The 135,803-nt window shown below is 40.1% G+C and overlaps 2 protein-coding genes across 3 annotated transcripts; both read right to left on the reverse strand.

Annotated features, from left to right (window-relative positions):
* Nucleotides 1-49,331: 49,331 nt before the first annotated feature.
* CEMIP2 (cell migration inducing hyaluronidase 2) lies at nucleotides 49,332-121,495 on the reverse strand. Of its 2 annotated transcripts, none has more exons than XM_054689798.1 (24): nucleotides 121,400-121,495; nucleotides 103,129-103,471; nucleotides 99,383-99,523; nucleotides 97,707-98,268; nucleotides 94,048-94,217; nucleotides 90,306-90,494; nucleotides 88,153-88,322; nucleotides 85,963-86,172; nucleotides 85,435-85,640; nucleotides 85,223-85,292; nucleotides 82,770-82,898; nucleotides 79,728-79,816; nucleotides 74,866-74,997; nucleotides 73,753-73,788; nucleotides 72,858-73,013; nucleotides 69,801-69,978; nucleotides 67,419-67,634; nucleotides 63,767-63,975; nucleotides 59,395-59,577; nucleotides 56,634-56,853; nucleotides 53,995-54,093; nucleotides 52,754-52,908; nucleotides 51,486-51,589; nucleotides 49,332-51,152 (listed from the first exon to the last, which is right to left on the reverse strand). In XM_054689798.1, exons 2-24 carry the CDS (start codon nucleotides 103,457-103,459, stop codon nucleotides 50,956-50,958), a joined length of 4,152 nt encoding a protein of 1,383 aa, XP_054545773.1. In that variant the 5' UTR covers nucleotides 103,460-103,471; nucleotides 121,400-121,495; the 3' UTR covers nucleotides 49,332-50,955. The 2 variants fall into 2 exon arrangements, with proteins under 2 accessions (XP_054545773.1, XP_037350873.1); XM_037494976.2 differs by lacking the exon at nucleotides 121,400-121,495 and adding an exon at nucleotides 120,234-120,415.
* On the reverse strand, nucleotides 78,161-78,620 carry LOC119232767 (60S ribosomal protein L34-like). The gene has a single exon (XM_037494975.2). The coding sequence runs from the start codon at nucleotides 78,568-78,570 to the stop codon at nucleotides 78,217-78,219; it is 354 nt and encodes a 117-aa protein (XP_037350872.1). The 5' UTR covers nucleotides 78,571-78,620; the 3' UTR covers nucleotides 78,161-78,216.
* Nucleotides 121,496-135,803: the final 14,308 nt, after the last annotated feature.

Here is a 135,803-nt window from a genome sequence, read left to right on the forward strand (position 1 = left end):
GGGCCTTCCTGGTGGTGCAAGGGGTTAAGTCTCGCCACTATCCAGCTATCTGCAGCCTCTGCAGCCACTGCAGCAGGAGTTTGATGCCAGCCAGGGAGATAACCCACAGGGCACAGAAGACCTCTCCTGTCAGACCCACTGCTCTCCTCAACAGTACACTTCAGTCAATCTGTTTGTTCTGCTCCCCACTCTGTCTATGGTGAATCTTCACACCACACCTCTGGCCTACATCCCAGCTGTTGTATATATAAATAAATAATGAAAAAGAAAAAAGAAAAAACAGCCCAGACTATATCTTACTGAGATTGCCCCTCTTCATTCTTAATTACAGATGTATTAATATTTGAGGCAGAAATTACAAGGCAAATTTAGAGAGCCACAGATATCTCTCTTGAGAATGTCAAAAGTCAACAGTTTTGCTCTTTTAATATTATATTGAATTATTCCTTTGCATGTTTGTCCCAGTTACAATGTCTCAATCCATCTCTCATTCATTTTTGAGTGAATGAGCACAAACCTTGACATAGGAGGGGCATTTAAGGTATTAACTGAAGCAATGAATGAATGAATATCTACAGAGTATTTCTTTCTGAAACCTTACTGCCTTTTTTAGACAATCTGGCCAACAAAACTCATCTTGGTTTGGCCTCCACGAATAACATTGGCTTGTATTGCTTTTCAGATGGAGGTCCCTGGACATACTAGCTCTATCAATAGCAAATGGGATGTGTACCCTGTGCAGATTCCTGGACCCACCTATAATATTGCCTCTGAATCTCCAGTTTGTGACTCTAAAAATCCCAGGTAAGTTTTATATACACAAAGTTAAAGAACCACTGATTAGGTGGTTGCCCCATTTACAGCATTCTAAAATTGTGACTAACCATAGAATAAGGGAAAAAATCCCTAGCCAGAAGGCTCATTATCTAAATTCAGTACAGGAAGAGTATTAATGAGATAGGGAAGAAAGCAAGGATCCCATGGAGAAATGTCATTACATACAGAATCCAAGCAGTCCCCTGAGCTCAACTTTATGTTTAGATTGAAATCTATACCTTTGTCAATAGTTGCTTTGGGAAGTGGGGGAAAAGTTGAGTAAGTTTCTTTTGTTAAGTCATCCTTACATAAGACACCAGTACAATATACTCCCAGGAATTCAAGCCAAGAAAGGAAAACAAGTGGAGGAAGTTGGGAAATTGGTTTTTAAAAAAGAAAAGAAAGCAAGTAAAACATAGAGTTATATATTCTTCCCAAGCCCTTCCCTCAAAAGAACCTGATTTAGTATGGTATGACATTAAGGTATAGAAAACTTGAAGTCTATCTCCTGAGAGTTGTTTAAATGAGCTGTGTTCTCTTGTTCCATGATTTTAGATGTCACCTAAATTATAAATACCCTGAGACAAAAAACACATCGGCTTAAATTCAAAATACAACATGAGAAGATGGTAGTAGAAGTGTAGTTTCCTAATCTTCCTAAATTACTCCATAAAACTTAAGAAAAAAGCCACAAGTCCTCCCTGGTGGCGCAAGGGGTTAAGACGCAGCCTATGAAGCTGTCCGCAGCCTCTGCACCATGAGTTCGATCCCCTGGCCAGCCAGGGAGCAACCCACATGGCACAGCAGACATCTCCTGACTCATCCACTGCTCCCCTCAGCAGTATGCTTCGGTCAATCTGCCTGTTCTGTCCCCCATTCTGTCTCTGGTGAATCCTTTCACACACACACACACACACACACACACACACACACCTCTGGCCTGTACCCCAGCTCTAATATGCATAAATTTTAAAAAGCCACAGGCAATATTTATTGCAAAATTAAGCAATAGGGCCTCCCTGGTGGTGTAAGGGGTCAAGTCTCAGCACTATGAAGCTATCTGCAGCCTCTGCATCAGGACTTCGATCCCAGGCCAGCGAGCTAGCCCATATGGCATAGCAGACCTCTCCTGCCTCGCCTGCTGCTCCCCTCAGCAGTATATTTCAGTAGATCCACATGTTCTGCTTCCCATTCTGTCTCTGGTGAATCCTCTTACCGCCATCCCCAACCTTTGGTCTACACCCCAGCCCTTGTATACATAAATAAATCTTTAAAAACCAAAATTAAGTAGTAATTTACCTCAAAAACCCAAAAATAGGAGTGAATGGGGACAAATCACCAAGAACGCATGTAGTATCAGCATTTATACAGGAAAAGTAAGGAAAGCAAGACACATGCAAATCTAAGAACAAAGTATCTCCACAAACTGCCAACATACTTTGACTAGAAATAATGGCAGCCATTTGGAGAACTACAGCTCAATTGGAAGGGTGTTTGCAGATGAGTGCAATGAGGTGAAAGTAAGATTTTAAGACTCTGCATCTATCTGGGACTTATGAACTATAGAAACAAATTTGCCAAAGTGTTTTTCCAAGACAATTCTCCATGCTGGAGAGAAATTGCTGGAAATAGAACCTAAATTGACCCAGGAAAGAGAAAAAAATATATGGTCTGGGCAAAGTAAAAAAAAAAAAAAGTTGGGGGGGATAATCCAGATAAAGGGGAAGAACAAGACCAGGAGCAAACCAAAACTACCAGGCCATACTTTTTTCAACAAATGAAATAACCTAAAGACAACTGTAGAGTAATGAACTAGAAAAGATAACCTGACTCATACCTTCCCCCTAAAAATTGAGAAAAACTACTCCCATGTAAAAATGAACACAGAAAGGGATAAGAGTTAAATTCTACAGAACATTTTTATATAAAAGCAAAAATAATGTACAGGAAAACAGTCCTATAGATAATGCAAGCACTCCAGAGACATGTCCACAGAACAAATAAAAACCATAACTTAATATTTTAAAAGAAATTAATAGAATTTTAATGATAAATTTACAAAAGAACACTATAAATCAGAATTAGAAAAACTCAGAAATGAGATGACAGAACTAAGAACTAGCAAATTTCTTTAAAACTCGCTTCAAAATATAACATAAATCATACCACAAAAGACATGCAAATGTCTGACAATAATGAGAAAACATGTTCAATCACTTGTCATCAAAAAGGCAACTTTAAACTACAATAAGATATCCCAAAACACCAATTAGAATCGCTAAATTTGAAAAGACTGATAATACCAAGCATTTACAAGGATGTGGGGCAACTGGAAAGCAAGTGTTCAGCATAAACACAGTGTGGACCATTTTATGTAGGGCTGGTAGGAACCGTCCTGAAATTCAAGTTCCTAGACATCATTCAAGGGTCAAACTTGCAGTAAGACCTTTTTTTTTTTTTTTTTAAAGATCTATTTATTTATTCATACAAGAACTCCTGGAGCACAGGCCTGAGGTGTGGGGGGTGAGAGGATTCACCAGAGATAGAGTAGGGAGCAAAACAGGCAGACCGAGTGAAATACACTGCTGAGGGGAACAGCAGGCGAGACAGGAGAGGTCTGATGCACCATGTTGGTTGCTCCCTGGCAGGGGATCGAAATGGTGCTGCAGAGGCTGCGGATAGCTTCATAGGTTGCATCTTAACCTTGCACCACCAGGGAGACCCTACAATAAGATCTTTCTAAGGATAGTAGTCATACCTACTATGTTAATTTCCTTCTATACAATATACAAATTGTACATTTAAGATTTAGGTATTTTATTGCATGTAGATTATATATCAATTATTAAAACTTAAATATACATATATTCTGAATGACAGGTAGATGGTTTTTCTTCTAAGAGCAGGCCTTCATGAGTAATTGAACAAAAAAAAAAACCCAGTAAACAGGACAAAGTAAAGGGACTCCTAATTTGCTAAGTGCTCTACCCTCTTGGCAGTATAAGGCTCTATTCTTAAGCTGTACAGACAATGTAATAGGAAAAAAATAATTCTGTAAGAGAGTGTACTTTGGCATCAGGCCAAACTGGTTTTAAAAGATGGTTTTATGATTTGCTATCTGAATGATAACAATCAAGATATTTCACTTATCTGAGTTCCAGTCACCTCATCAACAAGATGAAGCTAGTAATATCTACCACTGAACTGGTATAAGGATTAAAGTAAGAAACACATGCAGTAAGCATTCAAAATGTCAAGTTCCCTTGTAAAGGAGCTAAAACTCCAGAGGAAAAGATAATACACACATATGAAAAAAATAGGATAAGAGAAATCGCAAGTGTCATGACTGCTGTTCTAAGATTTGAGTCCTGGAGCCTCCCTGTTGGCCTACGGGTTAAGTCTCAGCACTACCAACATGAAGGCCCACCATGGTTGCCTGCATTCCATCCTGGAGCTAACACACATGGTGCAGCAGACTTCTCCTGTTTTGGCCTCTGCTCCCCTCAGCAATATATTTCAGTAGGTCTACCAGCAGAATGTTCTGCTCCTCACTGTGTCTCTTGTGAAATCCTCTCACTACCTCCCATCCCCCAACCTCCCAGCACCTCTGGCCTAGACCCCAGTTCTTCTGTGCAAAAATAAATAAAATCTTTCAGGGAAAAAAAAAAAAAAAATTGACTTCTACAGGAGGCCAGATGGAAAAGTTAGTGGTGCCAGAAGCAGAGTACTGTATGAAAGCGATGACATTTTGAGCAGATGATTGAATGTTTGGTAAGATTTTGAGATTTAGAGATGAAAAATACTTAGTAGGACTTTCAAATTCACTTTAGGATGAAGACACATGTAAATAAGCAAGCTGAATTTGTCTTGGGCTTTTACCAGTCCACATTTTGCTGAGGGAATTAGGATTTGTTTACCTGCATGACTTGCCATGAGCAGGCCATTATGAAACATAATCCATGCTGAAAAAAGTGACACAATAGGGTCTTCCAATCTGGGTCAAAGGCAGATCCATTATTATCTCTTCACATATACTAACACAGAGCCTAGGTCTGACTTCAACGTTATTAAATCCAGAAGGTTAAGATGTCCTCTGCCAAAGAAATATCAAATACTTGCATAATCTTCCCTTTCTTGCAATCTGTTCAGACTCTACTTTCTTCTTTTTCTTTTTTCATTTTAGGTTCCCCCTGCTCTCTGAAAGTGGCCTTTCAGAATATTCCTTCAAAACCATTCATAAGCAAATAGAAACTACCATCAAAGTATATGGAAAATTTTTCTTAGCATTCTCAAGCTCAAAAAATAATCTATCAAATCATACCAAATAACACATAAAACCTAAGATGTCACTAATATGTAGTAAATACAGGAATGTGATGATAAATATACCACCTGTATAAAGCTGTTGTGGGGAAGTAACTTGGTAGTGCCACTCTCTCTGCTCAGGGTGCACAACCTAGTTTTATTTTTGTCATAAAAACTAAATTCCTCTTTATTTTTCTTGCAGCCAGGAAAAAAAAAGTTTCTAATGTAGGTCTTTCTTAAAAGTGAAGTGGCATAATATAGCAGAGTAATATCCAAGTTATATAAACAATTTAAACAACACAACTCAACAACAACCAAAGCAAAACCCATTTAACCTGATTTTAAAAATGGACATGGGATCTAAACAGTATGTCACCAAAGAAGATATACAGATGGCCAACATACAGGTGAAAGACTGTTCTACATTGTTTATCATTAGGGAAATTCAAATGAAAACCACAATGAGGTTTTACTTCACACTGATTGGAATGGCTATTATCAAAAAGTCAAGAAATAATAGGTGTTTATGAGGATGTGGAGAAAAACAAGCCTTCATACACTGTTGATAGGAAAGCACTATGGAAAACAGTATGGATGTTCCTCAAAAAACTGAAACTAAATCTACACTATAATCCAGACATCCCACTTGGGTATTTTCCAAGATTATGAAAACACTATTTTGAAAAGATATATGTACTTTATATTATGTTCACTCCAGAATTCTTCACAATAGTCAAGATATGGGTGTGCCTGAGGACAAACAAATGGATTACGAAGATGCGGTGTACATACACAATGCTATACTACACAGTTACCAAAAAAAAAAGATATCTTGCCATTTGTGCTAACATGAATAGACATTGAAGGAATTATGCTAAGTGAAATGAGTCAGACGGAGAAAGACGAATATGTATGATTGTACTCATTTGTTGAATATTTTTTAAAAAAGCAAATGAATAAACAAAATGAAACCCTTAGACTTTGACAACAGGGATGCTGGTTACCAGAGGCAAGGGGGCATGGAGTGGGTGGATCAGATGGAGGGGTTCAACTGGTTGGTGGTAAATGGCGTCTTGACATTCGGTAATGGGTGTGGTGTGGCATATACAGATCCTGAGCTGAACAACTCAACACCTGAAACCTATAGTATTGTAAACTAATGCTGCCTCAATTAAAACACACACACACAAAAAGCAAAGTGGTACAAAATGAACTTTTGAAAAGTAGGGCATACATGTACCCTGTAGCTATTTACTGAGTGTGCAGTCTGTCACCCTCTACTGCTGAAATATGCAGGTCCCAGGCCTAAGGGGTACATAGACTGGTCAGGAAGGCTACATCTAAATACACAAAGTATCTGAGAGAACAGTGGGATTTTGGGGGGAGAAATGAGCAAAGGACTTTAGATTCAAGCAGGGTAGGAATGTGCCAGAGTTTGATTCACATGATTTCAACTTTAACAATACACTCACTGCTGTTAAACCGAAAGATAGATATGGTAAATTACTTTCCAAAAGTGGTCCAGTGAAAAAACAGTGGACTCTAGGTAAGGTCGGAGTGCCCTCTACTGAAACAGGAAGCTGGAAACAGAAGAAAAACTATCCTGAGTTTGTCTCTATACTAAAAAAAAAATAATAATAATAAAAAAATAACTTCTATACCCTCTTATTTGTAAAAAATGAATAAATCTCCTCTCCTAAAAATAGTTCATCTTGACGCTCACTGGATTCTTATGTCTGCTGGTTTGGAGGCAATAAAGGAAGACCAAGGAACATCAAAACAGATGTTAACATCACAATAGTAAAACAGACAGGTAACACAGAAGAACTTTCCAGATTGATTGATTGGTAGATTATCAGAACCTAAGGCTTGTGGCCTTTTCATAGAATGACCATTACAATGGAGCTCCAACTACTGGTAAATTAACATGTATTTTCATTCCCCTCATTCCAACATTTTATGTGGATAAAAAGTTCAATCATGAAAGACATGGAGGAAAATTAACTGCATATTATTAAGTGAAAGAAGTCAATCCAAAAGGCTACCCACTGCAGGATTTCAACTGTGTGTCATCCTGAAAAAGGTAAAAACCTGTAGCCAATAAAAAACTCAGTGGTTACCCAGTGTTAAAAAGGACCATGGGGGGCCAGGGGGTGCTCCCTGGTGACGCAAGGAGTTAAGACGCAGCCTATGAAGCTATCCACAGCTACTGCAGCACGAGTTCGATCCCTGGCTAGGGAGGAGACCCACATAGCACAGCAGACCTCTCCTGTCTCGCCCTCTGCTCCCCTCAGCAGTGTATTTCATCAGTCTGCCTGTTGTGTTTCCCACTCTGTCTCTGGTGAATCCTCTCACCTTCCCATGCATCTAGCCTGTACCCCAGTTCTTGTATAAATAAATAAAATCTTTTAAAAAATTAATACAAATTAAATTCTTCATAGGGCAGTTCTCAGAAGACAAAGATCACAAAAAGGCAATTTGTCTTTACATCTAGAGGAGCTGTAAAGGCAGAGAATATGTGTGCAGAGGGAGAAATGAGGCAGAAATTATGTGGACAATGACAGTGTGAACTTCCAAGAAAACAACCTCATTTCTTTCCTTTTGTTCAGCCACCCTAGCAAAGCAGTAAGCCCCAGAGACAATAACCATCATTCCATGTGGTTTTAAATTCCAACTAAGTTAGTAGAAATGGAAGCATTCACTGCAACGGGGCAACGATTATAATCTTAGCTTTGATTTTTAACATACATCCCAAACTGTAGATTTCAAGCTGACATTCAAACTAAGGGATAACACCAAAAGTAGGGAGTGACTTGCTGAAGGAGCCCCCAACCACAGCCTAGGGGTTGCCAGCCCCAGTGATTGCCAATGTGCTGAGGACACAATGTTTGTCCGCCTTGCCGGGCAAAGCTGTGACTTGTAAAAGTGCAGTTTCTACCATAAATGACTCTTCAGGAAATGAGTTACCTTACAGCAACAATCCAGGCTGCTAAGTATCAATATCTTTCCTTTGGGCTGCATTATTTGATCTGAAATTCTTCTTTCACTCAAAATTGACTTCCTAAAATACATCCTATATTTGAAACAGTGCATTAAAAAAATGTCCCACGAACTACACCAGAGTCATTTCATTTATGTAGCTGGCATTTAAAGTAATTAATAGTTTCAGAAATTTCCTTGGCCTCTTTAATTATGGAGTGAGGCCTAAATATTTTGTCACTCCTGTATGGTTAACATATTGGTATATGTGCAAAGGTAAGCAGAGATGTCTCTAGACAGGTGGTGAAGGCCTTGCTTACAATAAACATCCCTGTCACCACATGTTTGTTCATGTGGTAGAGATTTATTTTGTAGCAAAAAACATCTGGAATTTAATTTGCTACATGTAGTAGAAACTCCTTCTAAAAAAAAGTCTCTTCTTTATTCAAAGCAACTTTCAATCTCTTATAATCCACTCACACACACTCCACCTCACCCAGAGTCTTGGAAAAATTTCTCCACAATGCCTCTTGTGAAGATCTTTGGAATTTCTAGACTTTGCAAAATTGGTAACAGTATTATTCAAGGAAGTTTATTCCAGTTCCTTTTCCTCATTTCAATCCATTCATGACTCTGACATAAGATTAGGTCCTCCCCAGTGGCACAGGGGTTAAAAGTCTTAGCGCTATCAGGCTATCACCAGCCACTGCAGCATGAGTTCGATCCCCAATCAGGGAGTTAACCCACATGGTACAGCAAACTCTCCTGTCTGGCCACTGAGGTATACTGAAATACAACAGTGTATTTCAGTAGATCTGCCTGTTCTGCTCCCCTCTTTGCCTCTGGGGAAGCCTCTCACACCCCCACCCTGCACCTCTGGCCTCCACACCAGTTCTTGTGTGCATAAATAAATAAAAATAAAATCTTCCAAAAAAAAAAGAATTGAAGTGACCATTCACAAAACTTAAGTAGTCAATGTTGTCATATCTCCTATGGGTTGTAGATTTAGCACTATATATGACAGCATGGTAAGAGGTCAGGGGAGAAGCTCCGGGAGTTCATTTTGTTCATTGCATACAATGTCCTCTTCCGGTGGAAATGGGCTTTGGAAATTGCTCTTTTCATACTTGAGTAGATTGCTTGCTCCACTGCAATAGGCTGCTATAGATAAACTCCCTTACTTTCACTTGTGAGACCCAACCACCATTTCCTGGAGATAAAGATGGCTTAGGTTTCAGTACAATGGAAAACCTATTCCAAGAAATTTCTTGACTGGAGCCTGGATATTTAAAGAAAACTTAACAGACAGATTTTAGGTAAGATGGCTCTTGCTCTTTTATTTTTAATTTATTTATCTTTGCATATAAGAACTGGGGTACAGGCCAGAGGTGCAGGGGGTGAGAGAATTCACCAGAGACAGAGTAGGGAACAGAACAGGCAGATTGAGTGAAATATACTGCTGAGGGATACAGCAGGTGAGACAGGAGAGGTCTGCTGCACCATGTGGGTTAGCTCCCTGGCTGAGGATCGAACTCCTGCTGCAGTGGCTGCAGATAGCTGGATAGTGCTGATACTTAACCCCTTGCGCCACCAGGAAGGCCCCAGCTCTTTTATTTTTTAACCATCCTCAAGTATAAGATGGGGCCATCAGATAAACTCAGCCCCTCTGTCAGTCTTGGGTTGGTAGTCCCCTCAGGAAGCAGGTTGCCCCACAGGATGAAAGGCTAGAAGCTGACATTTAGATTCTGAGTGTGTCTTTCCCAATCCTTTCTAAACTTGGCCTGTGGGCAGTTTCACATGCGATATAAGCCAATAAGTACTTCTCGGAATAATTTCCTCCTCCATTGAAACAGATCCTGAAAGGAAATGTTGACTCTTTCTCTTCCCCCAATTACTCAGTCAGCATTTCCTACTGTTACACAGCAGCCCCGATATAAAACAGCTTTAGGACATCCTTTTACCCCTAACACTACCATCACTAACACCCACCTTATTAAATAAAAACTGTCCTCAGTTGTGGCTATTACAAAAATTTTATGTTTCTTTCTTTCAAATATTTCTCAATATAACAAAGCTTCCCTTTGGATCTAATATATCAAATTCAGTCTGCTAAAGCATCTGTTATTTTTCTAATAATTGAAATATGAATTGTCTATTAAAAAGCATGTTCAGGGCCTCCCTGGTGGCACAAGGGGTTAAGACGCAACCTATGAAGCTATCCACAGCCACTGCAGCACAAGTTTAATCCCTGGCCAGGGAGCAACCCACATGGCACAGCAGACCTCTCCTGACTTGCCAGCTGCTCCCCTCAGCAGTGTATTTCAGTCAGTTTGCCTATTCTGCTCCCCATTCTGTCTCTGGTGAGTCCTCTCACCCCCCATCCCACACCTCTGGCCTGTACCCCAGTTCCTATATGTATAAATCTTTTTTTAAAAAAAACATGTTTAATCCAGAACACATGCCTGTAGTTGAGACTTTTTGAACAGGGAGAGTCCCACATGCGAAATAGGCAATACAGGAAGAGTTCAAGTGGGTTTCTCTAAGATGATACTAAATGATCTTTGGCTCTAAAACAAAATGAAAACTAAGGTTGACAGAATAAAGGACTTGTGGTGGTTGGCTTTGTATCTACATTAGATTGGGAGCATGTTTTTTTCAAGAAAAGGAAGCTTGACTCAGTAAAACCTTCCCACAAGACAAAGGAAGGAAATTGATCTGGGTATCTGTCTGTAATATGACATTTGCTGTGATCAGTCTCTCAAACATCTCCAATGTCGGGTTTCCCTGTTTGTATTGGAGTCATTTCCTGCATGATAGTACATTCCTGTTTGACATGCCATGCCTGGGAAAAGGCTATATCACTTACCCCCAGCCAAGCAAGCACAAGCTTTAAGACGTCATCAGAACCCTCTCCATTTCCGTTGCTGGGCGTTGGTTATTATGCAGGATTTGCATCTTTCACTACTTACTTCCTGCTCAGTTAAGGGAAAACTATGAAAGTGTCCAAGAGTTGGTTTTAAGATGAACTGGCAAAGCTCAGAAAAGACAAGAAGGCTGAAGAATATATTTCAAGGTCCAGGTTTTTATAACCAAAATTTTGGAGCCTATAGAAATTTTCTTTCCCTTGCTACTCAACATGTGATCCATGGACCAGCAGCATCAGAATCACCTGGCTGCTTATTTCACTTTTTTAAAAGATTTATTTATTTATGCACACAAGAACTGGGGAACAAGGGTGAGAAGATTCACCAGAGGCAGAGTGGGGAACAGAACAGGCAGACTAACTGAAATAAACCCTGAGGGGAGTAGCAGCAAGACAGGAGAGGTCTGCTGCGCCATGTAGGTCACCTCCCTGGCTGCTGCAGTAGCTGCAGATAGCTTCATAGTGCTGAGTCTTAATCCCTTGCACACCACCTGGCTGCTTATTTCAAATGCAAAACCTCAGCCCCATCTGAGACCTACTCAATCAGAATCTGTATTTTGACAAGATACATAAGTAAATATTGTGCATGCTAATGTTTGAGATATGTTAATCTAATTCAATCCTTTTAGTTACAGATAAAGAAACTGCACCTGCACTGCAAGTAGCTTGTGCCAAACCACAAAGAGTTAGAGCTAGAAACTTACTACCCATGGTCTTATAGCCTAATTTCTCTATGTATGAAAGCAATTCAAATACTTCAGGACATTTCTTCAAACTTCTCTTTCAACCTACTGGCCGAACAATTTCCCCTTATCCATCAATCTCACGTCTCTCCTCATCCATCTTGGATTCCATTACAATCCTCCTATGAACTCCTGAACTCCCCTTGGACCTTTTTCTCAAAACACCTATACCTTGAGTGAAGTCAACCACCACTTTTTCAATACCAGCATCCAAACAGCCAGGCAAAGCTGGAAAAATAAAATCATTCAACTGAATAGATTGCTATTGATGGAGGGTAAGGATAGAAAAGTTGGAATGGAGTAGCTGCAAGACCAGAAACCTGGCCCACATAATGCTGGGAGCTGGAGGTGGGGGTATAAGTGAACCCTAGGGCAAGTTAGGGATAATTAGGCAGCCTCAAGGATAGTGCAGGGACTTCAGGAGAGTTAAGGAAGGTTCCAGAGAAAAGGGCAACAAATTCCAAAGGGGACTTGTCAAACACCCCAGGACTAAGATCCACAGGGCATTCCAAATTGAGGACAATAAAGAAAAAAGATAAGATCCAGGCACAGAGACTTAGTTCTGGGCACAGAGAATTTAGGCAGTGAGTGAGACCACCGAGAACTAACCACTCACAAGAGACTGGAGGAGATTTAGAATAATGAGGGAAAGAAATCTATATTCCCTGGGACACGACTCCACTTTGGCTTCCTTAGTCTGCCCTGGCCTGGATTCATGGCCTAGGAGTCCCACTTTATTTCTGTTCCTTTTCTCCTCAATAAACTTTCTCTTTCTCTAAACAAACCTGCCTCTTCTTGCTTGCTTGCCTGAGAGTCTGCGAAGTTCCTGCTGCGGCTTCGTGAGACACCAACCCGTGGGGGTCTAGTGCCTGGGCCTCAGCGCTGCTCCTGCAGCCTAGGGTCCATTCCTGGCTCGGAGACTAGGCCTGAAAACCTACAGTTCCAGTATCAGAAGGGGTTAACATAACCACTAACCCAACAATAGGAACTAAAAGTCCATAAGCGCCCCAGCACAGACCCAAACAAGGTGTGGGACTGCTGCTGGTTGGTGTCTTAGGGTGCAGACTGGAGGTAAAGATATGGAGATTGAGGGCCACTGTAGAACCTTGGTCCCTTTCAAATTCTACATAGTTATCCAAAATCAACTGCAAACAGACCACTCCGCAAAGGAATGAGCCCCTTCCAAAGAGAAAACTCTATCAATATCTGCACTGGCACAGGGCACCAATCCTCCTGCCCGCCTGTGACCTGTGAGCATGATGATGCTTCTCTGCACTGACCCCTCTCAGCAGAGGCAGCTCTCCTCCCAAGGCCGCCTACCTGAAACCATACAGGCCTCTCTTTTACCAAACCTGTCCCTTTCGGGGCAGCTCATTCTGCCCACTCTTGTCTATGCAAGTGTCATCGTGTAACAGGGTGGTCCCTAGGAAAGGGGGAGGTTCCATGCCCCACCCAAGGGAGGGTGGAGCTGAGCAGGGAGAGAAGCTGCAGAAGAGACTGAGGAAGGAAGCAGGATGGCCTGAAACCATCCTGCACATGGAGCCTAGAGAGGAGGAGGCACATGGAGGAGGCACATGGAGCCTAGAGACACGTGAAGAAATTGCGCTTGTCTTTTGGTCATGGACTGGGAGACACAGATGTGGGTGAGAGACCCATGGGGAGGTGACAATGGCAGCTTTTGTCTTGATTTTAATTTTGCTCTTTTCCTTCCGGGTTTGTCTGGTTGTTTCTGACCCTTTTCTGTGAGTCCCCACTGGAAGATGCTTTGGACTTGTGGCAGGCTTTGGGGCCTTGTTCTGGGCCGATCCCATATGGATGGACTTTTACCCACAAGGGGACGGGTAACTTTGGGTGCTTCACTTAGAAACTAGACTCTTTGCCTTTCCTGTATTGTTTCCTAGTTTTATTAAAGTTCCTTCCCATTAAAGTCTCTTATGTTTTGTGTTGATGCGGCGGATGGCAGAACCCATTTAGAATAGGCAGGTTTGCGGGGTTTGGGCTGCCCCTCTCCCTGCCCTGTAACAATTGGGGCTGTCCTATAACACTTTATTCTTCCCCCCCCCCCTTTCCTAATAAGCCTGCTCTTTTGGATAACTAACATTTCTGTCCCGTGGAGAAACTTACCATGGAAACTTACCACATGTCCCTCCCTGAAAGGAGAACTCTGGTGAAACTGATGGAGGATATGGATAGGAAAGCTGGAAAGGAGGGGCCACAAGACCAGAAACCTGGCTCACACAATGCCAAGAGCTGGAGGTGGGGGTAGCAGGGATTAGCATAGCCATTAACCCAGCTATAGGAACTAACATCCTTAGGCACCAATGCCTAGATCACAAAGCATGTATCGGACAGCTTTAGGGCGTATTGGGAGGGCAGACCAGAGGGTGAAGATATGGAGATTGAGGGCCATGTAGAATCTCAGGCCCTTTTCAAATTCTACATAGTTTATTCAAATTCAGCAACAAACAAACCACTCCTTGAAGGTGTAAGCCCTTCCCAAGGAAAAGAAAGCTGTATCAGTACAACCTCTACACTGGCAGGGGGCAGCAGTCCTTCTGCCCACCTGAGGCTATGCAAGTGCTCCTTTCCACCAACTCTCTGTCCCTCTGCAGGGCAGCAGCCCTCCTGCCTGCCCTGGATCTGTACCATGCCAGGGCTTCTCTTCCCTGGCCTCCCTCAGCAGAGGCAGCTCTCCTCAAGGCCGCCCTCCTGCAACCATGCAGGCCTCTCTCTTAGCAAAAGACAAACCTGTCCCTTTCAGACAGACCTTTCTGCCCATTTGTGTCTATGCAAGTGTCCTTTATTCTTCTGTACCTTTCCCTAATAAACCTCCTTTTTGAATATAACCTATGTCTCTGTCTCATGGAGAAACTCACCTGGGAAACTTGCCACTGAAAGGGTAGCTCTGCTGAAACCTTTCCCAGAGTGAACCCAAGGACCCCACTCTCAAAACCCCAACATCTCCTAAAACGACTTCACTATCACTTTAATCATTGACCATCTATCTTATTATTTTGTTCTAATTGTAATTTTTCCATTTTATACCTCTGATTTTTCTCAAACTTCCCACACCAATTCTCAAATAAAGATTTGTCTACAACTTCACTGAGATAGTAAAAGTAATTAAGAATCAAATCCCTCAACTTCCCACCCTTTTCTAAATTGACATACCTTCCTGCATCTGCCTACATGTCTTCTCCCTTTGCTCCTTTTCTCCTTTAACAATAGATGAAATGCCCATCTCCTAGCAAATGTTAGTTCAGAATGAGCCTGTGAAACGCATTCCCCTCTTCTCTGAAAGGGATGTTTCTCCATAGATCAACCCTCTTGCTAAATATGACAAATGCACACATTCTTGTTTCTGAATCCATTTTACTTGCATTCAGATATGTTCTAGCACCTCCTCTCTTGAACAAGAAGCAAACCAGCCAAGTTGTAAAGAAAACATTCTACAAGCCTATTTCAATTCTTTCCTTCAGTTACCTCTTGGAAAAGTGTCTCTTCTACACATGTAGTCTGTTGTCATTCATGTCCTATTCACTATTTTCAGAACAACTTCATCGATGCATGGTTTTGTTTTGTTTTTTTTTAATTAAGAGGTGGGGGTGAGGGGAAGAGAAAACAAACCCCCCCCCAAAAAAAACACTAGAACTCTTGCAACCCCAAAATAATCCTCTTATCTATTTATATTTCTTCATTAGTAATACATCAACCAGGGGATGGATAGGTGGGGGGAATGTGAGTTGTAAAGTATGTGTACTATTAAAGTAATTTCACTGTTCCTGAATTTAATAGAAGTACCTAGAAGATAAATAAAAAGACTGACTTCCCTCCCTCCCCCCCACCTCCTTACTTCCATGTGCTCAATCTCTCTAGCATCTAGGCTTTTTCCTTTCACACAAGCTTTAGGTACCAAGCAGTAACCAAACTTCTTTGCTCTGCTAGATGCAAGTCAGTCCTCACACTAGTTGCAGCTCCTCTGAGACCACATTGTTTTCTTCTCTGAGCTACAAACAATAAGAAACTTAGCCTTTTATAATTCACTCTCCATTCCTGGTTTTATGAGTCATATTATTAGTTTAACTTTGTCAAGACTTAAATCTGTTTTGTGTTTATAATCCTCCCAGTGTTCATCTCTAGTTATCTATTTAAATGTATCTAATCCTCAACATTTGTAATTGCCCCACAGGTTTTCCATTCCTGAGCATAGGCAACAAATATGTGTTATAGGGCAGGGAAAGGGGCATCCCAAACCCCGCAAACCTGCCTATTTTAAATGGGTTTTGCCATCCGCCGCATCAACACAAAACATAGGAGACTTTAATGGGAAGGAACTTTAATAAAACTAGGAAACAATACAGGAAAGGCAAAGAGTCTAGTTTCTAAATGAAGCACCCAAAGTTACCCGTCCCCTCGTGGGTAAAAGTCCATCCATATGGGATCGGCCCAGAACAAGGCCCCAAAGCCTGCCACAAGTCTAAAGCATCTTCCAGTGGGGACCCACAGAAAAGGGTCACAAACAACCGGACAAGCCCGGAAGGAAAAGAGCAAAATCAACATCAAGATAAAAGCTGCCATTGTCACCTCCCCACAGGTCTCACCCACATCTGTGTCACCCAGTCCATGACCAAAAGACAAGCACAGTTTCTTTACATATCTCTAGGTTCCATGCGCCTCCTCCAGGTCTCCTGGCTCCATCCTGCTTCCTTCCTCAGTCTTCTCCAGCTTCTCCTCTTCCTGCTCAGCTCCACCCTCCCTTGGGTGGGGCAGGGAACCTCCCCCTTTCCTGGGGACCACCCTGTTACAATCCCCCCTTTTAATTTTTATTCCACCATATCTATGGTCCTTCGTGGTTGCCAAATCTGTTATAGGACAGGGAGAGGGGCAGCCCAAACCCCGCAAACCTGCCTATTTTAAATGGGTTCTGCCATCCACCGCATCAACACAAAACATATGAGACTTTAATGGGAAGGAACTTTAATAAAACTAGGAAACAATACAGGTAAGGCAAAGAATCTAGTTTCTAAATCAAGCACCCAAAGTTACCCATCCCCTCGTGGGTAAAAGTCCATCCAAATGGGATCGGCCCAGAGCAAGGCCCCAAGGCCTGCCATAAGTCTAAAGCATCTTCCAGTGGGGACCCACAGAAAAGGGTCACAAACAACCGGACAAGCCCGGAAGGAAAAGAGCAAAATTAAAATCAAGATAAAAGCTGCCATTGTCACCTCCCCATGGGTCTCACCCACATCTGTGTCACCTAGTCTACAATCAAAAGACAAGCGCAGTTTCTTCACATGTCTCTAGGCTCCATGTGCCTCCTCCAGGTCTCCTGGCTCCATCCTGCTTCCTACCTCAGTCTCTTCTTCAGCTTCTCCTCTTCCTGCTCAGCTCCACCCTCCCTTGGGTGGGGCAGGGAACCTCCCCCTTTCCTGGGGACCACCCTGTTACATATGCATTGGGCATCTTGACACTGGAGAGAGGTAAGATTGGACCACACCCACCACACGTGTGACCCTCACACACTAAGGCACTTACATTCTAAAATAAGATGCTTACCAAAAAGACTAAGAGACTTTTCAGATTGTGTGCAATAAATACTATGCACATAAGGACACATGTGAATAAGTTGGGAAAAGGCTGTTTTGGCCAAGAAACACCTCTTTTTTTGTAGGACATATGAACTGAGTCCTTATTGATTTCAAACTCCCAAAGAGGGGGAAGTAGGATTCAATGAGGATGGAACAGAAAATGTCTGAGGCAAAAATAAGTGTGGGGCCTCCCTAGTGGCGCAAGGGGTTAAGACGCAGCACTATGAAGCTATCCGTAGCCACCATATTTCAGTGGATCTGTCTGTTCTGCTCCCAACTCTGTCTCTGGTGAATTCTCTCACCACCATCCCTCCACCCCACATCTCTGGCCTGCACCCCAGTTCTTGTATGCATAAATAAATAAATCTTTAAAAAAAATAAGTGTGTCATGTTTGAGTACCAGAAAGGAGGCCAATGTGACTATTATAGTGGGAAAGTAAGAGAGGAAGCTGTGCTAAGAGAGGTAGACCAGAATTATTTCACACAGGGAAGTCTGGGCCCACATATGAAGTTAGGACTTCATTCAAAATGCAACGTATGGTTTTTAGAAGGTCTTAGCAGAGGAGAAAGGGATAGGGACTGGTTCACATTTTTAGAAGACCAATTATTCTGATTTTCAAAGAATGTGTTTTTAAGCAAAGAATATAATAAGCTGGTTAAGAGGGAGTGAGGCTAGGTCGCCTGAGGAATAATGAAAAGTGGTTGGATTAATGGGATGGAGATGCCAATGAAGCAGAAAAATTGATAGGATGTGAACTCAAGCCTGAGGGCTAGGAATGGGGAGATGCTTTGCTCTTATTGCTGTCAGTTCTTGCAGTTTTCCTCTGTTGTTTGCTGTGATGATCTTCAGCTTTTCTCTATGTAAATAATTTGATTTTCAGCTGTGTGTACTCTGTTCTTTGTTGTTTCCAATTTACATATAAGTTTTGTAATGATGTTGTTTTGACTCTTAATATGTTCCCTTAGCTCTGAAAGCTGCTTTGGCATTTCATGCTGTTGTTTTTATTTTAACCATTCTAACCTTGAATTCTTATTTTTTTTAATATTTATGTTCTTAATAAGGAGATCTGTTTCTAATTCTTTTTTAAAAAGATTTATTTATTTATGCATATAAGAACTGGGATACAGACCAGAAATACGGGGGCGGTGGGGGGGGGAGGATTCACCAGAGACAGAGTGGGGAGCAAAACAGGAGGATCTACTGAAATACACTGCTGAGGGGAGCAGTGGGCGCGACAGGAGAGGTCTGCTGCATCATGTGGGTCACCTGCCTGGCTGGGAATCGAACTTGGGCTGCAGTGGCTGACGATAGATTGATAGTGCTGTCTTTAACCCCTGCACCACCAGGGAGGCCCCTGTTCCTAATTCTTTTATGACCCAAAGCATCCAAGGAAATATAAATTATTCATCTGTGTTTTGACCAGTATGTGCTCCCTCCTCCTCTCCTTTGCCCTCCCTTCCCTCCCTCGCTCCCTTCTTCCTTGTTTCCTCCCTTCCCTACCTGCCATCTAAAACAAAGTTAACTTAAACAGCCCCAGGGCTGGGGCACAGGTCACTGTGGGTTCTCTCACTCACACTCACAATTGCACTCAAGCTCAGGGTGGAACAACCATGGGGTTTATTCACAGACAGCAGATTGGGGGAAAGGAAAGCATTTCTAAGGCTCAAAATGGCCAGCTGTCTCACCCCAGATATTGTCCTCAGTGTCCATCAGTCCAAAACAAAGGCCACTCATGCAAGATGGCATTGTCCCTTCCTTGATTGCCTGGAACCAGTGTCTGCCAGCAAGTGGTGAGCCAAGATGCGACTCCTGACTACAGCCAGACAGGCTCCCAGGCAGCACTGCTGAGGGGACCCCACAGCAGCCAGCAACACCTATTTGAAGTACAGGCTGCTCAGTGCCAGACACTGGACCCGACATTAGGAGAGACCACAGGACCAGGAGGCTATGCTGAAGCATGGTGACCTGGGATAAGCAGCTTGGGGACCTCAGTAACAACTTTTTGCTCAGTTCCTGGTATGCAACTTAGTCCCTGATTCATGAATCTTAGACCATATGCCACCATGAGGCAGGATGGACCTGGTGGGGCATGACTACTGACCCTTTTCTCACACCTTGGTATGCACCTATACAACTCACCTCTTGGTATGTAGCCACGTCCTATCTGACCATGTATAGCTCCCAATGCAAACCCACCCAGAACCTTGTAGAAACTGAAGGTGTATATAAGTCCCTGCCTTCCTGCAGACAGGGCTCAGCCTTGCAATATGAATCCGCTAAGTCAGCACCGGTGCATTAAACCTGCCTCTTGTTAGCCTTGGTGTCCACGTTTCCTTCGTGCCATGTAACAGTGCAGAGGATCGGAAGTGGTAGCCAGCTCCCAGAGGCAGCAGGATCCAGGTCAGCAGTGCTCCAGTGCCAGACGCAGCCCTTTCAGAGACAACATAGCATGCAAAGGCCATGGGCACTGGCCATTGGTGCTCGTGAGCCGGCAATGCCAGGCAGGAGCAGGGTTAGGCTGCAGTTTGAAAGCAGACACGAAGTCTACACAATTCAAGTAGTTCTTTCCAGGAGGTCCAGAACGCATCTTCCCTAAGAGACTATCTGCAAAGTTCTTTCAGGAGAAGGTCACAATAGATCTGCATCTGAGAGCCTGACTCCTAGCCCTATAACCTTGGGTTACATCCCAGAATCTCAAGCCAGACTGGCCTGTTTTCAATTCCACCTCTCTGATTCATGCTGGTCACGTGCAATGGTAGCAGCAGCCCTGTGGCTCAAATTTTTCCACCACCATGGCCTTTTCTTTTACACAAACTTCAAGTACAGAGCTCTACCCAAACTTCTCTTTGCTTAGCTAGATGCAAGTGAGCGCTCATTGACACCACTTGCAGCTCCTCAGAGACCACATCTTTTCCTCCTCTGGTATACAAATCAAAGAGTAAATATTATATTGGACTCATTTTTCTAAAGCCTGTGGTGCAAGAGAGAGTGCTCTGCTGGAACTCTAGGCAGCCTTAATTTGAAGACATGAGCGCTTCTATTTCTTCAGAGACTTTCTTAATATCCTATAACTGAATTTCCATCACATAGTTGTAGATGTTAGTGTCCTAAAACTATTCCCATGGGGCAAGGGTGCCCAGCATCTTCAGAAAATTGCCCGACTTGTTGTGTAGCCCTGAAAAGTGTGAGGCTCGGCAAGCCCCTTTTCTCTAAGACCTTATGATGGTAATTGAGAGTTTCTTTGGACTTTTTCCCAAGCTGCCTACTCACATTCTCTGTCTGCTTCTCTACAAAGCTGGGAATCTTTGTAAGCATTTTCAGAATTTGGTAGACCTCCCATCTCTCCTTGAGCTGCTCCTAGAAGATGAGAAGGGGCCAGAAGCTTCCATGGCCCAGAGATGCATCATAAACTCTACCACAAGCATTTACATTTGGAACATTTTCACCCTCAACTAGATGTAAGGAATTTTGCCAGGGAGAGACATTTAAAAGGTAGGGTGAAGGTTAGGGTCAGCTTTCTTTACGAAAATATTGTCTATGGCTATTAGTTACCTGCCAAGTGTTTGTAGCAAAGACACGTGTGGTAAAACTACCTGTTAACTAGATTCAAAGCTATGCTAACCCCAATCATGGAGCCAAGTCTCTGGATACCAGGCTTTCACAAGCAGAGTGAGATTCTGACCATCTTCCTGCTTGACTGCTGCTGGTAAGCTTACTGCTGGTTTTCACTCTATTTGTTGTTGGAGGGACAGGGATATTTCTGTCGCTCTTGCCCACTCCTGTCTAACACGAGAGCATCAAAAGTGAAACCTCTGTCTCACAGAGCTTGTACTCTAGTGGAGAGAGTCAGTGTAGGGTAAGGTAAAAGCTATCAGGCTTTTAGGATTCCTGATGGGCCCCTGCAGTCCTGAATGCATGCCTGATGGCGGGGGCACCTGGAGTAGGGTGTGGGCATGCATACGTGGTACACCTGGGCTGAGAGACTGGGCTTATAAGGGCAGCATTACAGGGAATCCAGCAGAACAGCAGCGTGAAAGGAGCAGAGACGCAAAGGTCACGAGAGAACATCAGAGCTGAGAAAAAGTGAAGACTTGCTGGGGGCTGGGAGGCCTGCCAGCCTCCCAGCGTCCCCCTCAACCGCCGCCCCCCCCCACACCCCTGCCTCCTGTGTACCCGGTAAAATTCCAATGAAAGCCTGAAAAGCCACTGAGGATTCCAGGGCTCCTCCTTACCCCATCTGCTCAAATCATAGAAAACCTGCACTGTGCCCATACTGCCACTACAGTCCGACAAACCAACAATCAAGAAGGTTTCAAAGTATTTCAGCAAAAATAAAATGCAGTGAAAATAACATCACTTTAGGTTTGTCTTACTAGGAACTCAGGCCTTCAAAATAGCACACTGAAAGCAGTTCCTCTGGGTGGATGCAATGAACCTTTAAGTGAGGCTGCTTTTAATAGGCTGTGATGTAACATCTAACAAGGATGCGGGGAGCCATGTCGCAGTGACAGGTTAGACACACCAAACCAGTTTTATAAACTGGCTCCTGGCAGTGGGACAAAGGCAACTGCTGGTTTATGGTGTTTTCAAATTTCTGTGATAGTTCAAATTTCAGTTCTTGTATGCATGAATAATCTCTTTTTTTTAAGATTTATTTATACAAGAACAGGGGTACAGGCCAGAGGCGCGGGAAGGTGAGAAAATTCACCAGAGACAGAGCGGGGAACAGAACAGGCAGACTGAAGGAAAGCACTGCTGAGGGGAGCAGCGGGTGAGACAGGAGAGGTCTGCCACACCATGTGGGTTTCTCCCTGGTCAGAGGAGAACTGAACCCATGCTGCAGAGGCTGCGGACAGCTTTACAGTGCTGCGCTCAACCTGCTGCTGCACCACCGGGGAGGCCCGAATAAATAAATCTTTAAAAAAAAAAAGTCACAGAGTAAAAAAAAAAAAGAAAGAAAGAAATATTGTAAGCAGGTGGCATAAACCATGTTGATTTCAAGCATGGTTGAATTTTACTAATAATAACCAGCTTGAAAAATCCTCAATATTTAAGAATAGGCTCTTGTGAACAATCACAAGACAGCAGAAGCCACATTTTTCAGACGACAGGGCTGTTTTGCTGGAGTTCAAGCTCCATTCATTTTCAGGGTGGCCTTGAACAAGCTATTTAACCTCTCAGTCTCCACATTTTCATCTTCATAAAAGGATTAATGTGATCTAACTGATAGACATTTGGGAAGATTCATGGTAGTCCACAAAATCTTCCTAATTCATCCAGAACATACATGGGGGCCTCTGGTGAGTTAAACTCTGAATTTGGGGGGATTCAAAACAAAGAAGACAGTTTTCCTGCATGCAGTCTCTCTACAGCTCAGTGGTGAAGCTGCATTCCCTTCCCCACCTCACAGACACATTCAGTTCTTGCCACCTAAACATCCAGCACTGAAAACCTCCACCTCCTGCTTGAGTCCCCACTTCCTTGGGGACTTCCGACCAGTTCTTCTGGTTCTTTGCCCTGCAGCTTCCTCCTTTGAAAGAGGAAGCTCATTCTCAGCATTAGCACTCACAGGAAAACTTTCCATGGTAGACAGGATTAAGTAAAAACTGCTTACCTTCCCCTACAGCTTCCTATCTATTCTTGGGAGTCTCCTTCCCCTCAGAGGCTCCCAAACAGGGAAATCCAAAATTCAAGCACAAAGACAAGATGGACATGCATCTTGGTTGGAGAGGTGCAGTAGAGGACAGAGCCCTGCCTGTGCTCACCTCGAGAGCTGAGCTCTGATGAGGAAAAACCTCCTTACTAGAAGCAGGAAGCAGTAGGTTTGGATCCAATTTGCCTGGCTTTTACAAAGGGCTCAGTTTTCCCATCAGTACTCTAGGTATAATAATAGCACGTGCTTCATAGTGTTATGTTAAACACTAATTGAGCTCATGTATATAAAATATTTACTATAGTGCCTGGTACACAGAATATGCTCATAAATGTCAAGTGTAAATTGTTATTAAATATATTTATTATATATTATTATTTTATGATAAATTATTATATATTATAAATAGAAATTATATTAACTATATTAAATATACAAATATATTTATGAAAAAGATTTAAGGCTATCTTTCCAGTCTTTCAGTAGTCTTACCTATGACTTTCTTAAAATGTGTGCCCTTAAGTAAATCTCAACCTCACTATTCAGAATATATTTCACTGTGTTGCTACTTTTTAATTTATCCAAAAGATCTCTGTGATCCTTGGTGACATCTGGCCCAAAAGTTATTTTTCTGTGTGGTGTTGCTTTATTCATTTACTAAAGACTTATTTTTATTCATTTATGCATACAAGAACTGGGGTCTAGGCCAGAAGTATGGGGAGGTGGGGTGAGAAGATTCACCAGAGACAGAGTGGGGAGCAGAACAGGTGGATCTACTGAAATACACTGCTGAGGGGAGCAGCAGTTGAGAGGGGAGAGGTCTGCTGCACCATGTGGGTTAGATCCCTGGCTGGGGATCGAACTTGAACTTATGTTGCTATGACTGCTGATAGTTTGACAGCGCTGTGTCTTAACCCCTGCATGCCCGTGAAGACCCTCAGTTTGTCTTAAACACCTCATTCGAGATTCATTTCTTCAACATTTATTTCTAGCTTTTTTTTGAGAATAGTTTTTCATTTTATTTTTATTACTTCCCTTTTTTCCCTTTTTTTATAATACAGACTAAAAAGCGCCAGCCTGATAGTCAGGGCGGGGTGTTCTTAGGGAAATACACACATCTATGAGGACACATTTTTTTGTCTAACAGGCCAGAAGTTGAGACCATGGTCCTTGGTCTCAAGGACTCCAGAGACTAAGCAGAAAATACAGACAGGTCAACTGGTAACAACCACACGGTGTGATCAATGCCAGACACAAAGTTCCCATCATGAAAAGGAACCCGTGGACTAGAATAAACTGGACTGGGAACGGAAACAGAAAAGAATTCCTGTAGTGTGGAAGTGGCAAGGCAGTGACAAGAAAGTCGTAGGTAGAGAGAACAGCATATGCACTGCAAAAACTTATGAGATAAACTGTTTCTCATAAGGGAACATACCTCGTTTATTTTGTTGGAAATTAGGAAGGAAAGGAAATTAGGAGGGAAGGTTCCAGAGACAAGACCTCACAAGCCAGGTCAACCAGCTTGTATCACATCCTGAAGTCAATGAAGAGGTTAAAAGGCCCTGACTGAGGAGAATGAAGAAACCAGATCTGTGTTTAGAGAGGGCACTGTGGTAGTGACATAGGAAAAAGCTTAAAGGAGAGAAAGTGTGAAGGTGGAAAGACCAGTTAGTACGTAACAGCAAACAGCTGCTACTATGAAAAACAGTTTGAAATTCCTCAAAAATTTAAAAAGAGAAATTTCATATGATCCAGTTATCCCTCCTCTATCTCCTGAAAAATATAACAACACTAATTCAAAGAAATATACCTACCCCCATGATTATTGAAGCATTATTTACAATAACCAAGAGATAAAAACAACCCTATGTGCCATGGATAAAGAAGATGTGGTATGGACAATGAAATACTATCCAGCTATTAAAAAAATGAAATTCTTCTATTTGTAACAACATGGATGGGCCAACAGGGTTTAATCAAATAAGTGATAGAAAGGAAAACAAAAACAAGCATTCTATAATTTCACTCATATATGGTATAGAAAAACAAAGGGATGAACTGAAAAAAAGAAAGTAAACTTTTAGGAGGCCTCCCAGGTGGCACATGAGGTTAAAGTCTCAGCGCTATCAAGCTATGACCAGCCACTGCAGCATAAGTTTGATCCCCGGCCAGCGACAAACCCACATAGCACAGCAGACCTCTCCTGACTCGCCTGCTGCGCCCCTCAGCAGTGTATTTCAGTAGATCCACCTGTTCTGCTCCACACTCTGGCTCTGGTGAATCCCCTCATCCCCAGCATCTCTGGCCTACACCCCAGTTCTTGTATGCATAAATAAATTAAAAGAAAAAGAAAGTGAACTTTGACCAGATGACCAAGAAGATAAGGGGGGAAGATTGATAAATTGTATAAAAAAACACAACTGTAGGGTGAAGGACAGAATTGGTCTCTTAGTGATGAAGTAATATAGTATATACATATATTGATTTTTAATAACATGCACCTGAAACTTATATAATGTTACCTCAATTAAAAAAGGTGGAGGGGTAAACATTTTACAATATGTACATGTATCAGATTCTCAGATTGTATACTTTAAGCTTATACAATGTTACATGCCAATAATGCTGGGGAGAAAAACAGTGGGCTATACATCCAGTTTGGAGTTTAAAAGACAGATCTAGCAGTATGCAGGTCAAGGCTACAGACATATGTAAAGAATGAACAGAAAGAGAAAAGAATAAACAATCAAGGAAAGAATACTGGGAAGTATAAAGTGATAAATAAAAAGGGAGATATAAAGAAAAAGTCAGAGTTGGAAAGGAAGAGTTGAAAGACACGTTAATACTCAGGGTTTAAGACTCAGTTCAAGAATCAACTCCTGGGCCTCCCCGATGGCGCAGCGGTTGAGCACTGGGTTGCAAAGCTGCCCACAGCCTCTGCAGCACTGGTTCGATCCCCAGCCACCGGGCGAGGGTCCCACATAGCGCACAGATCAGATCTCTCCTGGCGCCCGCTACTCGCCTCAGCAGTGTATTTCGTCAGTCTGCCTGTTCTATTTCCTGCTCTGGCTCTTGTGAATTCTCTCACCCACCTGCACTTCTGAGTGTACCCAGTGCTTGTATAAATAAATAAATCTTAAAAAAAAAAAATCAACTCCTCCAGAAAAGCTTCTCTAAGTTTCACCACCTTACCATCCTATTTGCTTTTACTGTTGACTTTTAAGCATAAGTACAGCCCAGCACCCATCCCATTCCATTGCAGCAACATTTACCTGTCTCCTCCTTACCCCCAATTTCCAGCCTATCTAGCACCTAAAGGCAGGATTCAGGTCTCACTCATCTCCACATTGCTGGCACCTAGGGTGTTTTCTGAAACCTCCTTTCTGGTCCATCAATAAGTATTTGTTCAACAAAATTGAAATCAGGGGAGGAAATACATTCAAATAAGAGGAAGTAATGAATTCTGAACTACTTTCAAGAAGCCAAGTCAAAACATAGTACTTAGAAACCAGACAGTGAACTGGCACAGTTCTTGGCAAAACCACTTAGTGGACTAAGAGAGGCAAAAACAACTGTGGAAGTGCGTTGAGACAGTGGAGAAAGTACAAGCAGATTTCTCTTTCAAGAAGTTCAACATGGAAGGATTATGTAACCTCCTGTAACAGCTGGTCAGGAAAGGATTTTCACCATAATGGCTCTTCATTTAGCAATACAGTTTTCAGAAATGAATTTAAGTTGTTAAGGGAAAAAGTGGTATAGTGGAAATGGGAGGGTGATAGAGTTTTGTTGTTTCTTTTGCTTTAAGTTGGTAGTTACATATCATTATACACCAAAGGGGGCCAGAAACCTAGAATGAAATTACACGCAGGAGTCAGAGGCATGGCTGAAAAGTGATAATTCTAAGAAAGGAGATCCAGAATACAGAGGGAAGAAATAATGCAAAATGAAGGCTACTGTTCTCACAGACACTGAGGGAAATGCAAAGATTAAAGGCCTTGCATTCAGATCCATCAGTCAAGAGGAAGGAGAGAAGTTCAGCGAGAAAGGCCTATTTTCCTCTCTATTTCCTGGACTCCATACTGGATGGTATCATATGCTGAGACTTTGGAGCTCTGCTGAGGGAGAATTAGGAGTCAGGCAAATGTATAGTTGTGGAGAAGCAAAGGTTGCTTACTAGAACTGTGCAGAAATGTTACTGGAGTAATGTTAAGGTAGTGTTGGTTTAATGCTACTAACAGCTGACTACAGTCTCCATGCGTGGTTGCACGGATCTATGTGAATACAATACTTGAATTTTGGTGAAAAATCTGCTATGGTTTATATAAGATGATATGTATGAGGGAAAATGTTTTCTCCATATTTTTTAGCCATGTTTTATAATCTAAATAAGAAGACATGATGGTTTATCCTTTTAAAATTCAAGTATTCAGGGCCTCCCCAGTGGCGCAGCGGTTGAGCGCTGGGTTGCAAAGCTGCCCACAGCCTCTGCAGCGCCGGTTCGATCCCCGGCTGCTCCCCGGCCACCGGAGGAGGGTCCCACATGGCGCGCAGACCTCTCCTGCCGCCCGCTGCTCCCCTCAGCAGTGTACTTTGGTCCTTCTGCCTGCTCTGCTCCCCGCTCTGGCTCTGGTGAATTCTCTCACCCTCCCGCGCTTCTGACTGTACCCAGTGCTTGTATAAATAAATAAAATAAATTAATCTTTAAAAAAAAATACAAGTATCCAAATATCCAAGTATAGTTAAGTCCTCACTTCACATCATCAGGGAGTTCTTGGAAACAGTGATTTTAAGTGAAATGACATATAACAAAAGCAGATCCTCGAAAAACACTGTTTTCCTCAAAGTAGACCAGGGCTGTTTTTTTCTCATCAGTATTATAACAAACATTAGGAACTTGCTGTACTCATTTCTTAACAAAAGGTGTTTTGCCATATTTTCATCTTTTGTTTTAAGAAATAAACATGACAGTGGCTGTTACCAGAGGCTGGAAAGTGGGGGCAGTGGAGAGATCATGGTCAAAAGGTAAAAACTTCTAGTTGTAAGATTAACAAGTTCCTGACATCTAAGGTTCAACATGATGATTACAGTTAATAATACTGTAATAAATACTTGAAAGTTGTTAAGAGGGTAGAGCTTAAATGTTCTCACCAGACACACACACAAAATTGGTAATTGTGTGAAAGGATGTAGGAGTTAGCTAATCCATGGTAGCAATCATTTTGTAATACATAAACACAGCAAGTAAACATGTACACCTTAAATGTATACAGTGCTATCTCTTAATAAGCTAGTGAAAAAGCTAAGCAAGACAAATATCATTGAAGCCTCTCCTTCCTCTCTCCCTAGAAATCACTAGACACTCATGTTTTCATAATTGATCACCAAGACTTTTTAATTTATAAGCAATGCCAATATTTACTTGATGCTACAGTTTCTGATAAAAGAATATTATAGAAATACATATAGTGTTGTTTTGAATATTTTAATTATTTAAACGTCATCTACTGTATGTATTGAACAGTTTGTTCTTTCAATCTTTTTTTTGAGACTGCCATAGCAATACATATAACGGAATTCGATATAGTATTATATATGTTATATATATAAGCGCTCATTTCTTTTACTTACAAAAATCTTTTTTCGCAGGGAGGAAGGTTTTAATTGTACTCTCCTCATTTAAATGAGCAGTTTTTATATATTGGTCATATTGCTAAAACAAGAACAGAATGACTAAAATAGGTTATTTCTTCAAGTAAACTAACAATTCTTTATTACAACTATTTTGACAATGCAGTTTTCTAAAACAGACATCTCCAACTTACAAGTCTACAATCTTTGAATAATAACTATTAAAGAAACTTGTGATAGTATAGGAAAGTTCTTTTCTCTTTTAAGGAAACAGACTGACATAGAGACAACTTTAGTATAATAAAATACAAAAGAAGCATAAATTAATTTTAAAATCATGGGTTATTGGAACATAAATATTTTCCAACCTTCTGTGTTATTGTCTCATCTATGTACTCTAAGGAGAGTATAATAGCCTTGGATTCTCAAAAGCACCTATGACAATAACTTCATTAAAATGTTTTATTCATTGAAACGTGATTTACAGTGTAGGGTAAGGTAAAAAGTATCAGGCTTTTCTGCCCTCCCGCCATTAGGATAGATAGATAACAGAACCCTGTGGTCCCGAATGCATGCCTGATGGCGGGCACCTGGAGTAGGGTGTGGGCATATGTAGATGGGATTCACCTGGGCTAAGACTGGGCTTTTAAGGGCGGCATCATGGGGGTGCCAGTAGAAGCAAAGAGCAGAGAAGCAGAGAGAACGCCAGAGAGCCCAGAAAGAGTGAAGACTTGCTGTGATGCCAGCACCCCTACTTGTCATGTACCCGGTAAATCCCAATAAAAGCCTGAAAAGCCACTGAGGGCTCCAGGACTCCTTTACCCGGTCTGCTGGATCAGAAAACCTGCACTTTGTCCTGTCCTGCCCCTTCAACAGCTTCAACTATAATTCTGACTGAGGTTGATTCAAAGTGTTTGGCATTAATATGTACAGAGAACATTAAAGTGTCTCTAATGGACTCTTTATCCACACATACTAATTCACTTTAATTCTTTGTAGTATTCTATTTTATGTAGATCCTACATTTTCATTCACTCTATAGTGAAAAAATTAGGTTACTTTCTGTATTTCATTACTACGAAAAATGCTGCAAATACATTCAAGCACATACACACACAAGAACTTCTCCAATTTCCCAAGAGGCAAAATTTCTGGGTCACAGGTAATTCATCCTCACTGGGATAAGATATAAGCATCACATCCTCACTAAATACAGCCAAATTATTCTTGAAGGAATTATATCAGTTCATTTTCTCACAACCTGTGTGTGAGTCTTATTAAAACAAGACATCAGGTCCAAAATGGAGTCACTTATGCTATCCTACATTCCCAAAACAAAATTTTACTTGACAGTTTTGGCTTTAGCAGAAGTGGGTCTTTCATGAGCCAATCAAAAATCACCTGGTCAGAAAGCTCCACAGAAAAGCTAAAAAAAAAAAGCTCCACAGAAAAACTACTCAAAATAATCAACCAGTTTAGTAAAGTAGCAGCATACAAAATCAACACACAAAAATCAGTATCCTTCCTATACACAAACAATCAATCTGAAGAAGAAATCAATAAAACCCTCCCTTTTATAATTGAAATGAAAAAATCAAATACTTAGGAATAAACCTAAAAAAACAGGTGAAGGACCTATACAAAGAAAATTATAAAACACTGTTAAAAGAAATAGAAGAAGGGCCTCCCCAGTGGTGCAGCGGTTGAGCACTGTATTGCGAAGCTGCCCGCTGCCTCTGCAGCGCCTGTTCGATCCCCGGCTGCTCCCTGGCCACCAGAGGAGGGTCCCACATGGCGCTCAGACCTCTTCTGCCGCCCGCTGCTCCCCTCAGCAGTGTACTTCGGTCCTTCTGCCTACTCTGCTCCCCGCTCTGGCTCTGGTGAATTCTCTCACCCTCCCACGCTTCTGACTGTACCCAGTGCTTGTATAAATAAATAAATAAATCTTTAAAAAAAAAAAAAAAGAAATAGAAGAAGACACAAGAAATGGAAAGACATCCCTTGCTCATGGAATGGAAGAATTAATATTATTAAAATGGCCATCCTCCCAAAAGCATTATACAGATTCAATGCTATTCCAATAAAAATATCAATGACATTCTTCAAAGAAATAGAACAAATACTGATGAAATTCATATGCAACCACACACAAAAAAACACGACTAGCCAAAGACCTACTGATGAAAACAAAGGAGAAAGGAGATATCAAATTTCCAAACTTCAAGCTATACTGTAAAGCCATAATAATTAAAAGTTTGATATTGGAACAAAAACAGACACACAGACCAACGGAACCAAATAGAGTCCAGAAATAAAGCCACACTTACATGAACAACTAATCTTTGACAAAGGAGCAAAGAATATGCAATGGAACACGGACAGTTTGTTTAATAAATGGTGCTGGGAAAACTGGACCTCCACAGGCAAAAAAATGAAACTATACCACTACCTCTCACCATGCACAAAAATCAAGTCAAAATGGATAAAAGACCTGGACATAAGACCTGAAACCATAAAATATATAGAAGAAAATATAGGTAAAACACTACAAAGCATACATCTCAGTAACATCTTTAAAGACTCATCACCCAAAGCAAAGAAAATCAAGGAAAAGATAAACACCTGGGATTACATCAAACTGAAAAGCTTCTATATAGCAAAAGAGACATTAACCAAAACAGAGAGATACCCCACTGATTGGGAAAAAAAATTTTGCACTCCAGTCAACTGATAAGGGACTGATCACAAAGATTTACAAAGAACTCACATGACTCAACAAAAACAAACAATCCATTCAAGAAATGGGCAGAAGAACTTAAAAGACATTTCTCCAAAGAGGAAATGCCAAAGGCCAACAGGCATATGAAAAAATGTTCAACATCCCTTATCATCAGAGTAACGCAAATCAAAACCATATTGAGAGATTACCTTACACCAGTAAGAATGGCATATATTAAAAAAAACTAGCAATAACAAATGTTGACGTGGATGTGGTGGAAAAGGAACTCTCCTACGTTGCTGGTGGGAGTGCAAACTGATCCAACCACTATGGAAAGCTGTCTGGAGGTTCCTCAGTCTACTAAAAATAGAGCTACCATATGACCCGGCAATTCCATTCCTAGGGATCTACCCAAAGGTCACAAAAACATTGATTCAAAAGATCACCTGTACCCCTATGTTTATTGCAGCACTATTTACAATAGGTAAAACCTGGAAACAACCCAAATGCCCCAAAATAGATGACTGGATCAAGAAGATGTGGTATATATACACAATGGAATATTATTCAGCAATCAAAAAAGACAAATTCATGCCATTTGCAGCAACATGGATGGAGCTAGAAGGAATTATGCTGAGTGAAATAAGCCAGAGGAAAAAGAAAAATATCAGATTGTTTCACTTACAGCAGGAATATAGGGGAACAAAATAAGACATCAGTGTAAAAAATAACAGTACAAAACACAACAAAGCAAAAACAGACAATTATAATCAGAGACATCCTGCAGGGGAGGAGGAAGGAGAGGGATCAGACGGAGGGAGGGAGGAGCACAGGGGACTGAGGTGATGGTGCACGGGTGCATTGGGGAAGGAAATTCCATGGGAACTACACCTGATAGGGTGGGGGAAAGCAAATATTGTTTAAAAATGAAGAGCAATGTAGGGTCTCCCCGGTGGTGCAGTGGTTGAGCACTGGGCCGCAAAGCTGCCCGCAGCCTCTGCAGCGCCAGTTCAATCCCCGGCCACTGGGGAGGGACCCACATGGCGCCACAGATCTTTCCTGCCGCGCGCGCTGCTCCCCTCAGCAGTGTATTTTGTCACTCTGTCTGCTCTGTTCCCCACTCTGGCTCTGGTGAATTCTCTCACCCTCCCGTGCTCCTGATTGTACCCAGTGCTTGTATAAATAAATAAATAAATAGACAAATAAATAAATAAATCTTTAAAAAAAAATTAAGAACAATGTAAAAAAATTTTTAAAATAAAAAAAAATTTTTAAATGAAAAAAATCACCTGGTCAGCACTAGTTAGATCATTTATCTGATAGGCCCCACCACCTCCTAGAGGAAAGTACTTTACAACAGACTGTTTTTTTGTCTAGTAAAACATTCTGTTCCTGCTCCCTTCTGGCTGTAAGTCTTTGATTTTGAACAGCTCCTCTTATCTCCTTTTTATTCTCTATATTGAGTGCTGCCTGATTTAAATTGACTTTTGTTCAAATAAACACTTAAAATTTCTAATATGCCTCAGTATATTTTTAGGTAACTGCAGGATATTCCCAACAGCCCCCAAGAGCAAACAATGACCCCCGCAAAAGTACCTGTGGAGCCATTGAGCTTGCTGCTTGCTCACTGCCCCTGGAGGTGTCAGGAAAGTTCCTCAGAGATCTTAGTTCCACACTGTTGTATTATGAGCTTTCAGACTTTGAGAATTTCTTTTTCCATGCTGGTTTTGCAAACTGGCAGGAGTCAGATGGGGTCTGACTTAAAAAACAGACTGGGTCCTGTTTCTGAACTGGGTCCCGGATGATGTGTCAGGTGAATACAATTTTGTCTGAAGTCTCAACAATCAGGTTGACCTTTCAAAGAAAAAAAAAAAAAAAAAAACCTACAATTACAGTGGCCACAATGGAGAACTTTTTTTTTTAAATACCGAGTTTATTTCATGGGTATATTTTTGTCTCCTCACCATTTCCACACAATGGAGAACTTCTAACCAATGTAAGCTCATCCATTTTTGAAGTGCACTGGAGAAAAGGGGGCATCAGAGAGGCTCTCACCATAAAGAGTAAGGGAAATATTTTTCCTCCTCTATAGTTTCTGGTGAACAGGAAGAGACACCCCCACCTTCACCCAGATCTGCTTCCACTCTCTTACTCAGTATTTTTACCTAGAATTTTGATTGTGTGTGTGTGTGTGCATTAAGTGTCAATTATTAATTAAGCACAGCAGCATTTTATTTTATTTTTTTTTTTTTTTTATTATTTATTTGTTTTATTTGTTTGTTTGTTTGTTTATACATGCACTGGGTACAGTCAGAAGCAGGGTGAGAGAGTCACCAGAGCCAGAGCGGGGAGCAGAGCAGGCAGAAGGACCGAAGTGCACTGCTGAGGGGAGCAGCGGGCGGCAGGAGAGGTTGTGGGACCCTTCCGGTTCGAACCGGCGCCGCAGAGGCCATGGGCAGCTTTAACCGCTGCGCCACCGGGGAGGCCCACAGCAGCATTTTAAAAACAATAGTTTCTCCTTTTTTTTCTGTATTCCAATACTTTTTTTTAAAGATTTATTTATTTACGCATATAAGAACTGGGATGTAGACCAGAACTGCTGGTGGGGTGAGAGGATTCACCAGAGATAGAGTGGGGAGCAGAACAGGCATTGACTGAAATAAAATTGCTGAGGGGAGCAGCCTGGGAGGCAGGAGGGGTCTGCTGCGCCATGTGGGTCAGCTCCCTGTCTGAACTCATGCTGCAGTGGCTGCAGATAGCTTCACAGTGCTGTGCTTAACTCCTTGCACCACCAGGGAGGCCCTGCATCCTAAACCTTAATATTTGTCAATGTGATGGTTCTTCATTGATGATCATAAATGGTAAATTTTCCTAATGCAAGTTTAAAACTGTCTTAATGGTCCTTATTTTTTAATCATAGCTTATTTGGACTTAGAATTTATTGTTTATAATTATTTCCTATCACCACCTTGAAAATATAACTCTGTTAATCTGGCAATTGTTGCAAATGAAACTCTGTTATTCATCTAGTGGGTGGTTAACGGGAATCTCTTCTGTGGTTTTAAGATTTTTTATGCTTAGAGGTCTGCAAAATCTTGTGTGGCTACATGTCTTTATTTCTATTTATCCTTTGCGTTATTCTTTGTGCTCTTTTAAATGTAAGGATTTGTGGACCTTCCTGGTGGCACAGGGGTTAAGACACGGCATTATGAAGATATCCACAGCCACTGCAGCATGAGTTCGATCCCTGGACAGGGAGGTGACACCCTTGGTGCAGCAGACCTCTCCTGACTCGCCCGCTGCTTCCCTCAGCAGTGTAGTTCAGTCAATCCACTACTCTGTTCCCCACTCTGTCTCTGGTGAATCCTCTCACCCCCACACCTCTGGTCTGTACCCTAGTTTTTGTATGCATAAATAAATCTTTTAAAGAATGTGGAAGTTAAAAGACAATTATACTCACTTTGTGATGTTTCTTTGTAACTAAGTTATAAGCCACACAAAAAACCATCTTCAAATTCACAGCTCATATGCAGCAAAAATCAAAGTAGAGACTAATAAACCATCACTTAAAGCAATTTGAGTATATTCAAATAGGTTTGGCACACATGCCATGGTTTATCTAAATAATCAATACTGTGTTCTTTCCCACTGAGCCTTGGCACTACCTCCTGATGCTTCTCAACATGAAGCACTGGGCAATCACTCCCTTCACTGAATTAGCAATGGAAATGAATTTTTTTTTAAAGATTTATTTATTCATTTATACAAGCACTGGGTATAGTCAGAAGCGCTGGAGGGTGAAAGAATTCACCAGAGCCAGAACAGGGAACAGAACAGGCAGACCGATGAAATACACTGCTGAGGGGAGTAGCGGGTGCTGCAGGAGAGGTCTATGTGCCATGTGGGACCCTAGCCAGGGGCCGGGGATCAAACCGGCGCTGCAGAGGCTGCGGGCAGCTTCGCAGCCCAGTGCTCAACCGCTGCGCCACCAGGGGAGGCCCATGAATTCTATTTTTTAAGATTTATTTATGCATACAAGAACAGGCCAGAAGTATGGGGGTGAGAGGATTCAACAGAGACAGAGTGGGGAACAGAACAGGTGGATTGACTGAAGTACACTGCTGAGGGAAGCAGTGGGTAAGTCAGGGGAGGTCTGCTGAGCCATGTGGGTAGCTCCCTGCCTGGCCAGGGATCAAAACGGATAGCTTTATAGGTTGCAATTTAACCCCTTGCACCACCAGGGAGACCTCACCCCCATAAAACTTTAGAGAAAAGAGACATACGGGCTATAATTGACCAGTCTCCGCTATTACGGATAATGATTTGCTTTGCCACAAAACATTTTGATTTAAAAAGTACGGAGTGCCTGCTATATGTAGTCTGGTTCCATAAATATTATCAGATGCATGAATAGATGTAAAAACATGTATAATAGAGAACATAATATTTACAGCACAGAGATTGAACAAAGTCCTAAAACCTTCACAGTTCAAACCTACATATGGTTTTTGACTTGACATCTTAAAAAAACTGGTATTTTCAGTGCCACCACTGCATACAGTCGGGCACAGAGATTTTTTGACATGATGGCAAGTGGAGGGGCAGGTGCATGGGCACAGCTTGGTGGGGCACTGACACTTTCTGTGTCACCTTGACATTGCCCCCATCTTAGAGTGAGTCCTACAAATAGTGAATCATATTAAAAAACATCAGGAAAAATTAATTTGTTTTTGCTTTAGGCAATGGAAATAAGTACCCACTTATTTGTGCAGTGTTACATGTTCCAGGATGAGATGATTCTTGAATTGTTCAAAGATACGATTCCATCTTTTTCCACATCCGATTCTCTAGTCCTCTCACTGAACTCAAAACTTGGCCAGTAGCGAAGAAAGAGGCACTGTTTTTGTCAGTGTTTTGTTTTGAAATCCTGACGGAAAAACTTCATTAAATCTGGCTAGCCTTTATCCTGAAAAAATTTTCAAACAAAGGCTTCACCACTTGATTCTTTTCCAGGTTCTGTGGATTCCTGTAAATCAAGTTAACCCCAAACATGTTTTTGCTTTGTTCAAATTGCAAGCAGCCTCCACTTCAAAGCCTGTTTCGCAGGCCAGTTGTTTAGCCTACAACATTTAGGTATCTGCTGCCCCTGGTTACACTATGTCCTTGCCTAGGAAAAGAGAAGAGGAAAAGCATTTAGCATCTGACCACTAGTGAAACAGGGAAGAGGAAGTGATTTATAATGAAAGGGGAGATAGGTGTCCATGATTACTTCCTCAAGTCTGTGCCACTATATGTCCCAAATGTAACCTTTTTGAATAAGCAGTAGGATTTGGCCTTTTCTGACAAGAGTAACCATTGAAGTCCCTGTAGCATAATATACCAAGTTGCTGATGTGAAACTATTAGCATTGTGGCCAGACATAGGGCTCCAATTTTAAAAAGTGCTGTGTTCCTTGAAATTCCTTAGACTTGGCTGCCCTTGCTGACCACAGAACCAGCCACTGGAATGTTTCATAGAGCAAATGTTGCTCTCTAAGCCATTTGTTTCTCTTCCTAGAATTTCTATGGAAATTTTCCTATGAAATGGATCCTAGTCAAGATGAACAAAGAGCTTCCTTTTGAACAATTGTCTTCCATTCCCCCACCCCCAGGCACACCAGATGAAAGCAAAAAATGTTCTCAAATTGCATAAGCAATTTTGGCCTCAGAGAGGCTCGTAAGAACTAGAAAAGTGGTGTCGTGGTTCAAATGTCTGATCTAAATGAAAGCAAATTCCTGGGATTCTCCTTCAGCTGGCATCATTCAGTCTCAACAAAAGTATTGCTACTATATCTGCCAACGGGGATTGTCAACACTCATAAACATCTGCAGATTGAATGCACCCGAGCTCTAAAGAGTAGGAAATCCAGGCATTTGTTATTTCCGCAGAACAATCCAACCTTGACCCAACAAGGGACCAAAACAAAGCAAAGCAAAATAAATGACAAGAGATAAGTGTGACTGATGGAAGACAGAATCTAGAGGTAGGGGAGAGGGCTCATTCTTGGGAATATGTAACATACAGTAAAACCTGACTAGCATTGAGAACCTTGTCCTCTGAGCATGACTTCTGACTTAACCTGGGTTTCTCGCCCCCACTGTACACCAAAGAATAACATACTCAATAGTAATTCATCTGTCTCAGGTGACTTGCATTAGCTAGCTGACTTTTTGATCTGTAAAACTGACATCCAGAAATATAAATTTTCTAAGCTCTTCCAGAACTACAATTCCATGAAGTTGACTTTTAGAATTTCAGAAAGCAGTATCTTTTCCTTTCTTAAAAGTTGAGGAAAGAACTACTATAAATTAAAGCAGACCCACTTACAAGAAAAATAATACATACCATTGAAAGATGAGAACAGATCATTTTGAATTATTAGGGGGCAAAATACACAAGACTTGATGTTTTCTCCCTTCCCAGACCACTGGCTTCTTGGGCGCTTCATACTTTCTTCAGGGTAAAAGAAAGAATGTGAGAAAAGTGAATACTCAATTGTAATTCAAAGTTAACAATTCTAATACAGTCTGTTATCGATACTAAATAGAATTTAGGAAGCAAAGAGTTTGGTTTTAATTAAGGTCGAGGCTTTTTTAGAAATTTCATTTACTATATTTCTGTAAAATTTAATTCATATATTTCAGGAATTCTAAGACATGGACATTTTTTTCACATTATGATATTCATGTTGCATTTGCAATCCCTGTAGCTGCTGGTATGGGCCACATTGGCTGAATGTCATCACCTTTGCTGAGTTATGCTCAATCTGCTACTATGATATTAGGTTTAACTACTGTTTAATGTTCTCAAAAATATTCCAGTATGGTTGTTATTTAAACAAAAGCTTTTGAGAACCCAGAAAGGCACAGAGACTCAGCAGAGGGAAATGAATTTGATATGAGTGAAATAAACAGCCTATTGTACAGGTAAAAAGACATGGAAAATGAGCAGAAAATATTGGCTGTAGGGAGAATGACTATGCTTTCATACTTTCTTGTAAAAAAAAATAGCCAAGTGCTTCATAGAAGCTAAGAAAGAAAGTATCTGCAAGTAGATAACATATTTTGTTACTGTGATGTGTGCAAGGATTTCCTATCATAACCCAGTGAATGTAAATGAAGGTAGGAAAATTGCCAAAACTTCAGAGAAGCTGAGGGACATTTTGAAGCAATAAGAGGTTCCTGATACAAATTCACATGGATTGCCTTGTTCCATTTCATTCTTAGTAGTACATAAGATAATGGTGAGTGTAGCAATGGATAGAATCTAGCAATGGATAGAGTTGATGAAATAGAGGACCTTCAAACAACACAGGTTTTGAAATGCTCGGGTCCACTTGTATGCAGATTTTTTTTTCTATCCACAGTTCCTCATTTAAGGATGTCTGCTAGTTGATATAGGATACAGGCCCCAAGTATAAGAAGGACCAATTAAAATATATGTGGATTTTTAATTGCTCAAGAATCAGTGGACCTCACCCCCATGCTGAACCAGAGTCAACTGTATATCTTCTTCATCATGCATCATGTATCCTACTTTGAAGTAAAATATGGTATAGTACTTAAAACTCACATGTGGAAACTCATCTCATGCTCTTCAGACCCTCCGAATCATCATACACACATGTGCACATGTGTCCAGCTTGTGATCCATCTAAAGGCAGAGTCTACAAAGCATGTATATGCCCAGTTGCGACATGGAAAATTGCGTGTTACCTTGAATCCTTGGGGTCTGGAAAGCTTATAGAAAAACAAGTTGAGGGCCGCCACTCAGGGTTGCTTACTTAATTAGCAATCAGATTTGCTTATTTATGAGACACGTAGAATACATATAACCCATAGGCTAGTTTAAAAAACAGCCCAGAAGAACATTGCTGCTACAAGTGAATTCCCCAGTCTGATAAATCAAAATCACTCTTATTCCTGAGTGAAGTGGAGTAAAGGATGAAGAGAATCCTTTCTCTTAATAACTTGAAATGTTATCCTAATGCTATTCCATCCTGAGAAGGGAAACACAGTCTTGTGTTAGCTTTCTAAGGCTACAAGTAAAATATATACAATATATAACAATATACAATATATACTATATATTATCTATTACATAATATACTGTATACATATATTATTTACATATATGTATATATTACTTTGATAGCTTAAAACAATAGAAACTTGTTCTCTCATATGTCTAGAAGCCAAGTCTAAAATAAGTTGTCAGCATTGTTGGTTCCTACCATGGGCTCTAGGGGAGAAACCATTCCTTACCTCTTCCCCATTTTTTGATGGCTACTAGCAATCCTTAGCATTCCTGGTTTACAGTTATATAATTCTGGTCTCTGTCTCCATCTTCACATAGCCTTATCTCTCTATCTTGTGTCAAAGCTCCTTCTCCTTTTTCATGGAAGGATACCAGTCACTGGATTGGTGCCCATTCTAAATCTTGTCAACCCAAGATGCTTAAACACTCTTTCAAAGTAAAGTCACATTCGCAGCTACTGGGGGTTAAGACTGGGACATATCTTTGGGGGAAACAGTAAATAATCCACTAAGAGATTTTACAAAAGAATAAGAACAAGGGTTCTCGCCTCACCTGTCTTTTATTTCAGGAACTGTGCTGGGCACCAGAAATGCATAAATAAGTAAAACCAACTCAGTCTTTATCTTCATTCTCCACCTTCCCTGTTGCCATGATGCTCTATTGAAATGATGTCCTAATTTTTCTCCCAGTTTCAAGTCTAACTAGTGCCAGATCTGAAAAACAGACAACAAAAAAAATCTGTTAGTCAGTACAAATAATTTATCCTGCAAGAACAAATAACCACCATATCTCAGTGCCTTAAAATAACAAAGGTGTGTGTATTTTTCATGTCTATGACAGAATAGCTGAGGCTCTTCTCTATGTCATTCTCATTCAAAGACTGAGGCTCTTACTTCCATAATAACTAAGGCAGGAAAAGTGTCAATGTCAATCAGATACTGTCTTTTAAAGCATCTGCCCTATTTTGGCACTTATCACTTTTACTCATCAGCATTGGTCAAAGCAGTTCATGTGGTCATGCCTAACTTCAAGGGCAGGCAGAGAAGTACGATCCTAGAGTAGACTTAGAAGTGGGAAGAACGAGAAGGAGTCAGTGAATTGTGCTAATAACTTTCACAAACATTCTACTGCTTAAATATCTTTAATGGATATATCTCTCCAGCAGATTCAAATTTACACTCCTCAGCATGGCATTCCAGGCTCTATGGTGATCCTAATTTGTGTTTTCATCTTCCTTACCTTTATATGCTCCAGTTGCACTGGTCACTTGCATTTGACTATTCACTACACAAGATGCCATGGTCTCTCCAGACACAGGAGACACAAGAACAACCTGTATCTTTGTTCATTCTTATTCATACTCGAAGTTTTTTCTTATTGGTCACATTTTTCTTTATTGTGTTATTTTTGTTGTGGTAACAATAGTTTACAACATTGTATATAAGTTGAGGCATGGTTCTGATGTCTGTTATAATGTCACATGCACCATCAAAGGAACCATACTCTTCCACTGTAGTCCTCTGGACTTCTCCCCACTCCCCATACCCTCTTCCTCCCATACCCACATACTTGGTAGTTTCAGTTCTATACTCAGATTTTTAGGGTTTGTTTTGGTTTCATTTTTCTGTCCTTCAGTTTTGTTTCTCTGTATTTCACATATGAGTGAAATGATCTGGTATTACCCTTTTTCTTCTAATTTATTTTGTTTGGTATAACCGTTCCTCTGTTATCTTGTTGCAAATGGCAAGATGTCATCTTTTTTAATAGCTGAGGAGTATTCCATTGTGTATATATAATAGATCTTCTTAATCCTTCTTAATCTGTCATTGTACACTTAGGTTGCTTCCATAACTAGCCTGTTGTAAATAGTGCTACAATTAGTAGAGAAGAGCATCTATCCCTTCATATTAGTGTTTTTGCATCTTTTGGGTGGATACCAGAAAATGAGATTGCTGGATCATATGGTAGATGTACATTTAATATTTTGAGAAACCACTATACTGTATTCCCATTGAGGCTGTATTAGTCTAAATTTACACCAAGTTTCTATGAGGGCTCTTTTTTCTCCACACCTCTCCAATACTGGTCTATTTCTGGTCTTTTTTTCTAAGATTTATTTATTTATGTGTACAAGAGCTGGGGTGTAGGTCAGAGATGTGGTGGCGGGGGGTGTGGTGAGAAGATTCACCAGAGACAGAGTGGGAGCAGAACAGGCAGACTGACTGGAACACACTGCTGAGGAGAGCAGTGTGTGTAACAGGAGAGGTCTGCTGTGCCAGGTGGGTCAGTTCCCTGGCTGGGCATCAAACCCTTGCCACAGTGGCTGCCCATAGTTTCATAGTGCTTAACTCCTTGTGCCACCAGGTATGCCCCTATTTCTGGTCTTTTTATATGGGCCATTCTCACAGATGTGAGGTACTATTGTGGCTTTGGTTTATTTGCACTTTCCTGACGAGAAGTGATGATAAGCATTTTTCACATATGCCTGTTGGCCATCTGTATGTCTTCTTTGGAAAAGTATCTATTTAGCTCTTCTGCCCATTGTTTAATTGGCTTGTTTTCTTTTTGTTGAGTTGTATGAGTTCTTTGTAGATCCTGGATATCAACCCCTGATTGGAATGGTCACCTCATTTTTGAAGTTTTCTCCTCAGAATCAATCTTCCCATCTGTGATCACATTTCACTGTTGCATAATTCATTCCTTCTTCCACTTATTTACTCCAGAAACAAACCATGTGCCATGCACTATGCTCCAAGAGAGAAATGGACTTAGCCCCAAATCCTCAAAAACTCATTGTCTAGTTGGGGAGAAAGGAGAGCAACAGGCAATTACAATACCAAATTACACCTATCACTGCGGGAGAAGTATGAGGTACCTGGGAACTCAGGCATGTGACAATTTCCCAGAGGGTCTGCCAGCTAAACTGAGACCTGGGAGTTGGGGGGGGATGGAAGCAAATACTAGACAAGAAAAGAAATGGGGAGACCCAGAGATGTAAGAACATGTGATGAGTTTGGAGAACTGAAAGTATGTACTTAAGAAATAGGGGGGAAATATGTAGGATGTATTGTAAAGCGAACTGAATGTATCCATCGATCTTGAAATGAAGAACAGAAGAGTGTCTATTTCCTACTTTCATGATTCATCAGAGTAACTAGTTCCTGAATTTGGCCTCCTCGATCTATCATTTTCTGAGTGGGCTGTATCTCTATTCTTTTGATCTTATTTCCTATCGTTATGTATTGTCTTCTTTTTCTCTATACACTTTTGCTTAATATCCCATATTATAGTGTGTTAATACATTAATATTATTCAGTATTAATATTTTATATCAACTTTTTTTGGTAGTATCTCATTATTTTCCTCCTTTCATTTTTAATCATTCCATTTCCATTTCCATATCATTTTAAGTTATAGCTATGAGAAGCTTTTTTTTTTTTATCTAAATGGTGAGATGTCTGTATCCAGTATTAGACAAGTGAGTGTAAACTTTATCTACTTACTATAGTTACTGATATATTTAGACCAATTTCTGCACTTTGCCTTCTGGTTTATTTATTGTTTGCTATTTGCACTTTTTTAAAAAAAGATTTATTTATTTACCCATACAAGAACTGGGGTATAGGCCAGAGATGTGGGAGTGAGAGGATTCACCAGAGACAGAGTGGGGAGCAGAACAGGCAGGCAGACTGAAATACACTGCTGAGGGGAGCTCAGCTGGCCGGGGATCGAGCTTGTGCTGCAGTGGCTGCAGATTGCTTCATAGGTTGTGTCTTAATCGCTTGTGCCACCAGAGAGGCCTGCTATTTGCACTTTTTAATAAAAAAACTATAAATTTATACACTATATGCTCATCTATAATAAATATAAATTGAGAACTGAAATCAACAATTTAATTCATTTTAAAAAATTGGGAATAAAAGCCAGAAAATAGTGATCATCAATGTAATAAAATCACCCCCCTCAGCAAAAAAATAATTTTGTGTTTGTAATTGACCTTCTTCCTCTGGATGAGACAGCACAGGAAACCCCTAATCCTTGTGGTTCCTAATCTTGTTTATGTATCATCTATACTCTTGAGTCCTTACTTAACCTTGCTGCCATATGTTTTCAATATAAAGCTGCAACAAAGGAAAACTGTAATTACCAAATCTCTTCCTTTCAGCTATTGAAATAAGGTGATTTACAGAAATGCAAGATACTACAAACAAAGGGGATTTTTCCAGTGCTCACACAGCATAGCTTCCAGGAGATGTTGAGATAAAAACGCTTTCTTGTGGCCAAGCCCCTGGGCCTGGAATCCAAATGGATTATATGTTTCAGAGCCAGGTAAGGTTATTCATCTATACTCTGTGTTCTGAGAACACTGCTTAAGCTGGAGGAAAACCACAGTATTATCCACAACCTTCCTAAAGATGGTCAGAAGGGACTCCATTCAAATACAAATACTTGTATCCTCTACTTGTATCCTCTAGGTGATATTGACTCCACTACTCAGTGACTGATTATCTGCTTAGCGGATTTTCCAGATTTGTAACTTCCTCTAAGCTTTGATGGCATCAGCCTTAATGCTGGTGAAGTATGCAGGAAGGCAAGATTGCCTTAAAAAAAAAAAAAAAAACCCAACTATATCAGATAAGCAAAACTTTCAGCAACACATTACTTTAAGCATTATAGACACCATGGGCAAAATACTAAAATGATATATTGTTGCCTAAGAGGGATTTGCTTTGCACTTCTAACCCACCTGATTCTGCATTAGTTCAGCGAGGGCTAAGGTATGAAAATGGATATGTGAGCAAGTGATGGGTGTGAAAGGTCTGGGGATGTGGTTTTGCTCTGTGACAAGTCCCCAGGAGGTGAACCTGGGCAGTAGGGAGAAGGAGGTATGACTGAGAAGAAACAGGATGTAAAGAAATGGAAAGGTTTGTTGTCAAATCTCTCATTTTCCAAGCTCTCTCAGTTCAGCTTTTCGTGGAAACCTAAGCTATGACCCATATACTGCATGTTAGCACTTTTATACTTGATAAGGAACAGTAAAAATGTCAAAGTTAAAGAATTGAGAATTAAAAATGAGTTGTTTTTATTCGCCATTAGCTTATGGTAAAATGAATGAAAAGAAACAAACTATTAGCTGAACTTAAGTTTATCCTCCCCAGAACGGAGAGCAGGCAGCTGCGTGTACACCAGCTGCAGAGCTGGGTCCAGCCACATGTTTCATTTCATAGTTGTCCTTCCAGGTTTCATAGCTCTTGTCCATACGCAGCTGGCCTGCTGAGTTACGGTGCTAGTGCAACTAAGGGCATAAATGCAAACCTCATGAGGATACTCAACCCAATTCACTAAGCAAGTATTGCCTGGCTTGAGGTCCTGTTTTCCAAATACAGACAATTGAGTACAGGAAGTGTGTTAAAACTAGGGCAGAGGCTTTTCAAAGGGTATTCTCAGTGGTTCCCAATCCTGGCATTTGTTTTTAAAAATACAAATTTCTTAATCCATACTCCTCACAAAAACAACTAAATTAGAGTTCACAGGTAATTGGAAATCTGAGGTTTTGGTAAACAAACCACTCAGATTTTCAGTCATAATTGTTGACATGCTGTATTTGGGAACTATGGTTATTCTAACATAACCCCCTTCATAATTTTACAAGTGTATTATTAGTCATCTCATTTTATAGATGAGAAGGCTGAGGATAAGAAATAGGAAGCTGCTTGTAAACCACTACTAAAGAATCTTAGTAGGCATCAGACCTAGGTTGGTCACCACAACCTCCACTATAACTGCAACAGACAGTGTCAGAAGCTTCACTGTCTCAGCTCCACTTAACTCTCCGTGAAGGGCCACTTTCCCTAAGGATTGACTATATGCAACAAGTTTTGGTGTGGTCTTTCTGATTAGAATTTCTCCTCCTCCCACCCACACTAAGAGCTAATGATGCTTCAGTTTCCTGAGATTTATAGATCCTACGTTCATTCACATCAAAAACCTATCGACTTAGGCCTTTGTCCCCCAATAATTGGGCATTTATGATCAACACAGACTGGTGACAAGGTGAACCTGGCACACCCTCGCAGAGCATCCACCCTCTTTTCCTGGTGAGGACCAATGTCATTATCCCCAAAGTCCACCCAGCCACCTCTACTTCCTTGGTGATGTTCATGTATGATAAGGCTTTTACTCACAAGACAAACTGCTTGTATGAAACAATTCATTCTACTTTCTAACAAAATGCATCTGCAGTTGCCATGACTGCAATGCCTCCTTAAGTTAGAAAAAACTAGGGTGGACACAGTTCTACCCCCAAAACAAAGAAAGTTACGTTTTTGTTAGTCTATATATTCTGATTATAGCTAAATGTACATTTTCCTTTAAACTTCTTTAAAATAATAAACCTGCAGAAACAAAAGATAGCTGGGGCTTCAAAGTAGGAATTTACTGTGACCAAAGGAATCATTCTAATTCTGGTGAGAATTTCAGACCTAGTGGAGAGGACTTTATTCTGGCCTCCAAACATTTGCCCCAGTAAGAGCTCATACTGTGCTATACATCCTGTCTGCTCTGCATTAGTCACAAAAAGGTCTGGGGAAGACAGTATAGACAGAGCCACCAGAGTTTAAAAAAAGTTATACAGATTTGTTCAGGTATATTCTCTATTGAAGGAAAAGGAGACAAACAGCAGAGACTAATTATGTTATGAGGTTCTCAAATTTTAGTTCTCATGAAAAACACCTGGTGAGCTCATTAAAGTATATATCTAGTTCCAATTCCCAGTTCTCTGGTCTGGCCTGTGGCTTGGGACTCTGCACTTTCATCAAGCTTTTCAGGAGCTTCTGATACATAATTCAGATTCAGATTACTATTTAAATAATTCTCAAACCTCGGGAAAGTTCCAGAACAGTAAAAATGAACACCAGTGTACCTTTCACCCCAGTCAAGTTTCAGCAAACTTTTCATTGAATGAACAGTCAGTACCTTCAGCTTTATGGGTTATGTCTTCTCTGTGGCCACCTTTCACCTGTCACTGCTGTACATAAGCCGTCAGAATGTAAGCAGAAGAGTATTAGTATTCTAACAAGGTTATATAAATACACCAAAATTTAAATTTCACATAATATCCATATCATAAACTATTATTCTTTAACCAACCTATTATCTTTAAAGACATAAAAACCATTCATTCGTAACTCAAAATTGGTGCCAAAAGTTTCAGGCACAGGTTTTCCCTATAGGTCAGTTTGTTAGATCCTAGATGGACATTTGTGATCATTAAGACTAGGCTTTTGTGAGGATGAACTTTGAATTTTACCATTGCTCGCTTTTCATATCCAAATGAATCACATTGCGCATCTTAGGAAAAAATTTTAATGATTTATGAAGCTGTTTTCTTTTTTTTTTTAAAGATTTATTTATTTATGCATACAAGAACTGGGGTACAGGCCAGAGATTCAGGGGGTGAGATGATTCACCAGAGACAGAGCTGGGAGCAGAACAGGCTGATCAACGGGAAAACGTAGCTTAGGGGAGCAGCAGGAGAGTCAGGAGAGGTCTGCTGCACCATGTGGGTTGCTCCATCGCTGGAGATTGAACTCTGTGCTGCAGTGGCTGCGGATAGCTTCATAGGTTGCATCTTAATCCCTTGCACCACTAGGGAGGCCCTTTATGAAACTGTTTTCTGACCTGCTTTGGTTGGATTTTCAGATAAAATGTTTCTACACCTTCCTATGGCTGATATTTTTGGATGTCCGGTGAACATTTCCTCATTTAGAAATCATATTCCAGGCAGGTGTTCTCCAATTTTATCACATTAAAGTCTGTGAACTCTTACCATTTTCAACAAAATGGTTACAACTGCAGCAGATTATGTTCAGTAAAATAAGTGAGGAGAAAGACAAAACCAAAACAAATCCTAGAAAAATGATTGCAGAATAGAACTTCTGGAAAGGGAGGGAGGGAGGCGCCAGGAACAACAAAAGGCGGGGGGGGGGGCGCTCAAAAGTCTAGAGGAAAGGACTAGGGTGTTTTGATGATGGGTGTGGTGTGGTGACACACATCTGAGGAGGTATGAACCTATCCCCCCCATAATCATATAGTGTTGTAAACCAGCATCACCTCAATTAAAAATAAGTCGTTTGTGTGTGCTTCCCCACAACACTGGGACCTAACCAAACATTCTTTTTTATTTGTTTGTTTCTTTTTCATATTGAAGATAAGTACAGGTATAAAAATAAGTCACTCAACTTTCCAAATCACTCCAATGATCCAGCAAGAGGTGGATGGCATCTTGTTATGTGAGAGACTATTATGTACCCTTCCTTGATTTTTTTCCTCACCTTTTGTTAAAAATGGGATTCAGCCTAGAGAGTCTGCTCATTTTTTGGCCAACTGGGTTATTACTAAGTTAAGATTAAGGGTAATGATACAAATCTGTGACAGTTACTCCCAATTCCCCTCTAGGGGAATTTCTCAAGTTATTCAACATGGTTTTGTACCTGAAAGTCAAACAGGAATTCTGGAGGGTAAACTCTAATGCTGCATCACGAATTCAACAAACAATGACACAATGCAATCTAAGTACTCACCTACCAGGACCAACTGAAAAAACACTTGATTAACTAAGCCCAGGCCCACTTACTGAAATATTTTTCAACTGGCCTTAACCAAACATTACCTCATCTCTAAGGATTGAAAGGCAGTTATCTAAAGCATCACTTCACTGCCCACCCCTCCTCAAAACAAAGTAATCCACTTAATGGCTCGAGGATGTGGTCTCTTCTGATGATGCTAGAGGAGCCATCAATCGCCCTCCCCACCACCATGGCTAAACATCAGCTTAGCGGCTGCTTTGGAGTCTGGATTCTATAAGCCCAGGCGTCTGCCTTTCATCTTCTCACAAGCACTCTCTTCCAGCTTCTGAAGATATTATATGGCAGGTTGGCTCAGGTGGAGAAGCAAGGCTCTCAAGCCAAGACTCAAAACTCGAGTCTGTCGACATACGAGAAGGTCCTGTGTTTCTCATCAGCTGGCTGATTTGTGGATGGTCACATTTCTGGATCTCGACCAATTGCCTCACCTGATGGAAAATGCTTATGAACTTATAAATCACCTCTGAATGTATTTCCCCAGTAAAAATAAAACAGACTGCTAGGTCCCAGGTGCCTGAAATGCGTGTATCAGCTTAGATGACCAATTTAACAAATTGAGACGATTAAGGACTAAAAAACTGCATTTAAAAGTTTAACATGAGGCAAAAGGAAATGCTTTGTTTAGGGCTGGGTGTTCTGTAAGTAATATAGGAGTCAAAAATTAAAAAAAAAGAGATAAATATAATCTTTTAGTCACAAAAATTTGTATCAACAGTGGGTGTATTGTGTTAGTGCAGAGGCTCCTCAACCTGGCTGTGTGTTAGAATCACCCAGGGAGCTTTAAAAAAATTCCAGTGCCCGGGCTGCACCCCACGCCAATTAAATCTGAATGTAAGGGTTAAGGTGCAGGGTCCAGTGCTCTGCAGTTTTTAAAGCTTCCCAGGTAATTCCAATGTGCAGCCAAGATTAAGAGCCTCTGACTGGAAAATTTAATCATTGCCCGTCTGAAGCTTACTCACAAAATCTACTTAGTGGACAGTTTCCCTTCCTCATTTCTACCAGTAACTTCTTCACAGCTGGAATCTGGAATAAAGAAATGGTTGACTGATAGAATGAAACACGTACATAAAAAATACATGCACACATAATTTTATTTAACTTAGGTCCTGATTATTAACAAATAAGTGAGGCCAACTGAGTGCCCTGAAACTTACATATCTTCTCCAAATCTTTAAAGAACCAAACTTGAAAAAACACACATAAAAGATCTTTAAGTCATAAAAAACACACACAAACTTTAATCACCTTCAGGAACCATGATCCAATAATATATTTAATAGGTAAGATCTCATTCATCAATATACAAAAAAAACCCCAAAAACAAAACCCCTAAACTTTAATTAAGACATGTGCCCTTAGCAAGAGCACTTACAGTTAGAAAGGTTTATTGGTAGCACTTGAGGTAGCACATTTTGTAAAGTAACAGAAGTCACAGAGCTGCTCTGTAATTTCTCCTGGACATACAGCAACAGGTCATTGTTGACCTTTGCTCTTGGTAGAGGAAAGAAAATTGTCTGTTCTTCTTGCCAAAACCAGTCGGAAAATACTTTAACAGTCTCGCCGTGGCCATCTCTCCACTACACTTCATGCAACATGGTTTTAGGAAAAGGTAAATGCATTTGGATACTTTCTTCTTGCTGAGTTCAGGCTGTGGAGCTGATCTCCTCTTGCCACGTGGAATCCTCAGCAGCAGGAGATGCAGGCACCCAGTGGAAAGGGAACGAGGGCACTGCAGCAACTTTTTCTAATGGTCCTAACAATTTAAGAGTGGCTGACTCCTCTAAAGCTATTAGAGATTCATTTCTGAATTATCCCCTTCATGATTCCGGCCCTTAAATCACTCTCCCTTTTTTCTCCCCCAAGTACAAAATTGGAGGGTATCATTCAGCTTTCTGCAATTTTTGTGGAAGGATGGTGAACAGAAAAGCATTAAAGAAAAATCCACACACAGAAATCACAACTAAAAAGCTGGGTGCAGGAGCAACCCCATGAACAGACTTCCTTTGTGCAAGTTGAAATGACACAAGTTTATGGTTCAGGAAAACAGCCTGCTTCTTTAAAAAAATGTAAATATTCAGCTTAGCTCTGCATTTTAAACACAAATATACAGGCGAAACAGACTAAGGGTTAAAGCTGCAAAAATGGCCCCGACAACCTCAGACCTTCATGCAGGCTGAATATTTTGCCCAATAGTTGCAGATTAAAGAGACGTCTAATCCCTAAAAGCCCTTTTGTCCCAATCCTTCCTGTTTGAAAAGCTGAACCATTGGAAAGAATCAGTATACAAATGAATAAAAATAGCACATGTCCAGGCAAAATAGCGTATGAGCTGGGCCTGAGTTGCCACTGAAAGTTCTGTCATTTAGTAGTATATAAAATCTTAAAAGGCTACTGGGAAGCAGGGCCCTTGGCAGCCCTAGACAAGCCAGTCAGCCACCCAAGTCAACTGCTGATCCAAAGCCAATGGACACAACCAAGCATCAGACTTCAAGTATCCAAGGTGCTACAAGAGCTGGCCACCTAAAGGATGCAGGCTGACTCTCAGAAGCCCCGCCCCCACCCCCACCCCATCCATTATACAAAAAGCTAAAACACTGCTCACGTTCACTAGAAAACACTGGGGTAGAAGGTGAGGAATAAAAGAACTGCTCTCTGACTATACCAGCCTAACAAATACAAATAAACTCTTTAACATTTTGTACAACTAGAAGGTGCATGAACTGGTATTCAAGCAATCACTTTAAACTCTTTCTTTTCTCCCCTTTCGGTATCAAATAGGAAAATGGTTCCGTTGGGTTAACAGTGTCATTTTAAAATGTCATAAATTAAATAAGTTAGTTCACATTTTTTTCGCCCAGCACTTAAGTTACAGTTAGTCTCTAATGTGCTTTTGAAGTTTGCTTTAACAGTTCCAGGTCTTTCCTGCGGACAGTGCCAGTTCTGGGGCAGCCGTAGTCACCCAGCTGCAAAGGGATGAAGTGTTCGCGCAGCCCAAGGCCCTGTCCAGCAGGACTGGTGACTAGCTTAGTCCATGATGGTTTAAAGTTTCCGCTGAATCCCAAAAATATGGTACTCCCTAAAAAGAAAAATTCAATTTACATATCTACTAGTTCCAGACAAGTTAACGTGGGAGGTGACTTGGAGGTGTGTGAAACAAGAATGGGTACGCAACAAACAACAAAAACTACAGTTCCTTATGTCGGGGAACGAACCCTTACCACCCACCTCTTGCCCCAAATAACAAACCACATCCCGACACACTTCCTCTAACACTGTCTCCTTACTTAGAAATGATTTTAATGGTATCCACCCCAATTAAACTCATGGAGATGGTCTGGAAGCTATATTCCACCATAAAAATACATGTATTGTTGACCTTAAAAGAACTTTATAGAAAACAAATGCAAACCTTTGTTATAAAGATGAGTCGGTTTGGCTAATCCCAGAGATACTAATGAATCTGAAATATTTAATTGTTTTATTTCTCCTCTTGTGCTCAACAGTACAATTGATCTGTAACAGAAAATCAGAGCAAATTTCAATCATTCAGCAAGTATTAATTGACTACTCTTCTAAACTGAATACAGCATAGAAAGACTAGGTTAAAATGCAGAATTCCAAAAAAATAAAGTAAAATTGGGGCCTCCCCTGGTGGCGCAGTGGTTGAGCGCTGGGCTGCGAAGCTGCCTGCAGCCTCTGCAGCGCTGGTTCGATCCCTGGCCACAGGCTAGGGTCCCACATGGCGCGACAGACCTCTCCTGCCACCCACTGCTCCCCTCAGCATCAGTCTGCCTGTTCTGTTCTCTGTCTCTGGTGAATCCTCTCAACCTCCCGCGCTTCTGACTGTACCCAGTGCTTATATAAATTAAAAAAAAAAAAAAAAAAAAGTAAAATTGGAGCCAGATGCTTTTTCATACTTACTGTTCCCTGCCCCACCTAGAACTGATGTTGCTATTACCAGGGCAGGGGAGGAGCTCTAAACATAGGGAAAACAAAGATCCTTTAGGTAAACTGACCTTTTGTGGAAACCAAGGTCCACAGCATAGCTATGAGGGCAGAAAGGAGCTTGAATTCCTCTCCTTGCCTCCTGGATAGGACCAACCTCCACAAAAGGGAGGTTTTGCACATGTACATATTTCTTCAGAGACAAACAAAGGAAAACTAACAAACTGGGGCTCTGACAAGAGAGACTAGCCACTTGTTCAATTAAAATCAACTTGTACTTTTCTAGTCACTTCCAAGTGACCCAGGTGATGGTTTTATAGACCACATCACCGCACAATGCTGTCCAGGGGTGCATCAGAGGTAGAGGGGACTACAATGGTAAAATTACCTATAAAAATCATAATGAAACTTCTGGGCAAGCTGGGTGCAATGTAGCTCAACTTAATATTAAATTAAACTAAAAAGTGAATAGTAATTTTCCCAAGTATTAAGCTTTTCTCCTTAAAGTGCTTCCCTACCATTTGTAAACTCTTATAACATCCAAGCTCTTGACATTGATTTGCAGTGGCTTAGACCACATGTGCATCAATCTGAGATGGGGAAAAACAAATACCTTTCAAGCATCCTAAATGCCCACAGAGTAAAAGGACGGGCAGACAAACCAAAGCTCTGCGTTAGCCAAGTGTTGTCTCTGTGGTGGCTTATCCCTGTTACAGAACAAGTCTCCTGTACCTTGGAGAGATGCCTGTTTGTAAGTATTCTTCCAGGCGACTGATTTCAGCGAGAGAGAAAAACTTTTTTTCCACCAACCGGAAGGGAACACTGCAGGCATCCACAGTAAGGAGCAGGACACCTGCACTTCGGAAGGGAAAGTCGGTGCCGTTGACCTGAGAATACAAAAATGTCTTCTGTTGTCATCACCATTTCATTACCTGCAGGATGACCTGTCTTGTTTTTTTTAAAGATTTATTTTTTTTAAAGATTTATTTATGTATGCATATAAGAACTGGGGTGTATAAGCCAGAGGTGTAGGGGGTGAGGGGATTCACCAGAGACAGCGTGGGGAGCAGAAGAGGCAGATCTACTGAAATACACTGCTGAGGGCAGCAGCGGGCGAGTCAGAATGGTCTGCTGCACCATGTGGGCTTTTCCCTGGCTGCCCGGGTTACAGAGGCTGTGCATAGCTTCACAGTGCTGTGCTTAACCCCTTGTGCCACCAGGGAGGCCCAGGATGACTTGTCTTTATAGCCCCTGTCTCTGTCTTCTAAACCCTTGAATCATTTTATTTCTAGGCTTCAGTGTGCATATTCCATTTACTCTTTCTCCACCAACATCTCTGCCTGTGTTCTCATATATTTCACTTTGCCCTGTCGTTACTGGCTGGTTAAGATGCTCTGAGCAAGGCTGGGATGTCCATTCTGCTGTGGAGAGTGACTCCTGCTGTAGGTTCAAAGTCTTTATTCTTGTACATGCACTTTTCTCCCTAGGGGCCAAGCTTTCTCACTCAGCAATCCACGGTAGGCCCCTCGACAATTTTAAGCATACATTATTGTTGACTGTTGGGGACAATGTTGTAATAGCAGATATTGAGGGCTTATTTATCTTAATGGAAAGTTATTGTCTGACGATTAATAACTTGTCATTTCATCTGTCTCCTATCTCGCCCGCTGCTCCCCTCAGCAGTGTATTTCAGTCAATCCGCCTTTCCTGCTCCCCATCCTGTCTCTGGTGAATCCTCTTACTGCCCCCACACCTATGGTCTACATCCCAGTTCTTGTATGCATAAATAAATAAATCTTTAAAAGAAATGGTTAAGATTTAGGTAAACTTGATGTTATATGTATTTTTGCCACAACAGAAAAATTTAGAAAAGAAAAAAAGTAAGATTTAATTTTATCCAAATATGTGTATCTGTCACCAGGATAAAACAAAAGCAAGAAGCTGAATCAGTACACATGCCAGATGGTACTTACAGAGATAACAGAAGGGTCCCCTTGCTGAGTCTCTGCTTTACTGGGTGACTGGAACTGCACGGGGAGGTAGTTTCTGTGAGGATCACTAGTAAACACCACCTAGACAGGGAAGAAGATCCATATTTACATCAACTGAGTCTTCCTCCAAAAGGGTCCTCTCAAAATAAATTCAATGATATCAAAGCCAGACTTTTTTTTCCCCTTTAACTTTTGGTATACATTTTATGACCTGAATGAAATTCTAACTTCTGATACAAGCTTAATACAAGAAATGCATAATCATTTTCTGAAACAACCTGTTTCATATAATTGTGATCTTATTAATGAAATCAATTCAACAAACGACCAAATTGGAAGTCAACTACTCCAGGACTGAGAAAAGAAGTGTAGATGAGAAGGTCCACTCTGTTTAAAAAATTTAAACAGAGTTTATGTCCATGGTGGGCTGTGCACTACCAGGTCTAAACTCTTCCACCTGTTCTGCAAAGTGTCCCATAAATGGACTCACACTTTACACAGTCCTGTGTCCTTTAAAGACAGAGCTGTGCTCTGAGAATATGTCATTAGACTATTTTATTATTTTGCCACTGTGAGAGTATAATCACCCAAACCTAGATGCTGCAGCCCACCACACTCCCAGGCCATTTGCTACATTCACTTATTTTTGACTGAAAATTATTAAGCCAGGTGTGACTATCTGCAGGCTGTTCCTACTTCCCATGTTCCATCAGAAGGCAGGGCAGTAAGCTCACAAGTGCATCCTATCCTTTCCAGTCTCTCTTCCTTTGCAGATAAATTCTCCCTAAGAACACACTTTTTGCCCTTTTCTTCCTATACCTCCAAATTACTCCCAGTCTCCAGGTCCCACCTCTTCCCTCCCTGCTAGAGGCTCTCTTCTCATTCAAAAACATTTTATCTCACACACAATTTAGCATTTGAAAGTATATGACCTTGTAAACTGATGCCAACAACTTCATTGCAAGAGCACATGATCATCAGGATGGTAAGCATTTATAAGCTGAACATTTCTATGGGGTTAAAATGCATGTGAATTTTCCTTCCTACTTCCCTATGTGGATTTGTTTTCTATATTCAAAACAATTACCCTCAAATTTACAAGAAAAAGTGGTCTTCCCAGAGGCTTCAAATATTTTGCCACTGCACAAAGTCAATAATCGGTACATTTTTGAAATGCTAACTCTGACTAATTTTCAAGCAGAAAAACTGATCAATTTCAATCAAAAATAAAGACTGCTAAGCAATGCATTAATTTATTTACAAGATAGTTCTATCACCAATGGCTAGATCACTTTATAAATTGTAATATTTATTAGAATTCTTATCATAAATTGCATAAAATCTTTTTAGCAATGAAGGACTTCCTTAACAAATTCAGCTTGTGAATTAAGCTGGAGGATTTACTCCCCTGCAGAGATTATTTCAAAATGTCACCTAAACAATCAAAATACTACACAGACAGGCATGTAACCCTATAAACTTCATACTGATGGTCTGTTAGTTTCTTAGTTTTAGTTAATTGGAGAATAGAAGGGGTATGGGGCTAGAATCCAAGACTGTGACAGTGAGTTGCCACTGAAAAAACACTTAAGACACATCATCACAGGAAATAGGATTCCATCTTCCTCTCCATGCATTTATTGCCACTGATGAATGGAAACTAATGAGGAAAATTAGAAATAAAAACCTGATGTAGTTGACTTTTTTCCCTCAAATCACTCTGAATGAAAAGAAATGGAAAGAGATTTAGAAGTTTTCTCTATATTAATCCACAGTGTGCACTTTTGTGACAATTCTTGCTGTTGAAAAATCTTCTAGTCCAGTGAAACTCAAATGTGAACATACATCAGAATCACATGGGCTTGTTAAAGCATAGGCTCCTGGGCCCAGCTCCAGAGTTCTTGATTCAGTAAGGACTTGGAGTGGGACCCAGCAATTTGGATTTCTCACAGTTCCCAAGTGATGCTGATGCTGATACTGCTGGTCTGGGGACCGACTTTGAGAACCATTTCCTTTAACCTGTATTTGTTTGTATAGCTATTAATTAGGGTGGTATTAGCTCTGTACTTCTTTTTCACTTGGAATTAGTCTGACTTCCTCTGAACTCCACGCCAGATTTTAGCTTATATTCTGGATTTACTTTCATTGTCATGTTTGCTCAAAATCCAGAGACCATCTAATTAAGAATATGTAGGAGCATTTCATTTCTAGCCAAAGTCAGTCTATACTTTTATATATAAGCAAATATTAACAGCACATTTTACAAGATTAAGAAAGCCTTTCTAATTTAAGAAAAAGGCAGTAATTTTTTTCACGAGGTGTATTTTGTAGAAGTTTCACACTCCCAATAAAACAAATTATTTTTCTGTATCACTGACATGAAAACCAGACAGCACTTTTATAAAAGAATCATATCCAAGAAATAAAAGATGAAGATCAGTAAATCCACAGTCATCTTCTGCTGATGTATCACAAGGGAAGTTTCTTTTATTATAAAGTTGGACTAGTTTGCTTCTTTAAAGCAGGATAAAATTCAGGAGAAACAGGCAAACAGACAATTGAAGGAAAAATGCACCAAATTGAAGAAACCTTTTGATTCTTTCAGTCCCAGCCCAACTTACCTGATGGGTCCCACAACCTTGGCAGGGCCCTTTAAGCATGGAAGGCATTGCTTTGAGCGCGGAGGGCTTTCTGTAATACTGGGGATATGCTCTAGCCATGCAGTTACTGATGTTTTTTGAGTCTGTTACTGCCTGGATCTTGACTCTTTCGCATCCCTGAGATGAGCAGTAACTGTGGCCATCCCTGTGGCTTTTGGCTTTGAGATACAAAAACAGCAACCTGCACAAAACAGAAACCAACCCATGGGGTGTTAAAGACTGACTCTCCAACACACAAAAATTCCTCAGATCAACACATGGCCAAAAGGAGACATTCCTCCCTTTTCTTTAAAGGAAAAGTCACTTTTCCTTTAAAGAAAACATAAAATTACAAAACTAATAATGTCATTCTTCTTTCCCTTTCTAGCCTCTTAGATTCCTAAGCCAAATGCAAATATCACGTTAGAAAATATCTTAATACTCTGATTCAGTCATTCTGGAAGATATCAAAAATCATTTCTGGTTTGAATTAGCTCAATAGGTATTTTGGGAGAATGGAATTTGAGTTGGCTCAAAAATTTCTTGGAAAACTTCTTATTTGTGTTGAATTTAGGATTTGGTAAATTAGTGTGGCTTATTCCTTTTTTTTAATAAAGCATTTTGGTTTAAGGCACAAAACTGGAACAATAAAAACACTAAATATGGCTTGTTCATGTAAGGCCAAGATATGGTCTGAAATCAATTGCTGTGATGTTTGCTAAGAGCAGATGGGGCTGGGGTCCTTCTGTTTGTGCTTTGGCCAAAATCAAGCAAAATGAACAGTCCCACCCATTCTGAATTATCCTCCTACTGCCAAGATGAACAGAGAAGTAACTTCCAGGCAGCCATCCAACATCTGTCAGCAAACCTAGCTCTTCTAAACCAAAGAAAGTCAAGATTTTAAAGGACTTGATCAAATGTGATTGATTCCTGGAGATCAAGAATTCACACAAATGCAAAGTTGCAATTATGAGGTAAAAATCAGTCATCGTCTCCACATCCAGTATATCCGTCATATATACATAAGGAACGAGAGTGACCTCATGAAGATGGGTCGTTTGATACATAATTACATTGTCAAAATAGAGAGAATTAAAAAGAAACAACCTCAAAGACTGAGGCATTCTGAAGGGGCCCAGATGAAAACAAATTTCCCATATTTTACACAGTTAATCATTAATTTGTGATTGCCAGACTGTCCTTACAAATTTGGGTGTTTCCAATTTTTTGTGGAAAAGCAACTGAAAATGTGAAAGGTTCTGTCACCGAAAGATTAAAGGTTGAGGTAGGTGATATAAAGGAAGTCAATTAGAAGTTGAAAATCAGAGACAAAAATGATTGAAAAAAATGAACACATCAAGATTTAAGCCACTACAGGGTTCTGGAAAGGCAAGAGAGTTGCATTTTATTCAAAGGCTAACATAAAGGAAGCCCAACTTTATTCCCCCATCAATTCTGCCACCCTTCTCCCCAGTCTGAACTTTTTGTTTACCCCAAACATGCCATGCCATGTTTTTCCATGCCTCCATGCAGCTATCCACACTGCTCTTGGGACACCTTGCCCACCTCTTTTTCCACCTCCTCTTGCTCATTCCTCAGGAGTTAGGTCCAGTGTCACCCCCTTGGGATGTCACTGGTTCCCTCAGCTGAATTTCTGGGTTACCACAAAAGGCACACTGAAGGTTACACTACAGGATTTATGGCATGTATATCTTTCACTGTCTAATGACTTGCTTTACATGCCCATATCCTTCAATGGACCATGAGTTTGCAGAAGAAACATGTCTAATTTACATTAGTATCTTTACAGGACTTAGGCAATGGCATGTAGTGGGAATATCGGCTTAAGGAGTGGATAATGAAGGCGCATGCTGTTTGTTGGAATAATACAGGAGATCGAGCCTACCATAACCCAAAGGCTGAGACTGTAACAGGATAAAAGCAGACAAAGCCAACAGGACCCTGGGTGAACAGGATTAGCATTAAAGGTGTAAAGATGCAGCCTAGATAAAGTTGAAAGCAAATATGCCAAGGTTATACAGTGATTTATTTTTTTAAAGATTTATTTATTTATTTATACAAGCACTGGGTACAGTCAGAGCATGGGAGGGTGAGAGAATTCACCAGAGCCAGAGCAGGGAGCAGAACAGGCAGACCGACGAAGCACACTACTGAGGGGAGCAGTGGGAGCAGCAGGAGAGGTCTGCGCGCCATGTGGGACCCTCGCTAGTGGCCGGGGATCGAACCAGTGCTGCAGAGGCTGCAGGCAGCTTCACAGCCCAGTGCTCAACCGCTGCGCCACCGGGGAGGCCCTATACAGTGATTTTTAAAAGCTCTAGGTCAACTTGAGAAATAGCTTTAAAGCATAAGAAATTTGAACTTTCACTGAAATAGCAACGCCATCACATGTAAATAATCATCGTAAGAGTTATGGAAAAAATTATTTTAATTTCCAATTGGGCCTACTGGCAGTTCTTTATTGACAAGGATAATTTTTTCTTTAAATTGCCTTAATAGGTATATGGCAAACATCTTCACTCGAATCCCACTGCCAGCTATAATTACGAGTCATTCCAGTTCTGCTCCAAACCTCCAATAGCGATGAGCAGAGAATTACCCACATCAGCTGCTTTTCTAAACAGCAGTCACATCATAGCCTATTCTTAGCTCTGCTGAAGAACTAGTAATTTCACCATTAAAGAAAAATAGCAATAATCCTCATTCACTGGTTACATTAAATTACCCTGTGTTGGTGTCAAAATAGAATTTCCTCTCAGACTGCTTCCTCTGTAGCTCTTCTAATGAATTCACTGGCTCATAGTCTTCCATTTTGGATAATGAGCCATTCTGTCGCTGCAGAAATCCAAAGGTCACCTGAAAACTTGTGTTGGATGGATAGCAGAGGCCAACACGAATCCAGTCATTCCTATGACAGAGACAATAAAAAATTAATTCACATTTTAGCCCAAATCTCTTATTATAGCATATATAAATTTTAGTGTGTCTTCTTCTCTTTAAATTTCTGCAGTGTATTCAATTGCTTACAATGGAAATCCTACACCCTGATAGACTAAGGAATCATTCACCTTTATGTGTTAACCACAATTTTCTCATCAATCTATTTGCCATAATAATATGGCTTACAAAAATTTCTTGGTTTCCAAAGGACTTCAGGGCATGTGAACAGAAGTTATACAAAGTGCACTTAAGATACTGCAAATGAATAATAAAATTAAGTGAAAATGGTTAGGTGTGTATGTACTCAGACTGAAGAAACACTAAGCTTGATAATAAAATGCACACTGGTAAAACTGCTCCAAAGAATTTTTTGTGCATGAAAATATTTTTATCTTCTGTAAGTATACTAAGATTAATTTCTTAGTAGCAAAATTGCTGGTTATAATGGTATATGCATTTTTTGAAAGTTTTGATGCGTTTTACCCAATTGCCATAGTTTTTTTCTTATCTGTTGCCCTTAGATTAAAAATTGAAACTTTTATGGTCTCCCCTGGTGGCTCAGCGGTTGAGCGCTGGGTTGCGAAGCTGCCCGCAGCCTCTGCAGCACCGGTTCGATCCTCTGCAGCACCGGTTCGATCCCCGGCCGCTGGCAAGGGTCCCACATGGCGCACAGACTTCTCTTGCCGCGCCCGCTGCTCCCCTCAGCAGTGTACTTTGTCAGTCTGCCTGCTCTGTTCCCCGCTCTGGTGAATTCTCTAACCCTCCCACGCTTCTGACTGTACCCAGTGCTTGCTTGTATGCATGCATGCATAAATAAATAAATCTTTAAAAAAAAATTAAAACTTTTAGAAAACCATTAAAAATATCTCTGCTTTTTTTTTTTTTTTTTTTTTTTTTTTTTCCTGTGGGACCCTCGCCGGCAGCTGAGGCATGAACCGGCGCTGCAGAGGCTGTGGGCAGCCTCGCAGCCCAGCGCTCAACTGCTGCGCCACCAGGGGAGGCCCAAAAATATCTCTGCTGTTTATCACTCGAGTTTTGGGGTGGCTTTTAAATTATGAATTAAACATCCACTACAAAATTTACCATGTTAGCCATTTTTCACTACATTTCAGTGGCACCTACTATGTGTACAAGGTTTTGCAACCATCACTACTACCCACTGCCAGAACTTCTTATCACAAAGGGAAATTTTTAAACAATATGTAAAAAGGACTTAAAATTGTTCCCACATGTTTCACTTAGCAATCCCACTAAAGAATTGGAAATGCAGACCAAAAATATATAAGAATTTTATGTAGTGCACCATTTATAATAGTAAAAGGGAGGGCAGGAGAAAAAACCGCCTAAATGTGTGCAGGGAAAGGAAGCAGTTAAACAAATTTTGGTGTATCTAATGCTCAGAAAACCCTTGAGGGTGGAGAGACAGGAAAACATTACAAATGTTTACAATGCCTCACTTTGACTGAAAGAAACACAGATTATTCCAATCTTTTTCATGCTTTTCTGTATTTTTTTTATTTTGTTTGACAAGTAAGTACAGCTTCTAAAATGCACTTTAGAAGAAAATAACTCCTAAAATGTTATTTTCAAACATGGCACTATGACAAAATCTATGTCTCCTCTATAATTAAATTGAATTTGAAAACAAAAATTGTTCATCTCTTCCTTTTGCCTCTACCCATGATGTAATTTTTTACAAACTTTTAGCTAGTTAAACAAGGAAAGTTTGACAGAATTTCAGGCCCATGTAGATTTTTGAAACTTCTGGGTGCAATATTTTTTCACTTAAAAGTATTTTCACTTGTTCAGTAATTTTTCAAAAGTCATGCAAGGTATTTATAGAACTTTGCACACCATTTGGCTGTGACATTTCACCTCAAATCCCTAAGCTGCCAGATATAACTATTTTCACTCATTCTTTAGCATTTCTCCTCTGTTCTCTTGAATATTCACTGGTTTCTTCCCTTGACTTCTCTGCAGCTCACAGGTGGGAATAATAATATCAAACTGAACTTTCAGAAACCTCATCATGAACACAACGTGGATTAAAGACTAGAGGTGGGGTGCTGCACCTCCCCCTGCAGTGACCTTTAGGGCTAACCGGCCCTAGGTCCGGCTGGGCAACCAGCACGCAGGGGAAGAACAGCAAAACCCTACCTGCTGCACCTCCCCCCGCAGTGATCTTTAGGACCGCGCGCGGGGGGGGGGGGGGGGGGGGGGGGAAACAGCCTGAAGCAGAGGAAGTGCCCTGAAAAGGCAGAAGCTTATCAAAAGATAACGACCACCAAGAACCACTACAAGAATGCTAAAAATCTTTTCCATCTTTCTAGAACTACAAACTTTAATCCCTTATCTGTCTTTCTAAACTTCCTCCTTTCTTCTATAATGGTCATTGTTTGTTATGTAGATCACCTCCCTGATGGTGATAGACTGAGCCCATGAGCAAGCTAATTTCTTTGATATTCATTCCTGTGCTTTTGGAAAACATATATATACTGGTCACAAACTCAAAGAAAATTACACTCAGATTTTCACTCTTGAAGTGTGTCTGTTTGTCACTTCTTTCGCCGACGCCCTGACCACCCTGCACGCTTCTCTCAACCCTGAGGTGGCCTCATCGTCTACTGTCTACTGCTGTGCTGGTCCGCGGCAGTGGGGAGGCTGAGTAGGAGGCCACTGTTGTGCTCCAAGCAAGGCAGAATGGTGGCCTGATCTCAGTCACAGAAGCAGTGAAAGTGGGTACAAGTAGAGAGACTGAATGACATTAGGGAGATAGAACCAACAGGGTTCGTTTGCTGATGGGATAGGTATATGAGGGGAAAGAATTGAGGAGTCCCGTGAGTTCTGGGTCAGTTGACTCAACAGATGGGTTGGGATTCTCCAGCAAGGGCTGAGAGGAGAGCAGCAAGTGTTACTGTGAAAACAGCAATGGTTCAGTCTAGAGCCAGAGACCTAACATCTCAGAATAAGGACATCTACTGTGAACTTCACCCACGTTGGAAATAACCTTCTTAGAGCAGAATTCCTACATGTTCAATGCCCACCTCTGTTAATTTCAGTTGAGTGTTTTAAGAACATTCTGACAAGTCAGTTTCATGAGCTGTCAGTTCAACAAGTTATTTAAATTTTTCAGATCCATGTCTGTGCAGTTTCATGGAGCCCCAAAGATTAACCATCATGTGATTGGCTTACTTTTTCTGCCACCTCCCCGATGCACCCAGTGCTCCCATCACATTGAATCCATCTTCCCTGAGCACAAGCAAATCTTTCCCATCTCTACTGCTGGGGCGCAGAGTTGCTATTTTGTGATAAGTCTGATCACTGAATCCATTTCATTTTCTCATGTAGCCTGGCACAAGGCCCTTAGGAAAATTAGTTGCTCTACCATTTGTCCATTAAAAAAATAGTATTGTGACTTGAGTTTTTTTTTTCCTCCTATCTGTAAACTGTGAGCTCCTAGGGCTAGCACTTTTCTCCTTTATCTTTCTATCAACTTGCACACAATTAACACTTGTACAAATTTATGTAAACATAGAGCCTTTGACTGAAAGTGATATTGTAGGACAAACAACTGAGACATCAAGAAAGGACAGAAGACATTTCCAGGCAGAGGTGACAAATACCTGGCACTCATGACACAATTCTTGCCCATAGCAGACACTACTAATCAAGCACACCATTCTCATCTATCTAGTCTAAACCTGTCCTCAAAAATCTTATAATTTCTCAGGTAACCAAGTGCTCAATTAGAATACCAGACAAACCCAACCCATCCAGGCTATGGGGAATTAAAGTAATCTGAAGACCACACTAAAACCTATTGTTTGAACAATGATGTAAAAAATAAAGAGTGAACAGATGGGACATACCTCAACCTCAACTTAATAAAGGCTACAGAGGACCAAAGAAAAAATACCCTATTGTTAAGTGGCTTTTTGCACATAATACCTTGACCACAGAGAAAAAGAAATGCTTTTAAAATGACAAAATTCAATTTGTGTAATATCTTAATCCCATCGACATTAAATATACAGCATCCCCACCAGCACAGTACATGAAATTGGCATTCCCCACCTGCTACAAAGGAGATATATTATTGTTTTTCTCCACTAAATTACTACTTGCTTAACTGTGGAATAACAGTAATAGAAACATACTTATCAAAGTTTATGAGGTATAAAAAAGCAGTCCGTGGTGCTGGGCCATTCCAGTGGATGGTGTAGCCCTTCTCCAGCATTATCACAGGCTGGTACTGTGGGAAGGCAGCCTTCTGATTAATGCCCCGGAGTACCATGGGGTTGGATGGATACTCGTCTCGTGTGATAGTCATAGAGAGATTCTGAGTGCTCCATGTCTGCACGTAGACCTTCAGAAATGAAGGGGATTAGAAATCAAAGGGAAGAGAATGAAAATTTAAAGAGCTCAGCAAGCATTTCCAGCACAAAGCTAAGTGTCTTTACTTCCAAAAGAGAGATTTTGTGATTTGTGCCAGACTAAATGAGGGGTGGCCAACTTTATCCGAAGCTGTACTTACAAGGAAGCCTGCTTATTGAAATGGTAAAAAATACAGGCCATGCATTCTGCTAGCCAAGGTCTTCATCATCTCTTCCATCATAACAAGCCAGCTTATTCACCAGAATATAAAACTGTTGCGGTTCATATAGCATGTCACAGAAACCCCTCAATTTAAAGAATATATGTATAAAAAATTAGTAAATGACTGTGAAATCTGATACCCTTGAGTCAAATGAGACTTTTCTCTAAACCAAGAAATGGAAAATTTAAATATCTAAGAGCTTTGCTTTCAATTTTCCATGAACTACATTAGTCCAAGAAGTCATTTTTCACCCATTCCAAAAAAAAAAGTTATAAAGTGCTCTGCAAAAACTGGAAAAAACATATTAAACTGGAACAAATTTGAAAGTTCTGATTTATTCTAATGGCATTTGAACCAAAACACAACCTTCCCCAATTGCATCTTCCAAAGAATAAACCTCAGAACAATTTCCTAAAATATATCAGTATCCCTAGTAGAATTCTTCAGATGTGTTAAAACATTTGCAGAATACTGACATTTAATCCATAATACTTCTCTCCATTTTTTCTTTTTGTCATTTCTACAGCTTTACTCATATATTGATTACTCAATTACATGTTCTTTGAATCAAAAAATCTTAACTCTTATATACCCTTGACTATTGCAATGTAATTCTTCCTATGAAGATTTAAAATAGAAAATTTTATAGATTTAAAATAGAAAAAAATACTTTAGAACTACTAATAACCTTCATTAAAATATATACTTAATATATATTATTATTATACTGCATCTATAGTTCACACACACACACACATACACAGATCCAGATCTTGCTTTCTCCTGCGTCTGAAGACATGAGGTGGCACATGTAACCTTAGTGATCCTTATGCTACCACCTTTCTTTCTGAGCACCTTTATCCCCTGGGTCAACAAAGAGCAGACATTCCATTAAGATACCTTTACAAAAAGCTAAGTAATGATTATCCTATCTAGTGATCCAGTTGTGTCTCTCTTTTATCTAAAAATATATTCTTGTGCATAATATTATACATTATTTCTAAGTATACCTGGGCTCCTAGCCCAAAATTTAAATTTTCAGGAGACAATTTTAGATCTGTAGTCCTCATTTTCCAGCTCAACTTCTTTCTTTCTTTATTTCCAAGAAAAAGAGAAGTGCTACTCTGTCTTGTAAGCTAGAAGGATCAGGTTCACATGCTCAAAGACATTAGAAATCCAAAAAGTTTATAGACCCAGTTATAGTAACTTTAGAAAAATAAAGTTTTACTAGTGAGCACCAACCGCTTTTAGACACAACCCTCTGCATACAAGTAGCTAGAAATTCAGCCACAGATGTAGCTACAAAAGGACTAACAACTTTTCGTTCTTTTTTTATTGAAGAAATATTACTTTGAAACATTATTGTTCATTTTAATTCTAGAATTTCTGTAGATTCCTAGGTATGAATAGGTCAATATAATTTTAAGGGGCAATTCTGATGAAGGATAAAATAAATGGAAAAAGGGAAATTACATTTCTTTTTTATTTTACTGTAGTTAATTCTTCACCCTTTTCTCTCCCAGAACTCAGATAAGTATTGCTCTTTATTATTCTCGGGAAAGAGAAATTCCACAATAAAGAAGCTGGTAATTCATTGAAATCAATCAGAATAGCGCTTCAATCAGCATCCCTCTTATGCCTGTATTTTGTCTATTGATAACAATCTTTTTAAAGATTTTTTAAATTTCAGAATGAAATCATTCTTTAACAGTCATGATTCAAAGTCAGGCAAGCGACGAAGCACTCTGCTTCAAGGGGCCCCGCTAGAGAAGGCTGGGGGCAGAAGCCACACACACACCTTAGGGGGCTCAAAGAGTAGAAAAGCAAGAGCCCTCCTGTGTGGCAGGCAAAGCTCAGCAGAGGGGCTACATCACAGAACCCATCCTCCAGGAGAAGCCACCCGACAAGTAAGAGCAATCAGCAGCAAATCAGCAAAGAGTCTGCTTCCATCCCTTTGGGACTATGCAACTGCAGCTCCCCTGGGAAGGTCTCTGGTTCTTCCCCAAATTATAGCAAAAAAATGGGGGGACTGGTACCTCCATTTTGCAATCTCTTCTATCCATTCAAATATGTCCAGCTATTAAAATCAACTCTACAACCTAATGCCCTCTTCCTCAAATACTATTCACTGCAGCAAGCACATCACTACAAGCCACACCCTATATGCTTTACATATATTTATGCATTCTATCTTCACAACAACCTTCTATGAAAGGAATTATTATTACCCTTGTGCATGGAGACTAAATAGCTAATGAATTTGCCCAATCATTTAAGAAAATGCAGGCCATCTGGCTCCAGAGTGTGTGCTTTTAGCATACACCCTCCCAAATTAGCTCATCCTCTGATGCTGGGCTTTAAGTTAGAAGTGCACACTAGCCTAATATTTCAAAGGGGTGTTTCCTAATCATAGGTATTACTTAATAATATATCATTTAACAATGCAGGGGTTGGAGTACTGGACTCCACACAATTGAAAATCCAAATATTAACTTCTGAATTCCCCCCAAATTTTACAACATTCCCTTGATCCCCATGGAGAACTGGTTTTAGGACCTGCACTCCCATAGCCCAAATCTGCAGATGCTCAAGTCCCTTATATAAATCACCCTCTATACGCACATCAATTCACAGGTTCCTTATCCACAAATTTAACTGACACTCCCTGTTGATTGAATCGTGAACATTGCATGTAAGTGGCCAGTTCAAACCTGTGTTGTTCAAGGGTCAGCTGTAATTCCAAGACTTTCCTAGGGCTCCTTCCCTTTCCACTTATTTCTAACTCCTAGCTCTGGCTCCGAAACACCTCATTTTTCATGTGACATGTTGATATTCTGCCTCAAAAAATAGATGTTCTAATACAGTAGAAATAATGACCCTGAGAACAAAGAATAAAATTCCCTCTGGAGGACACAGTTGTTGCAGGGCAAACCAACAACAAAAAATAACTGGCTTAAGAAATACAGTTTCTTTATTTAACCAACAGCAAAGCACCTCACCTCTCTGAGCTCATTTCGCTACTTGCCAAATTGTTTTAGAGCAGGTGAGCTTTAAATAAAATTCTATGAGGCATGATTCCTAATGAAATTTTTTTCTTAGAGCAAAATCATGCTTTGTGAAGTGTCAATCACACCAAGGAGGGAAGAGCACTCCTCCAGAAGCAGTGCTGTCAGCTGCTGGTGAGATCGGCCGCACAGTGCCCTTCAGCCTACCTGGGCATAGTTCCCGCTACAGATCACTGCGTTCCATTTGGTCATGTTCACGCAGTTTGGATGGCGGATCAGGTAGTTGTCAATTCTTCCCACATAAGCATCCTTGTATCCTGTCACAGAGCCATCAACATCATGGAATATGGAGTTTTTATCACCATCCAGCTCACAATCTTCAAACCAGGGGCCAGGCTTTCCAAAGAAGACATTCAGAGACACCTGAGAGCAGTGAAGAACAGGGTCATCACCAGGTGAGAAGGGTTCCTGCCAGCTCAGCTGGCATCCCTCCAAGGGTCTCATCACACCTCCACTGCTTTAAGGTTAAGTGCTGAGTCACAGTGCAAAGGTGTCAACTGCAGTGCCAAGTCAGTAGGGATTTCCAATTAGCTCTGACATGTTTAGGGGAAAAAAAACATCCTCAAAGCCTTGTGAGTTCAAGTGGCAAATATTAAATTTAATTTTTGACTTTTTTCTACCTAAAAAACTGCTATTCTCCTGTCAAAACAAACTATGATGAAATCACAACAGTTAAGGGGTGAAATCAGAACTGTTATGGGAAGAAAAACTATGCAGTCAGACATACTTGTTAAAAAATATAAATTTTGCGTTTAAGATCTGTGCTTTTCCCTTCATGCAAATTCTAACTCAAATAAAAAAAATCTATTATCACAATCTCTATCTTCATTGCTAATCATTATATTTCACTTCAAATGCTTTCATTATTTGTTCACATGACTCCCCTCACCAAAAAATAAGTATGGTTCAAAAGAATTTGTGCGGCATAGTCACCATTGAGCTCACCAGTATCTGTTGAAAGTGTGTTACTTTCTCTCAAGACAGACCAGCCCGGCTCAGTACTTTTCATATTAGGTAGAGTTAATTCCAAGCCTGTAGTGAACAGAGCTGGCAGCTGCAACATAGGCTGCAGGTGACACTTTTCGGGCTTTAGCTGTTACTTACTAGTGACATGTTGCTAATATGCCTCAAGTGACACAGAAGCACCTCTCAATGCTTTTATGCACTTGGCACTGAACATCCAATGATGAGCAATCAATGAAAAGACGATGGTATCTAGGACAAGTGGTTCTAGGTTCTTTGTTGTAGATTCTTCTCTCTTTGCCCTTGTGCCCCATGATTAAATCTAAAAGAAGGTTAGTGCATAATTTCCACCTTTTCAGGCAGAATAAATTTTGCAAGCTGGACCCTTTACAAACTATTTCCACAACATCACCCCATAGACAAGTCCAGGCTGATGGAACTCTAGACTTCAGTGGCACGAATTCTCTTTGCTGTTCCAACTCCAGGACTCAATAACAAATGCAACATCTGACAGTTGCAACATCTGTTTCTTAGTTGACCATGTCAGTGGTCACTAAACTCTACACCAGGGGAGGTCCATATAGGCAGTAAGTGAACAGCCAGCACCCACACTGAAGAGCTGAACTGAGACCCACCCTATTTACTTAAAAGGGAAGTTATCTGCCTGTGAAGTCTTCCCCTTCCCTTGGAGCCCGTAGCCTGAAAGAGAACCAGCCAACTAAGTATCGACATCTCACTTTGCACCCACATCTCTGTTCTATGCCCTGGGTATTCTAGAAAACCAGATACAGACTTTGGCAAACAATTCCATGTTTTAAACAATTCCATGTTCAATTCCATGTTTTAAGCTGGGCAAACACAAAGTTTGTGTGTGTATGTGAATGAAAGAACTATGCGTCACTTTCCCACAGCGGCTGCCTGAGACCTGAGGAGTGAGATGTCTGAGACTCAGCCTCTCTACTCCACTGACATCTTGGGACGGGCAAGGCTGGGGTATGTGAACAGATTGTCCTCGAATGTCAAGATCAGGGGGAACTAATGAAACTGCCAAAACCATTATGGTGGGTTCTGCATTGTAAACTAGTATTTTCAAGTCTTATTTGCGATCCTCATAAAAATCTTCTAATAGTTCACATATTAGAAATAATCTAATTGGTATCATACACCCCAAGTATTTCTCTTCTTTCTCAACCTTTCATCCTCTTTTCCCCAGAAGAACAAGTCCCAGACAAGTAAAATACCAGACAGAATCCATGACGCTAAATCTCCACAAATTCTATGTCCTCTATTCTTAGGACACTACAACCCCCACATTATCACTTTAAGTGATTTTCCCTTTCATGATATTACTTGAATGTCAAAAATACCCCCCAAAGACACATGGGACATCTGTTTTCACATTGAAGTCAATGGGACAGAGTGCATAGAGTTAGGAGTCGCTTTCGCATGTATTTCTCCTCCCAGTAATAAAGACTCCATGCAAATCCTTTGTGTTATCTTTGGGAGTGTGCTATCCTTCCTTCTCCTATCATAGCTTCCATAGAGAAACCATTAGAACATACGTACCTGTGGACCAAACTTCACAAGGGAGATGTTATTCCTGGGAGTTATCTGCCAGGGATTCTTCATGAGGAAGCCAATAGCACTGGTATACCTATCTGAAGTTGGCACATATTTTTTGAAAGTGCACCTGCTGAGATGAATGGGCCCATCGTATATCTGAAAGCCTCTAATTGGGAATGTCCTGTTGAGATACAAGATTTAATGCATATGGGCCTATATCCTGAACAGCACTTGACCTGCATACTTGTTTTATGGATACTTGTGGATATCCTGTAGGCACTAAGCACAAAATTAACATGCAGAGGTAACCAAGACAAGATCCTGATCAAACAAGATACAGATGGAAAGGCAAACATAAACAAAGGATAATTTCACATAATAAGTGCTATGGAGACAATAAGATACAGTAACACAATAGTTGGATGGGGAGATGTGCTATTTGGGACAAAGGAAGCTTCTCTGAAAAGGTGATTTTGGCTTTTTTGAATCTACTCCATTAAGACCTTTTATTTATTATCTCATATACTTTAGTTTAAGTTCTAAAATCTCTAGCATGAAAGCGAAAGACAAATCTGATAAAAGAGAACCTCCTTTCAAGTCATTAAATGATAGTAATAAGATTTAACGTTATATTTAAAATCAGAAAAGTTTGGGCCTCCCCGGTGGCGCAGCGGTTGAGCACTGGGCTGCAAGGCTGCCCGCAGCCTCTGCAGTGCCGGTTTGATCCCCCGCCCCAGCCGCTGGCGAGGGTCCCACATGGTGTGCAGACCTCTCCTGCCGCCCGCTGCTCCCCTCAGCAGTATATTTCGTCAGTTTGCCTTTCCCACTCTGTCTCTGGTGGATCCTCTCACCCCCTGCATCTCTGGCCTGTACCCCAACTCTTGTATGCATAAATAAATAAATCTTTTAAAATAAATAAATAAATAAAACCAGAAAAGTTTAAGTCCTCACAGCTTACTATGTCAAAGTGGATTACTAGATTGAGAAATTCATTTTATTCATTTTCCTTCTTTCTGTTCAAACACAAACTCCTTCTTAACCCACTAATTATATATCATTAACCATAATTAATGTGCACAGTCCATAATATTCTGGATCCTTTAATTTCTCTATTAAATTTGTGCAATGATATTTGCAGAGGATTTCTATAGCAACTAATTAGTTTACACCTTGTCAGCATTTTACAATAAAAGTATATATATATATTAGCAGGAAAACCAAATATTTTGCTTAAAAATCTACCCTTTGTGGGCCTCCCCTGGTGGCGCAGGCGGTTGAGCGCCGCGCTGTGAAGCTGTCCACAGCCTCTACAGTGCCAGTTTGATCCCGGCTGGCCAGCGAGGGTCCCACATGGTGTGGCAGACCTCTCTTGTCTCATCCGCTGCTCCCCTCAGCAGTGTATTTCGTCAGTCTGCCTGTTCTGTTCCCATCTCTGTCTCTAGTGAATCCTCTCACACTCTCACGCATCTGGCCTGTACCCCGGTTCTTGTAAAAATAAGTAAATAAATCTTAAAAAAAAAACCTTTAAAAAAAATCTATGATGTATTTATTTTTTATGATGTATTTATTTCTTTATGATGTATTTCTTTATGATGTATTTATTTTACTTTATGATATATTTATTTCTAAGCCTATGTCCCCAAATGATCCTCTCCATACAAAAGGTTATAAACATACAGTAAAATAAAAACTAGATCCACTAACCAATGAGAAATCTTTGTTTTTGAAAAATTCCTCTTAGTAAAGAAGCAATAAGCATTTTGTAATTAAACAGGAGGCCAATAAAAAGTAGCAAGAATGGACTTGACTTGGCTACCATCATACTGCAGCCCAAGCCCCAACCCAATCTAGGCTTTTACAAAAATCTCCACATTAGAAGAGGCAGCAATAGCCTAATGGTGATAAGCACAGCGCTGAAGCCAAACTAACAGGGGTTGAATCCCAAGTCAACTACTTTAAATAAGTTACTCATTTATAAAATTGGAAAAGGACAAGGAAAAAAAATCCTCCTTGGGTTTTGCAGAGACTGGGCAAATAATAAAGTATTTAGAACAGAGTCTGATACATTATCAGCTTTTAATAAGTGTTAGCTATTAAAAACCCACACAGTTTCTTTCCGAATGGTGCCATGGTCTGACCAACAGGAGTCAAACACAGGGCTAGGCACATAACGATGCTCAAGATTTCCCAACCCCCAGTACAGAGGAGAGGAGCCTAGCATAGTACCCTTGACCAGAAGCTAGCAAAGTCCTCTCCCCAACCCGCAGCTCAAGTCCCTCCAAATTAACAGTGCATTTGCCCCAATGTCCTGATCTGTCCTAGCCCAATGTGCATGCAGTGTAGTTGTCTGCTTTAAGGGAGCTGGTGCTTAAAGAGTTCAGACATTAGCTCTGGCGGAAGGCCTTTAGAACACTATTGTTTCTCCATCTAGTTTTCTCACAAGTAAAATGAGGACAACTCCAAACTGCGCGTCAGAACTGAGTTCTGGATGATTTAATAGTTCCCTAAAAGCACTGAAGAATTTTTCCAGTGCTAAGTGCTATTTTAATGATTCTGTGATTTTTGATGACAGAAAAACAAGCCAAAAGCCAGTCCCAACCCGCTGCAGCATCAGAAACACCCTTGCTATACAGCTGTGGTCAGGGCCAGGTCAGCCTGGGCATGCTGAGACTCTCCTTTCTTAGGATTCCTTTTAATAAGTCATTTCCTTTTCCAGTGGCTATTTATGAAATTGAGGGAAAAGGGCCTAATGTCATCACTTATGGTTTGCCAATTTCATGTGGCTCAAAAATGAAAGACAAAAATCACTAGTTTATAAAAGACCTTATACAAAATCCTAAGAAACAAGGTAGGTTTCCTTTCTTAGAAAATTGGCAATATTAATAGTAACAATAGCAGAGTGGGGACCAATCCATGGCAAAAATTAGTCAATAATGAGAATGATGATGATGAACAATTTGCTGCCACTAATCCATATAATTCCAAGATTATTACAGAAACCTCCATAATGGTTAGGTTTTCATTTATTGCTTAACATTCTACTACTACAGCAATGCTTACCTGTTCCTAGGTAATGTCCGAGGCTTCAGGTCTATTCCTCCAATGCCTACATACTTGTTCTGGCCACCCTGAAAGCCATAATTTCCGCTCTCCCCAACAAAAAGGGATTCAGAGACCTCTTGGCTGGACCCTTCATCACTGGGGAAGCTTCCATCACTGATAAAATGCAAATAATAATCAACCGCACATCTCTGGAAATTTAAATCAACCTTCAAATAAAGGCAAGCTGTAACTTTAAAAGCTAAAAGTTTCAGAGCAGATACAAGCTTTTTATAATACATATTGTCAAGCATTCAAAAAGTGCTTTTAAATTGTGAACCTATCCTCATAAATGAATATATGGTTTTCATATTAAACATAAAGAAATTTAATAGCAACAACTGATTATTTCATCATTGTTGTAAGCAGCAATATGCAAATGGGGAGAAGAAACCTGCCTAGGATACAACAATTTGATGACAAACATGTTTTAGATACTAGAATAACTATTTGGAGCAAAATACATAACATAAAAAATTCAATTCTTAAAGATCATTGCAAAATTAGAGCTGCTTCTAAGAAAACAGTTATTCTGCTCTCAAGTTGAAGTCCCTTCCTCTTATTTCTCTTAAGTTTTAAGAACTTTAGTGTAAAGCTCAAGTGTTTTCTTCTAAGCAAAATATATGCACCTACCCTTTTGTGGAATTGCAACAATAACCAATGAAGTTGGTATTAATTCAATTAATCCATAATTCAGACCTCTAGTGGCATCAGGAAGTAGATGCTAATTTTTCTCTTTGATACTAATAAAGGATAAAACATTCTTGTCTATTACCAAAAAAAGAAATAAAATGAAGGCTTATTTTACCTTACAGCTTGAAAATAATCAGGTAAGTATTTATAAGCAATTACTAACCTGGCAAAGGTCAATCCTATTCCATTATCTGAAAATCTGTAAGAAAAGAAAATAGGAGGGAAAATTCCAATTTACCACATCAGGTAAAATGACATAATTCTCTCAATATTTAATTATCATGAAATCTAGAAGTTTCCAATAATAATCATTCTAATAGTAATCATCTAAAACTACAAAAAAAGTTTCTCCTCAAAATAACTAAAAGCACAGACTCCACAGGGAAGTGGACAAGCTTTCAAATCAGTTTTGCCATGTGACCTTGTGAAAATGACTCAACTTCTCTGTTTGCTCATCTATAAGTTGAAGTAATAATATAACCTACCTCTTAGGATGAGAGCATTTAACATACAAATTATTATAAATCATTTGGAACAGTGCTTGCCACACAGTAAGTAGCATATGTTAGCTGTATTTTTTTGTAATTATTTTAAAAAACAATTAGAAATGGGATTCTCTTCAAAATTTTTCAACATTAATATCCAAGTGATTGCTACAAGTTTAATACACTATCAGTGTTTTTGCATGATAAATGTCAGAGATGATGGGGAAATGCCAAGAAACTAATGTTCATGCAAGGAAAATGTTTTTCTACAGTTGCACACCAAATCTTAGTTCAACACATACCACATTTCTCCTAACATGACACAAATGGAGAAAAGGGAGATGCTGACTGCCTCAAGTCATATTAAGACCTCAGTCAACAGACTTATGAAGGTGGAGTTCACAACTTGTGTTTTGAATGGCACAAGAACATCAGGAAAACTTTAAAGAGTTTCCAAGAGAAAGGGGAAAAAATCCAGGTAGTTCCAAAATCTTTTTAATTTCTCTGACCTAAATCATGTTTATTATATGAAATTAAATTCCCAGTTTCTCTTCACCCGCATCAAAATATTCTGTCACTGGACAAGTTCAGCTTTCCAACAAAAGCAGCGGAATGAGACAATTGCAAACATTTGCAGTCTATGACCTCTAACACGCTTCCCCAGAGGTTGCTCTATTTGTAATAATAACTTGATTCCAGAAACCACCACTCTACTTTCAGTTTTAAAAATAGTCTTCAAAGATAACTACATCACAATGCCATGAGATAATAATTTTGTGGAGAATACCCACGCTGAATTCTGAACAATGACATCCCCTCCTCTGACCCAAGCTCCATTGTCATTATTTTTGAAAGCAATGAGCCTGTCAATTAAAGCAGCAACACGTGGCTTTTCAGGGTCTGCATCCTGATGGGGTCGAAACCTTGAAGTCAAGGAAAAGTAAAAAAACAAGAATTTTTTTTTAAGTAATAAAAAGGCAATGGAAATTATCTATTAACAATTATAAGCTTATGTGTCAGCAAACAGAATTTACACTCGACCAAAATCAAAATATTTAAGACCCGAATTGATTTGTTGAATTACAAATATTAAAAGAAAAAAACTCACATTTATTTACATACAAGTTTCCCAAAAAATGTTCTCATATATTCTTAGTTATTTTTTAAATTAATTTATATTATAAAATAGACACTGCAGAACATTCTAAGCCTGAAAACCATTTCCAAAACAAAAAATTCAGACTATAAATCTGGCATGGTTCTCACAAATTCTTAACCAACAGGATACCAATATAAACTTCTTGAATGAATTTATCATATTTTCAACATATGTGAACTAGAGTATTATTTGAATTGTATGCCAGTGAAATGTTACAGAAATAAAACTATGTAAAATATCTTTTGTGTCTAAATTCAAAATAGATTGTATTTCATTAACTTAGTAATTACAAAGACTGAATTTTATCTTTTCTTTCTCTTCTTTCTAAAATACTTACAAAGGTCCATAATAATAATCGGTATCAAAAACTGTCTAACAACTCAAATAATTCAACAAGCTACTTATTTTTTGAAAAGATGTATTTAGTTATGCATACAAGAACTGGGGTACAGGTCAGAGATGCAGGGGGTGAGAGGATTCACCACAGAAATGGGGAACAGAACAGGCGGATTGACGGAAATACACTGCTGAGAGGAACAGCAGGCGAGACAGGAGCAGTTTGCCTGGCCATGTGGGTTGCTCCCTGGCTGGCCGGGGATCGAACTAGTGCTGCAGATTGCTTCACAGTGCAGTGCTTAACCCCTTGCTTGCACCACCAGGGAGGCCAAAGCTACTTATTTTTAAAAAGAGATCATTTCTATCATAATCTCATAAAAACTGATGGTGGGAAGTCAGACAACTTCAAAACCCATTCAGCATGTTAAGATTTTTATTCACACAATCAGGAAAAACCATTTCCACAAATGCTACTGCCATAGTTGCAGGAACACAGTAGATGCTTGCAAAATATGGATGGGAGTGGACGGTAAGCACAGAGAACAGCAAATGCAAAGGTCCTCAGGCATGGGTGAGCTAAGTCTGTTAAAAGAACAAGCAAGTTGGCTGAGAGTTAAAAGCAAGGGGGACAGTAGTAAGAGGGTGAATAAGTACCAGGCAAGAACATGGTTCTCGATTCTAAATGCAGAAAGTACAATAGTGGTTACCAGGGACTCGGGGGTTGGGGACATGGGAAGGCGATGAGTAAAGCGTAAAATATTCCAGGTAAGTTCTAGAATTGCACTATACTGGATAGTGTCTATAGCTAGCAGTATAATAGTGTATGCTTCAAATTTGCTAAGAAGGTAGGTAAGTATTCCTACTACAAAAAAAAACTTTATTTTTTAAAAATAATAATAAAGAGAATGGGAGGAATATAATACATAAATCTATTATTGAAGGTGGTGATGGTTTCATTGGTATGTACTTATCTCCACATACATCAAGTTACACACATTAAATACATACAGCTTTTTATATGTCAGACTTCAATAAAGTGGGTGGATGGATGGATGGACAGACAGATACATATACACACACACTCACATATACATAACATGTGATGGGAAGTCACTGAAAACATAGAATCAGGGAAGTGACGTAACTGGCTACTTTTTTAAAATGTCAGTAACTGCTACTGGTGAAAGGATAATAGAGAATGGACTGTAAGGAGACCAGTTTGAAGGATTTTTCTGTTTCAAACAGCTGTTGGCAGTATAAAACTGGGCAACAGCATTGGAGATGAAAGAGTTATAACCACTCTTAGATTGTGTATATGACCCTGTTCCCCTCACACCAGATAGCTCTCACCTAAGGGGTATAAAGTCTGACTTTGAAACCTCACCCACTCTTCTGGCAGATAGCTTTGCGGTCATTACATAACACCAAGCAGATGGAAAAATTCTGGAAAGGAAACTACATAACGTTCTAAAAGAAGGCCAAAAAAAATTTTTTTTTTTTAGGTAACATTCTCTGCTGTAGTTATCTCTTCTGAAATTCCTCTCTGGATAAATTAATCACTGACCACTTGCAAGGTTATCCTGTATTTTCATTCCCTTTCCCACTCCATATGTAAAAATTACAGCTAATTTCCCCAAATTTTCTCATTTGTAAGATCTCTGCACACTTCCAAACCCTCTCTTAACTGCCTTCTTCCTTCAATGTACTAGTTGGCTCTCATATTCTTTCACTCTTAGATAAAAGTTCCCAATTGCAAACTGAGAACTTTCTGGAGTTAAGTTTCCCAATTTTGATTAATGATAATTTCACATCTTGAACATACAAGGAAAGGCTCATCTGATTAAGTGTTGAGTCAACTTCCCTTTGATGAAAAGACTACATATCTTGGGAATCTCAGGATTTTGATGTTTAATTCATGAAATGACTTACTACTCATCTGTACTAGTTTCATCATTTTTATGCATATTTGGACAGCATGAATGTCCATGGGGATAGTCTATTAGCTTATACAAAATTAAATATACACACCAGCTGCCATGTGTTGGTCTTCTCCTCCTACAATCAATTCTTTTTAGTAACAACTTCCAAATGTAGTCCAATTCCTTACTAATAATATGTATGTGTTTATCAACTGGTAAGAGTAGTAAATATTGGAAAACCACCACTATCAGAGTAGCACATGCATACACCAGGTAAAGAACTTTTTAATCCATTATGGATACTGTTTGGTTGTCAAGTCTATTAAAACATCAATGGATTTTGAAATATATATACCTATCCATCTATTCCCACACACAATTTTTTAAGGCAGGGAAAAATATCTACTGTGGAGAGTGTAAGGGTTTTCCTGTTATCACTAATTGAACTAAGTATGCATTACTAGTTCTCACAGTTACAATAAACTCTTTAAGACTAAAAGGCAGCAGTGACTTTCTAGTAAATATTTGTTATTATAAATAAATAAAGCCAGCCAGCCTGCTCACAGTTCTGAGGCATGGCAAATGCTATCATATCTTTGCTTTAAAATACTTTAGGCTCAGGGCCTCCCTGGTGGCCCAGGGATTAAAGTCTCAGTGCTATCAAGTTATCACCAGCCACTGTTTCTTTTTTTTTTTTTTTTTTTTTATTATTCAAAAAAGCTTCATTTTTATTTAGCTTTCTGACTCTGTGCTTGAGCCTTCAACACTTTCACAACGATTTTCTGCTCCTCAATAAGAAAAGCCCGCTTGATCCTGTCCCGGACACATTTAGCACACATGGAGCCACCATAGGCCCGGCTGACGTGTTTTTTCGTTTTAGACAGTCTCATAAGGACTTTAGGTCTCACAGCACGAACCCCTCGAAGACGGCCTGGGCACACACTGCATGCAGATTTTGGTGCTTTCCCAACCTTCTTGGTATAAAGGTAAACAATTCTATTGCCGGGCGTGCGGGACAGCCTAGTTTTGTTCGAGGCTGTATTGTAGGAGAGCCTACGGCGGTAGGTCAAACGCTGGACCATCCTGAAGGCCTCCAGACACCGTCCCCGGAAGAGGCCAGCCACTGTTTCTTGAGTTCGATCCCCAGCCGGGGAGCTAACCCACACGGCACAGCAGACCTCTCCTGTCTTGCCTGCTTCTCCCCTGAGCAGTGTATTTCAGTAGATCCGCCTGTTCTGCTCCTCCCTCTGTCTCTGGTGAATCCTCTCACCACTGCACCTCTGGCCTGTACCCCAGTTCTTGTATGCATAAACAAATAATATATATATTTCAGGCTCTATTTGACCTTTAAAAAGTCCTGGAGAGTAATTTTACCGACTCTATTTTCCACATTATCCCTGACTTCATGACTTATTACCACATAACAAAGATTCTGCCTCATACCTAATTTAACTCACTGATCTATAATGTGGCTCTTACTTTATAATGTATACCAACAGAGTCTATTAAATCTTGCACCCTTCTAACTCCATAAACTGGCCAATCCACTTGAATTATGGAAAAATAACATGTACATGGTTTCTACGGAATATGACTTTAAGTTGCTATCTTTTGCAGAAATTTTTATTTCTATTGGAGACATTTCATTTATTTTGGCCTACACAGCATGTAAGAGAACTTTGCTGAAATGCTGATCCATATCCCAACCACATTTTATGGCTTATAAAGGAGAGTAACATAGAGCCTGGCTTTGATGTGAATCTGAGGCTACAAACAAGTGAACCAGAACCAATGTGATCTAGTTTAAGACTTTTCCCTTTGAATTAGATTTACTGCAATGTTCTATTTTTACCACTAACAATAAATTCTATATGCTTTGATTTTCAGTGATTACACTAAAACAACTTAGCTTAACTTCTCTTTCAATGACTCATATTCTAGCTTAGGCCAAATTTGAAACCTTTTCAACTTATCTCACTTCTTTCTCTTTCCACTACTGTAACATCAATTTACACCTATGAGAAAGGGAGAAAGCAGAAGCTTCTCTGGCATCTCAGAAGGGTAAAAAGTTCAGTCATCAGACCTAAAACAGCAGAATAAATGTTTTTTCAAAATCCTCCCACAAACTGAAAAATTCAGTATAAATGTGTCACCGAAGAAAACAGCACAATGGATCAACTTGGAAAGTTTTGCTTTGGCAAGACATGGCTTGAGTGTGGTTTAAAAGGACCAGCTCTACCTTGCGCTGTTATCCAAACAGAGGTATTCCCTTGGGTCAGCAGCACTGGCGTTGCTTGTTTTTACACCTTTGTCAATAAATAACCCAGCCTGGAAAACATAATAATGAACTGATATGAATATGAATTCCTACTTATAGCTACATATATAATAATGTTTTCTCCTATCACTTCTACCAAAAAAGAGGGGGAGAGAGTAAACAGCAAGGCATAGGTATTATGGAAGTGTTACTTCCTGAATATTTTTCTAAGTTTATTCATTGCTTCAACAAATATTTATTTAGTGCCAACTTTGTGGCAGGCAAAAAAAGAAGACATGCAATTAAATAACTGCATTCCCAAATGAAACATATGCTAAAGAAAGTACATGGTACTTTGGCAGCCCATTAAAAAGGCACCAAGATGAGGTCTTTCACAAAGGTGGGAGTGAATAGATCCTCCCAAAAGAAGTGACCTCCTGAAGGTAAACCTTAAGTGAAGGGTGAGGAACAAGGGATCAACCATGCAAAAGAACTCGTTGGGGACAAAAGGCAGGAGGTGGATGGGAAGTGGCTAAAGAACCCAGGGGAAGTACTCAAGAGAATGATTTCAACAAAAAGCCTAATAAGAGAGGATAGCACAGTGAAGGACAAAAAATCTTCAATGGACTACTGAATGGAGGAAGTAAAGGTAAGAAAGAAGGCTAAAGAGAAGCAAATACCATAATTCATTTTTTTTTTAAAGATTTATTTATTTATACAAGCACTGGGGTAGAGGCCAGAGGCACGGGAGGGTGAGAGAATTCATCAGAGACAGAGCAGGGAGCAGAACACGGAGAAGGACCAAAAACACTGCTGAGGGGAGCAGCGGGTGAGACAGGAGAGGTCTGCTGCGCCATGTGGGTCTCTCCCTGGCAGGCCAGGAATAGAACCAGTGCTGCAGAGGCTGCAGACAGCTTTACAGTGTTGCGCTCAAACCACTGCGCCACCAGGGAGGCCCCAGAATTAATTTGCTAAAGAGACAAGAAGATGGGAATTTAAATAAAGGCAACATAATCAGCTGCATTGTAAGAAAGAATATTCTAGCTAAAAGATAAATAATGCATTGGAAAGGACAAAAGAAAAAAAAAAGGAGGGGCCAAGAGATAAGGGAAGAGACTACTGCAGTAATCCAGAAGAGAAATAAAAATGAGTAGATGTGTAGCGGCAGTAACGGGAAAATCAAGAGAGTGGTTAATTCCTGTACTAGGAAGAACTGATAACATTTAGGTCAATGGCCTCTGAGGAAAGGGAGCAACAAAGATTCATATATTTATAGTTTGGGCAATTATGGCTAGTTGTTTCACTTGCTGAAACAGATATGGGAATGAGTTTGGGTATAAAAAAGAATTTTCGGTTTGAATATATTTTATGTATGTGTTCAAAACTGTGACACACAAATAGTACTTTGTAAGCAGTCAGACAAATGTGACTGACATGAACCACATGGCCGCTTGGGACATATGAGCAAGTGAAGCCACAACGAGCAGTATTTTTGTATTTAAGACACTCTGAGGACTCCAAAGGTTCTGTTTCTTTAGTCTACAGTATCTTTTTGGATAATCAGGCCCAAATTTAACAAATTAACCCTTTGCACTCTGAACCATTTTACGATATTTTGATTTAATTTCTTGTGCCATTTCAAGATAAAACTTCAGGGAAACATGCATGTCTCAAAAAGTTGCATTGAAATAACCTCAATTCCCCGTAATCACTAATAAATTGCAATGTCCCCTGAGAGGGGACATCCAAGTGATATGCTAGAATTCCGATGTCCCCTGAGAGGGGACAGCGGAGTGCAAAGGGTTAAAATCAGATCTTCTACTCATTATTTAGACCTAATATTCTTAAAAGAATTCTTATAATATTTTTAACATGTCTTCATGGTAGATGACATTAAAAAATTAATTAGAACAAAGTGTTTTTATACCACTTATGGTGAGAAAATTAGAAGTTTTCATCTTGAAATGCTACTTTCAATAATTACTAGCTTTAACTATTCAGCTCACAATCATGCTGTGTGCAGTGTTTTCCTCTCTCAAATCTTCTTTAAAAAAAAAAAGATTTATTTTATTTATTTGTGCATACAAGAACTGCGGTATAGGCCAGAGGTGCGCAGTGGGGGTGGGGTGTATGTGTGAGAGGATTCACCAGAGACAGAGTGGGGAACAGAACAGGCAGACTGACTGAAATACACTGCTGCAGGGAGCAGTGGGCGAGACAGGAGAGGTCTGATGAGTCATGTGTTAGCTCCCAGGCCAGGGATTGAACTCGTGCTGCATTGGCTGCTGACAGCTTCACAGTGCTGAGACTTAACCCTTGTGCCACGGGGGAGTCCCTCCATGACCTTTTAGATAAATAGAACTTTGATGTGGATTCCATCAGAGTAAAAATCTGGGCACTATATCATATAATGAAAGGATTAAAAAAAAGCCTTTGAGCCCAAAATGTACCAAATGTACTTATCAAATATAATGCCAAATAGCATGATAATTAGAGGTCCTAAATGGCCTTTAGTTTACTTGACCTATACCATTTAAATTAAATCAAATATTCTTAAACAATATTTCACTATTCACATAGTCAGTATCAAAAGCACAAGAGGGTACCTTACAACACTGTGACCTGAGGGGGGTGAGGGAAAGCTGTGCTCCTCAATCCCCAGAAGCATATTATCTAAAGTATATATCCTTGAACATGCAATGATGTTAATGATTGGAAAATAGGGGAAAGAGAAGGAGAAGGAGAAGAACAAGGGAGAGGATAAGGACTCAAAGGTCAAGTCCATTATCACAATTATTCATACTGCATGTGCATGAATTTGTTGAAATGTACCCTGTGTTGCATATAAATGGAAAGCTGTACATACATCCTGTACATGGTAGGTTAAATGTTGCTTTGTTAATTAAAAATACTTTCTCTCATGACAACTGGTACTCAAAACTGACATTTCTCAGTTATAATCATAGCAATCCACCCTTTATCTTATAAATTATATGTACTCATTATCAACACTTAGGAACCTACCTTAAAACTTGAATGGACCCTGTTGTTATAAAATATACCCAAAGGAGTAAGTTCGGGTTTTGCTGAGAGCTGCAATCCACTGGATTCCCCAGTAGGTTCCTTGTGAAATAAATACCAAATCCCAGCATCCTATAATTGAAAGGACAGATCATTAAAAGCCCATTTTATCAAGTGCCTCTATAAAATACCCTCATATATTCACAAGTAAGTTTATTTTTTTAACAATAATTTACATTGTTTCAGGTTTAGAAATAACTCTAAAAAGTAGCCATATCAACTTAGAATAGTTATACCACTCTTCAAAAAAAGCAAATTTAATTTTGTAGGATTGGGTAAAAGGTAGAAGTAATTGGCTAATACCAATTATTTAAAAAAATAACTTTCCCATCATTATCTATGTTAAAAAGTTATGCAGAATTAGAACTTAAGAAGCCTCCCCTGCTTCCCTCCATGTGACCAAGACAGCACAGCCTTTTAGCAAAATGCTTTTTTTGTTCTGTTTACTTCCAAACCTGATCAATAGATGAATCATACCCATTAAAGAACTATCCACCAACATGCAGAGCTCACTAACTTCTTTCAAACAACTCCAATGTGCTTCCTGTCCCCAGGCAAAATTTTGCCAAAGAAAAAAAACCACCACACGCATGAATTGGGATGCTGTCTCAGTCTGGATCCTGTCTGTTCAATTTTAATATTACTGACCTTACCAGAAGAAGTAAAAATAGTTTTAAAATTTCTGATACTCCAAACAAGACATAAAAATCAAAATTTGATGCTCTTAATCCCTGTAACAATTTTTTATCTTAAAATTCAATTAAAATCCAGCCTGATAGAACAGACAACTTCATATTATGGAACTTGGATTCAGCGGATTGTTAAAACTTAAACATACAGTCCAAAAGAATGGTATTGGTTCAAATTTGGTGAATATATATTTCATGCCCACAATGTGTCAGGAATAGTCAGACTCTACTCAAAAGATTATAGTCTAATGAGAAATACTGAGAAAACTAAGATAGCATATACATAATAAGTATGTTCATTTCATGCCCACTATGGGTCAAGGATAGTAAGACTTCTCAAAGGATTATAGTGTAATGAGAAATACTGAAAAAATTAAGATAGCATATATATAATAAGTATGTTAGTTTTACCAAAGTCTTTGGGAACACAGAGAAGAGATGAATTGTGGAAAGCACATATACCTACCCACCAAAATGAATGTTGTTTTTATCTTTCCATGATAAGAGTTTACAAAAAGGTCTTAATAAAATAAACTATTCTGAAAAATATGTTTCCCACCTGAACTCTTTTGCACACAGACAACAGAAGAACACTTGGGGGATTGTCAAGAGGCTCCAGAACACAGCCCTGTGAGCTGAGGGCACAGCAAACTCGCCACCCCCAGGAAGCAATGGAGTTTGGGGATGAGAGATGGAGGAGGGGAAGATGAGGAGGGTAGCAGCTGTTTCCCGTTAAACATTGTGGTGTCAAAACAGGTAAAAGGAGCTTTGTTAAAGGCAGTGGAAATGTACAAGAATAAAGGATCTGATTTACTTTGGGAGAAAAGCCCTTTCCAAAACAGGAGCTCTACTGGAATAGGATTTTTGTTGTTTTTTTTTTTTTTGACAGAAAGTAACCCAAAGAATGAAACAGAAGAATGTACATCTATTAAAATACAGGTCTGCTTTCTTTTCTCACATAAGAAAAATGAATAATGGAAATGTGAAATAATGAAATATACAATCTCTGCTCTGGCGAATAAAAAATTTGTTTTATGTTCCTTAGGAAAATTAAGAACAGGAATTCCATATTTATCCAGGGAGTGATATCCATATTTTGGTCCTCGCAAAGAAATACTCTCTTCTAATCTTTCACTTCTTCCTGGGAAACAATGTTAAGTATCTTTCCTTTTAAATATTTTAATAACCATGATGCATAGACATGAATATTTAGGTTTTATTGCAAAGCTAATATTTCTGTACTATAACGTTCAGAACAGGTATAAATATAATAGTATAATGTCTTAAAGATTTCATTTTTAGATTACAAATTAACAGTTTTAAATCATACTCTCCAAGCTTATCGGGGGAAAATTTAATGTTTCCAATACAGTTAGTTCATTTATACTCTTAAGCTATTCTTATGTTTGCTAAACAATTCAAGGCACATAGCTCATTTAAGACACACAGTTGAGCTTAGTTGCTTTACCAATGCGATGAAATTCCCATAGATGTGTATAATCCCTGTATTTAATAAAAGACTAGAAATAGAAGAAATAGCTCAAATACATTCTGCTCACAACTAAGCAAACAGAACTAGAAAATTATGCCATACCAGGGTGAGATCACCACACATTAGATGAAATCCATAGAGACCAGAATATTTATAAACATGGATAAACAAACAAATAATTAAATACAAACTGAAAGCAATTTAATATGATTTACCTGTGAGCCTGCGGCTGCATTATTAATCAGATTATTGTTTGGATGAGCAATCCAGAAAGTTGAAACAGCCCTGCAATACATTATTTTAAGGTGATTTTAAAGCCTTCTTCATGAAAAATCCTGCCCACTAAAAACTTCCCCCAAAGCATCTCCCTCAAAAGTCAAAGGCCTTGACCAACACACACGTGTTTTTCTCACATACAATTACTCACATACAATCCGTGGATGGCACAGGAATGTAATTTTCAAACACTTTTTCTCGCATGGCAATACACATGGAGTTATTCCTGTCAGTGGGGAGGAGGGTGCCTGGTTTGGTGAGGAGTCCCAGATTGTGAAACAGAGTATTTCTCTGTTCAATGCCATCCTCCAAAAAGAAACAATGACCTAGTGTGTCAAATCCAATGGTGTCTTTTATCTGCAGAAATACAAGTGTATAATGTCACTGGTAGCAAGATTGACTGTGGTTTAAGTAACAAGTGCTATTCAGTGTAGCATGTTCAGTACAAATGCAAAAAGAAGCCTGAATCTTAGCTGAAGGGGCAAAGTCAAATGTCAGAATTTATTGGTTCCTTCAGAGAATAATTTGGGTAGTTAAATGAAGGGGCTTCCTCCACTCAGCAAAACAGCAGAATGCTCAGAAAAGCTGGATACAGTAAGTGGTGCAACAGCTTAATTATATAAAGTTGAGGAGTCATGAGAATTAAGAATGTGCATCAACACAATGGGAGGTGACTCACCAGCAGGCCGTTTGTCCCATGCACAGTGATGCACCTGGAGAAACTGTGATGAATGGACAAGCCGTCCACAAAAGTTGAAGGCCTGTACCCTCCTTTATAATCCACGTCTCCACACAGGTGAAAATGAACAGGATAGCGCCCCAAGTGCTGCTGACCCATATGTTTTAATTCCACATAAGAAAGATGGACGGAGGTAAAATTTTTATTTATCTATAAGGAAAGATAACTGATATTAAACTGACACATTTCAGAATAGAAACACAGCCTACTGGAAAAGGCCTGCAGGAAAATATATATCAAAGCATGTTTTCTTGTGGGTTGTAATTTTCCCAGATCTCTAGTTAGGAAATTAGTAAATATTTCTTTACAATGGTGAATAACTTAGAAAGCTATACAAACAGTCTCTTAAATAGTCACCGTGGAAAATAGTGTAGAGGATCTTCAAAAAATTAAGAACTATCTTATAGTTTGTCAATTCCACTTTTGGGATCCAAAGGAAAACACTAGTTTAAAGGATACTGGCATCCCTGTGGTCACAGCATCAATATTTACAATATTCCCCAAGAAAGGAAAGCAATCAAAGTGAACACTAATGGATGAATGGATAAAGAAGTTGTAGTATATGTGGTTTAGATCTGTGAGTGTATGTGCATTCATGTGTACACACACACACATTCTATAGACTACACAATATTATATTATACAGCCAAAAGAAATGAGGAAATCCTACCATTTGTGACAATGTTGAAGAACCTTCAAGTCATTATGCTAAGTGAAATAAGTCAAACAGAGAACCTTCAAGACATTATGCTAAGTGAAATAAGTCAAACAGAGGAAGACAAACACTATATAATCTCACATGTGGAATTTAAAACAGAAGAGAGATTAGACTTGTGGTTACCACAGACAGAGTTTGTGTAAAGGGGGAATTAGAAGAAGGTGGTCAAATGGATACTGGTATAATATTATATGGTATAATACTTATGGATACTGGTATAATATTATACAACATCATATAATATAAAAATCAGTACTAGGGATATAATGTGCATAATGTCTATAGCTAACACTACTTTATGATAGACAGGAAAGGCGTTAAGAGAGTAAATCCTAAGAGTTCTAATTACCTGGAGAAAAATATTTTCTCTTTTTACTATATCTATACAAAATGATGGATGTTAGTTGAACCTACTGTGGCAATCAAACCAATATATGTAATCAAATATATGTAACACAAACCATCATGCTGCATGCCTTAAACTTATACAGTGATGCATGTCAATATTTTTCAATAAAACTGGGGGGAAATAGTCACTTATTAGGAATAAAAGAAAACATAATAGGGAAATCTGCATAAAAAATTTTGCATGTGTGTTTTTGATTTGTTCAAATATTCTGCCCATCGCCTCATTCTTCCATTTCTAAAAACTCCACTGTAGAACTCCACTGAATAGCAGTTTTTTCTAAAATCCATTCTCAATGTTTTAGTTAGCATAAAATGTTGTTTATTTTAAGTTTTTAAAAAATTTCTTGTTTATTTTAGATTTTTTAAAAATTCCTCTATAATCCACAATTTGAATACTCTCAATATTTTCAAATGTTGGATTTTCAATTATACTGCTAAAAACAAAGGGGTAACACTGACCAACATTTTAGAAATCACTGTGACAAAATTGTTGCTAACAATCAGCCTACCCACTGCACAAAAAAATGACTTTAAAACACATTTAACCAAAATGCAGCCCAGAAGTTCAATAGATTAGCACTTAGAACAATGCCTACCACACTGTAAGTGCTCAGTACTTTACAGACTAACAATATGCATACAAAAAATATTTTTACATTAATATATTTTGTAAGTGCATATTAGCACTGCTTACCCTTTCATAATATCATATGTTAAAAAGGACCAACTGAATTTTTCAGAGATCACATGCCTGGAATGATAAGGTTATTTTTTTTTGCCTCTATTGGCTGTTTCCTATGTATTGATTTAATTCTTCATGAAACAATATCTAAGTGGCCAAATCAACAAAATGAAGATATTTAAAATCTCCCCATTATCATTTGATAGAGAAATGAAATGATTTCTTTTTAATATTCATATTGATCTCATTCCAAAACATGAATGTTTTTCTAAACATGTATTTAGAACCAAGCTTTCAAGAAATCAGCAGAGCTTTTGCCTACCATGACATGTCCCCCAAAGGTATCATAATCAAAGAATTGGCACTGGTTTTCAGCATAGCATGAATCTTCCATTTCTCCTCGGATCAGAACATTTCTGGTGAGAATTCCAACTTCAGCTCTCATGTCGACACCATCAATGATCTCACCCATGTGCAAGAACTGAGGAGTTTCTGGTTGATGTGGGCAAGGGAAAAGAATATTAAAACAAAGAAAACATGAAACATGTCAGAAAAAATTCCTCTTTATTCTGAAATCCCATGAAATTATTATCTCCCCTCGTCATTCCCTCCTTTCCTCTTGTCTCCTCTAAATGTGTTCTGTGCCCCAATTGAGGGCACATTAAGAACGAAATGCATGATAATCCAGAAAAAATCATGGTTTTGGAGATGGAGACAACAGTATCTATTTGTTTTGCTTCTACTTTAAAATCAGTGTAATATGTACTTGGATATTAACAGTGCAAACATTATCATCTTTTCTTTCCTGCTTACTATTATGTATTCTTTTAAATTCCCACCTATAATAGAAGTTTAGAAGCACTTTAATAATAAGCTTTCTTCTGATGCTTTTATTATATAAACTCAGGAAAGAAAAATACAAATAAATCAAGAGTTGAGATTATGGGGATTCATTATCATGTAGACTTGTTAACAAGACTGGGAATTTCTAAACAAAATTAATGCCAGATGGTATCAGAATTTTTTTCTGTTTTCTGTTTATACTCTGTATTATCAAGAAAGAAAAGTACAACACTGAACACAGGGAAAAACTGCCAAGTGAGTCAATCATCCTATTTTTTTTAAAGCACCAAAATTTCCCTTAAACTTTAAAGGTCTATTAAACAGTTACTATAAACGCTTTTGTTTTTTTTACCACAAATGTATAATCTTGATTACAGAAGCAAGGAAAGCAACATAATGAGTGAAATGTCTAGTGAATCCCATAATTAAGGCTATTTATGAGGAAGCAGTGCCCCATACCAGGTTCAGAATCAGCTTCTGGTAAATGTCAGCAACTGTTTCCAAACACAATTTACAGTAAAAATCTCAAAGTATTGGGCCTCCGTGGTAGCACAATGGGTTAGCACCGCACTATGAAGCAATCGGCAGCTTCTGCAGCACGAGTTTGATCCCCCGCCGGCCAGGAAGCTACCCACATGGCGCAGCAGACAGCTCCTGTCTCACCTGCTGCACCCCTCAGCAGTGTATTTCAGTCAGTCTGCCTGTTCTGTTGCCCACTCTGTCTCTGGTGAATCCTCTCACCCCCCACCCCCGCATCTCTGACCTGTACCCCAGCTCTTGCATGCATAAATAAATCAATCTTTAAAAAAAAATCTCAAATTATCTTGCTCTTCCTCAAAAAGATATATTATTTAAGATAATGATAAGAAATGTTTTATGAGGACCTCCCTGGTGGCATAGGTGGTTGAGTGCCGCACTGTGAAGCTGTCCAGCCTCTGCAGCACAGGTTCAATCCCGGCCGGCCAAGGAGAAACCCACATGGCGCAGCAGACCTCTCCTGTCTCGCCGGCTGCTCCCCTCAGCAGTGTATTTCGTCATTCTGCCTGTTCTGTTCCCCACTCTGTCTCTGGTGAATCCTCTCACCCTTTTGTGCATCTGGCCTGTACCCCAGTTCTTGTATAAATAATAAAAAAAGAAATGTTGTTTTATGAAAATATCTTTTGGGTTCCATTTTTAAATACTAGTAAAATCTACTTTTTTGACAAGGAAGAAGATCCTCAAAAATCATGGGAATTTTTTTAATTAAAAAGAAAGATTTTTATTAAAAATGGATCCAGCTGACAGTTGGATTATTATTTGGGAATAGAAAATTCATAAGAAAGAAACTGGGAATAACCTTGGAGGGAAAAAAAATCAATTCATTTAGTCCATATCTTTTTTTTTCACACCAAAAAAACAGACACAGAAACACTGATTTATTTCTTACATGATGAACACCGACATTATTGCTTTTATCTAATATCCTCTGGGAGCTAGTGTCAACATACCCCACTGCTAAGATCACCAAGGCTAATATTAGCGGTGGAGGTAGCATAGAGGAAGAGGAGGAGGATGATTGGGAGAAAAAATAACTCCAAGAATCACATCTGAGAAAACAGTCATTCCCAAGAAGTATACTGAGTCAGTTGATACCTTTGACTTTGACCTGGAATCGACTGCAATCAGGACAGGGAAGAAGGGTAAACTCCTCCGCTTGGTACATGGAATAGTCTGTGCTTGCAACCACAATCTGGTCTCCAGCCTTCCAGCTACTAACATCATCCAACAGGTGAAGTTTCACTCCATCTACCACTTCTACTCGAAAACCTGAAAGTGAAACTCCTAAACCAAAAAGCAAGAAAATGATGCATTAAAAGATTTTTTTTCTTTCTAAAATCAATTCTCTTCTTGAGTCACAAATCCAAAGTTACAATAACCAAACCAGCAAATATTTACTAATGCTAACCATGTGCCAGTCACTCTGCAGATACTAATGACAAAAAGATAAAAGTATATCCCCTGCCCTCAAGGAGACATCTTCATACATCTCTAACCATGAAAAGGTATGTGTCACTTCAGTTAAGTACGTCTTTATAATTTTGAAGAAGGCTTTCAATCCCCAAATCTCTTACTGTATTTTAACTCAATGCTAAAATGATAATATTGCTAGCAAGCCAATCCTAAAGGAACATCTTATACTCTAGTAGAAGCTGCCAAACACAGAACAGATTTATAATAAATACCCCATGCTTTGATTGATCCAAGCACAGAAGAAGAAATAGAATGTTAGTGCACACACATGATCTGAATATTAAGGATAAAACCTTGCCTTAAAGAATCTTTCATTTCCTTGCTTTTGCTCATACCATAGTCTTTACCTAGAGAGTTAATTCAGTTGAGAAGGGAAAACACTACCTCTTTCAATGATAGTTGTTTACAAAATATCTGTACCTCTCTATCATCCTTCCAACTAATTGGCATACTACTCTGGTGTTACTTTAAGATAATGATTCTAAAGGATGATAATAAGAGCAAAAGAAAAACACATTTGATTCAAGCAATCAAAAGGAGAAAAATTCAGTTAAGGTAGAAAGAAAATCAATAGCCGTAGTCTTGAGTCAAGTATTTTGGCAAAACCTAACCTGTTTTTTCCACAACCATCTAGTCTAGCTTTCCTGTTTCTACAAAGCATCCAAAAATATACCTAATAAATATAAAGTGGTGTTTTAATGTTTCTTACATTCAGATAGTAAAAGATTATAATAGAATTTGTCAAAAAAATATTAACAACATTAATAACTCTAACAATAATAACAATAGCTAACAGTGTTAGGATTTCATACATATAACCTTTCATCAAAACAATTTTGAGAGGTAGGAACAATTACATGCATGAAAGAAAAAGAAATCATAGGTCAGGGAGTTTCAGTAATTGTTTAAAAATGGTACAACCCCTAACTAAATACTAATCTAATTCCCAGAGCCCAATTTCCTAATCTCTATTATTTTGCCATTCCAAGAATAAAGACTGGTAGGTTGAGAACAGAGATTTCATGATAGCAGCAATCACTACCCAAAATCTCAGATTTTTACCCAAAATATTTTCTAACAGGGCAACTAAAAATTATTAATTTTTCATAGAAAATTTTAATAGTGTTCAAAAGGATGATCAAAAAAGATTATTTCAACCAAAAATCTTTTTTATCATCTAGACAAGTTTTGACTTAAAAGATCCTTAGTATTGTTTCTGGTTGGGGTAGGGGGAATTCAGATCAATAATTCCTCACTTTTTTCTGGCTTTAGAAGAAAATCTTGTGCAAGGTTATCCCCTGTTAGTACTATATTTTTTAAAAGATTTATTGATTGACTGATTGATTGATACATACATACAAGCACTGGGTACAGTCAGAAGCGCAGGAGGGTGAGAGAATTCACCAGAACCAGAGCGGGGAGCAGAGCAGGCAGAAGGACCGAAGTACACTGCTGAGGGGAGCAGCGGGCGGCAGGAGAGGTCTGCACGCCATGTGGGATCCTCCTCCGATCCTCCGATGGCCGGGGAGCAGCCGGGGATCAAACCGGTGCTGCAGAGGCTGCGGGCAGCTTTGCAACCCAGAGCTCAACTGCTGAGCCACCGGGGAGGCCCTCCCCTGTTAGTACTATTAAACTGGCAGTATAAAAGGAAAAAAGTTCATCCTCTCTGTTTTTTGGACATAATTTCCAACTCTTCCAGAAAATGAGTATCACTGAGACTAAGGGACACAAACAAGACCCTAAAAAAAAGCTAGAATGCACCCTCTTCTAGAAATGAGAAGTTATCAATAATGTGGAACTGAAAACAAAATTTCACTTAAAGGGCATGTTGATTCAATTTGTCAGTAATTATCCTCTGCCTGGAATATTTTTAAAAACAATTCCCCTAACCTCTTCAGATACATCCACATTCCTGCCAAGAAATACTTCTCATTCACCTCTGTTTTTTGCAAGAAAAAAACATAACTTTTGGAAAGAGCAGTAGTCTTATAGAAAGAAGATGATTCCTGCTTCCTCATTCATAGGAGATACCAGCTCCTCACCCTAAATCCATAAGATTATTTAGAGGCAACACATAAGTTCCTGTTACCTACCAGAACTCTAGCTGTTTGCTTTAAAGCAATCCCCTTGTTAACTACAATGACACAAAAACCACCATCATCAATCAAGTCATGTTTGCATCACTGCTAAAAGAGCTAACAGTTATTGTTCACAATAGATGTTATGCTACAAACTTCATATTTTTGACATTTAACACTTCCACCAAACTTCTGTGGTAGTTTATATTATTTCTGTTTTACACATAAGGGTCAGGAAGTCACATGCTCACTATCATATAGCAAGTGAATAAGTGCAGATACTGTGTCTCCAGGAATCCATTTTGGTAAACATCTTGCTATATTACTACTCAAAATACAGGTATGGGCCCAGCCTAAAATAAACCCTTTGAGATAAGTGTAGAAGGAATAAAGTACCTCTTCATTATAATTTCATATCAATTTTGGTACAATATACAGCAGGACAAGAAAGGGGGTAGGCAAGCACAGGCAGGAGGCTGCCAACTCATACCTGTAACCCCCAAAAAACTGGGCACTGAGGAAGTTAAAAAACAAAAATTCTATAGTGAACATCCTTAAAAGAAAAAAAGTCAGATATACCTTCAATACACAGCACCAAGCATTATTTGAACAAAGTATAATTCTTCTGAAAGATGAATTACAGTAAATTCATATGAAGAAATATAAAGACGTAAGATAATTTTACAGCATGTTGTTTAAGGAGAGGAAAACAAAATGAACAGCAGGGCACATATAAGATAAAGACACTAGATTATTATGTACCAAAATAATGATCTAAGAATGATAGGATTAAAAGTTAATTTCTCCTGTGAACATTTTGATGTTTTCCATTATGTCCATAAGATAAATGTACTAGCTGGATCATCAGGGAAAAACTGCTTTAAAAAAGGATAAATTTGTTTAAATAGCATGCACCCAAAAGTAATATTTGCTACAGGTCTACATAAAAAAGAAGATCCCAAGTAAAAGCTCAGGCTCATTGTCACAGAGCATAACCAAAGAGGGCCCAGCCTATCACAGCTAGATTGGTTAAATCAGAACCTCCAGGAAATAAATCTGCTTCTACTAGTTAATCATTCTATATGACTCAAGTAGCAAGAACAAAATCCAGTGGGGGTGCCCAGTAGAACAGATCATTCTCTATTCACCAGGCGGGAAACTATAGGTTTCATCTTCAACCAGCTGTGAAAACTAACCCGATTGTCATTTGAATATAGAACCACTTTTTAAAATACCTATCACAATACTTACCTATGTCCTATAGAATATAAATGGCATTTGCCTACCTTCAATCCATTCACTATAAGCTGTCACAGCGAACTTCTGACCCTCCACAGTATAAAACTCTCTTTGGGCAAGAGCCTTCCCTCCACTACTATGATTTTCATAGTTTCTCACAGATTCATTGCAAGAAGTACTTCCACCATCAATGACACCAACCAAAGCCCAAGCTTGCCTAGAAAGAAAAGATCACATGCCTTTAATTATTTGTTATGGTACCGATCCAAATCCCCAACACAATTATTATTACAAGTGCTTTGAATGCTTGTATTTCACCCCTGTCAATACTGACACCTCTTTTCTACACAAGATTACAAGTGAAACCTTGACTAAAGTAACTGATGCCATAAAAGGAAGTGTACCTGGATTTCAAATCCTTGTTTGTTCAGCTCTGTAACAGGTGACACACCAATGACTATGACTCCCATAAATTATCTACTTCCTCAATATATACCATTTTTTTCACTAATGTCCAGGCCACAACACATTTATTTTCCTTCTCTTAAAATGAGTATGTTTTTAGTGGTGAATTTAATACAATATACATGTATTTATATGTATTTATACATAGATGGTGATTTTTATTGATACACAGCTGAAACTTATATAATGTAAACATGAAGTGTTACTTCAATTAAAAAATTATTAAATTTTTCCCTCAGAAATAACTATCACTCGCTCTCTCTTCAGCTACTCTTTCTGCAATGTTCTGAAGTCCAGTTGCATAAGAGAATTACAAAGAGAGTTTTAGGAATAAATCGTTGCTCAGACCCAGACCAACCCAGTCATAGTCTTGACAAGCAGAGGCCCAGTTCTAGTATGCTTTCATAGAGCAAACTTCAGTAGGCAACAGAATCAGTAGATAGCTTGTTAAATCAGATTTAAATTGTTTGAGGTAGAGCCAGAGAATTTGCATTTCTAACAAGTTTTCAGATAAAGTTGATGCTGCGGTGAACCACACTTTGAGAAACCCTCAATTAGAGGGAGAGGTTAGAAGAGTAGTTACCACATATTAATTACATGGGGGACCTTTGGCAATCCTGGTGTAAATGATCTAGAGTGGCCTTTGGTGTCCAGACTTTTTCAAAATCTCCAGTTGCGCAGGTGAGGTTGAGATTCTTGGGCTACTACTGATTTCTTCACATGCTTAAATTGAAGCTATCAATAGAGTTTAAGGTTTATATACTACATGTTAATTTGTTGAAAACAATGTATTTAAAAATTCTATTTTATTTCTGTGATACTATATATTGCAAGCTTAAGCTTGGGGCCAAAATCAATTAAAAAAAAAAAAAGCCAGAAAATTTGCTTTAAGAATCCCAGTTCAAAACATGAAAAGAAAAATGTCAGTTTCCTAGTCTAGGGAAAAAAATACCAAATTTAATCTATGCCAGACAGATGGCTGGATAGTCACAGATAAAAGTTAACCAAAGCATTCCTACAGCCTTAAAAATTCCACACCCACCCCTGTGTGGATTAGCTTCTCTTTGGCTGACAATGTTTTAAGCTCTATTTATATTCCTTGATATAGTGGGGGAAAAAAATCAAACAAAGAATGTCTCAATTTATTATCTCCTATTTGAAGGAAGGAGAGGAAAAAATATCAGAGGCTTCCTTTATTTACCAGAACTGCCTCAGCAACACTAAAGCAATGTTCTATTCTATTACATTATCTTCAAAACACTCCTACTTCCCTCCTCCACTTGAGGAAAATTTTAAACATTATCTTCAAGTGGTATGTTTATGTACTTTGGAGATAATGTCAAAGCAATGGAACGCTGGCAAGGAGTAACAACTCTAATTCTTCCATCAAATCGGCAGTGATATTTTAAAAGGAATTTAGAAACCAGTAGAAAGAGAATCCAAAAAACTCAAAACAAAATATGCATAGCAAATGATCACACAAATCTAGAACAATAATTGCACAAAGAAAGAAAAAATGTATTCCCTCACAATATTGGCTAATGAAACAAAGTGTCTAATTTTGGAAAAAACTATACTTCCTTTCCTAGTTCCATAAATTATAGAAATAGTCATCAAGGAATGGGTAAAAAATATTCAGATAAGTATTTTTATAACAGATCCAAACTAGAAAACCACCCAGGTGTCCAACAGCAAATACACTGTGATACAGTCAAACAGAAATTTCACAGCAGTGAAATGAGCTAACACTACGCATGACATAATCGAGGCTCAATCACACAGAGCAGTGAGCAAAGAAGTCAGACACAAAATATATCGTCTGCTTCCATTTATATGAGTTCAAAAACAGGCAAGACTAAACCTTCGTGTTCTCCACAAATTTAGGAGTTCACATGATTAACTTTGGTGAATGGACAGGGTGACCTATGAATAGAAATGGGGGCAGAGAGGCCTGGCAATGTTTCATTTCTTGACCTGGGTGGTGGTTACATAGGTTTCATATCGTGAAAAATCCTAATGCTCAATATTCATATTTTTAGCACTTTTCTGTATGCAGATTACATTTAAAAATAAAAAACAAAATACCTCCGAGGTTTTGTGCTTGTTATTGCATCTGTCTGGCAAACCCTCCTTCTCTGCTGCTTACACAGCATACTCCTAACCTTCCTTCAGTCCTCTCATCTTTGGTAAGCTTCCTCCAAATCCCCATGGTGATTTTGGGGGCCTTCTACTTACCCTGACATCATACCCTGTAGCTATAGCAAGTGTTTTTTGTATGATCCTCATTTAAGGCCTCAGTTTACCCACTGCAATAAAGGGGCACTGACACAGTGTCCTTTTATCTAAGCATCTCAGAGTAATGAGCACTTTTAGCATCGCCGACATATTCACTAGGCGAAAAAGTGTTAAAAAAATTATAGGCCCTTCTTCATGTGTCTTCTCTAGAATTTCTGTATGGCCCAACAATCAATGATCAAAAGAAAAAAGTAAGTAGATCATTTGAACATGATTTTTGAAGTTCTCACTTCTTATGCAGACATATTCTGAATTTTGGAGTACTGTTTACTCCGAAACAGTAAGCAGAATTCAAACTTCTGTTTTTTTTGAATTAAATGTTGAGCCAGCTACTTCCCCAGGCTCAGGACTGTATGAGGAAATCATGATTAGAATATGGCACAAGAATCATAAAGAATAGAAATGAATGGCTTTCTTTGCTCTCCATCTAGTTCCTCCTTCCCACATGCCAGGGGGTCCACAGACTTGCACCATCAAACAAGCAGGTTCAAACTGGCCAGCAAAAGACTCCAGTAAGAAAAAGGAAATTGTGTATGTTCTACTCCCTCAGACTTTTAACATAACATTTTTTAATCTTCATACAAAATTGGGCCTGAAGTTTTCCACTCAGAAGTATCCTCAATTAGCCTGAGTTTCAGAGGCAATGAGAGAATATTCACAGGTTAATTGCCCTTAAGCTGATTGTTTTTCAGTACCACATTTCTGTTCAAACATTTCCCCAAGCCCAATGCTACGGTTCACAAAAGGCTTCACAAACCAAAGGCCAGGAAAGAGCTTGGTATCCAGTATCCCATCTTCCAGTACCATGTTTAATAAAAGGTAACCAGACCTGCAAATTGTGTGGTCACTGACATCTGTACTGGGCTGTGTTTCACTGGGATCCTTTCTCCTCTCACACGTGGACCCTGATGCCTCACTAAGAAGGAAAGTACATAGTTGTGCCCACCTGTAACCCAAGCCTTGGATCAGCTTGCTTCCCAAGCGGTCCTGGATCATGTGTATGGTTCCTTGTAAAAGGCTTTTGGCTGCTGAATCTCCGACAGCTATGGCAACAATGCGTCCTGGATCCTGGACTCTCAGAAATTCCTGTAGTCGCCTACTCTCATTGTGGTATTCATGGGTATCAAACCTCACACTTTCCAAAATTTTGGCCGTGTCTTGATCAATGACCCTCACATTAAGACCCCTGGAAAAGTCCTTTTCAAAGACATAGGACCCAAAGGTCAAGCCTGAGGAATGCAGAGTTCTCGCCAGCAATGTCCAGGATGCCTTCTGTGCCCCGTGGATCTCCAGTGTCCCTCCAGCTTCCACACCAATAAATTTTTTGCCAAATATTGGCATATTTTCACCTTCATCTGATTTGCCATACAAGGCAATTGTCGCTTTGGATTTATAGCGGCATTTTTCTGCTCCAATATGAAGCGCCCCACCATCCTTGATCAGGATGTAACGAGTCCTCAAAGTAATATTTCTGAATCCATCCTTATCATCCCCAAACACAAGCAGTCCTGTAGGAAGCAACACTAGTGTGAGCCAAGCCAAGATTTCACCTTAACATGGAAAAAAAGACACTTCCACCATTAAGTTGCAAAAAAAATGTAGTAAGCATCCACTTAGAAAATTGGTTTTTAAAACAGAGAAAAGGAAGAAATGAAGATTTCATATTTCAACACATTAAAAATGCCCATTTGTGGGGAGTCCGTGGAGGCACAAGGGGTTAAGTCTCAGCACTATCGAGCTATGGCCAGTCACTGCAACATGAGTTCCATCCCTGGCCAGGGAGCTAAGCCACATGGCACAGCAGACATCCCCTGTCTTGCCCACTGCTCCCCTCAGCAGTGTATTTCAGTAGATCTGCCTATTCTGTGCCCCACTCTGTCTCTGGTAAATCCTCTCACCCTCTACACCTCTGTCCTACACCCCAGTTTTTATATGCATAAATAAGTAAATCTTTATTTTAAAAATGCCCATTTGTGAATTTCAATTCATTCACTTTAGAGGTAAATCATTTTTAGAAAAATATCTAAAAGGCTACAAATCTGAATCTCATTGTTACATATGTTAATTCTCATCTTCTCCATAGTTGTAACAGATTTAGCTATAAGACATCACCCACCAGAACTATTTCCTTTTCTATAAATCAAGAGTATTGACTGGACTGACTTCTAAGTTTCTTTTAGCTCTTCAGTTCCATGGTTCTACCTTAGGAGCTTTCATGACTCCATGGTTACAGTGACATGACATCACATTCCAGGATATGAAATTATCTAAAGAAAGAACATCAAATGTTCCCCAGAGTAAAAAGCAAGCATATGGGGGACCTCTGTGGTGTCACAAGGGGTTAAGAAGCAACCTATAAGCTGTCCACTGACTCTGCAGCACGAGTTCGATCCCCGGCCAGGGACCTGACCCACATGGCGCACAGCTCCTGACTAGCCCACAGCTCCCCTCAGCTGTGTATTTCAGTCTGCCTGCCTGTTCTGTTCTCTACTCTGTCTCTGGTGAATCCTCTCACCCCCCACATCTCTGGCCTGTACCCCAGCTCTTGTATGAATAAATAAATCTTTAAAGAAAAAAAAAAAGAGCAAGCATATGGGCCCAAAGACAGGCTGGGCTACTTACCTCCATCCTGAATGACTAAAGAATTCACTGTGGCATCTGAGGTCAGACGGAACATATCTCCTTCCTTAATAACAACTTGCTTTGCAGGATCTTGTCCTGGATCCCAGTTCCTGAGACGGGGGTTTTGATCTGGGCAATTCTCTACAAAGCAATGCAACATTGATAACCCATCAACCCAACTAAATAGAAGACCTTTAGCCAAATCTAAGTACTACCATCATTTATTTCAGTAAGAGCTGACATATTTTAATTTCCTGACATAGTATGGAAAGCCCCTCCCACCCCACATATACCTGTCAAAACCTTTACTTTTTCAACACATAAAGAAGATTCCACCACAAAATTTAGTTGCTAGCATCCAGTTCTGGTCAAACTTCATAAGCTAAAAATGGGGTTGCCCTGAATCATTCCCTTTGGAAATAAATCAACAGAAAGTGGCAACACTGTGACTTGTCCCTGGATCATACTAGGAAGTTGTTTTAGAAAATATATTCACAACATACTGACAAATAACAATGGAAATTGCTAAGCAATATGTATACTAGGTCTTCCCAAGTTCCTTCCTAAGTGAATCATAAAGGAGGCAATAATAGTATCCCTTCCACTGATACAAATTGCTCTCTTCAGGCAGGTACACTTTACCAACAAAACTGTAAGAGGCAAATGGTTAAAGGCATGAATTCTCATCTGCAGCTTTGCGTAAACTACAAATTAGAAAAGCTAACCCAAGACTACTCAATAAGTACAGTGATAAGGAAGTTCCCCTTTAAAAAATAGGGTTCTTAAGTGGTAGTTGTCCTCTACTAGAATTAGAATTTGTCCCTTGAATAGGTGTTGGTGAAAACACAAGTATTCCATATTGCCACAGATATTTCATGCATGAGACTTTTAGCCTCTGCTATAATTACAATTATGATCAACTTATGACCAAGTACTTACTGATTATCAAAGAGCCCACACTATACTAAGATACTACAGAATGTATAAAGCATAAAATAAATTTTTAAGCCCTTAGAACTTATAATCTTTTAGGAGAAAAAGCAACTATGTATGAAATAATTAAGTACTGAACAAATTGGTAGTTACTGTAGGTACAAAAGAGCTCAGGAAGGGGAAGGGTGGGGCAAGAGTAAATGAGGCAGTTTCAACAGACAGGTGACACAAGTCTCTAACAGGGTGGAGAGAAGTTAAATAAAGGGCATAGACAGGGGAGATAAGAATACTACTCATGCAAGTAGCCTTTGCAATTCAAGTCAATTTGATGCTCTGAGTAACAAGGTGCAGCCTATATTTTTAAGCTAAGAGAAATACAGCAAAATAGGATATTAACAAGATATGCTTGAGAATCATGTGAGGGTGTAAGGTATATTATGGGGAATAATATGAGAAAAAGTAGAGAGATTGGGCGAAACACAAAGATACTCTTTCACATGGAACAAAAAATTTGATTTCTTATTTTGAACTGGCGTAACAAGTCATTTGCAAATGCCATGCCATTTCATTTCTAAGCATTCATATTGCCCTAGGAGTATGCTTTCTCTTTGAGATGATAGTAACTACTAGTTAAAATTGCTCTCACTGGTTAAGTCCTTGACAATTATTTCAGGCAATTAATTTTTGCCATTGCTATTTAATTCTGATAAATAAGTAATAAGAAACTTTAAACTTTTCTTTCCATCGAAGAAAGAAATCTTTTGCATTTGTTCTGACTTAATACTTAGGATTTCTTGAATATTTTTCCTACCTTCCATTCTTCCCAGAAATCATCTAGCTGGAATCCTCCATGATGTCATATCAGAAGTAAATGTTTGCCCCATGTAACAAGTGCTGTACTCAGTTACAGATGGAGATCCAATCTTTTGAGATCTAGAGTCTATTACAATAGTTTTATAATTCCACTTAATTATGTATAATTATTCCCCAGAAGAACATGCTTCATGAGAACCATCACCAAAAATTCCAGTCTGTTTCCTTGTAGTAAAGTACACTTAATGAGAAAATATGTGCTCTACAGAATACATTAAAAAATAGCTCGGCCAGCCCCATCTCCCTAGTTATCAGTTTGTTGAGCAGTGGGTACATTATCAAGGTCACGTGATAGATACAACCACAGGGAGGCTGACCCTGAAATAGTTCAGTATACCAGATCTTTCCACTGCTACTCTGCACTTAGACCACCAAATTGTAAAACTCTTGAATGCTGATTTCAGGAACCACATCGCTGATTCAATGTCTTAGATAGAATATGAAACATCAATAAAAGCCACAGATTTAAGCCCTGATTTTCTACTAATCTAACAAGTCTTTCCTGAAGATTACTTGTAAAGAATGACTCAATAGCAGTGAACTTGTTTACTCTGCTGGACAAAGGGGAAAAGAAAGTCAAGGTGAGGGGCCTCTCTGGTGGCACAGGGGTTAAAGTTTAAGGGCTATCAAGCTACCACCAGTCGCTGCAAGAGTTTGATCCCCAGAAAGCAAGCCACATGGTGCAGCAGACCTCTCCTTGTCTCATCTGCTGCTCCCCTCAGCAGTGTATTTCAGTAATCTGTCTATTCTGCTCCCCACACTGTCTCTGGTAAATCCTCTTACCACCACCCTTCTTCTGCACCTCTGGCCTACACTTCAGTTCTTGTATGCAGAAATTGATAAAAACAAATCTTTTCTTTTATTCCCAAAAAAGTCAAGGAGAGACCAAATGGGATGCAGTATTATTAGGTATTTATAATGTGGTCTACAGGCATGGTCAGAAAAGAAGTATTGGAATTATCATTGCTAGGACTTTAAAGTCTCTAAATCTGTAAAGCACCAAGTCTTATAAATGGTAAAAATACTTCTCAAATGTTGTCCATTAAAGGTGGCATTTAATTTGACAAAATCTGCTGCACGCTGTAAAATACACGCAAAGATGGATCCCATTCTAGATTATGGTCTGCTTCTCCTTCCACAGCCCTAAGCCCTCTGATTTTCATGTGGATAGATGGGATCCATTCATAAGGCAATCCTTTATTGGTAATATATTGCGGATAACAATAAAGTTCTTCAAAATCATTTAAAGTCGAAATACATTACTGTTGGGTTGTTAGAAAATTTACGATGTATTTTTTTCTGTTCTAGCCAAGCAAAAATCTGTCATGACTTTCCCGACAACGCAGTAATTTGAAAAGCAAAGGCTATTTCCTTCCTATTTGATATTTACTTACGAAGTAATGAGTGGTTTTCACACAAATGTATCAGAACTTAAACCTCCTATTAGATGTTTCCTTTTTATCTATCATTCCTCAAAAATATCTGAAGCTTCTCTTTCAGAATGGTCTCCCCAACTGGTTTCAAATGGCAGAACATAAATATTATTTTCATTAAAATAATCAAATGCAGTTTATCACTACCTTAATGACCCAAAAAACTTCTGCCAATATGAAAATAATAACTTCTACAAAGGATGAAATCCTGTTAATGTAACAATGAAGACTTCTAAAATTAACATTTTGAAAAGAAATGTTCCAAGAACATCTGGAGACTGCCACAAAGTAGCAAAATACAAAGGAAAGGCAATCCCTGAATTTTATTACTTCCAGTGGATTCTTATAATTGCTCTCATTCTAAGAAGTGTCACCCAACTTTCTCTAATTGACATATTAGTTAAATAGAGTCAATTTAAGCTAACAATTTTTTTTTTCCATTTCATTCTACTATTCCCCCTTCTCTCTCCTCCCCAGCATAAGTTCTTCAAGTATACGTGCACTTACCGTCTGGCGCATACTTGGAGGATATTCCTAAAATGACTGCAAGTGCAACAAAAAATGAGAAACTAGTAATAGCGAAGCAAATGAAAGTATTTTTGTGCCTTCTCTGCTTTTGGCTTTCTCTCTGGGTTTGCTGTCCTTCAGGTGAAAGAGCAAAGGTAGCCCGGGCTTCCTGTCTGATGGAGGTAAATTTGGCTGAAGCTTGGCTCTTTGGAGGAGGAGGGGGCCGCAGTGGGACAACCTTGCCTGGAACGTAGCCAGATGAGCGATGGCTGCTTCCATTCTGAGGCTGTAGGAAAGCAGGGGAGTGTCCCCTGGAATCAGTGGTATACATGATACACTGTCACTGTGAAAAAGAAAAAAGTTAAGGTTAAAAAACATGAGGATTGTATGACTTTTTAAAAATATGTTAATTATTAGATTATAGTTCAGGGAGGCATAGGGAAGTACGGAGCAGTTGAATTATTATTTCAGGTTCTCTGATATTTTTTATCTAGTCCAGTGAAGTAAATAAAAGTTCCCCCCAAAATTATGTTTTGGAAAATCAAGGTGATTAAAACATTTTAGCCTGGAATCATATCATACAAGAAAAAGACCCAGAAAACGACTTGTAAAAATCAAGATATATAATCAACTTATACCCATAAGATCCCCCTCTCAGTAATAGTACGTGGAACATAAAAATCATTCTTCCCATTATTTGCCAAGCATTGTACTAAATGCTTTACAATAATAATTTCTAGCTCTAAAAGCCATACTTAGGTAGATGGATAAGCTATTTATTTTGTTTTTTGAATAAAGAGAAAATGATGCTTATTCAAGTTTAATGACTCATCAGGCCCCTATAGCTGATAAGTTTCAGAACTGGGGTTTGAATCCAAACTTTCCTTCTATACCATAAAACACTGTGTAGCAAATTGACAGAAAAAAAATTATTCTCATTACTTTAGTCAAATTTCATTTGTAAAATCCCAGACACTGCCTATATGCCTGCTTATTGGAATACCACAACCACCATGAGGTCTACTTTCTTGCATTCTCTGCAGACTTCGCTGCCACCCCAAAACCCAAAGGGATGTCTGTCCTGGAATATACCACTCCCTGGTCCTGAGAAAGATCTTCAGTGATTCTGTTACAGGCCAACCCCGATATAAAATGGGTTGCCCGATGGTGGATCCTCTCCCCTGTGCTTAAAGGGGACTTAAACTGCAGGTACACAAAGAAGGTTAACAAAAGGTTCATTTACAAGGGAAAGGGAAATTGAGGAGATGAACAAATCAGGGAGAAAAAGAGGGAGATAAATTCTTAAAAGCATCCTCCCCATTCTGCTGACCTGGAATCCCAAATGACCCACCAAGACCAAACCTGCCTGGCCAAGAGCACAAGGCAAGAGAGTGAGCCCCCCACCCCTCACATGGCTGGTTATAAACACAAGCCGGAGAAAATGACTGCTTCACTCTGCCCTTAGGTCCTCGCCACCTCCCTTTGGGGATCATGGGATTTGCAGTTCCCACTGTCTTGATGGAGTGGGGCTGGCATCCACAAAGCCTGTATGGAGTTTGCTCAGGACATCCATTCCCCCTAACAATTTGACCCAGGACAGATTTGGACACATGTTTCCCACACAGGAAAGGCTGCTCTGCTCCAGTCATTAGGCATGCTTAATATTTGGCATGGGATGCAAGGCAGTTCAGAGCTATAATGTGCAACAGAAACGTGTGGGTCTTAGAGAATTTTTCAGAGCAGGTGCTCAGTGACACCAGCTTGTCCCCAGAGATGCTGGCAGCCAACTTCAGGATCTTTTCACTCACACACTCAGTACACCCAGCCGTTGCTCAGTCTGAAACAGCAGTTGCCATCAGACCTGTCAACCAGCAGCTGAAAATTCTCCTCTGTTTATTTTGCAACTTTCCAAACATTGCATTCTCCTCTTCAAAGGCTGCATTTTCCCACTAGATTAGAACACCTGATATTCTTAGTCTTTTTTATGTTAAATATACATAACATTAAAGTTACCATTTTAACCATTTTTAAGTGTATAGTTCCATGGCACTATGGACACTCATGGTCCATTTCCATCCATTTCCAGAACATTTCCCTCACCCCAGGTAGAAATTCAGTAACCAAGAACAAGTTCCCATTTCCCCCGTCGAGTGCCAGCATGCACAGGGCAGGTTCATGATCCATTTGGACAGAAGGATAAAGAGATAAAGAGAGTCCCGGAGCCCTCAGTGGATTTTTCAGGCTTTAATGCTCACTCAGGGAACCAGATACACAGACACACCAGGCACTCTGGTTCTCGTTCTCTCTCTCTCTCTCTTTCTCTCTCCTTCTCATGGTCTCACCTCTTCTGTAATCACACAGCTCATCCTCCCATGGTCACTGCTTTTATCGCAGCCTCTAAGTGCAGGTATGTACACTTGCACATGCATGCACACCCATGCCCCAGGTGTCCACAATCAGGCATGTGTGTCTCATGTCCACACTCCCAAGCGTCTTCCGCATAAACACAATCAAGGCCACACGTGATAGTCACAGAGGCTAGTGGCATAAAAAGCCTGATTAATTCACTTACCCTACACCCAGTCTCCCAATTCCTGCTAATCATTATAATGACTTTTTCAAAGTATCAAGTCCACTTACATGCTTAATGCAATAAACTATGCGACAGCTACCTTTACTAATTGTATTCTAATGCCACTGCTCTTCAGCTGCACTTCATGGTCACCTGGTAACACTAGTGCTCGGTGCCACACCCTAAAACAACTTAAAGATTAAGGCTCAGATCCAAGCATTGTGTTTTAAATGCTTCTCCCATGATTCTAATGAGTGTCTAGGTTGGGGTGGGGTGGGGGGTCCCTGTTCTAGCACAACTGTTCCCAATTTTCACTGTGCATAAGAATCACTGGAGAAGCTTTTAATAAATGTAGATTTCTGGCTCTGATGGTGCAAAAAGAGTCCTTCATTTTATATTTTTAAAATATGTGTTGGTGACGCTTGAAGTAGTTGGTGACACTTTAAGTATCATTATTCTAAGCTCTTCAAATTGAAGACAAAGTCCACATGTCATATGAAGACCACAAGGTGGCTCTATCAAGTTCCAACAGACAAGCATTAATGTTCAGGTGTTTAATTTCCCCACTAGATTTCTCATGGCAAAGCAATGTAAGTATTTCTACCTGTTTTTATCACCAAACTATAGACTGAATTTACTTAGTGAGAAAATCTGACATCTTAATATCTCCTTAAAACCTTACATTTTTATTAAAAAGTAATAGGCATACAGATATTATAGCTAAGACGATATAATTAATAAAATGAACAAACCAACACAGAGTAGTTACTGCCAGGCCCTGTTCTAAACATATTACAAGTATAAAGTCATTTAATACAACAGATCCATGAGTAGGTACCATTATTCCCATTTTACACATGAGAAAACAGAGGCCTATGAAAGTGAATTAGTTAGTATATGGAAGACCCAGATATTTTGACCCTAGAATTCAGAATCTTTAACAATTACAATACTGTCTTTCAAAACAACTGAGAGGCAATAATCTCAAAGATTCATTTTTGCATAATGTCACTAGAACTGGCTGAATCTTGAAGGCACATTAATCTCAGGGAATTCCACATGAAGTTCAAGAGATTATACATGATTCTTATCCAAAAGAAGCTGACACAAAAAGGGGAAGTCCTTTTTTATTTTTTATATTCTTTTTAATGCGTGCCTAAAAGTTTCTGAATGAAACCTTACTGTTACTTTGCCAAGTTAAAAAAAAAGGAGAGTTATGCAATGTAATGTTCCTATAGCAATGACTGGATAAATGTTATTCTGAAGCTAAATGGCTTCAGAAACATGATGTTCAACCTCTTCCATTATTTCCCGTCCTTAACAACCCAAGCATCCCAGTCACCTGACTTCATTCAATACCCTAATAATTAATCTCCCTTATCCTCTGCCAAAACAAAGAATAAGATCCTTGCCATAGAGTACCTCTAAATTGCTCTAAACTACAACAAATCCATTAAACACAAAATGTGGTCATTAGGGTGGCCACAATGAGCGTTTCCAGGACCCAAACCACCTGGAAATTAACTGGGATAGAGAGGGAATCTAATCAAGAATTGTTGCTGACTTTACATGGGGCAAAGAACATTCCAGAGTCAATGTGTCTGTCAAAAACACCTGGTTTGTGGGGTTTGATTTCTGAACAAAAGTGATTACGCTTAAGCTTTGTGACAAAGGAAAACAACACTGTTCAAGGTGCTACTGAAGCAACTGCTGCATGTGCCCAGCAGCAGAGGCAAAGGATGGGCCCCCGGTGCAGTGAGTGCCTGTAAACAAAGACCCCTTCATGCTCATCCATTAACAAAGAAAGGACTTAGTTAGAAATTTTTGAGTGCCAGGCTCACCAGGGTGGGAGGGAATCAGGACTATAATCTGCTCTGAAAGGGTGTGGGAATCTTTTGTTTGAAGCTGCAATCATAAGATACGTCATTGTTTCAGGGTGAGAAAGGTTGTTATTACTTAAGGAACAAGAGGGCCCTTTTGTGAAAGATAATGTCTCCAGATGTACCCACAATAAAATAATAGGCACTGAGAGTAAATGAAGTCACCATGTACTGGGAATAATTTGTGTCTTCGTGGTCACAAAAATATAGCCTAACATGAAAATGTTAGGTGTATTTGCCACAAACTAAAATGGTCAATAAATCAAAAATATTTATGGTTGCATTTCCCCTTTAATACCTTTGCAAAGCTATATTATATATAGTCTGAGCTCATCCACTATGTTTAACATGTCAATGCATAAGTAGTAAATAAAATCATTCTTTTCTTAAGAAGTAACATGTAATTACAACTGTATCTTAGAATAAATTATAACCAAAAAAGCCTTATTTTATGCAGATTTCCCCCTCAATTTATTCATATTTTTAGAGATACAAAATTCCAATGCTGTGCTTTAAGATACCACTTTACATGTGGGAGTAGTATTATGAATCAGCTACTTAAAATATATTGATAGTTATAGATTTATATGATCTATGGGGGAAAATTGACGTTTCTCTCAGCCAATAAGCAACTGTGAGCTCTTGCTGTCATTAGAGGATGGTGGTAGGAACTATAAGGAATAGACAAAAGATTTACAGCATCCCCAGGAAATGTAATCCTATATTCAATTTTAAATCACTTGCTTGAAAGCTGAGTGAATTCACCAAGGAAATACTGTGAAAATGGTGGTAGGTTCCCAGGCTATCTGAACAATGACAGTTTAATCCATAAAGTTTTTAGTGTTTGTAGTGTTAAGTTTTGAGTTTGGAGTCCTGAGAACAAAAGAAGGACCTAATAGAAGAAAGTGTAAGAGTTTTCTTTGGTTTTCAAGACGACTACTATTACGTGCTTTTTAAAATTTTTACCATGGTTCTGAGTTTTTATGTACCATATTGTAACTTGTTAACTTTCTTGTAGCTCAGCAAAGGCAGGGTAGGTACATTCAGTAAATACATTTGATTAATTTATTTGGTAATAAATTACAATAAGTAATCACAGAAAGTAACTTGTTTAAAAGAGTTGTTTTTCTGGTAGAAAGCGCCTACTATTTAGAAAGAACACATCAGTATTTTCTGATATATTTTAAAGGCTATTATATCCTGTTTAAGGCCCTAAAGACATAGAGATAATCCAAAAAGGGGGATAAATTCAAGTCATTTGTATTGAATTTGGCAATGCACTCCACAATTTCTGAAGCATAATTTTTGGTATTTAGATAGTCCTTGAGAAAATTATAATGTGAATATTAATTAAATGGAAGATAAAAATGGTAGATAAAGCTGGATAACAAATTAACTAATTTAAAAAATAAAATCATGCAATTAAAAATTTGCACAGGGAAAGAAAATTGCATAGGGATTTAGACAAGTATTTAAAGTAGATAATGAAGGAAATTACTAAGACTATGAAAACATTATATCAACTTAAATAATATAAATGCAAATGCTGAAGGGAAGCATTCAAAATCTAGTGCTTTTGTCTAGTTCTCAGTTGTCCTTAACATCCTATATGAAATAATAATGCCCTATTATTTTATATTAAATTCTTCTCTTGGATAAAAAGTGTGTATAACTTTGAACAATAGCTCAAGAAAGGCAGGGTGTATACATTTATTTGGTAATAAATTATAAGTAATCACAGAAAGTAACTGATTTTGAATTTTAAATAATGTTAAAGGAGATCATGGTTGTCGGGTGTTTTGACCTATAAAAGGGGGCATGATTTTAAGAAAACCGAGATAGGGCCTCCTCTGGTGGCTCAGCGGTTGAGTGCTGGGCTGCGAGGCTTCCCCCAGCCTCTGCAGCGACGATTTGACGATTCGTTCCCTGGCCGCCGGGGAGGGTACCACAAAAAAAAAAAAAAAAGAAAACTGAGATATCCTCATGTAAGGTTTTCAGACATTGTGAAAACTTATTCATGAAGGTTTCTCAGGATTCCACAAGAAGTTCCCTTCAAGTTCAAAACTCCTGGTTTTTAGTTAATGTATGAAATTTGTCCATCTCCTCCAGTAGACTCCTTTCTTGAAAGCAGGGACATCTTATTCATTTTGTTATTTTCACAGGATTTTACACAGAGGAGGTCCTCTTTAGTGCTTGTCGAATTTAGATCACAATATTCCTCTGTATAATACACACACACAGGAATTTCCCATTAAATCCTTCAATATCTTTGAAGCTCTGGGAAATTTGTCTAATCTCTCTATACCATTTGTTTACTTCCCACTTCAAGCAAAAAAGTGAACACATTAGGTTTTACAAACTACAAATCCCAATGTGAGATCCAGAAGGTATTACAAACAGCCTCAAATTGGAATTCTGAAGATTAACAGCAGCAAAATAGGTAAGTTTTTCACAATGTTTGTAAGAGTTTTAACAGTACACTAAAAAATGCAGTAGACACACAAGGAAAAGGAAAACATTCCACTGCACTTGACACTGTTTTGCTGGCAGCCAATACAAGCTGATCAAAGAGAAAGTTATCTCCATCTGGAGATAGCAGCAGTTAACTCAAAACACTTACGGGTGCTTTAAATAGGGCTCAGTTTTCGGGGCCTCTCTGGTGATGCAAGGGGTTAAGCACTGCACTATGAAGCAATCCTCAGCCTCTGCAGCATGAGTTGGATCCCTGGCAGGCCAGGGAGCAACCCACATGGCGCAGCAGACCTCTCCTGACTCGCCCACTGTTCCCCTCAGCAGTGTATTTCAGCCAGTCTGCCTGTTCTGTTTCCGGCTCTGTCCTGGTGAATCCTCTCACCACCACCCCCCATCTCTGGCCTGTACCCCAGTTCTTGTATGCACAAATAAATAAATAAATCTTTAAAAAAAAAAGGCTCGGTTTTCACGTTCTTCGCACTGCTGAGATGCCAATAGAGAAGACAAGGTCCTTACCACACACGTTTATTACTTACACAGTGGTTGAGGACATCTGTCCTGGGGCCCATCCACCCTACCCCAAAATCATCCAGCCACTCTAACCTAATGCAGAGGAGATCCACAGCTTCGTACCATGCCAGGCAAACTGACCTATCATATCAAACTGACATACCATACCAGTGAAAAGGCAGCACTTTTGACTTATTTAAGTGCTTTTAAATCCTGCCTACACTTTTTATAAGAATTTACTTTTGAAGGGACAACACAGGCTTGTAGGAACAGTCAAGAAGGTGGTGTGACTTCAACAGGTTTATTCTTCTTTGAAGAATATGATTCTCTGATTTTTTTGTCCTTCATTCTTCTTTTCTTTTCCTCTTTTCTTGTTAATTGAAGTAACATATATGATTCAGAAGTATGTTACCTTATCACACCCACTACCACGGCACCCACAGTCATCCACTATGAGGATATAGTACTTAAAGCAGTATCCAACCTAAGGGTCCATTCTGCCAGTTACATAGTTTTTTTTTTTTTTTTTTAATTTATTTATACAAGTACTGGGTACAATCAGACACGTGGGAGGGTGAGAGAATTCACCAGAGCCAGGAACAGAACAGGCAGACTGACGAAGAAATACACTGCTGAGGGGAGCAGCGGGTGGCAGGAGAGGTCTGTCACGCCATGTGGGACCCTCGCCCAGCGGCCGGGGATCGAACCAGTGCCGCAGAGGCTGCGGAGCAGCTTTGCAACCCAGCGCTCAACCGCTGCGCCACCAGGGGAGGCCCAGTTACATAGTTTTTGCTTTTCAAGCATTTCAGTACAACTGATCAAAATCCAGCTGAAGGAAAAATTTGCCTTTTATTAAGATCTTGGGAGGTCTTTTTAACACAATCACTGTTGTGCTCAGTCACTGCAAAAAGTAAAATATGTCAAGAAGGAGAGGGAGTTATGAATTATGAAACCAAAGAATAGATGTTCATAATTATTAGTAACTATCACCTGTTAGAAATGTTAACCAATTCCTAATGGCTTTGAAATGGCTCCAATTTCTAAGCTCCAATTTTTAGGAAAAAAACAGAATAACATCAAAGTGATTATCAGGCTTGGAGTGCTTTTTTTTTCCGGGGGGGGGTATTTTAGATTCAAATTGTGTCTGTAATTGATAAATAGTGAGCTCATACTTCAATCACACAACACTGTTCAGTAAGAAATAAACTTAGCTAAGTCAATTTCAGGGCTTTCTAGTTTACCACATTGTCAAACACATAGCTAAGTGTGATTAAAATTTTGATGAAGACTTCATTCAATACAAGTTTTAAGGATTTCAAAATCAGAGACTGAAAGACTTTCAGGGAGGAGGGATTCCTTTTACATGTACTTTAGAGGACTATATTTTATTACATACTCTATTCCCAAAACACATTTCCCAAAACAAAAATACACATTTCTATAACAAGTCCTGCAAAAGAATTCAACAAAACACTATGTCTATACACATAGGTATTTGGGAGAAAACAGCCAGAGAGTGGGAAAAAACAGTTCACCTTCATTCAGAAACTGGCTTGGCTTCATGTGAGGATAGGCCAAGAATCAAATACCCTGAAACTTCTACACAGGACAGTGTCTTCACAGTACTTCATAGGCACATTCTACATTATTACCTTGCACATGTCACAGTCTTTGTTTTTTTCCTTCAACTCTCAGAATCAAGGTGTGTCATTACCAGCCATGATCGGCACAGTCCCAAGAAATAAGACATTTTGCACACTGAGTTTACTTAAGGTGACCCTGGTACATTTTTATTAAGGTACCCAAGCCAATATTTGAGGGGGGGCGGAAATGAACCAACCCTTAATTATAAACCTCTCCCTATGAAGTCAAACAATAAGGAACTGAGAAACTTTAATTCTATTCCCCTGCCTTTTCTCTCTTAGGTGAACTTAGACACACATGATGAATGCTATCCCTCAAAAGTTAAGCTACTATTATCTAAGAAAGCAACATACACCAGACTTCTAAGTTGGTGTCATATATATTTCATATCTATCGTCCATCAAAATGAAATGACTCTCCCAATACACACTAACCCCATTAAAATATAACAGAAAAATTATAGGGAATACTGCAAACATCTAGTCCTAAAAAGACTGCACATTCTAAAATTATGTTTCTGCCACTGAGCATTTGAACTGAAATAAGCATTATTTAAAGTGTCAAGACATTGTTTTTCCTCTTAGAAATTCACTTTTCAGTTAAGCTATATACTCTCTTTGTTAGAAAACCATACTCAGGAAATACTAAATTCCTGGTAAACAAAGTTAACTAAAAAGATTATGCATTTTTTACACTGAAAACAAAACAATAAATGAGTATGGGTCTATATTTAAGGAATTCAGATTAACAAATTAGTTGTATTTTCATGAAAGTGGTTATGTCCTTGGTATATTACTTTGGGCTCTCCTGATAAAATACCCAATGCCTAAAGTCAACCAAGTGAACACTTACCATTGTAAAGTTAAATAATTGAACTTTAAGAAATATTCTTTAATTCATACTTATACTTACTTATCAAGGTACAGAAAGCAGATGCCCAATTTTTCTGCCACAAATTATATTCACTTATCCTGTCTTTTTTCAATTCTGTTGAACATACCAATTAAAAGCAATGCTTGAAGTTAAAGTCAAGATGGCTGGTAGAACAAAAAAAAAAAAGCAGAGAACATTATCATGCCCAACAAAAGGCAAACAACAGGGCAAAAAATATAAATCCACAGACCAGGTGGAGAGAACAGGCGACAATGAAGAATATCATAAATTCCTCAATCAATTAAAAGGCACAAAGTACATAGAACTCTGACTGTAAGTAAAGAATTAAAGGGTAAGCAAAATTGCAGGAAGATTCTTCTGAAAGAAGGAAAAAGAAAACTATTGGATGGTTTCACTTATAGCAAGAATATAAGGAAACTCAATAAGACATCAGTGTAAAAAAATAAGAGTACAAAACACAACAAAGCAAAAACAGACAATTATAAATCAGAGCCAGCCTGCAGGGGAGGAGGAGGGAGAGGGATCAGAGGGAGGGAGGGAGGAGCACAGGGGACTGAGGTGATGGTGCATGGGGTGCCTTGGTGAAGGAAACTCTATGGGGACTACACCTAGGGGGTGGGGGGCAGCAAATATTGTTTAAAAATGAACAATGATGTAAAAAAAATTAATTATTAAAAAAAGATTTCTTCTGAAAATTTAGAGAAAGAAGGAAGGGGTCAGCTTACCTACCAGTTCTTTGCTCTTCACTCCTGCCTCCTTTGTTCAGATTACTATTCCGCTGATTTCTTTTCCTCCTAAATTCTTTCTATTGAGAAGTTGTTGTCTTTTCTCCCCTCCCTCCCAACACTCCTTAACAGCCCCCTTCACCCTTGTGCTCCAACAGCAGGGAGGAAGCAGCAGAGAGACTTCCAACCTGACAGTGACGGATGGCTGTGCAGGAGCACACAATGGCAGGCACAGGCATGTCATCAGCCTTGCAGCTGGCCATGGAAAGAAAGAACCAAGACCAAAGTCTGACCTGAGGGAGCTGATTTAATTAAGGTTACAGCAAAGGCCAGAGCTGCCCGTGGGCTGCATTCTCTGCAGAGCAGCAGGCACAATGCTTTCAAATATTTCTCAACAAGAAGGATCCAAGAAAGTTATGTTGGCAGAATGTTCTCAAAGCTAGGAAAAGAGAAAAGACAGCAGAGATGAGAAATAGGCATGGTGTACCAAAAGTTCATAATCCAATGATATATAGACATCAACATGCAATGACAAGAAGCATAATGAGAATGTTCAGGCATCCATAAACAACTAAAATATTCCAAATGAATAAAGAGATGCCCAATTGAAATGATCTAGAGCTACTCAATCTTAGCATCAAAGCGACTTTTCTATGAATGGCAGAACCAGGACCAGAACTCAGTGCAATGGGACAACCGTTGTTCTTACCTACAACACAAACTATTTTTAATGCAACTTTAACTACTGAGAGTAAAATCATGCTGAAAAGAATACTTTCAGTTTTGATATCTCTTATGGCAGGGACTGCCCTAGAAATGGTGACCAGCCAAGTGATGCAAAAAATACTCACCTTCAAGGAGCTCCCTGCAGTGTCAGGAGGGTGGGGGACTTCAGGAGAGGACCTTAATAACCAAGCAATTACAATGCATGCCAGGGCAAAGACACGGGCTGGTAGGTGGTTCTAAAGACACGACTGCCTGAGTTTAATAAATGATTATGATTAGAATAGTTTAAGTTTATAGGAGTTCAGGCCCAAACACATACCATCAAACCACTATTAATGGTGTCGTTACTTTATGTGTGTAAACTAAAATCTATCACTGAATTCTGCTACGAATTTGTTCAGATTACTATTCCGCTGATTTCTTTTCCTCCTAAATTCTTTCTATTGAAAAGCTGTTGTCTTTTCAACAGAAAAGAATCCTGCTACAAATTCAGTGATACACTCTCCAACAATGACCAGTATGAGAGGAGAGCAACAGACTTTTGTATTCTCTAAAAAGTTGGCAGGCAGGGAATGACTGCAGGTGAGGTCCTGGCCAAAATACGAAACACATCAATCATCCCTTCTCCTCCCAAGGCAGGTGAGACTTAAACTTACCAAGAAGACAATACTGCACCTCAACGGTCTCCTGATATTCATCAAAACTCAAGAGTGCCAAGGAGTCAAATGGCAGGAGCCCCAATGAACAGCAATTAGTCAGCACTAGGAGTAGCTGAGCAGGCCTAGAATAGACCAGCAGCAACAGGACGGGCAAATGGGCGATGAGCCCAAACAGGGCTGAAGGCTAAAATCAAATTCAGACAACTTGGTAATCAAGTAAGTTTCGAGAAAAACTGACCCCACACTGTGAAGGGCAGCCATATGGTAAGGACAGACAGTGTCTGAATCAGCCCAGCCATTTAGGAAAGCAGCAGTTAGTATTAATCAAAAGCTGTCATTAGCCATGCTGTAGAGGACTCATCTCTCACTTGACCTTTTCAGTTATAGCTTCCTGCACATCCTACTTCCTATCACACTGTCAGCTTCTCAACATTAGGAACACTTGGTTTCTGTAAGGAGTATGCCATAGGATGGCTGGGGATTGGCTATCAACAAGCTTTTTTGGAGCTAGTAAAGCGACATTATTTTCATTCATGAAGTATAATATTTTTTCAAATCCTCATATAAAGTTGATTTCATAATGGTGGCACTGGTGGCAACAACAATGCTTGTATACCTTACACTAATACAACAGAATATGTAAATTATATTTTAAAAAACTGGGGGAAAACTCTAAGCCAAAAATGGAAAAACAGCAATGTGGTTTTTATCACAATATTTTCAATGAGCCCTTTTTCTCATTTTTTCTGAAATGAGAAGCTGACATTTGCCCTTCTGTTGAACTTAATCTTGCCAATCTGTAAGATGTTAATAAGTAATTTTCCAACCTCATTGTATGTGAAAAAACTATTCATTCTGCAGGGAAGTGAGTCATCACTAGTAGAGACCATTATGACAACAGAAGGCTTTCAGTGTCAATAATTAGACAAGAGCCCCCAGACTCCATAACAATCTTGCTCTTCAGAGAGCCTCAGTAATCCCACATGACCAGAACATCTAGTCTGCGATAGATTGTCCTACGTTTTAAAAATACATCAAATTCAGATTCAAGAAGAACTTTCTTTTCTCAGTGGCTCCATGTGGATTTTTAATTGCAACCCTTTCAGGGAATAATAGTTTGATTACACTACTATGCAATGTTCAAGTCAACTTTTAAAGCTATTAATACTGCCACAAGCTCTCACAGGCAAATTTTTCATAATATAAAATCTCACCAAATATTGCCAAATTTTTACTCATTGTCCAAACTAAGATGGAGCTCTTATATATAAGATTTATCACTCATCAGCAGGTAAGAAAAATAAATGTTTTATTACAAATCTAGTTACAAGGGTAGTCTAATAACACTTTCAAAGTGAATTCACCTACTAGATCAAATGACTCATTTATTGAGAGAAAACAATTTTGTGTTTTGATTCATACACTGCTCCCTAGTTTGTATTACTTTTTTACAACAGACATTTTAATAAAGACCCTACGCCTCACTCTCTCTGTATTGTCCACAGCAGCAACACAGTGCCTTGCCAGTACAGGGAAAACGAAGGAACATGCAAACATACTTCTAGTACCCTTTTATCCTGATCCACAATACAAATCTGATTGTTTCCTGGAAAATGCCTCTTTTAAAAAGGCATACTTCTACACTATTTTTAATTATGTACTGTTTATAGAAAATGCAAGTAAAGCTAACACTTTGACACTTAGTTCCTTATTTGGCAGAAATGTATTACAAGTAACATCACCCCACTATGTGCAACATTATCATCTATAAATTCTCCCAAATGAGAAAAATCTTGTGTCTGCCATAAACTTGGATGCAAGGGGTTCTAAGCCCAAATGCAAATGATTTCACCATCAAAACACTATAATGGCTAAATTGTTAACTAAACCAACAAAAACAAATAAAAGTATACTGGAAGAAAAAACTGCTGACTGGAAATAGAGACAAAGGGGTTCCTGTCCCTGCTTAGCCGTTAATTTACTGTCTGACTTTACCTAATTAGTTAAGTCTCTGTGGGTCTCAACTTCCTCATTTTAATATTAAATTTTAAGGCACTTTCAAACTACACACCATGGCTCAGCACATGTAGCACTGTCCTGAAGACTGATTCACATTAATACTACCCAAAATTCACATTTAACAGGTTACTTTTAAATATATGACTATCAATGTCTATCAAAGGCAATTTATTAAAATGTCAGATGAGCTTAAGTTTATTTCAAGTAAAGAACTAAATCAAGGATATTAAAGCAAGTATTGCTTACAGACTCAAGTTTCACCTAGACAGCTGCTGCTATTCTTGAGAGAACTGCCTTTCTTTAACAGTATAGTTGAAAATTACACCTCTCTACAAAAGGAGAAAACTGGTATGGGTGATTCTCTTAGTCTCAAAAATGCAAAAACATAGCTTTTCACTTTCTTTTTCCTTTTCTATATTCTATATTATTTAGAGGAAAGCAGAAAGGCCAGCTGAACTTGGGAGGCAGAGAGAAAAGTGAAGTTCCAGTGCAGACCCAGACAAGCCCCTCTCGATGCATGTACTGTACTAGAGAAGTTTCCTTCATTAGTGTTCACAACCCAAATGAAATAAAAAGATTTCCTGTGGCTACATGGGAAGAGTATGAACAAGTGAAGAATGCCGTACGACAGCAGCTAACCTAAAGTCTGAAGACTTGCCCTAAAAAATGAGATTCAGAGCATTCTGGAAAGGGTAATAAAATACTTTCTATAAACTTAGGGTTTGTAAAACCTAAGCTTTCCCCCATTCCAATCTGGTCCTCCTCTGGGATCTTATTTTCTTCAACAGCAGAGATTATCTTAAACATCTTTATAGATGGAAGTCACCACACAGATACCTTTGTTTCTTGTGACCTCCCAAGTTTCAACCACTCCCTCCAACTCCCTCTCCCTATCAACAAAAACACACCACAAAGCTACTAAGCAATCAGACTGCTTCCACAGGGCCCAGCACAGGTGATTAATAATTATTAGCTGAATGCACAGTGAGTATAGATGGATGAATGATGCAATACTCATAAATATTTTACAGCAATTTACAAGGTATGCAGAATTCCCAGTGCATCCAAACCTGAATTTGATAGTGATCATTTAAATTTTCTCTTTCTGAAGTGTGGTTCACCAATCACAATTTCAGAAACTTGCCCAGAGGTGCAGAGCTAGTAAGCTTTTCATATTCAGAAATGGTCCCTGGCTTTGTCCTCTCTAAGACAGCTGTTTGAGAATAGGCTTGATTAGTGCTTTTAGAATGGGAATGAGGTGTTGTCCCATTCTGGTTTCCTGTTGTGAAATGTGAGACCTCAAAATCTGTAGGTTACAGGCTAGATCAAGAAAGAAGACTTTGTACTCAAACAAGGAGCTCTGACAAAAGAAGTCTAACCAAGCACCTTATAAAAATTTACTGATTCTACTTCCCAGTTCCGAGTCCCAGTTTGGGGCTCCTTGCTAGTCTTCAAAGCAGCATTAGCTGATTACTCAGAATCTGCTTCTAATCTTAACTTTCTGAGCCTGTACACGCACATTCATCAGGTGGGCTGAATTGAAAGCCAGAAAAAACACTTCCCGGCCCATGCACACGTGCTGATCTAGTAGTGCAAGTACACAGAAAGCTGAAGGGAGTGATCTCAATATAAAGGATAAAGCTCCATAAGGTGCTTCCCAACATTTAAGAGGAGTTAATGTCTACTTCTGCTTGCTTTGCCCAGAAATGTAAACTCTAAAGAGCCCTTTGAATAATCAAAGGCACACAACCAGAGTATGATGCCCAGGCCAATCGTGAAAATAGCAAGCTCCAGTTCAGCCAACCTAAGACCCATAACACTAAATATTCTCAATGCGCAGGTATTTAACACAGAGCTATTTCCACTAGGCAAGCCTGGCTGCCCTAAAGATTCAGGCCTCCCTCACCTCCGGTGAAGCCTCCCTCCATCCCAATTTCTCTGATTTTTTTTTTTTTTTCATATTGTTCTGGGAAGAGTTCAGGAAGACAACATTTACACACTCTCCAGACATGCAATTATGCAACATCTCATCATGTTGTCACACTGAAGCAAGGGCATTGAACACAAGGCAGTGAGTGGCTCCTGTGTGGAATAAAAGTTCTGAAAATTAGTTGGCACTCCATCCTTAAGTCCTACTACTGATAAAAGGAGACATATATCAAAGTCTGTTTTCATAACCTTGTGAGGAGAATTTGAGAGCTGTTTCCGCTCCTCGGTGCCACACATCATCCCTCAGCTGAGAGCATCCACAGACGTCAGGACCTTGGTTTTATTTTAAGGAGTGTAGTAACTAGCACTAACTGAAGTCCTCTGGGGTCCACACAAAGTGGGACCCCCTTCCTTTGCAAGCCCTCTCAAGTCAGCAGAGGGAAGCCAGTGATAAAGCTTCCCCTCCCCCACCATCACCACCACCTTTAAGGCTTTAAAGAGAACTGCACGTGATTTTAATGCCTTGCTTCACCTTAATTTACAGAAAGCGGGGTCGGAGGACCCACAAACCCAGGAGAACAGTCGAAACAAAGATCCCCCCCCAAGGGCAGACGCACACTGAAGCCGCAAAGCACGTTCCATCAACCTTTCACTGTAGTCGGCTTCCTGTGGGGTTGATTCCCCCACCCCTGTCCTCTGAGGAAAGTTTAAGGCTGTTCACAGCACACCGACTTTCAAAGGTCCATTGTTTCCTTCCCGAAGACGGAATAAAAAGCGAGGAGAGGACGAAATCAAGAAGTGCTTCCCACAGACACTTACAGAGAGGATTTACTCCGGGGAGTCCGGTTACTCCTAACCTAGACTGGGGAGAGTCGGGCCAAGGGGAGGGCGGGAAGATGCTGGGGTGGGGGGGGGGGTCGGGGGCGGGAACATGTTTTCCATTTCAGCTAAAATAAAATGCCCAAGTCTCAGCCCGCCCGCGGCCGGGAAGGTGCGCAAGACCCGGTCCGCGTCCTCGCAGGGGCCCCCTGCGCGCAGCAAGGGAGGCGGGGTGGGTGACCCCCTCCCTTCTTACCTTCCCCTCCCTCGCTTAGGGACGGTTCACTCAGGTGTCTACACCGCGATCCAAAATGAGGGAGCCGAGCCCCTGGCGCCCGCCGGTCCGGATGTCCTTCCCATGGCCAGGGAGTCCCCTGGAGCCCCGGCGGCTGCTGCTTTTACGCAACGGGCAGCCGCAGCCTCTGCCTGGAGGTGAAACACTCTCCTCCCGGGAGTGACGCGCACTTCTGCCCGCCTCCGCCGCCTCCCGCTCCAGCCCCGAGTCTCGGAGGCCGGGGCCTCGGCTCGCTCGCTCCCGCAGCCGCCGCTGGGCTTTCTAGACTCCTTCCCCTCCTGGAGGAGAGAGGAGAATCGCGGCCCCGGGGGCGCGGGTCGGAGCCCCGGTGACAATGGGGAGGAGGCTGCGCAGCGGGGCACCGAGGGGCTCCGGGAGGCGCGCTCGTCCTGGTCGACGGGCGCCGCGGCTCGCGAGGGTCGCGCTCAGCCTCCGCCGGCCAGACGAGCCGCCCGGCTGTCTCGGGCCCAGGGCTGCGGATTGGGCTGGCGGGCGCGGAGACGCAGGAGGCGGAGGGAGAGGAGGAGCCTGCGGCCGGAGGAGGCGGGGACCTCGCGGGGCTCCCCCCACCTCCCACCCCCTCCCCTGCCCGCTTCGCGGAGCTGCGGGCGCGGAACTGCGCGCCCTGGGTCTCCGCCGTGCGCCTCCGCCGTGCGCGCGGCGCGAGGGCCGGCCCGCTCCTGCAGCCTCCGGGCGGCGGCTGCAGGCGCACAGGCGTGAGGCGCCACGAGCACACGGGCCGGGCTGTACCTGAGTCTGTGTCCCATCACCTTGCAACTGAGTCCGAGCCTTCCGCACCCATCAGCCCCGCTAGGACAGTGCCTCCCATTTGTCCCCGGCTGAGCCTGACCGTGACCCGTCATCACCTCTCTGTTCAGCTTGACCCTGAGCCTCTCTCACCTCCTCGCTGAGCCCGACGCGGCGCCCCCCACCACTTGCAGGTGAACCGGCCACTGCGCGCCCATCACCTCCGGGATGAGCCTGACACTGCGTGCCTGTCACCCCTCGGCTGCGCTGAAGCTGGCATGGCATCGCGCCTGCTTGAATCCCTTTTTGTCCCCCCAGGAACTTCCACAGCGCCTGCAAATTTTCTCTGCCTCCGGCCACCGCACCACGGCCGCCCCCACCTGGCCAACCGTCGGTGTTGGAGTCTTCGCTCTTTCCGAAGAACCAGTTGCTCTCCACTCAGGACAGCTCCTCCCGCCGCCGGGAGCGGTCGACCACCCTGGCTCTCAAAGCCGAATAAATTCAGCTGCTTCTCCCCACGCCCCCTGCAGTGGGAGTGGCTGCTGCTAGCGGGAGTGGCGCTGAAAGCCACTCCCCCGCCCACCCCAAGGCCCGGTACCTCTCCATGGACGTCCGGACCTCCGCTGAGCAGCCCGGCTGCCACCGCCCCGGCTGGAGCTGCTCTCGCTGAGGAAAAGCCTTGGCTTCCACGGAGGGCGCGGCCGGACTTGATCAGTCAGACCCACGAGGTCCCGAGCTAGTGACAGCTTCCAGGCTGCCAAATTCTGGCCGTCATCATCCTCTCGTTCAGAATTGGAAGTTTTCCCCTTAGGGAACCCTTTCCCTGAATACTGTACAGATAGGCTCGTTCAGTTTTCAGGGATCCTCTCTTTCTGTTTCCCCACCTTTTAAATAAAAACTCAGTCGTATAAAATCATGGCACACCCAGCAAGAGGGCAGGGGAATTCCCTATTTGCGGGGGAGGATGTGGAGGAGGGGGGAGGTTGGTTCAGGACTTTGTAGGAATCAAGTCTGCAAGTCTTGGCTGATGATAAGAGTCTCCCAAGGCACTTAAAAAAAAAAAAAAAAAAAAAAGGATTCCCAGACCTTGCAAAATTTACTGATTCACAGGTGCCTGGAATATGAAAGTTTGGGAAGCAGTGCTAGAATGCATACTCATATTAACTAAAACCCTGGAAAGATGCCCCCAAATAGCAACATGGACTTGAAGAAACATTACTTAACTTTGGGAGCCTCTTCAGGGCTAGCGAAGAAGGTTCTTAAATAAGCCAGATAGTTGTGAATGACAAACTGGAAGGAACAAAGACCATTTTGATGGGCCAAGGGTAAAATATTTATGATCATGCATCCTAAAGATAGGGCAGGGACTTTGGTATGCTGAAAAATAGCCCACCAAAGGTATCAGATCCTAGTTAGGAGAACTTATAAGTGTTCCCTGGAAACAGGATGTTTGCTGGTGTGATTATATCATGAGTCTTGCATTGAGGAGATTATTCTGAGGTGTCTGGTACCAAGGAGCTGCAAATCCCTTGTCCTTATAGAGGAGGGCAGGGAGGAAACTTGACACACTCGGGAAGCAGGCAGTGTGCTCACAGAGGCAGAGAAGAGGGATGCAGCCGCAAGTCAAGGAATGCCAGCACCTGCCCGATTGTGGGACAGGCAAGGAAGAACTCTTCCCTATAGCCTCCAGGGTGATGTGTTTCTGCTGACACCTTGACTGCAGCTCAGAGAAACTGATTTAGGGCTCTGGCCTCCAGGAGTATGAGAGAATACATTTCTGTTGTTTTAAGCTGCCAAGTTTGTGGTGATATGTTACCGCAGCCGCCCCCATGGGCTGTGAATGCTAACTTTACATTACAAATGCCTATTTTCTGAATCTTTATTAATGGGCAGACACTTTGCTTGGATACATAACTTAGGATATGTATCCTAAGTTAATTCTGCAATAGTTATTATTATTCTAATTTTAGAGATGAGGACACAGGAACTCAGAAAGTTAAGAAGCCTGGGTAAAGTCACACAGGAAGAGTCAATTGGAATTAAATCTGTCGATCCCTCGAAATAAAAATAACAATTAGAAATTCATATAAACTATATAACGGAAATTTTGGTTTTAAGACATCTTACTTCCATAGACGATATCCACTGCCAAAACCAAGGGAAAGAGATATTAATAGCGAGGGAGAGCATGCCTGCATAGGGGTTGAGATTCGTTGACTGTGGTGGTTGGGTTAGAGGGAAGACACAGAAACTAAAATGGAAATAAAACATTTTGTGAACCTAAAACTGCCCTAAATAATGCTTATTTTAAAAAGAGAAACTGGGCCTCCCTGGTGGTGCAAGAGGTTAAGCACCGCACTATGAAGCAATCCATAGCCTCTGCAGCACAAGTTCAATTCCCAGCCGGCCAGGGAACAATCCACATGGTGCAGCAGACCTCTCCTGTCTCACCCAGTGCTCCCCTCAGCAGTGTACTTTGGTCAATCTGCCTGTTCTGTTTCCCACTCTGTCTCTGGTGAATCCTCTCACCACCCCACATCTCTGGCTCTCGTAAGCATAAATAAATAAATGTAAAACAAAAAGAGGAACAGAATTGAAACTTTGTGTAACCTACCTTTAAGATTTTATAAACTTTTGTTCTTATAATATTTATCTGGAACATGAAAAAATGAGAGGAAACTAACCTGAAAGGAAGTTATAAAGGAGGATGAACAAAGCGAGAGGCCAAGACGGCTCGGTCACTGGAAGTGCGGCTGCCACCTATGGGGTTTCTCAGAGAAACAGGCTCTGAGGTGGGGTGGCCAGATGGTCACTAAGGAGTGCCCGTGGGTTGGGCAGACACCTGTGGAGGGCGGGACAGGAAGCAGGATGGGGCGGAGGGACAGGTTGAGTTGCAATGTGGGCCCTACAACAGGCTCAGCCAGCCCCTTACAGGCCCCGAAACTAGCAAGTTCCTTCAGCATTATTGTGCCTAAGTTGCTAGATCTTTATAGAGCCTCATGAGTCAGTCTTTGGAAGTGGGAAATGGCCTGACCTTGAACAAGGTGACTCTGCAGCTGAGGCAGTCCCTGAAAAGGCCAGCTGTCAGCAACACTCACAGTCAGGCAGCATGTCTTCCCTTAAAGGCAGATCTTGTTGGCAGCTCTGTGTCCCCCATTCAAGTGATTTGTGACACACCTTCACCATTGTCCTGTTCTTTCCTTATGAGAGAAAAACCCATTATGAGAATGGGGTGTTCATTTGATGTGTTCTTTTTATCCCAGTTGGTGGCAATGTTGACAGTCCAGAGGCAGGAGAGCACACTGGCTAAGTCAGGTTTGGTCAGTCAGTTTGCCTGGATTAGAACCAGGGTCTGTAACTCACTAGCGATATAATTTTGGACAAGATGTTCAACCTCACTGTGACGCAGTCTCTTCATGTAAACTTGAGACTATGAAAAATGCACTGGTTACCAGAGAGACTAGGACGTCACTGTGGGAGTTTCAGTGGAGGGGGAGTGAAACATGTGCATACATGGAGGGGCGCAGATGTACCGCCAAAATCTTATGGTTATGTAAGCAACTGACGATCAAATTTGGGGAAAAAACAAAGTTGAGAATAGTTGACTGTGGCAGTTGGGTTCAAGGGAGGACACAGAGCTAACTAAAAGGGAAATAAAACTTATTAAATTGCCTTCCCCAAAAACCTAATAAGTAAAAAAATTGATTCAAAATATAGCAAGAACATACTAAGAATAGGGAATCATGAAATTCTTACATTTATTAAATTAACCAAGATCAGCAGTCTGAGCTTCAAAATGAATTTAGTAAATGATTTTGAAAATTAGCATGTATTATCCAATAAAAGATGTTACTAATTCCTTTGTCTTTGAAAAAAGGATAAAATACGCTTTATAGTTAAAAAAAATACAGCATTCCATGATCACACACACACACACAAAATTAGTGGGAGTAGTAATAAGATCGACCCTACAGAATAGTTATGAGAATTAAATATCGCATAAGGCAATGCATGAGGGCTTAGCTGTATATACCTAATAAATTCCCAGCAAATTGTATTACCGTGCCTCTGTTATCTCTTCCTTAGCCCTCATTATTGGGTAACATGGAATCTTATAGTAGCTTACATTTGCAATAATTTTTCTCGGGGGTTAGGAAACCAAGTGTACTTGCGATCCAGGCTAAAGGTGGAGGCCTTGAGAAACATAACATATACCAAGCATTACTTAAATAAAGCTGGAACTTTCATTTTTAATGATGAGAATCAATAACCACTCTCCAAATATGCCATGTTCTTTCAAACCTCTCTGACTTCTGTATCCCTGTCTCTTTGAATACCAGTTCTCCCATTCACTATCCTGGCTAGCCCAGCCCGTCGTCATACTTGCCACTGTCCTGCTCATCTCCCGAGAACCATATTAAATGTCACCCTCTCTGTAAAGATCCTAGCATCAGTCAGGGTCTCCCTTCAGCTCCAGCAGTTCTGTACACACACCTGGTACAACTATGTGCTCTGATATTAAATGGATCTGACCTCCAGTCATGTCCATCCTGCCCATGGGGCACCTGAAGATTCAGGTGCATAAACAGGGCATAAACGGGGCATAAATGGGGCACCCGAAGATTCAGAAATTCAAGATGGAATCTCATTCACTTTTAAATCCTCAGGGCCTAGCACAGTGTTTGCTGAGTGACACTGCTTGCTGAATAGATGACAGAGTTCACAGGGCCTTTAGGGAGAGAGGGGGGACTAGAAGGCATGATTTGGAAAAAGTTTACATGCTTCTTCGTTCAGCATATTAGTGCCTCTGCTTACTTTTTATTTTCCAGTTCCAAGCCCTTTTAAGACAGAAACTCACTCAACTATCATGCATTCTTCCCCTTTCTATTTTCCCCCAGGTCATAGAATTGAATTCCTACAGTGTTTCATTAAGTAAGGGTCTGAACAGACCTCTTTTTCCATCATGTTTTGCTGTTCATACCTATTTCTTGTTACACTGCGTGTGTGTGGAAAAGATTCTCCAGGTGACTAATGCTTCATGGGGCAGGTGTTGATATGCTGTTTACCTTAATTAAGTCTTAAACAACTTTTCCCCCCTTGGAGCAGTGCAATAACATTACAGAATGTTAGTGTGACCTTTCTCTGTTGTAGCACAGCTGAGAGTCTACAAAACCATTTTTTCTTTCTTTATGTCCTTCAGTCCAACTAACCTCATTCTCTCACTTCATCAGCTTGTAGTGAAGACTATATATTTCTAGTAAACACTCTCTCTAGATACTTGCTTTAAGGTCTGATGTAAGCAATTCTGATTGAGCTAAAACACTGACTCAGTCTTTTCAGAGAACTGAAAAACATTATTTCTCATTCAAGAACATGAAATTCTACTGTGAAAAAACTTATATCCCATCCAAATGTTCAAAATTTGTACAAACACTCTAAGTTATATATCATTAGTATTTTTCTATTTGAAGGGCTTAAACAAGCATCTCTCTCTATATACAAAGTGGTTTTGTTTTGCTGTTGGCCAGACCCAATATCTAGAAGGGTCATTTCCCTAACCATCTCATTTCACAGTTGAAGACACTATCCTGGAGAAGGGAAATAAGTTGTGTGAGTTTACTACGAATGAAGTTGCTATTGTGATTTATTTGTGATTAAGATTTTCTTGTACAATGCTTTAAGATACACATTATATTGTTACCATGCTCTTACTAAACATTTGCTTGATGACTGAAGATATTTTGGGTTGTCACCAAAGTCATAATGCATTTTTGCTTGAAAAACATAAAAAAAGTCATGACTTTTATGACAACCCACTATAAACTAAGGAAATACATAAGGAAAATGTGGCATTTATTTCATTGTATTCACATGTATCTGTATACTGAGAGATTTAAAGAGTAAATTTGTGGGAAAATTGAGAAAATTGGTTATGTATATAGATTTTAATTTGAAATAATGCCATTATCCTGAAATCAAGCATTATCTCCTGGTTTACCCCCTTTTTCCTGTTTCTTCCTTCCAGGCAACAAGCAAAGAAGCATAACCCACTCCAGCTTGTTCAGGCACCAAAGAAATCATTCGATACCCTCTGGGTTCTTCTGAGCTAACAAGAATCAAATCAGCACCAGGGAGATTAACAAAGGAAAAACAATAACACATGTATGAAGAATTTATATGGTTCTAAATTCTAAAGACGGGGGATATATATCCTACTTTTAGAGACCTGGGGTGCCAAAGTGGAGCGAGAGGTACTTTAGATGACAGACAAGAAAGAGTTACCTCTTCCTTACTCTGAGAATAAAAATGAAATTCTTAGAGAACACATTCTCACTGATAAACCTACAACAGATGAGACCCTTCAAACTACATTTTTCAAGGTATCTCTGCTTTCATTAGGGAAGGGAAAAGGACTTAGACAACAACAGTAGCTTCTCCTAGGTTTCAATGCTCTCGCTGCTCTCCTCAAGAGAGGTGATAGACTTCCCATGGCTCATGGGCCTTGCTTGACCTCCAGTTCCCACAATAAGGTGATAGGCCTACTCTGGTCATATTGAGAAAAGCCTATCAAAGACCACTTTGGGGAGACTGACCCCACAAGAGGTTAAGAGGTTAAGAATCCTGTATGACCTTCAAAGGAGCATAATAAGAAAGGAAAAGCAAGATTAAGAGCACCTTTTCTGTATAAATTCATAATGGTCAAATTCCCCCAAAGTACATTACACAAAAGCTCTCTGCATTACACCTCTTATTACTGAAAACTAATGTATAAGAAAATCTAAATCCCTGAAGTATCAGGTCAGCCTCTATTACAATCATTAAGTAAATGATAACACAGGTTGGGATAAGCTCTCAAAGAAAGATAAGTAAAATTATGAATAGTGAGTGTGATAGAAGTTATATTGATGGCCCTCAATGAACCCCACCTCCAGGTGTTCAACTTCTTATGAGATACCCTCCCTCACTGATTCTTATTAGGTATCCTCCCTCACTGGCAAGCTTGGGTCAGTTCAACAATGGAAGAATGAAGTAAACAAAGCCTTCAAAAGTGCTTGTGTAAGTTTTGGGGATGGTGTAGAAGTGGGGGTGTTTAAGATAATGTGGTCAGGGAATACACAGGATCTAAATGATGGAAACCTGAGAAAGGAAATTTGAGGAAGAAAATAAATTATGAAGGTAAAAAAGGAAGGACCAGGGCAGGTTAAGTCCTGAGGACCAGGGAATCCAGGTTTGGAATAGTGTGACCCCTGGAGAGGCTAATGGCAAACTCTTTGCATAATTTCTGCTTGTATTCACCTTATCCAAATAGCAAAAATAAATCAAAGAAGTAGCCATAAAGCCCAAGAATTTTCTGGACAGATTCTTTGTTTTACATAGAAATGTAGTAGAATTATTTAATTGAAAATAAGCAGCAGTGTTAAGAAAGCCAGTCAGGGCCTCCCTGGTGGTGCAAGGGGTTAAGATGCAGCACTGTGAAGCTATCTGCAGCCGTACACAAGCTCGATCCCCAGCCAGGTAGCTGACCCACATGGCGCGCAGAGCTCTCCTGTCTCACCGCTGCTCCCCTCAGCAGTGTATTTCTGTCAATCTGCCTGTTCTGCTCCCCACTCTGTCTCTGGTAAATCCTGTCACACCCCCCCCACACACACACACCTCTGGCCTGCACCCCAGCACTTTAATGCCTAAATAAATAAATAAATCTTTAAAAAAAAAAAAAAAAAAAGCCAAGCAGCTTTCACTATTGTGTCCTCGGAAGTCCTGAGTTGTCATGTCAAAACTAGCTGCCCAGCTGGAGAAATTATATGGAGAAAAGATTCTTCTTTCTCCTTCTCCTTATACAGAAAGACCACGGGTAGCAAAAGAGGACCACAGATATTCTAGAGAAGAGAACACCCAGCCATCTCAGTACCCAGCTGAGTTTACCACACCTGCTCCACCAAATAAACACAGGCACATGAGTCACCACTGACAAGAAAGGCAAGGAGTTAACCAGCTGAGCCTAATTCAGACTTCAGAATTATGAGTAGATGAAGTAGGTGCTATTTTAAGCACCTAAGTTTGGCGTGGTTGTTATGGAGCAATAGAAAATCTCAACCAGGCTACTAGAGCAGGGAGGTGGGGGAGGAAGGGAAGGAGGAGAAAGAGGGCCCATGGTAAAGGACTATGGGTGCTTGGATGATGAGGGTGGGGGGGTAACATACATCTGAGGAGATGTGTGAGCCTGTTCCCCTAAATCATATACAGTGTTGTAAACCAATGTCACCGCAATAAAGGGGGGGGAAAAAAGATCTCAGTTGGTGGATCTTGACTGGAGGCAGTTTTGTTCCCCAAGAGATAGCTGGCAATGACTAGAAGCCATCATGGTTGTCTCGCTGGGGGCAGCATGGGAAGTGGTCCTGCCTGCTCTATGCATCCTACACTGCACAGGACAAAGATTTATTGCGCTCAGAATGTCAGTGTTGCCAAAATGGAGAAACTCTGAACTAAACAAAGAGTATGCATTTATGATGTTGATAGGTACTTGTCAAAAATTTTTCATACAGACTACGGTGATGTATTTTTCTAACAGCAATATTTGAGAATATCTATTTTCCTACTACCTCACAGAAGCCTAGCTATCGCCAGACATATAGGTATGTAGATATAAATATAGACAGAGTAATCCCATCTTTACCAGACTACAGCAAGTGGTTTAAAACAGTAGATGACACCACAGGTCAAGATCAGTCTCTACAACTAACAACTATGAACCAGAGACACTCTATGGGGGGCAGGGGGGTGGGGAAAGGAGGGATTGGGGTCAAAATAAGGGGGTTGTAATTGTATGGGGAATATTAAAATAAAATTTAAATTAAAAAAAAAAAGATCAGGCTCTAAGTTCAATCTCCCCCTTTTCATTCTGAACTGTTTGGTTCATGTTCTTCTCTCCATTTGCCCCAATATAAAATGGTTACCCACCAGGCTCCTATAATCAAGGACCCTGGAGCCACACTATTTCAGATCAAGTCACAGCTCTGCCAAATTACCAGCTGTGTGAAATTAGACAAGTTACGTATGCTTTCTTTGCTTATCTGTAAAATGGGAATAAATACATACTACCCCACAGACTTGTCAGGACAATAAATGCACTTATAAATATGAAGTAGTTTGAAGAATACTTAATACAGAGATACACACAGTTAGTGATCTGATGTTACTACTACATACCAACACTCAGGTATTTACTCTATTTCAGATGAGTAACACAATATCTCAATTGTTCATTCCCTGTTGAGTATCATGATTCTCATCTCTCAGGTAAGGAAAGTGAGGTTTAAGAGATATAAATGGGGCCTCCCTGGTGGTGCAAGGGGTTAAGCACAGCACTATGAAGCTATCCACAGCCTCTGCAGCACAAGTTCGATCCCCTGGCCAGCCGGGAAGCAACCCACATGGAGCAGCAGACCTCTCCTGTCTAGTCCACCGCTCCCCTCAGCAATGTACTTCAGTCAGTCTGCCTGTTCTGTTCCCTGCTCTCTCTGGTGAATCCTCTCACCCCCCCCACCTCTAGCCTGTACCCCAGTTCTTGTGTGCATAAATAAATAAATCTTAAAAAAAAAAAAAGAAAGAAATTTGAATCCAGTGAGTCTTGCTCTTAATCATTTCACTGGCTGCATTTAAGCAAGTGGAAACTGCATATTTATTATATGGGAACAATTGTCAGGGACCTTCACGTTCCTTCCTGCTGGTGGATACCACAGGCCCATAATTTCAGTATAGTGTGAGGAGCTAACAGCTTTCAACCATGATGTGCAGAAGAAACAAGTTTAAGATAGAAAGCAATAGATGCCCATACCTTGTGGGGCCAAAAGAACAGCAGCATCACCCAAGTTCAGGGAAAGCACGCCTCTCAGAGCTGGGCTACTGGGAGGGAGAGAAAGCCTCGCATGCACGAGAAGCAGGGCAGCCACCTACACAAGTTTTCTACAGCCAGGCCCTAGGTGTCACCAGTGTGACAGGACGACCAGTCATCCATCCATCCTTTCGCACTTCCATTCACACAGGAAATAACAGTGTCAGTAGCACCATGGCTCCCAGCATCTGCTGACGCATGGAGGGCGGAAAAGGCGTGGGTGGGAGAGCAGGCCTGTTGGTGCTGACACATGAGAGACTGTCATAAAGCTCAGCCAGCTGCATCTCTCTTCCTTGCCCCAGGCCACGTCTGGCAGCTGCCTCTACAAGGCTCAGGTTGTTTGGAGAGTGGGTCACAGGGAACCCACACTACATATTCAAAACTGGTCTTGAAAATTAGTACTTTGGAGTATGGAGTGTGTGGAGAAGAGGGTTGAGAGTGTTATTAAGTCATACTACAAGTCTTCTTCCTTTGCGTCCCTCTTCTAGCTGCATTTGAATTTTTTAACCTTTTTTTTAAAAAAAAAAAGATTTTTTTATTTATGTATGTAAGCCAGAGGTGTGGGGCATAAGCCAGAGGTGTGGGGCATGAGAGGATTCACCAGAGACAGTGAGGAGCAGAACAGGCAGATCTACTGAAATACACTGCTGAGGGGAGCAGCGGGTGAGACAGGAGAGGTCTGCTGCGCCATGTGGGTTGTTCCCTGGCCAGGGATCGAACTCGTGCTGCAGTGATGCTTGATAGCACTCTCCCTAACCCCTGAAACCACCAGGGAGGCCCTGCATTTGGATTAAAACTCTCGCGCCAACTCTCATGTTAGAAGTCATTCTGCAGGAGAAAATAATGAAAATAATGCTGATTTGTATGTGCAGATGCTTTCTCAACTCTGTCTTGTTTCACCCTCATACACACCTATTGAAACAGGACAATGATTATTAGTTCCATTAGGTAGATAAGTGATATTGTCAATTACTATATAAAAATGAACAACAATATGAGAAAATTTTTAAAAAGTGGCATTCAAGGAGCTGGGGGATACTATTCAAATAAGTATTCAGTTTGTCTGTTAGATAGAAAGCCTTTCACAAAACACAGTACCAAAAGCAAAGAAGAAAGCCCTGCCACTCCAAAAGCTGAAGCCAAAGCAAATGCTTCGAAGGCCAAGAAAACAGTGCTGAAAGGCACCCCACAGGCACAAAAAAAAGAGAAGACCTGTCACCCATCTTCTGGTGGCCCAAGAAACCACTGCTCCAAAGACAAACTAGATATCCTTAGAAGAGCGGCCCCAGAAGAAAGAAACTTGACCACTGTGTCATTATCAATTTTCCTGAGCACCAAGTCAACCATGAAGAAGATAGAAAACAACAGTATACTTGTGTTCATGGTGGGTGTCAAAGCAAATAAGCTTTCTCAACTTTGTCTTGTTTCACCCTCATACACACCTATTGAAACAGGACAATGATTATGAGTTCCATTAGGTAGATAAGTGATATTGTCAATTACTATATAAAAATGAACAACAATGTGAACAATGCAACTCCTATTAGTTTGAAATGAACAACAATCAAAAGGGCCATGAAGGGCCTCCCCTGGTGGCGCAGCGGTTGAGCGCTGGGCTGCAAAGCTGCCCGCAGCCTCTGCAGCACCAGTTCGATTCCCGGCTGCTGGGCAAGGGTCCCGCATGGCATACAGACCTCTCCTGCCGCGCCCGCTGCTCCCCTCAGCAGTGTATTTTGTCAGTCTGCCTGTTCTGTTCCCCGCTCTGGCTCTGGTGAATTTTCTCACCCTCCCACATTTCTGACTGTACTCAGTGCTTGTATAAATAAATAAATAAATAAATCTTAAAAAAAAAAAAAAAAAAGGCCATGAAGAAGCTCTGACATTGACCTGGCCAAGGTCAACACCCTGATCAGAGCAGGTGGCGAGAAGAAGGCATATGTTCCACTGGCTCCTGACTGTAATGCTTTGCATGTGGCCAACAAATCTGGCATCATCTAAAAGTAAGTCCAGCTGGTTAATTTTATGTACAAAATTTTTCACCATTGCGCTCCTAGTTTTAAATATTTTTGTATGGTTAGCCCATGCTTTGTATGATTATATGTGTAAAGACTCTACCTTGTTTAAATTCTCTATTCGTCCCACACAAGTTATTTGCTGATCAGAAGAGGAAAAAGCTACAGTCCAGTTGATTTGGATTTTTACCTTTCCCTTTTAGGATAGAAAATATGGTGTGAAACATGAAGGAAAAGGCCTGATCGCCAAACTGTTGTAGAGCAACCCCGATACAAAACGGGGTGCCTGACTGTGGGTCCTCACCCGCGCGCTTAAAAGGACTTATCAATGTTCTACTGCAGGCACACGTGAAAGGTTAATAAAAGGTTTATTTACAAGGGAAAGGGAAATGAGGAAATGTACAGCTCTGGGAGAAAAGTGGGAGACAAAGTTTTAAATGAGTCCTACCCGATCCGCCGATCAGGAATCCCAAAATGGCGCTCTGAGAGCTGGCTGCCAGCCAGGAGTGGTGAAGCCAGGAGGCGAGCGATCGCGAGCCAGAGAGAGAGCAAGGCCCACGTGTTTGGTTTTTATATCCAACCTGGCTGCCCAACTCCACCCTCAGGTCCCAGCCACCCTCCTTGGTGGTGATGGGATTTGTCTTTCCAATGTCCTGATGGCTTTAGTCTGGAGTGGGGGTGGAGTCCACAAAGCCTGTATGAGATTATCTCAGGACATCCTTTCCCCCTAACAATCTCACATTTGACTGAAACTTATAATCTTTTTAAATCACATCTCACCCCACACAGCTTCATTACAAATGGAACCCCAATATATAGACTATGAAAATATTTCTAAAAAAGAAAATGGTGCTCTAAAGGGTTTTGGGGGGTATTTTGGTTGTTTTTGGGTTTTTTTTTTGCTTTTCATTTTGAAATCATTTCAAACTAATAGGAGTTGCAAGGAGAGTAGGAGAGTGACTTCACTCAAATTCATCATTATCCATTTGCCACATTTTCTTATCTTTATCTGTCTCTTTCTCTCAACCTACACAGGTTAATATGTATTTTTTCTGAATCATATGAAAACAAACAGCAAACATCATTCCCTTTACCCCTATATACTTGACCGAGCAGCTCCTAAGAACAGTGAACTACTTTATCTAACTACAAAATTATATTTTTTTAGGATTTATTTATTTATGCATACAAGAACTGGGGAACAGGAGAGAGGTGTAGGGGGTGAGAGGATTCACCAGAGACAGAGTGGGGAGCAGAGCAGGCGGATTGACTGAAATATATTGCTGAGGGGAGCAGCGTGCGAGTCAGGAGAGGTCTGCTGTGCCATGTGGATCAGCTCCCTGGCCAGAGATCCAACTCATGCAGCAGTGGCTGTGGATAGCTTCATAGTGCTGCATCTTAACCCCTTACACCGCCAGGGAGGCCCCATAACAACAAAATCATTAAATTCAGGAATTTAGCATGCATAGTCCATATTTAAACTCTGCCAACTGGCCCATCAATGTCTTTTATAGAATTTGTCCCCAGCCCCAAACTTCAGGATCCAGCCCAGGGTCGAGTATTGTGTTCGGTTATCAGGTGCTTTAGTCTCCCTTAGTCTGGAGTAGTCCCGCAGCTTTTCTGTCTTTCATGACATGAACAATGAAGAATGCGGGCCAGCTGTTTTACATAAGCTCCCTTAATTTACATAGAAAAAGTAATAACTTGCTTTACAATTTCAAGGACTTTATCAGTTCAATCTTTTCTTCTCCAAGAGTTAGAATTTTATTTATAGAAGAGAAAAATTAAACTGTTAAGCCTTGAAAGTATACATAAAGAGCACTATTATCTGGGTAAAGGTTCAGAGAGGCTCCACTGGTGAGTGAAATTAGTTAAATAATTTACATGACAATATCAGATATAATTGAGGCAAAAACATAACTGGCATCTATAATAATTTAGCACTAAAACACATTACTAAAGGAATCTCTAGTGATCTCTAAAAGTTGTTGTAGGCAGGCAGGGCACAGTGCTGGTTTTCTAGGATATGAGCAGACCAGTAATGGAAGGGTCCTCGATCCCTCAGTGGCTTTCTCAGGCTTTTATTGCGCTTTACATGCATTGCAGCAACCAAGTACAGGATGCGCAGGGCTGTCCAGGGGCCAGGAGGCCAATAGGCCTCCAGGCCCCAACTAAGTCTTCACTCTGGGCTTCTCTGGCCTTCTTTCCTTCTCTCTCCTGCCTCTCTCTTGCTTCTGCTTCTCTTGGTGACTATCTCAATACTCTTTCCCATGGCCTACAGAAGTAAACAACAGAACAACGTAACAACTGCAGGTGCGCAATCCTAATGGTGCAAGGGCAAAAAGCCTGCAAACCATTTTCCCTACAGTTGGTCTTCTTTTAATGTAATGCATTTTTATTTTTGTATTTTTACTTTCTAAAGAAGCATATGTAAGATCTTTTTTAAAGTGATAAATTGGTCTATTTTATTTTATTTTTTAAAAAAGATTTTATTTATTTCTGCATAAAAGAACTGGGGTGCAGGCCAGAGGTGTGGGGGGAGGGGGCTGAGAGGATTCACCAGAGACAGAGCCAGGAGCAGAACAAGTGGATCTACTGAAATACACTGCTGAGGGAGCAGCAGGCAAGACAGGAGAGGTCTGTTGTGCCATGTGGGTTAGCTCCCTGACCGGGGATTAAACCCAAGCATATGAGTGGGCCTTCATGGTGGAAGTACTAAGATGCAACCCGTAGGTCACCAGGGAGGCCTGATACGTAAGATATTTTTATGCAAAAGCAAGAAAATAAATTCATAATTTAAGATAGCTGCCAAGATGTGGATTCTTAAAGGAATCTTAAAAATCATTCAACTCAACTCCTTGTTTTACAGAAAAAGACACC

Source organism: Talpa occidentalis, unplaced genomic scaffold (genome assembly GCF_014898055.3).
Source record: "Talpa occidentalis isolate TD23 unplaced genomic scaffold, MPIMG_talOcc4v2.1 talOcc4.7, whole genome shotgun sequence".
In the NCBI taxonomy this organism is placed as follows: Eukaryota; Metazoa; Chordata; class Mammalia; order Eulipotyphla; family Talpidae; genus Talpa; species Talpa occidentalis.

Bases quoted from the DNA above. Each gene is read 5' to 3' on its own strand.
- LOC119232767 (XM_037494975.2), bottom strand. From the start codon at position 78,570: ATGGTCCAGCGTTTGACCTACCGCCGTAGGCTCTCCTACAATACAGCC.
- CEMIP2 (XM_054689798.1), bottom strand. From the start codon at position 103,459: ATGTATACCACTGATTCCAGGGGACACTCCCCTGCTTTCCTACAGCCT. The intron at 74,998-79,727 runs GTAGAGCTGGTC...CTTGACTTCAAG, and splicing joins TGTTTGGATAACAGCGCAAG to GTTTCGACCCCATCAGGATG. The intron at 69,979-72,857 runs GTAAGCATTGCT...GTATCTCAACAG, and splicing joins CGGACATTACCTAGGAACAG to GACATTCCCAATTAGAGGCT.